Genomic DNA, 138,256 nt, shown 5'->3' on the forward strand with positions numbered 1-138,256 from the left:
TAGGACTCTGTAAAAGGGGAAGAATCAGAAGATCTGAGAGCGGTGGAGAGAGCTCCCCATCCTGGGCCTCCAAAGCTAGAGCTGAGCTGAGTGCCCGCGAGCCGCTTCCTCCCACAGGAAACCGCAGGCGACAGGCACACCCAGCCTGCAGAAAGCATCGCCCACTGCCCGCCTGCTTCGGGGTAGCAGGCAGTCCGCTGAGGGGGCGTGCCCCGCGGTGCTGGGTGTGGCCTCCTGGGGGCGTGGCGCCGAGCACCCCCCCAGACCACGCCCACTCCCGCCTCTCAGTGCGTAGCCTGGGCAGCAAAGGTTTTCTTGCCGCTTCTCTGGAGGCCGTTAGCCGCGCATGCGCAGGGAGCCGCTGCGAGGACTTCAGGTGGTGGTGAGCGCCCCTTCTCCTCACTACTCCTGGCATTGGCACCGCCTCCCTGATAATGAATCCTGAAAATAACGTCGTCTTAATCAGCTTAAGACACGCTTCTCTCTCGGGCAGGTCCCGAAGGTCTCGGCCTAGCTCCAGAGCCTTCCAGACGTTTCCCTTCAGGCCTGCCATCACAGGGCCCTTCAGCTCCTGCCCCCCCATTCCCGGATACACACAGCCCGCCCCTCACAGGCAGACCCTTCCGACCACCCGCAGGCCTTTGCAGTCAAAGTGCCGCCAGGGTAGCCCCGCCCCCGCAGGTCTTGGGAACCGGAGCCTTCTCAGCGCCCTCCCACCGGGGTCATCAGGGGTTCTTTTAGCCACGCCCCCATCCGACCCCTGAAGCCCCGCCCTCCTCGGGTACCCTTGCTCCTCCCCTGGCGTCCCCAGCAACCCCGGCCTTCCCGGGCACCCGCGCCCCCACCTCACAGCCCCAACCCTCGCAGATCCTTCCAGCTCCGCCCCTCAAGGAGCTCCCAGCCCTGCCCCCCAACACCTCCCGGCTCCGCTCCGTGCAGGGCTCGGGTTCAAAGCTCCTGAGACCCCAGCAGGTCTTCGCGCCCCTTCCTCCGCCACTCCTTCCAGCTTCCCCTCCCATGGCCTCTCCTCTTGGTCTCGGTCCCTCCCCGGCCGCTGTCCTCCGGCCTCATTGGCCCCTTATCTCCCCAGTAACCAGACCACAACAGTGAGCTAAGAGCACCTAGGACAGGTCAGGCACTCCAACAGGTAGGGACTGGGCCTCACTCGGCACAGCGGGCCTCGGGTTTTCCCTTCCTCTGTGATCCCTTCCCCAAACAGCCGGCCTCAAAGACACCGAGAGCCTAGGGGGTCAGTACCTGGCGCCGGAGTCCAAGCCGCGATGCAAGACAGAGAGCGTGAGAGACAGGAGGTTGGGAGGAGTGTGGGGAGAGGCCAGGAATTTAGAGTCAGAGAGAGGTCAGAGCTGGTTCCGGGGTCCCCTTCCAATTCCTAGTCCCTCACTCTTCATTGCTCACCTGCTCCCCGTCCTCTCCCGCTCGCTGTCTGATGAAGGGGTCCCGTGTCACCTCTGCAGGAGTCCCACCCTCCTTGGCTAAAATGCCTTTCGGATTTTCTGCTGGGAGCGCCCGCTCCGAGGATGGAAGCGAGGTCTTCCTGGAGGGAACGGGTAATTCATATGTTCTTTATTTCACTCATGCTTTCCCTCCGTTTTCCGAAGTTCTGGGTGCTGTGTTGCAGGACCCTGGGGACAGGGAGGCATCCCAGGAGAGCCCTCTAGTGGGGGGAGGGGGATAAGCACAGGTGCGGGAATGGAGGTGGAGCTGTTGGGGTGGGCCAGGAAGACTTCCTGCAGGAGGAGACGTTTGAGACGGGCCTGGAGCTCCCCGGAATTACCAAGTGTAGAAGGAAGGAAGAATTTCAGTAGAAAGAACGGCAAGCATGTGGCTAGAGCAGGGTTTCTCAACCTCTGCACTGTTGACATTTGGGGACGGATAATCCCTTATTGTGGGGGCTCTCCCGTGTGCGGTAGGATGCTTATCAGCATCCCTGGCCTCTACCCACTACTTGCCAGTAGCACCCTGTGCACCCCCCCACGTGCACCCACATCATGACAATCCAAAAATGACTCCAAACATTGCCAAGTGTCCGTGGGGGCTAGAATCGCTCCCGGCTGAGAACCACTGGGCTGCGGGAGGTGGCGAGCTGGTGGCGGAGACTTGGAGAGGTGGGCAAGACCAGGTCATAGGGGGCCTTGAAAACCAGGCTGAGGAGCTGGGGTTTTGTCCTAAGGGCGCTGGAGCGGCAGCGCAGGCCTGTGTGCAGGGAAGGGGCGGGGTCCATTCTGGGTGTAGAAACACCCGCGGGGGCTCCGAGGGGAGACTGCGCCGTTGGGAAGGAGGCTGGGGGGATGGTCCAGACAGGAGAGGGTGAGGCCCAAGCCTGGGAGATGGGCCGAGAATGAGGAGGCTGGAGAAGGGGACTGAGGATGACTGGGCAGTGGGGGTCTGAAGGCGAGGGAGGGAGCAAGGACGCTCCTTTGGTCACCAGTCCTCAGCTTTCCCAAGTGCCAGTTCTGTGCGCTGGGTCCTTGAAGACCACGAGGCCTTCCGGGAGCGCCCTCTAGTGGGCAAACGGATGTATGCCCAATAGGGCGAAGGAGGGGGTTCAGCAGGGACTGGGGCCTGGATTCCTCCTACTGAGTGCCTCGCCTGGTCCCTCCCTCAGTAGACTGGGAGCTTAGCCGACTGCAGCGACGGTGCAAAGTAATGGAGGGTGAAAGGCGGACCTACAGCAAGGAAGTCAACCAGCGCATCAATAAGCAACTGTGAGCCAAGTGCCTGTGTCTCAGAGCCGGAGAAGGGGGTGTTAAAGGGGCTGGGGGCTGGACTCTTGAGTCCAAAGTGGGGGCAGGCCTAGTGTGTCCATCCTTCAGTGATGCTGAGCTCTGCCCCTGGGGGGCTTCCGCTCCGCCTCCCTCCCTGGACAGTGAGGAGATCCAGCGCCTACAGAAGGTGCGGGACGAACTTCAGGTGCAGATCGGCATTGCCCAGAGCCAGGTCAAGCGTCTGAGGGACAACGAGAGGCTGGAGAACATGGGCCACCTGCTGAAGTGCCGGGCCCAGGTGCAGGCGGAGATCAAGGAGCTGCGGGAGCAGACCCGAGCCCTGGACAGGCAGGTGGGTTCTCAGACCAGACTCTGTGGATCCAACTTAGGACAAATGTCTTAACCACTTTGAGCCTTGGCATCCTCGTCTGAAAAATGGGGTTACTGAAAGCATGCGCCTGGCAGAGTGGTGCTCGGGCTCCAGGGGGAGTAGGGGTGTGTAGGGATGAGCGCACTGCCACGTGGTCAGGGGGCTGGTGCAGTTAAGGGGAAAGGTTCCCCTTCTGCAGTCTGTCCAACCTTGGAATCCTGGTCCCGCCTCCTCAGCGCTGTGTGACCACAGGCAAGTCTTCACCTCTCTGGACCTAGTTCCTTCATCTGCAAAAAGAGGATGTTGGTAACGGAGCAGGGTCTAGACAGGTGTTTCATCCCACCTGCCTCAAGCTCTCGCTATTTGACCTTGGGGAACAATGGGATTTTTCTATGCCAGTGTTCTTTCAAGTTTTTACGACCATGACTGGTGACACACACACAGACACATATGGATATAAACACACACACACATATGTCTGGTAGAACAAACACATATTTGTTCTACCGGAAACAAAAGTTTCACCAAACCCTACTTTTTTATGTGGGATTCATTGTTATTTTCTTTTCTCCTTTTCATTAAAAAAAAAGTTGCTTGCCCAGCCCAAGTGATTTCTTGCATACTCTGGGGTCACAAACAGGAGTCTGAAAGGTACGCGTCTTGATAGTCTGTATTAGTTTCCTGTTGCTGCTGTGACAAATGATCATGAATTGGATGGCTTAAAAGAATACACGTTAATCATCTTGTGGTGCTGGAGGAAGTCCAAAATGGGTCTCACTGGGCTAAGATCAGTTTCAGCAGGGCTGCGTTCCCTCTGGAGGCTTCAGGGAAGAATCTATTTCCTGGTCTTTTCCAGCTCCTAGAGAGGCCGCCTGCTCCCCTGACTCAGGGCTCCTTGATCTTCTAAGCGGTCCATGACCAGCTGAGTTTTTCTTAAGCTGCATCACTCTGACCTCTGCTTTTGTCATCTCCTCTTTTCTGACTCTGTCTCTCTTTCACCTATAAGGATGCTTGTGATTATATTAGGCCCACCCAGATAATCCAGGGTAATCTCATCTCAACATCCTTAATTTATTACATCTGCAAAGTCCTTTTTTGCTATTTAAGGTCACATATTTACAGGTTCCAGGGATTAGGGTGTGGATATCTTTGCTAGGGGAAGGGGCGTTGTTCTGTCTACCACATGGTCTATAGTTATGACCTTTGACTTCCAGTCAGTCAGTTTACCCAGCTCTCAATATCACCCTGAATTGTCTTTTGGAAGCAGAATCTTGAGTCACACACACCAGACTTTTGTCTGTCTCCTGGTAGTACAGTGGCTTAGGGGGTTAGCTGCTTGAATTAGTTTTCCTTAGTCCTCCGTGAGGAAACTCAGTAGCGTCAGACCCAAGTGGGATGACTTCATTATCTTGTCCCCATGGATTCCTTTGCCCTAACAAACTTGATTATGGAGAATTATAAGCCAAGTGGGGGATAGAGTCCCCGGAAGAGAGCTCTATAAACTTTCCCACAAGGCCAAGGAAGGATGTAGTTATCTGGTGACGTTCACTTACTCATCAAATATTTATTGAGTGCTTATTACGAAGTGCCAGGCACTATTCTAGGTTTTGAGGACACAGCAGCGAAGAAAGCACACAAGGGCCCTGCTCTCGTGTAGTTTATTCTGCTGGAGAGACAGATAATAAGCCAAATAAAAGCCAAAGAAAGAGTCCATTCAGAAAAACTCACCAAGAATCCAGCACAGAGAGAAACATTGCAGCTATAGTGAGGTTAAATATGTCTAATAAATTTTTTTTAAAAGACTATATTTATTTATTTTTAGAGAGAAGGGAAGGGAGGGAGAGAAAGAGAGAGAGAGAAATATTAATCTGTGGTTGCCTCTCACATGCCCCCTACTGGGGACTCGGCCCACAACCTAGGCATGTGCCCTGACTGGGAATCGAACCAGAAACCCGTTGGTTTGCAGGCCAGGGCTCAATCCACTGAGCTACACCAGCCAGGGTTTATGTTTAATAAGAACTTAAGAGGAAAAGAAAGAGAATGGGACAGGGGTAATGTGTGACAAGATAATACCTGAGGATATTCCCGAACCAGTGAAAGAACAAATCCACAGATGTAAGGCTTTAGAATTCAAAAGAGGGAAAGCTGTCAACTTAGAATTCTATACCCAGTGAAAATATTCACAAACGAGAGAGCAGAATAGACATTTCATGGCAAAGAAAAATGTAGAGTTGGACTTCTTGTTTCTCAAAAAACTTGTGTCTTGTATGAACTTGAGACATGAATTCAACAGAACCCAAAAACACTTTCTACATGCTTCCTTTTAGTTTTGGAACCTATCACGTTGGAGACTGGTGACAGACAGTCCTTGGACTAGTGCCAGTTCATAGTACCAGTCTATGTAAATATAAACAATTATTTGATAAACTTCAGCATCTTCATTCATATTAAAAACTCTTAGAGCCCTGGCTGGTGTGGCTCAGTCGATTGAGCACCAGCCTGCAAACCAAAAGGTCGCCTGTTCGATTCCCAGTCAGGGCACATGCCTGGGTTTCGGGCCAGGTCCCCAGTGAGGGGTGCGTGAGAGGCAACCACACATTGCTGTTTGCTGTTGCTCTCCCTCTCTTTCTCCTTCCTTTCCCTCTCTCTAAAAACAAACAAACAAACAAACAAAACCTCTTAGAAATCCAGGGATGAAAGGAAGTTTCCTGAATTTGATAAAGGGCAACTATAAAGCAACTACAGTAAACATTTAATGGTGAAATGTGGAAAAAATCTTTTTGAGATCAGTAACAATTCAAGGATGTCTGCCAGCATGGCTTCTATTTAGCATCGTCCTGGAGATCCTATCCAGTGCTATATGGCAAGGAAAAGAAAAAAAAAAACAATTTAAAGGTTGGAGAGGAAGACATGAAATTGTCAGTATTTGTAGATGGTATCTTTGTATACATAGAAGATTCAAAAGAATCTAGTGCTAATGTCTAAATCACAAGGTATTTTAATAATGTGGCTGGACACAATTGCTATGCAAAGTTAATGACACTTCCCTGTATTAGCAGTGACTACTATAAAATAAAAGAGAAGAAAAGTCATTTATAGTAGCCAAAAGAAGTACCTAGGAAGAAATCTAAGAAAAATGTGCAAGACTTCTATGGAGTAAGTTATAAATTTCATTGAGGGCTACCAAAGAAAAACTTAGTAAGTGTAGAGATACACCGTATTCGTGGATGGGAAGAGTTCGTGTTGTAAATGTCAGGTCTCCAAATTGATTTACAGATTCAGTGTCATCCCAATCAAAGGCGTAAAACCTTTTTTTTTTTAATTGGATGGAACTGACCAGCGTATTCTAAGCTTTATATGGAAATACAATGAACAGTATGACCAAGACTGGCTTAAAAGAAGAAGAACAATGTAGAAGCATTTACTCCACCAGTTTTCGAGATTTTAGTATTGTAATCGGTGCAGCGCTAATCAAATGAGTCCACAGGACGGAATGTGGAGCCCTGAAAGAGCCTTGTCCATGTGTCGGCGCTTGCTGCGTGACGTCAAGAAATGGGAAAAGGAGGACAGGAGGAACTCTACACTGTAAGACGACACCAGATCCTTACCTCACACTCTGTACCCCCAAACTAATCCCAGATGGGTCAAAGGTCTGAAAGTGGGAGGGCAGGAAGAATTTCTTAAGAAATCTCTACTGGTAAAAGAAAAGATTGATGCATGTCGTGACTTTAAAATGTCTGTCAAAAGCACCATAAAGGGTGTGTGAATCTGGGAATGGAAGGGTATTTGCAACACAGCTGACAAAGGACTGGTGTCAAGACCATATAAGGCATGGTTACAAATCATTGAAGAGTAAGCCCCTTTAAAACACACGCACGCACACACACTCACACACACACAGAGAAAGGATTTGAGCTGACACATCATACAATAAGAAATTCTGATGTCCACCCTGGCTGGTGTAGCTCAGTGGAGTGAGCACTGGCCTGTGAACCAAAGGCTCACTGGTTTGATTCCCCATCAGGGCACTTGCCTGGGTTGTGGGCCAGGTCCCCAGCTGGGGGTGTGCGAGGGGCAGCCTATCAATGTATCTCTCACACATGGATGTTTCTCTCCTTCTTTCTCCCTCCCTTCTTTTCTCTAAAAATAAATAAATAAAGTCTTTAAAAAAAAGAAAAATTCTGATGTCCAACAGATATGTAGGAATTACCATCACTCATTAGTAATCAGAGAAAGGCAAATGAAAATCACGAGATACCGTTAAACACTCACTAGATTTTCAAAAATTAGTGTCCAAGCACATCAAGTATTAGGGAGAGCAGGAAGAGTGGGGACTCTTATGAACTGTTGGTGAGAATATGACTTGTCATGTATATTCTGGAAAGTTTTCCCCCCTATTACCTAGTACATTTGAAGACAGACATACCCCAAGATGCATGGGTGCATCCACTTGGCGTGGTCACCAGAAGCAGACTTGAGACCCCGTAGGCTATAACTTGGCACCAGCTTCGCGTGACTTTATAGGAGGGTAGAGGACTGGAAGCAACAGCATCTTAGCATGACACATCTTTCTGGAGGGTCCAAGGGGCTGTTTCTCAGCATCTCCACTTGGATGGTATCATGTGAGTGGGTGGGTGCTGCCTACCCTGGTGTGGGGAAGCTTCATACACAAGAGCAGCCACCTCTTGTAACAGCTCACGAGGGTATCTTGTCAGCCCCACAGGGACATACTCAATTGTAAGAAACACCCCACAGGGAAACCAGATTTCTATTCGGTCTCAGTCACATAGGCCCTTGGGATCCGTGAACTCACAATTCTTTCAGGGGTCATTTTTCTAAGAAACATTGTTGCTTGGGAACACAGCTGGCATTCCATATTTACCTTAACCCAGTATGTTCCCATGGAAACCGTGTTGGAATACAGTAGACCAAAGCCATCTTCCAATAGAGAACAGGTGTATCTGTTCAAGTTTCCTCCCACCCAGCAGTGATGCTTCTGAGTATGCGCCCTGGAACCAGGATCATGTAAAGGAATGTTGAAGGAGGCACTATTCATACAACTAGCTTCCAGCTGGAATGGAATGAATAAATACATTGTGGTATATTTTTATAATGGAATAGTATACAACAATGAAAAGTGAATGAATCACAATTACACACAGCAACAAGGATGAATTTCACATTTAAAAAAAATCCTCAGCCGAGGACATTTTTTTCCCTTGCTTTTAGGGACAGACGAAGGGAGAGAGAAACATCAATCGGTTGCCTCCCATATGCACCTGGCCAGAGGAGGACTGAACCCGAAACCTAGGCATGTACCCTAACTGGGAATTGAACCCACAACCTTTCAGGTATGGAACAATGCTCCAACCAGCTGAGCCACACCAGCCAAGGGGAACAAGGCTAAATTTCACATTTGAAGGCAGCAAGACGTAAGCTATATAAGTAGCACTATTTCATTTACATAAAATTCAAAATCAGGCCAAACCGAACTTCTGTTTAGGGGGTCAAGTACATGGCAATAAAACAAGAAAGAAAGGTAAAAAAGAAAAATTTCACTTAACAAAATAACGACCCCCCCCACCCCCCAAGATGAACACGTACTAATCTCTGGAACCTGTGAATGACAAAAGACTCTACAGACCGGACTAAGGATTTTGAAGTAGAGAGGCCAGTCCTGGATTATCTGGGCGGGCCCAGTGTAATCACAGGGTCTTTAGAAGAGAGGAGCAGGAGGGTCAGGATCGGGGGTGGGGGGGGGGAAGAACTGGATGGAGAGAGGACGCTGAAGGACCCAAGTAGAGGTGGGAGTGGCCACAGGCCCAGGAATCCATAAACCAGGGAATGCAGCCTCTCGAAGCTGGAAGAGGCAAGGAATGAATTCTTCCCTGGAGCCTCCAGAAGGAACACAGCCCAACCTACACCTTATTTTTTAATCCGGTGAAACGGATCTGGGCTTCTGACCTCCAGGCAGTAAGTCTGTGGTACTTGCTTAGAGCTGCAACGCTAACCAACAGGCAAGACATGGCGTCTCAGTAGAGAGGAGGACGGCAGTGGTGAGAAGGGCGGCTACAGTGCGGTCAGCACCCCAGTTGTTGACCTGGGTGGTGGTTCAGGGATGCTAACTTAAAAAAAATTAAAATAAATATATATTACACTGTACACACAGGATCTGTGCACTTTTCTGTGTACAATAACATTCTAATAGGATAAAACCATCATAGACCTAAACGTAAAACCTAAAATTTCTGGAGAAAAACATAAGAGAAAATCTCGGCAAGCTTGGGTTAGGCAAAGGTTTCTTAGGAGACCAAAAGCATGATTCATAAAAGGACAAACTGATATATTTGACTCCATAAAATTTAAAAACCTCTTTTTTTCCCCAAAAGATATAGTTCAGAGAGTGAAAAGGCAAGCCCCAGACTGGGAGAAGTATTTTCAAAGCACATTTTTGATTAAAAAAAAAAAACAAACTTGTATCCAGAATATATTAGGAACTCTCAAACTCAGTGTGAAACACACAACCCAGGAAGAAAAATGGGCGAAAGACTTGAACAGACTTCACAAGAATGTCAGATGGCCATAAGCACAGGAAAGACGCTCCGCAGTGTGAGTCATTAGGGGAATGCAAATTAAAATAATGAGATGCTTCTACACGCCTATTAGAATGGCTGAAATGAAAAAGACTGGCCGTACCACATATCGGTGAGGATGAGGAAGACCTGGAACTCTTGTACCCTGCTGGTGGGAATGTTCATGGTACCACCACTTCAGGAAACAGTTTGACAGGTTCTGATAAATTATACATACACCTACCATGTAATTCAGATATGCCACGCCTAGGGCTTCGCCCAAGAGAAAAGAAAGCACATGTTCATCACCCATACATGGGCGCTCATAACCACTTTATTTGTAAAACTGAAAATGGAAACAACCCAAATGCCTACCAGCAGGTGAATGGAAGAACAAGTAGTGGTATATCCATTTAATGGAATACCACTCACCGATTTCCTGAAAAGGAATGGGCCGTTGATATTCCCAACAAGATGGGTGAACCTCAAAATAACTGTTCTGAGTAAAAGAAGCCAGATCCCCGTCCTCAAAAGAGAATATACACTATGTGATTCCACTGAATATGAAACTCGGGGAAATGCGAAGCAGCCCTGGCTGGTGCGGCTCAGCAGTATCAGCCAGGTCTCTGCTTTCATGTGTACACGGTGTTCTCCCCGTGTGCACGCCTATGTGTGCATGCCTGTGTGCGCACAGACACCAGTCCCATTGGAAGAGGGCCCACCCTGAGGGCCTCATTTAAAAAAAATATTTTATCTATTTATTTATTTTGTAGAGAGAGGGGAAGGGAAGGAGAAAGAGAGGGAGAGAAACATCAATGTGTGATTGCCCTTCGTGTGCCCCCTACTGGGGACCTGGCCCGCAACCCAGGCATGTGCCCTGACTGGGAATCCAACCGGCAACCCTTTGGTTGGCAGGCCCACACTCAACCCACTGAGCCACACCAGCCAGGGCTTAGTCTATGTGTTTTGTTGAGCCCCTATTTTGGGTCAGACACAAAAAAGACAAAAATCTGCCCTCATGGAGCTTCCAATTGAGTTGGGGAAACAGCGTACCCGGAATCAGTAACGATGAACATGGAAATGAGGACAGGTTGGAAGCTGGTTTCAGCATAACAGACCTGGGGACTCTGGTGGCATCAGGACTCGTTCTCACTGTCTCTCAGTCTCTTGTCTCCACTGTGTCTACTGGCCTCATTCTCCCAGGGTGCTCGGTGCAATGGGGACTGTGACAGAGGAAGTCCTGGAGTCCCCTCCATCCAGCTCATGCACTCCCCCCAAATACCAGGAAAGGGTGCCGGCTGGCTCAGCCTGGGTCACATGTCCATCTCCAGGCCAGCCACTGGGTCATGTGGCTGGCAGGGTGACTTGTTGTGGTTGGAAGCCAGATCCACATGGAAGGTTGGGGACTGTCAGCAGAAGGGGAGAGCAAGTGGCTGAGGCCACAAGGATGGCCGATGTCAGCCACGCTCAGCCACTCCCTCTCCCACTCATCTCTTTCCTTGCTCTTTCGATCTCCCCCACATTCAGCCAACAAACAGGCACCCTCTCCTTCCCTCCAGATGCAGGAGTGGGAGACCCGGATCTTTGTCTTCAGTAGGGATTGCAGGGCTCCGGGAGTCCTGCTGGATCAGAAGGCCAAGATCCGGAGAAGGATCAAGGTCATGGAAGACCAGTTGGACAAGGTGAGGGGGCAGCCTCGTGGCTCTTTCCAGGCCTGAATGCTGGGTTTGGGGGAAGGATGAGCACAGGGTCAAGTTCTGGGAACAGTGGACCAGGTGCCTGGATGCGGGAAGGCTTGAGACACTGAGGGGGTCAGGAGACAGGGTCCCGAAGGGAAGGAGGGCCCCCGAGGAAAGGAGGCTGATGCTTGTGCTCTTAAGGTGGGCCTGGGCGGTGCTCTCAGGGTTCCCAAACTGGAAATGGGCCCCCTATCTGACAGGCACCCCCTCCTTGCCTCCTGTCCCACACACTGCCCCCCAGGTCACCTGTCGCTTTGACATCCAGCTGGTGCGGAATGCAGCCCTGAGGGAAGAGCTGGATACCCTACTGATTGAGAGGAATCGCTATATGAACGTGGACCACAAGCTGCAGAAGGTCAGGGTCCCGCAAACCCTGGACCCCTTGGCCCTGCTGGGGTGGAGGAGAGGACAAGAGTCACCCTGCCTTTTTCTAATACTCAGGCCACAAATACGGAATTGATGAAGCCGTGGGTTCACTTTAGTTCAGAGGGAGTGGAGACCCAGAAAGTGTTTCAGGGTGCCTCTGGAAAAGAAAGCAGAGCCCTGGCTTGTGCAGCTCGGTTGGTTGAAATATCATTCCATGTACCAGGAGGTTGTGGTTTCGACCCCTGGTCAGGGCACGTACCTAGGCTGCGGGTTCCATCCCGGGTCAGAACACATGGGAGGCAACTGATTGATGTTTTTCTCTCACACCAATGTTCTCTCTCTCTGTCCCTCTCTCTCTGCCCCTCTCTCTCCCCCTCTCTCTGGAGTGAGTGGACATATCCTTGGGTGAGGCTTAAAAAAAAGAGAGCCCTGACCAGTGTGGCTCAGGGAGTTGGGCGTCATCCTGCAAAGCGAAAGGTCATGGGTTCGATTCCCAATCAGGGCACATGCTGGGGCTGCAGGTTTGGTTCCAGGTCAGGGCACCTATGAGAGTCAACAAGTCAATGTTTCTCTCTCACATCAATGTTTCTCTGCCTGTCTTCCTCCCTCCCTTCCCCTCTCTCTAAAAATAAATAAATAAAATCTTAAAGAAAAGAAAAGAAAGCAGAGATATCATTTTGACTGTTATCACCCAGGGCAACCACTGAGCAAGCCCAAGCATTTCCACTCCATGGGTTTCCCAGTAACCATCGAGGTCCTTTGAAGAATCCTCCCTTCCTCCCTCTACTTTCCCTTCCCTGCAAGGATAGAACAAAGAACTACCTACCCTTCACCCAGATCGGTGATTTTTCACATTTACTCTGCGTAGTTATGATTTCTACTGAAAATACTTTATTATTACATTTGCTAAACTCTTTGAGGGTCCAGAGCAGACATGAGGTCTCTAAGAACTTTGGTGTGGATTTCCTAAAAACGAGACCATTTTTTCAGTGAACACAGTGTGGTTCTCCGAGTCAGAGGCTTTAACATCGTTACATTTCTAAACAGTCTACATTTCCAGTTCCAGATTGTCCCGGTGACGACCTTTGCGGCTAGTGTGATTTTCGGCTCCCGGCTGCAGGCCAGGAGCCCAAGCTGTCCTGGCCCCGCTCGCTGCAGCGAAGGTCCCTTGGCCCTTCTCTTCTTCGTGGCTTTGACATTTTGGAAGCACCCGGGCCAGCTGTTTGTACGAGGCCCCACAGTACGGTGCATCTGCTCTTTCTTCCTGGTGTGAGTCAGGTCGTGCGTTTCTGGCAGATTACCACCCAGGCGACACTGTGTCCTCTGTGGGCATTATTACCAGGAGGCACATGACGTCCGATTGGCCCATAACTAGTGACATTGACTCTGGGCCAGGTTTTTCTGAGATAGAGTGTTCCTCTCTGTAAGAAGTAAGTGGCCCGGGGAGACTCTCAGAGACTATGTAAATATCCTCCTGTTCGTACACCTCTTTCAACACCCGTGAATGAGCCCCGGCTGGTGTGGCTCAGTGGATTGAGCGTGGGCCTGTGAACCAAAGGGTCACTGGTTTGACTCCCAGTCAGGGCACATGCCTGGGCTTTGGGCCAGGTCCCCAATAGGGGGTGCATGAGAGGCAACCACACATTGATACTTCTCTCCCTCTCTTGCTCCCTCCCTTCCCTTCTCTCTAAAAATAGACAAATAAAATCTTTAAAAAACAAAAAAAATCCATGAGTGATTCTTGTCCAAATAATTATCACTGTAATGAAAGCCACTTAGTGATTTCCTAAGTCTACCGTTTCTTCTATATTCATAGGGTGGCCGGGAAAAGCCTGGCCTTCTCTCTGCATTTTATGTGATCAGTAAGCATTCAAGTATTCTTACTTTGTTCTATGGGTTAGATCCACAGTGGCTGTTCATTATGCTGTTCAGACTGTCCCAGATTTGGCTAACGGGAGCCCCTTTAAGCTCGCTTCTGGGTCCTTCGGACACGCCCATCGTTCATTGGAGCACGTCCTTACTTTCTCGTGCAGGAAGATGTTCCAGATTATCTCATACTTGTTCTGTCTTAACTCTTTTTTTAAAAAAAGATTTTATTTATTTTTAGAGAGAGGGGCAGGGAGAGAGAGAGAGAGGGAGAGAAACATCAATGTGTGGTTGACTCTTGCATGCCCCCCACTGGGGATCTAGCCCGCAACCCAGGCATGTGTCCTGACTGGGAATCGAACCTGCGACCTTCCGCTTTGAGGAACAATGCCCAACCAAGCCACACCAGTCAGGGAGTGGTTATGTTCTTTGGTTGAAATACAGTCAGGTTCATTTGTTTTGCTTTGTATCGAGTTTTAGTTCTCACTCCTATTATTATTGGTTTAATTTTCTTTGTGAATATGTAAACCAGGAACAGAGTTCCCACATCAGAACTACTCCAGCAGGTATTCCGGGGGAAAACCATTTCCTCACCCTCTCTTCCATTTCGTGCCCACCCACACTCTGTGGTTTCTGGTCATCCATCTGGGTTTCCGAAATGTGTGTGTGTGTGTGTAATGTGTATGTTGCATCGTGTGTATGTATGCAGCATGTATATGGCGGTACACATTCATGTGTACCAACACACATGTGTGCGCGTGTGTGTGCACACACATGTGTGGTACATATACACATTATACGTGTGTAAAATATATGTAATTTCCTCCCTTTTATCTCCTGAAAGAACCCTTTTTATTCAAAAACTGCAAAGTCATTTCTGTGGAAGGAGAAAGCAGATGAGTGTGGTCGCAATGATGAGCTTCACACAAATCTCTGACTCGAGCAGAAGGTTAGGTCAGCGCTCTCAGCAATATTCTGGCTCGAGCGTTTCACCGGGATAAGCCCTCCGAGCCGGCATGCAGCCCAGCGCTCCCGCTTTCTGTTGACTTTGGGCCTCTCTCAAATCCCTCTGCTGGCGGTGGCTGCTAGTCAGGCAGTTCCAGAGTCACAGGCACCGGAGCTCCACCCGTCCCTGGGGGAGCGGGGTGACAAAGCCCCACGGCTCGGCCCCCACTGCCGCAGCCAGGAGCTGGTGAGAGCGGCCTCTGCTTTGCTCCTCCCGCAGGAGATGCGGCGCCTGCGGCACACGATCAGCGCCCTCATTGTCTCCTCCACCTCCGCCTACACCGTCAGGTAGGGTCCGCCCGGGCATCCGGGGCTGGGGGCCGGTCACCCGGTCCACAGCCTTCCTTCTTTTCTTTAAAATGTAACCATTGTATTGTTTATGCTATTGCAGTTGTCCCAGTTTTTCCCCTTTGCCCCCACTCCCACGGTCAGTCCCCACACCATTGTCCGTGTCCGTCGGTTAGGCAAACGTATTCTTTAACTAATCTCTGCACCGTCTTTCATCCAGTCCCTCTTCCCTCCCACCCCTTACAGCGTCAGTTTGTTCCCTGTGTCCGTGCCTCTGGTTCTGTTTTGCTCATTTATTTTGCTCATTAGATTCCACTTACAAGTGAGAGCATGTGGTGTTTGTCTTTCACCCACCAGTCAGCTTATTTTACTTAGCGTAAATAGTCTCCAGGTCCATCCATGCTGTTGCAAAAGGTAGGAGGCCCTTCTTTTTTACTGCTGAGTAGTATTCCATTGCGTAAATGTACCACAGTTCTTTTACCCACTCATCTACTGCTGGGCGCTTGGGCTGCTTCCAACCATCGGCTATTGTAAATAACGCTGCAATGAACACAGGGGTGCATGTATTCTTTCTGACTGGTGTTTCAGGATTCTTAGGGTATATTCTCATAAGTGGAATTGCTGGGTCAGAAGGCAGTTCCATTTTTAATTTTTTGAGGAAATTCCATACTTTTCCCACAGTGGCTGCTCCAGCCCTACATTCCCACCAACAGAGCGCAAACGGTCGTCCTCACCAGACCCTGTTGTTTGTTGACTTATTGATGACAGCCATTCTGACCAGTGCAAGGTGACACCCCACGGTGGTTTTATTTACATCTCTCTGACGGCTAGTGATGTTGAGCATTTTTCCATGTCTCTGGGCCCTCTGTATGTCCTCCTTGGAGAAGTGTCTATTCAGGTTCTTCGACCATTTTTTTTTTTTTTGGATTGTTTGTCTTCCTGGTGTTGAGTCGTGTAAGTTCTTTATATATTCTGTCCACACCTTTCATACAGCAGCGGTGGGAGGTTCCAAACTCAAGAAATCAACCATCCAAACCTACGTTGTTTTTCATAAGGTGCCCCTTTCTCCCCACTGATTTCCCAGCAACCTTGGGTGTGTGAATTCACCAACCTCTCTGGTCCCAGCCTGCATGTGGGCATGCGGAGACGGTTAAGTGAGTCGGTGCACGCAGCCCACGCAGCATGGGGCCTGGGGCAGGGAAGCATCGGTGAATGAGTGTCATTAGCTTGGCTGACAGGGACAGAGAGTCTCTCTGGCCACCGTCAGATAAAGAGACGTGTGTGGGACGGAGAGCCCGCCGCTCTGCCTGTTGCTCTGTCTCCATCTCTGAGGCTCTCTGGGGCTGACTCGCCCCCTTCCCCCGACCCTGCTCCTCCTGTGCTTCAGCCCTGTTCTCTGGCTCCAAATGGTTCCCTCTGTGCGCGCGGCATCTCATTTCTACCTTGTGACTTCGGCTTGCTCAGGGTTCACGGTTGCTCTTGACCTCCACTCTAGTACAGATCTACCTTAGGGTCTTGGTGATTTCTCAGGATGCCCACGCAACCCCCCCACCCTGTTTGAAAGTGCACGATTCAGTTCTATCTAGATCGAAAACACTGTTGTCGCCCCAAAGGAAACCTGTCCCCACTAAGTCACCCTCTTTTCCTGAAACCACGAGTTCCCTTCCTGTCTCTGTGGATGTACCTGTTCCAGACGGGCTGTCAACGTCGTCATACACCAGGGCGACTGTTTGTGTCTGATTCCTTTCCCCTAACGCAATGCTCCCGAGCTTCGTGTCCGGGGCAGTGTGTATCGGCCCTTCCTGCCATTTTATGGCCGATTCTGCCCTTTCCTCCGTCATGACCCCTTCAGAGCCCCGACTGGGCCTCGCGGCTTCTGCTCACTCACACATAGCTTTGGTTTCGTCCTAGCTTGGCCTTCCCACGCGACCTTTTGTGGCTCCTCCCTCCACATGCGACTAATTTCAGCTCCAGGTCCCATCCTCAGCGTTTCCCAATGAACTTCCTGTGGGAGACACTCTGGCTGGCCCAGAGCATCTTCCCTGCCAGGCCCCACCGGTGATGCCCACTGGCCTGTCGGTGCATCGCCAGGGCCCAGTCCCCGCCAGCACCCCTCACTGGCTGGCAGTGGGCAGCCTGGCTGGGTCAAGGACAGGGCGGTTTCAGCTAGAAGGTGGGCAGGCGCCCTCATTGCCGATGCTTAAGGTCAGATCAGGCAGTGTCACTACTGCTACCTGGGTCAGGTCACGGTGCCCTCTCTGATCCTCCACGAGACAGGGCAATAATCAATAATCGCGGTGTCTATTGTCTACCTCACGGGGAGGGCGAAGAGCGCCCCCTGCAGGGCCTGGATCTCAGGGGGTGACGCCTGCTCTTCCCTACCCCGCAGCTGGTAGGGAGCCCAAGGCAGCGAAAGAGCTGTGAACCCTCTTCCCAGTAGGGCTGCCATCAGAGGCAGGAGGGTTCCCTGGGACTGGGGCAGGTGGGTGCCACGGAAGCTTCCCACCGAGGAGGGCTGACCTGAGCAACCTTCGAGGACTTTGAATAGAGCGGGAAGCTGGTGCTCTGCGTGGAGGCCACCTAAGTCGGCAAAGGTGTGGAGGTGGGAGGGCCAACGGTGCGCAGGCAGGGACCCGAGGAGACTGGCCCGCTGCTCTCCCAGCCCAGTGACCGTCTGACTTTGTCCTGTGACTTGGGAAGGACACTCGGGGCCACTGAAAGCCCAGGAGCTACATTTTTAGTGAGTGAGGCGTCCAGGGCATCCCCAGTTTCCTCACGGGACGCACTCCAATGCTGGTGATGTCCTTCCTCTGCCCATCCAGCATGAGGTCCTGAATGCTCCAAGCCCCTTATATATTTCCAACCACACGACCCGCGACTGCAGCACGATGACCTCATCCCTGGGGCCTCCCCCACATGGTCCGAACACCCTCTCTCGCTGTGCGGTCCTGGCCATCTGGCCTCCCGTTCGCGGGTCACACAGTCAACCCCGCCTCCCAGATGCCCCTGTGCGCTGCTAACCAGGGAAGAGCTTCAGGCTGTACTAAAGAGCCGAATGCATTTATTTGAGCAAAAGGATTACAATCCGGGAGACGCAGGCTCAGGTAGCAACTCAGCTGGCTGTGGAGAGAAGGAAGAAAGGCAGGTTTGTAAAGGCAGCGCCTACAAAGTGTGCTGCTCTCACGCAAAGGAAGGAAGGCTGGCTGGCTCGGGGACGCGCGGAGGAAATGGAGTGCATAAAATCCATGTACCAGCTGCTGTGCCAGGATGTTTATGGCTCCAGGCTGTTTAAAGCTCAGCGTTGAACTGAGTTTAGCAACAGGTTTCGCAGCTTAATAGCAGCTCTGAGAACGGAGACAGGAGACGAGCACCGGCCCCACTTCCCTAACAGCCTCCGCGCTACTTGAAGCGACTCTCTTATTAATGCCTGCTCCGTTTTATCGCGTCTCTTGTCAGCCTGCACCGCAGCAGCGTCCTTTACGTGGCCTAGCACCGCCCCCCAGGCCCCGACTCTTTGCCCCAAAAGTGCATCCTGACCCATCTCTAGCACCCAGAAAGTGTTCTGCCTTTTGTGATCTCATGGTAACCCCATCCCTGGGACCCCAGACTGACCCTGTCCATCCATCCCGCAACCCCAGGTTGAACCCACTACCCCCGGGAAACCCAGGTCGACCCCGCCCATTCCGGAGACCCCAGGCTGGCCCCGGTCCAACCTCCAATGTCCCTGACCCGGCTGGCTTCCCGCAGGGAGGAGGCGAAGACCAAGATGGACATACTGCGGGAGAGGGCAGACAAGGAGGTGGCCCAGAACCAGATGGAGGTGCAGACCTTGCAGCGGCACATCGCGCACCTGGAGCAGCTGCACCGCTTCCTCAAGCTCAAGAACGACGATCGGCCTCCGGATCCGGCCGTCCTGGAGAAGCGCGAGAAACGGGGTGAGGCCCGGGACGCCACTTCCGCACCCCACAGTCCAGGGCCCCCTCGCCCCCGCACCCAGCCCCGGCTCCCCGCCCCGGCTCCCGCCCCCGCCCCGCCCAGGGGCACAGCGCCTGTCTGCAGGTCTGGCGCAGAGCACAGGGCCAGAGAGGCCTGCAGGGGGCGCCGGAGAACGCGGTGGAGAGTAGGGGTAGAGTTTGCGAGGCCTGGCTGCGACCCCGCCCTCCTAGTCTGCGTGCAGAGGGGCCTTGGCTCACTCCAAGAGCTAGTGGCCGCCCTGCACGCGGACCTCACCGCCCCTCTCTCCCCAGCCCGGGAGGTGGCCGAGGGCCTCCGGAAGACATCCCAGGAGAAGCTGGTGTTGCGGTACGAGGACACCCTGAACAAACTCTCCCAGCTGACTGGGGAGAGCGACCCGGACCTGATGGTGGACAAGTACCTGGAGAGTGAGTGCCGGCGCGCCGGGACGGGGGCGCGCGGTGCTCTGTCTCGGCCACCGAGGGCCCTGGCGACTCCCGCACCTGCGCGGGACCAACAGGCTGGCTCTACACGCACCTCTTACCGTGGGCCCGCCTCTGCCCCCTCCCCTCCCCGTCCATCCCCCCTCCCCCACCTCCCCGTGTCCCGTCCCCTTCCTTCTGTTTGTCTCCCTTTTCTCCGCCTCTCTTTGTCCTCTCCGAGTGTCTCTATCTCTGCCTTTTTATTTTTGCTGGATTTCGCTGGGCGTAGCTGTCTCCCTCCTCCCCCATGTCCCCTTCCCCTTTACTCCCTGCTCCCCTATGTCATTCCCCGGCCTGCGAATCACTCTCCGAATCTCCCTCTCCACCAACCCCCACCACCCTGCTTCTTGCTCTTGTCCCTGTTGTTGTCTGTCCCCCGGGTCTCCTGTTCTCTTTGACGACCCACCACCACCATTTCCTCTGCCTCACTTCTGTGTGTCTCCGTCTCCCTGGGTGTTCACTCTCTCTCACTCTGCCTTTCTCTGCCTGTATCTCTCCGGCTCTGCCCTCCTGTGTGTGTCTCTGTCCCCATGTCTCTGGACCCCGCCTTTCCTTTCCCCGCTGTCCCCCCCAGTGGAGGAACGCAACTTTGCTGAGTTCAACTTCATCAACGAGCAGAACTCCGAGCTAGAGCGTGTGCAGGAAGAGATCAAGGAGGTGAGTGAGACCCACCAGTCCCCACATCCCACCCACCCTTTCCCCTCGCCTCTGCGCCCGTCCCCTCCTCGGCCCATCAGACCCCTCTGCCGGAGCTGCACCCAGCGTTCCGCCCCTGCCCCGCAGATGCAGGAGGCCATGGAGAGCATGCGCACCAGCGAGGCCGCCCGGCTGTCGCTGCAAGAGGAGCAGGGGGCGGCCTTGCAGCAGAGAATAGAAGGCGTGCGCTCTGAGGCGGACATCCTGGAGGCCCGCTCCCAGGAGTTTCGGAGGCAGCTGGAGCAGCTCAAGGCCGGTGAGCGCCCGCCCCTCTTCTTCATCTGGGAGGATGTGATGGGCACAGGAGGTTTCCACGAGGGACTTTGCGCACTCCTCTGTCCCTCGCATACCCACCGTCCATCCACCCGTCCAGTATTCATCCACCCATTCATCCAGCCGTCCCACGTCCATCATCCATGCAGTACCCACTCCCCACTCAGCCCTCCAGTGAAGGGCACTGACGAGTCAGGCTGCCCAGGGTTGAACCCAGCTCCCCCTTGGTGGACCGTGGTGTGTGGTTTCCTCTGTCTGAAGCTCTGGAAACGGGGCGCAGTGCCTACTTCATAGGGTGGCCACGAGGAGTGGGATGACAGATGGCAAGCCACAGGGTGGAGAGAGACAGCAAGGCGGCGGCGGCGATGGGAGCAAGCAGGAACGCCACCTCATGGCGCACAGGAGGGGTGCAGTTATTGGCAGACCCGCCACTCCCGGCGTCGAGCTGCTGTGCCAAGGCCCCTGCTGGGTGCAGCGGACCTGGTGGGCGCGCCTGGGCTGGGAGGAGCCTGAGACACCGGCTGCTGGTAACGCAGGGGCTGGGATGGAGCGGCCGGGGGCCTTCAAAGCAGGAGTGGGCCGTGACTTGGTGTGGTGGGTGGGACTGTAATTTTGGGAGCCCAGGGCAGAAAAAAATTATGGGGCCCCTTGTTAAAACGTGTGTCAAGAATCTCAAGGAGGCAACAGCAGAACTCAAACCAAATGCAGGGCCCTCCTGAGCACCAGGCCCTGCGCCGCTTCCCGGCGGCACACGCATGGCAGCGGCTCTCCTGGGGTGCTGAGGGAGGCTTCCTGGGAGCAGTGATGCTTGATGCTGCCCCTGAGGGCTGAGCATTTACCCGAAAAGCTGCGGAGGGGCTGCTCCCAGCAGGCGGGCCGAGGCCAGGAGGGGCCTTCATGGGGCCTTCACGGGGCCAGGTTCTCTATGCAGAGCTGGGAATGCAGGTGCGGGTGGGGCTGCAAGAAGGCCGGAACCTGAAAGGACACCAGGCTGAGGCACTTCCTGGAGGTGCTGGGGAGCCACGGGAGGGTTGTGGGCAGGACAGGGTGGTGGGCAGGGAGGTCAGGGGGCGCCGGACGGCAGGGAGAAGCGGAGGCGTGAGACTGACGGGCTGTAGGGGACAAGGGGCGAGGTGCACCAGGTCTGGCCTGGTGCGAGTGAGGCCCCTCCCTGAGGGGCAGTGGGGTTGGGGTGACCCAGAGCTCAGTGTGGGTGGCCTGGGGGGTGTTCTGGGAGGGACCCCGGGAGGAAATTGTACATATGAGCCTGGCGCTAGGGGGGAGGAGGCACAGGGTCGGCCAGTGGGCTTGTCCGTCGTAGGGTTGGGTGCAGGTTCTCCACAAGGTTGCAGCGCCTGCTTATCACATGAACAGCAACTTAACTAACAAAGGTAAGCGGGTCCTGCCCAGGCCAGTTGTGTGAGTTGGTCATGGCAGTGACCCGTGGCTCAACCAAGGATGCGATTCATACAGCCACGTGCACCTGGAGCCCCGCGTTACAGAAAGCCTGTGTTTCGCTGGGGGAGAGCCTGAGCTTTGGAGTCCGGTGGGAGGCGGGCGCTTCTGGAGCAGCTGCAGGAGGAAGGCTCTCAGGGGAGGTGCCTTTAGGCTTCCCTTGGCTGCCCGTCTCCGTTGGTTTCAAGCCCCTCGCCAGGCGCACAGCGACGCTCCCCCCACTGCCTGGCTGTCTGCTCCTGGGGACTTCCTCAAACCTCGCTCACCATCTCCGTTCGTGGGGACTCGCGGGGAGGAGAGGGCTGGCACCCAGCGGGCTCCAGGTCCGTGACAGCCTGTCCCCCACCGTAGGTATCCAGCAGCTCTTCACCAGGGCCCACTGCGACAGCACCGTCATCGATGACCTCCTGGGGGTAAAGACCCGCATGCGGGACCGCGACATAAGCCTCTTCCTGGGCCTCATCGAGAAGCGCCTGGTGGAGCTCCTCACGGTGCAGGCCTTCCTGGACGCACAGGTGGGGTCGCAGGGGGTGCACAGGGGACAGGGAGCCCCCCAGCCTTGGAGTCCGGTGCCACGGGGACTGGCCCGAGCTAACCGAGCTAACCGCGGGCTCTTGCCCTCCAGGGCTACAGCACCTCCAACCTGGTGAACGCTGCCCTCCTGGTGCTGGGCCAGAGCCCCGAGGACCTGCCGAAGAAGGTGGCCCCGCCTCAGATCCCAGACAATCTGTGAGGCACAGGGCGAGGGGGAGGTGGGAGGGGATGGGGACTCCCTGCGGCACAGGGGACAACTGGGATGCAGGGTTTTAGGGGGTCTCTTGGGTCCAGAGCGCGGGTGTGGCTCTGGGTGGGGGGAGGGGAAGATGGGGCGGGTGCTTTGGGGAAACAAATAGGGGGTCCTGGGGATGGTGTGGGATGGTGGCCCTGGGTACTCCAGAGGCACACACGCTGCGGGCCTCGGGGTGTGGTGATGGGAGCCATCAGCCCTTCGTGGGTGGAGGGTGTAGTTCCTCCCTGACTTTCCCCTACTTTAGGGAGGATCCCCCAGGCTTTGAGGCCAAAGACTATCCTATGAGCAAGGAGGAGTTGCTGAGCCACGTGAAGAAGGCGGTGAGGATGGCAGCCTGCTGTGGGTGGGGGTGGGAGGCCACAGGGCCTCCAAACTCCTTTGGGGCCTAACTGGCTTCCCCGGCAGCTGGAGGCGCGGCAGCTGGAGGCCCGGGAGCAGCACCTGAAGGAGCTGGGGGAAGCGGTGAAGAAGGTGGACAGCAGCCAGGGCGTGGCTCTCTCTGGCACCCAGAAGGCCAGCTCAGGCACACTGCTGGTGACCAGCAAGGGCCCTACTATCCCCGGGTCCGCCTTCAGCAATAGGACTAGCGGCATCCTGGCGTCCAGCGGAGGCCGTGCCACCAGCTCCAATGTTGGCCACGTCACGTTTGGTGACCCCAGCTCCAGTGCAGGCCAAGAGACTGTGCCCGACTCCACCAGTGCCAGCCCGGTCTCAACTGGGGGCCGCGTGACCTTCAGACCCCTCAGCCCGAGCAGCTACCTGGGGTCCACTGGGTACCTGGAGTCCAGCAGAGGCCCCGAAAGCTTTGGAGGTGTGCAGAGCAGAGGTGCCACGTCGGAATCAAGCACTGGCCCCACCTCCAGCACCGACCCAGGCTCCACCTCGAGCAAAGACTCGCCAAGCAATGGCTAGGGCGCCCAGCACCGCCCCCAGCACCGCGCCTTCTCCCGCAGGGCCCGCTGGCATGTCTCTGCCCACCCCTTCCCTGATTTTCCCTGTGTCTCTGTCGTTCTCTCCCAGTTCCAGGCTTCATGTCTCTTTGCCCCCCCAGCTGTCTCCGCCTCCCCTTCATGTGACCCGGTGTCTGTTTCCGTGGGCTCTTCGTCATCCTGTCTCTGTCTCCTGGTCTCGCTCTCTGTTCCACAGCCTCCCTCCTCTTTCGGCCTTCCCACCCCTGCTCCATTTCCCACTCAATATCTCTCATCCATCCACCCATCTCTGCTCCATCTCTGGTTCTCCCCCACCTCCTGTTTCTGCCTCCCCATTTCCAATCTCTTCTCCTCCACTGCATCTCTTTGGCTCTCCTGGCATCTCATGTCCCTGTCTCAGTAGCTCCTCATTCCTTGTCCCACCCCCAGAGAGAACCCCCAGTACTGACTGTGGGGGAAGAATTGGGACAGAGATTGGGGTCAGCATGAGCTGTGACCATACGAAATAAAGGTGAGAGCCCAACTTTTCCCCCAGTCCAGTGACAAGTGTCTATGTCAGAGAGGATTCAAGAGGCATGGCTGTTTCCCTACCTCCATGGCCCAGGGGGACATTTATGGCCTTGTTCATTCATTCATTCATCCTTTCATTTTTGTTGACACCTCCCCACTTCAGGCTCTCCTGAGAACTGGGTGCTGTATCAGTCAGGATGGGCTGGGTTGTGCTGCAGTAACAAACAACCCCAGGATCTCAGTGGCCTAATGCAACAAAGGTTTATTACTTGCTCCTGCTATTGGTCTGTTGTAGGTCAGCTGAGGGCTAGGCTCCACCCACCCTTTGTCCCAGGCAGAGGGAGCAGCACCTGTCTGGAGGGTTGCCAGTCTGTTGCTGGGAAACAGAAAATGGCAAAGCTGCGATGACTTTGAAATCTCCTACCTGGATATGATACATATCACTTCTCATGTTTATTGATTTGAGCAGGTCATATGACCACGTCTCATTTCCAATGCGGGTGGGAAGTGCAATCTGGAAGGAGAGGGGGAAAGGAATATGTGTGGACGAGCCTAATGCCTGCCACAGGGTCCCAGAGGTAAGGCAGACTGTCCCCTTCCTGCTGCGGGGGTGGTGGGAGGTTTGGGAGTGAGAGGGCCTTGAACGCCACTGCCACGGAGGACTCCCTCCTGCCATTGTCAGATGCCCCGTCAAAATGTAATGCAACCAAACCCAGACAGTCCACTGTCTGTCTTCCTAACCCGGGGAGGTGATTCTCCAGGTGTCATTCTCCTAAAATGAGTTAATAATGTCCCTGCCTCAGAGTTTTTTTTTTCTTTAAGTGTAAAAAGAATTGGCGCATGTAAAGGCTTAGAATGGGCACGTACTAAATGTTCACAACTGTCTGTGATTATGATGGTCACGAAGATGAAAATTAATGTAGTGTTTTTCCCTTCATTTATTTTTTAAAGCTTTTATGTATTTATTTTTAGAGAGGGGAAGGGAAGGGAAGGAGAAAGAGAGGGAGAGAAACATCAATGTGTGGTTGCCTCTCACACACCCCCTACTGGGGACCTGGCCTGCAACCCAGGCATGTGTCCTGACTGGGAATCGAACTGGCAACCCTTTGGTTTGCAGGCTGGCACTCAATCCACTGAGCCACATCAGCCATGACATGTCCTTTCTGTTCTGAAGATCCCGTCTTGCTCTCCCTTCACCTGCCCCTGCAGCCCGGTGAGGCTAACCCAGTGGTCTGCAGGTAAATGTGTAACAACTGGCCCTTCAGGAAAAAAAAAAAAAAAATCCTAATGTGCAGTGTGCACCCATTTCTGTGGTGTAAATATTACCATCTCAGATTCACTTTGTTCCATAGGAAGACTTGCATTTTTAAACCTGGGCTCTGGAATGTCAGTAATTCTCATACACAATGTAAGAAACAGCTGATGTGCACAGCTCAACCTCGTTGGCAAAAATGGAGAAAAGACTGAGTTAAATTATACTTAGGAGCAGTGAAATTTGGAGTACTTAGCAGTTTCTCCAGGAGGGAGGGAGAAACTGGTGCTACTACATACAAGCTGTGTGGCCTTGGATGAGTGTCTTCCCCTCTCTGAGCTCAGTTCCTCACCTGTAAATCAGAGAAGGCAGTGAGTGAATCCCTGGAGAAATATCACTGGGGGCCTGGTGTGGGTAGCAAACCTTTCTCCATCGTAATTTGTCAGCCAGGATGACCTCGGACAGTGGCAAACGCTATCCTACCTTCTCAGGGGCGATTCAGAGAGTCCGGAAATCAGTTTAAGGGGATCTAATCAGCATTTAAAAATAGAAGTAGAGGAGAATAAAAAGCATTATGCGGGACAGGGTGGCTTTTCACGAAACTATGTTGTCCATGTTAAATGATTTCTTACCCTGTATCAGAAAAGTTCAGAGGCCACTGGTCCACCGCTCCCAGCTTCAAACACTGATTTCCATCTCACCGACTGACCGTGAACCACGGATAGCAACTCCTTGGTCCTAAAGCAAACATTTCGGGTGTCCTGGCCATGCTGTCTCCAGGCGGCGCCCATGTCCCCCGTAAACGGGCTCTGCGGCGTCCTAGGCGGTGGTTTCCTTCTGGTCCTGCGTCGTCCCGAGGATCTCATTTACTGGGACTAGAAGCCTTGACCCTGACCACGAATATAGTCCCGGAGCAAAGCGCAGGGAGGAGGGCTCTGGTCGCAGGGATGTGGCCATCCTGAGATCCATTCAAACCTTCCTCACTCCACCTGTTCTTTAAAAGTCTCCGTGTACCAAAGTCCCCGCTCCCAGAGCCCAGGTCCGGTGGGGAGGACAGACAAGACCCCAAATCCATGACCTCGTCAGTACTGGGAGGCCTCCCGTCTGGTGTGGGGCAGGACAGACCGCGGTGGAGTGACCTCCGGCCCCTGGCTGGCTGTGTGACCTTGGGCAGCCTGCTCGGCTTCTCTGTGCCTGTTTCCTCTGCTATAAAATGGGAACAACAGCACCTACTTCATAGGGCTGTCGTGAGCACTAAATAAGTTAATATTTATAAAGCATTTTGAAGGGGCCTGGCATATGTTTGTGAAACCAATTGTTAAAAACTCATTTTATAGCTGTAGGAACTGAGGACCAAGGGCATGGGGGCATGGGGGAGGAAAACACAGGGGAAGGGATGGGGGGCGGGGTGAGGAAGCCAGGGCCAACCTGGAGAGTTCTCTTCTCCGAGGGGTGGGTCCTTTGTCCCCCAAAGCTGAACTTAGCAGAGTTTTTGGGCGCCACGCAGCTAGCTGTGGGCAGCCAGGAGAACCCTGTGGCTCTTCTTTCTCTCCTTCCTTCCTCCTTTCCTTCCTTCTCAGGTTCCTTAAAGTGTAATTTACACTCTGTAAAGTCCTCCCATTGTCGGTTGCCTCCTGGACGCACCCTCACCGGGGATCGAACCCACAATCTTTTGGTGTATGGTGGAAGCTCCAACTCACACAGCCACCCATCCAGGGCTTAATAACTTTTCATAAATTGAACGGAGTTGTACAGTTATCACCACAGTCCATGATCCCCCACAATCCCCCTCTCGAGGGCTTGCAATCAATTCGCTATCCCCCCCCTCCAATCCCATGCACCCGCTGATCTGCTCTCTGTGTCTACTGATTTGCTTTTTCTGGGAATTCTGTATAAATGGAACCCTACATTTATACAACCCTATTTTGTCTAAAACTCTCTTGGGCTGCTCATACAAAAGCAGTTGCAGCGGCAATGTTTACAATACCTATGGTGGGGCACTCCAAGGTCCCTTTAAAAATACCCCACAGGGCCGTGATGAAGAAGAGCCGCTCTTTTCACTGCAGCCCAGCTGGGTTAATCTTCCTCTGAATGAAGCAAGACATACAGAAATATTCCGTGCGATACCGTATGTGGTATCCAAATGAGCCAAAATAGAAAACATGATATCTGGAGATTGATGCACAGGGGGTGAGCATAAAGATGAGCCGGGGAGTGAATCACCTAAAATGGAAGGCAGTGGCTTCCTCTTGGGGGTCGGGGGCACCAGATATGATTGCCTGACGTTTCGTGACCAGCTGCGTAGGGACCTGGGTGTGGCATTCATTCACCTTACTGACTTTTAACTGTGTGTATATTTTCATACACGTTCGGGCAGCCACATTTCCCAAAACCACAGCAAAGGAAACCATCAACAAAACGGACAGACAACCCATGGAATGGGAGAACACGTTCCCCAATGAAACATCTGAGAAGGGGTTAATACCCCAAATTCATAAAGAACTTACACAACTCAACACCAACCCCCCCCCCCAACAATCCAATTAAAAATTGGGCAAAGGACCTGAATAGACACTTCTCCAAAGAGGATGCACAGAGAGCCCACAGACATATGAAAAGATGCTCAGTGTCACTCGTGATCAGAGAAAGGCAAATTAAAACCACAAGGAGATGTCATCTCACACCTGTCAGAATAAATATCACCAATCCATCAACAAACAACAAGTGCCGGCAAAGATGTGGAGAAAGGGGAACCCTAGCACGCTGTTGGTGGGAAAGCAGGCTGGTGCAGCCCCTGTGGAAAGCAGCATGGAATTCTCACAAAAAATTAAAATGGAACTGCCTTTTGACCCAGCAATTCCACTTCTGGGAATACAGCTGAAGAAATCCCAAACTCGAATATGAAAGGATATAAGCACCCCTATGTTCACTGCAGCACTAGTTACAATCGCCAAGATATGGAAGCAGCCCAAGTGCCCATCAGTAGATGAGTGGATAAAAAAGCTGTGGTACATTTACACAATGAAATACTACTCGGCCGTAAAAAAGAAGGAACTCCTACCTTTTGGGACAGCATGGATGGGCCTTGAGGTGATTGTGCTAAGAGAAATAATCTAGTCAGAGAAATACAAATACCATATGATTTTACTCATATGTGGAATCTAACGAACAAAATAAACAAAATAGCAACAGACTCATAGATACTGAGAACAGACTGAGAGCTGTCAGAGGGGAGGAAGGTGTGGGGCGCTGGGTGAAACAGGCGAGGGGATTAAGCAAAAACAAACAACTGACTCACAGACATCCCACAGCCTGCTGATTACCAGAGGGGAAGGAGGGTGGGGGAGGAAGGGGAGGGTAAAGGGGGGGGTAAATGGTGATGGAGAGACTTGACTTTGGGTGGTGAACGCACAAGACTGTATACAACCGATGCATGAGAGAATTATACACTTGAAACCTATATATTTTTATTAACCAGTGCCACCCCAATAAATTCAATAAAAATTTTTTAAAAATGAAAATAAAAAATCAGGATAGAGAGCACGCTGCCTTCCCATCTCCCCATCTTCCGCATGAGGAAGCAGATGCAGCGAGGTCAAGGCTTCTTTCGTTCTTCCGTTGGACCAGGCCTGTGGGCCAAATCGGGCCTGTGAGCTAAGAAGAGTTTTTTATTTTTAAATGATTGGGAAAAAGTAATCCAAAGGTTATCTCATGATATGTGACAAAAAGGAGATGTTGAGAGCATTTTTTGTGCAGGGTTGTGGTCAGCAATAAACGAGGATATACGTAAAGACTTGTTCAGGGTGGTCTTGCCTTGTTTGTTTTTATTTATGGCAGGATGTATGGAATCTCTTTTGCAGCTTCAATTTTTAAAAGCAATTCTTAAAAAAAAAATCTCAAAAAAAAAAAAAAAGGAACGAATGAACAAATGTCCTCAGGTGAGAAAAAAAAGTCAGTGCCAGTAGAGAAGATGGTTTAGACAGACCAGAAGGAACCCACCAGCAATAAAGAAAATGCGACGCCTATGCATCTAACAACATTGTCTCCAAACACATTAAACAAGAATGGACAAAACAACAAGACTTCGATGACCCACTTTTATAGCGGGATTTTGTTATAAACTTGCTCGCTAAAGGAGGAGTCCAACATTTCGTTAATGAGATTGCAAAACACTCAAGAAGCTTAACCATTCAGACACGTGCTGAACCCTCAGCCCACCCAATGCCAAAGAAATACACAGTATTTGAAAACGCACAAGGAGCAATTTAAAAAAAACTGTCTATACACTAGGTTGATCACTTAGCATTTAATTGAGTGATAAAAAGTCTCCCTTAAAATGCTGCTTAATCCAACTAGTTAGGGATTTGCTTCAGGTAATAAGTCTAAAAAAATAGAGTCTATTGCAGCCATGGACACCCACAAATATGCCATTGGGGAATGAAAATTTTGCGTTTTGAGGGTTGTGTTATAGGGACCGTGACCTTCACCCAACTATCCCAACATCGCTGTGCTAATGCAGGGAGTGCCGCCCAATGTGCAGAGAGCAACAGGGAGAGAGAACACAGGGAACTTGTGTAAGAGAAACCGAGTGGTGAGCCCTGGCTGGTGTGGCTCAGTGGATTGAGCGCCGGCCTGCAAACCAACGGATTGCCGGTTCAATTCCCAGTCAGGGCACATGCCTGGGTTGCGGGCCAGGTCCCCAGTAGGGGGTGCACGAGAGGCAACCACACATTGCTATTTCTCTCCCTCTCTTTCTCCTTCTCTTCCCCTCTGTCTAAAAATAAATAAAATCTTTGAAAACTAAAAACATTAAACACGGATAACTTTGGAACAATAAATCTATGTAATCTTAGTAAAGAAGGGATATGATTGGGCAATTGTGAGAATCAGCCACAGGAGGCCAAAATGAAGGTCAGGACAAGTGAATGAAGGTCAGGACAAGTGCCGCCTATCAGCACCATAAAGACCACGCACGCTGACCATAACGCAGTCACATCGTGACCAGTAATAACTATGACAACAAACTGAAGAAAGGGGCCCTGTAGAGCACGTTCAGCACAAACCTAAGTCAAACGTGTTTCCAACAGGGAGCCACGCTCACCGCTGGCGAGACCACTCATATGTAAGTGATTGTAACGAAGCCACTACACATCATGTCATGTGGCAGAGCTGAGAGGGTACAGAGAGGGATACTCATCGTTGTATAGAATTTTATTAGAAAAGAAAAAGTGGGCCATAGTGAACTTTGGTTTCCACTGAAGGACGACACGCCTATGGCAGCAAGCATAAGTAACACTCGCGGTGTTTCTCTGCGCCCGTGCACTCACCTGCAGCCCGAAAGCGAAGGGCAGGAATCGAAGGCCTGCTCTTGTCCATGCGAGCCTCCTCCTCAGGTGTGGTCTCAGGTGGAACTCATGAAAGGAGTGGTGGAAGAGGTCTCCCCACATTCCTCACTTATGTCTCTGCCGTGAGTTCCTGATAGGGACTCTTGAATTTGAGACAACATCAAAGGCTTTCCATATGCCTCGGATTCATGAGCTTTCTGTCCAGTGTAAGAAGAAATGTCTCCTCAGGATGAACAAAGATGAACAGCTTCCACAGATCTTCTCTTCACAAGGCTTTCTCGCTGGTGTGACTTTTTCCATTTCTGTTAAGATACAGGCGTTCAGGGAAGACTTTTCCTGTACGAAACTGCTTGAGCTCCCTTCCAATATGGCCTCTTTATGCACTCAGTATTTTGAGAATAAAGCTTCCTTTGAGTTTCTTTTATTCTAGGGGGCTCTCAGCTATGTTTCTTTAAAAAAAGATTTTATTTATTTTTAGAGAGGGGACAGGAGGGAGAAAAACATCCATGTGTGGTTGCCTCTCACACGCCCCCTACTGGGGACGTGGCCCACAACCCAGGCATGTGTCGTGACTGGGAATCAAACTGGCAACCCTTTAGTCTGCGGCCTGTGCTCAATCTACTGAGCTACACCAGCCAGGGCTTAGCTATGCTTCTTTAGATGGCTTTTAAGTCCTGAATGAACACTGAAGCCTCTTCCACAGACCTTACAGAGATAGGGCCTCTCTCCAGTGTGAATCCTCACATGTTTGGTGAGGTCTGAGGCCTTCCGGAAGGCCTTCCCACACTCCTTACATTTATGGGACTTCTCCGCCATGTGCCTTGCGAAATGTTTGTTGAGGTGTAAGGAGTATCGAAAGGCTTTCCCGCACGCCTCACACTCATAGGGTTTCTCTCCAGTGTGGATTTTCATGTGCTGCATAAGGAAGGAGTGGTAAGCAAAGGTTCTCCTACAGTCTTCACACTTGTAGTTTTTCTCTCTGGTCCTGGTACTCCCGTGGGACTCAGACACTGCCACGTGGGCAAAGGCCTTCCCACTTTGATGGTTCTCATTATTTGTCTCTGCTGTGTAAGACGGCATCCGCACACCACGGAGCGAGCAGCTTCGAAAGCTGTTTTCGAACACGTTCGACACGGACGTTTTCTCTCTGACGTGAGTCTCGGGTGTCGCGAGGGCGAACACTTTCCCGGATGGATCCCAATGAAGGACCTCAGCACCCACGCGCATTTTATCGTGAAGACGAAGCCCGGGGTTCTGGGTGTCCACCCGCATGTTTGATTTTGCCTCTGTTGGAGTTCGCTCAATGGGAGCTGATGGGTCGTTCTGCCACAATCCTCTTCCATCCTTGCTCTTTTCAGACGTTGTGGGGTTACCCAGTAAGACACAATTTGGCTTCAAAATATTGGGGGGGCTGTATTTTCTTGTGGAGTCTCCCTGGGAAGGCAGGAGCTTGGAGCTCGGGATGCGCACAGTCTCGAGCCAGGGGCTGGCCCTTCTCTCAGGCAGCTGCGCATGCTTCCCTTTCTGCCCCCTCTGCTCGTGTGGCTCCTGTGTTTGGGGGCATTCCCAGTCTCCTCCTAGGGCAGCGTTGTTGCTCGTGGGACACACTCCGTTGGCTGCATGGAGTGTCTCTGAAGCGAGAACGTGCTGCTGAGAGATAGAGGCTTTGGTTTTACGTTGAATCGCCCCATCTGAAACAAAGCATCACAGAAGCCAAGTTCATCAATGAAAGTCAAAGTGAGCTGGAGAGGATAAAATAGGTGAATGCCCACATGGGCTTCTTTTCAAATGTTTGCGCGGATACAGGAGAGGGGCAAGTGTGAAAGCAAAGAAAGCGAGAGAAAGCTAGCAGAGAGTCTGTAGGAACCTGGGCTAGGTCAGCAGTGTGGCTATGGTTAGGGACCGTGGTTCAGCATGGGCAGCAGGCTGCTGGGAGACAGTTTGCAGCACTGGATGGTGTGGCTCAGTGGGTTGCCATCGTCCTGAGAAGCAAAGGGTCACCTGTTCAAATCCCAGGCAGGGCACATGCCTGGGTTGTGGGCCAGAGTCTGTGTTGGGGGCCTGGGAGAGGCAACTGATCATTGTTTCTCTCCCTCTGTTTCTCCCTCCCTTCCCTTCTCTCTATAAATAAATAAATAAATACTTAAAAAAAAGAAGAGGAGAACGGAGCTCGCTCCATCATGTGAGGACACAGTGAGGTGGCCATCTGCCAACCAGGCAGCCAAGCTCTTGGGAGCCAAGCCCGCCAGCACCTTGACCTTGGGACTTCCCAGCCTTCCGAGTGTGAGCAACAAACGTCCACGGCCTAATGCCCGGTCTGTGCTGTTCTGTCCCATCAGCATGAAAGGAGCGGGAGAGAGCTCACGTGTGATTTTTAAGTTGAAGGGGGACAGGTTTTCCTTTGGGAACAACAGAAGCTCTGAGAAGATGAACGAGAAGTAAACTTTCTAGGTGCCCACTGAAGCCCACATAGACAAGCCTCAGCTTTCCTCACGGATGAAATAGATTTCTTTAAAAAGAAATTGAGGTGAAATTCACACCATGTAAAAGTGCCCATTTTCAAGTGTACAGTTTGGTGGCATTACGTACATCCTTATGTTGTACCACCATCAGCTCCATTTAGTTCCAGCACGTTTTCATCCCCCTCCCCGGAAAGGAAACCCCTAGCCGTTAAGCAGTCCCTCCCCCTCCCCCTCCAGGCAATTACTCCTCTGCTTCCTGATGGGTTTACCTATTCTATTCTGAATAGGCTGACCTATGCCTATTCATGTCAACGGAATGGCTACATGCCCTCTTGTGTCCGGCTTCTTTCATTCCACAACATAATGCTTTCAGGGTCAGCCACGCTGTCACATGCACCCCAAAGTCATTCCCTTTCATGGGTGAAGAACAAGCCACGGTTTGGACCGAGCACATTTGGATTCTCCGTGCTTCTGCTGATGGACATCTGGGTTCCGCACACCTTCTGGCTATTGGGAACGGCACTGCTCTGAACCCCTGCTCCTGGATGTTTGCACCCCGTTTTTGCACCCCATTTTCAATTCCTTTGGGTCTATACTGCGGAGTGGAATTGCCCTTTGGTTCAGAGGCTGGTGCTCAATCCACTGAGCCACACCAGCCAGGGCTGTATTTCACTCTTTGAGGAACCTCCACCATGCTTTCCACAGTGGATGCGGGGAATCTCCACTTTTCTCAGGAAAGCACTAAAATGCCGTGCCCTGCATTCACCCGTTAAAGGATCCCGCAGAGGCTATTACTCACGAGGTGAATAAAATGTAATGGAACAAACAGGGAAACCCTACGCCTACCACAGTAGCAGCCCTATCTCTGGAACCTAACAAGCCCGGTCCCATTGCTCAGCAGCCTCACAAACACAGGGGGCAGGGTCTGACTCCCCTCCATCCCGTCCCCAGTCCCAACAGAGATCGCAGGAAGGGGCACCCTTCACCTATGCAAGCCAGGTTCCGGAAGTTCTCCAGCATCACGTCTCGGTAGAGATCCCTCTGCTCGAGGTCCAGCAGGCTCCACTCCTCCTTGGTGAAGTTTAATGTCACATCCCTGAAGGTCACTGGGTCCTAAAATTAAACACCTGGCTCACTGGGGCACTTTGAGGAGGAGAATTGCGTCCCCTCCCAAAGACAACTTGAAATCCTAACCCCCAGCACCTTGCATGGGGCCTGATTTGTTGTAGATGCGAAGGAGCGAAGATGAGGTCGTACTGGAGTAGGGTGGGCTCCAGAGAAGAGGAAATGTGGTCACCAGAAGAAAGCACGTCACACAATGACAGTGGAAGTGGTGATGGGAGGAAAGCAGAGGACAGGCGGTCGCAAGTTGTATGGAAAATTGTCCTACCTCTAACCTGAAGGCAAATTAGGCACAATCTACCAGAGTTTTATATACATTTACCCCTTGATCTAGCATTTGTACTCCTAGGATGAGGTCACCAAAATGCCCTGCCCAAAAAGCCAGGTGACAGATACATATATTTATTTATTTAAGGTGATTTCTGACAGCCAATGAGTGAAAACCACCTCAAATATTCAATAACAGGGATTGCTTAAAAATTTATGCTGCAGCCCTGGCTGGAGGGGCTCAGTGGATTGAGCACCAGCCTGCGAACCAAAAAGGTCGCAGGTCTGATTCCCAGTACAGGCCTGGGTTGTGGGCCAGGTCCCCAGTAGGGGGCCCACGGGAGGCGGCCACACACTGATGTTTCTCTCCCGCTCTTTCTCCCTCTTTTCCCCTCTGTCTAAAGTAAATAAAGCCTTTAAAAAAAGAAAAGAAAAGGAAGCAGACCTCTCTCCAGGTGGCTTCACTGCTAAATGTAGTATTGCCGTTCTTCTTACAAATATTTCATATTCACTGCAGGATCAGGCAAAGGGATTATGTTAATGTTAGGAAGCAAGCTTTTTAGTCCAAGAAGGATTCACATATAAAGTAAAAAAAGGTTTTTAAAAGTCAGCTTCATGGAAGGTTATCAGCATGAGCATGCGGCCAGTCTATGCAAGGAAAACTGTTTAGGGGGAGCATTTGAGTCTCGCTCTTCTGGCAAGTCACCGGTTTGGCTCAAGTGAACTCTTAATTTTTTTTTTTTTTAAATTAGGAGGATGAATAAGCAGGAGGCAAAGAGAAACGGCTGACCCAGGAGCAGGAAATATGAAATGGGAGTCTGAGGTATCTTGTAGTGCCAGAAGGCTGAGACACCACCCTAGACTATGTTAAGAGGACGTAAATGTTCTGACTGGTGTGACTCAGTGGGTTAGGCAACTCTCTGTGGACTGAAAGTTTGCTGGTTCGATTCCCAGTCAGGGCACATACCTGGGCCAGGCCCAGGTCTCCGGGTGGGGACATGCAAGAGGCAACCAACTGATGTTTCTCTCCATCTCTTTCTCCTTCCCTACCCCTCTCTACAAATAAATAAATTTTAAAAAGAGAGAGAAGATGTAGAGGCCAAGGCCAAAGCCTTCGAATGGCCCAGTTTCAAATATCCTGAGACACAAAATCTCAGTTGATTGAATACAACCAATACTAAAAGCACATGAACTCAGACTGATACCCAGAAAGGGAGCCAGAAGGGGAACAAAGTACCATTTCTCACCCCTGGAGGCAGCTTAGTCCTTACTCGGAAACTCAGTCAATAAAGAAACCTGCCAGAACTCCAGGTAAAAACCTAGAAGAAATGATTGCACTGAAAAGCCAGCATTTTGCAACCCAAATGAAATAACTTATCCAGAAACAAAAATTCATCAATGTTTTACATAATGGTGAGAGCCACTCTGCAATTGGTTGCCTCTCTCACGCCCCCAATTGGGGACCTGGCCCACAACCCAGGCATGTGCCCTACTGGGAATCGAACTAGCTACCTTTTGGTTCACAGGCCGGCGCTCACTCCACTGAGCCACACCAGCCAGGGGTCCATAGGTCTATTTTCATGCACACACAGATCCACAGCTGGGACCGCCTGTCAAGGTCACGGACAAAAGGGAGGCCAGTTCCAGCGAAACTATGAAACCTGAAAGAGAAACATCACTCATGCAGCACGTGAGCACCCTGGTTGAGAGAAATCTAACTCTAAAAGATATTTGTGGTAGAAATGTGAAATTTGAACTCCGACTAGGTGGGTTATGGGTTTTTTTTTTGTTTTTTGTTTTTAAACCCACGCAAATGGCTGATTCCTTAACCTGAGGACCCATGTGTTGATTATATTATTTTAAAGTTTGACTTGAAGAAAATAAAAAATAGGAAATTTTGACTTGTCTAAGTTTAGTGTATTTTTGTCTTTATAAGATTTCTCATCACATATTAAGCAAACTTGGTTTAAAACTTCATTAAATTTAGCCCCGGCCGGGTGGCTCAGGGGGTTGGAGCGTCGCCTCCGTATGCCAGAAGCTTGCAGGTTAGACCCCCGGCCAGGGCTCACACCTAGGTTGTGGGTCCAGTCCCTGGTCAGGGCACGTAGGGGATGCAACTGATTGATGTTTGTCTCTCTCTCTCTCAAATCAATAAAACATATCCTGATGCGAGGATTTAAAAAAAAATCAGAACAAAACAACAAAAGAAGTTTCTTGTTTACTCTGCCATGTAATCTCACAGCCAATCCCCTCTTTCCAAAGCTCAGAAATGCAAAAGAGCTTTCTCAACACTAACGCTAAATTATGGAAAGTGTCAAATGCGCAACAGAGCGAGGGAAATAAGAGTGAGGCCTGGTGCACCATTCACCCGGCTTCCACACACGGTCTGTCTCCCATGTCTCACAGACGGCCTGTCATTTCATTCTTAAACGCTGCTGTTGTCAATTGCTGCAGCACGAGGAGCCTTTGAAAAATGCAATCACCACTTTTCACACTGAGCAAGGCCGGCAGTCTGCTTTTATAGAATGAAATATCTAGTCCATTTCCAAAACCAGACCCACATGGGTATTTGATCAGTTGAGCCTTTTAAAATCTATGACGACCCCTTGTGTTTGCTGTAGAGGAGTGAACAGGGAGCTCACTTTCATGAAGTAAAGGCATCTTGAGAAGATACGCAAGGATCTATAAAAACCGTTACTTCCAGGTGGCCAGGAGCTGTGAGCAGGGTGTGCTAAGGCAGGATGGACGATTTTGAGGTTTGCCCTAATCATCTCCAGTTTTAAACACATTGATCTACTACATATTCAAAAAAATAGCCCTGGCTGGTGTGGCTCGGTGGATTGAGTGCCAGCCTTCGAACTTAAGGTCGCCGGTTTGATTCTCAGTCAGGGCACATGCCTGGGTTGCGGGCCAGGTCCCCAGTTGGGGAGCATGTGGGAAGCAACTGATCGATGTTTCTCTCACACATTGCTGCTTCTCTCTCTCTTTCTCCCTCCCTTCCTCTCTCTAAAAATAAATAAAATCTTTAAAAAAGAATACTGTGGCGCTCAGTTATCAAATGCTTGAGGACAAAAGTAGAATTATGGGGGGAGAACATGGATTTTCCCAACATGTCAGGTGGAAACCTCAGACTCAGAGGCCATGGGCTGCAAAGTCAGAGAGGTTTTTTTCTTCTTCTCTCTACTATTTTAACTCACGGAGGAAACCTGTTCTCTAAAAGTCATAGCCTACTCTATGGTAAACGGAGGCAGTCTGGCTTCCTCACCCAGATGCCTGGGCAACTGGGGGAAACAGTTTCCCATAGCCTTGAGACTGGGTCCGATAAACTGTTCCCACAGCCTTGAACGGGCTCGCATGCGTAGAATGAAGTTCTGTTGCATATCTGTTGGCACCCTGCCGGCTTTGTCCATATTTTATTTTATTTTATTTTAATATTTTGTATCTTTTTAAAAAAGATTTTATTTATTTATTTTTAGAGAGAGGGGAAGAGAGAGAGAAGGAAACATCAATGTGGGGTTGCCTCTCACATGCTTCCTACTAGGGACCTGGCCCACAATCCAGGCATGTGCCCTGACTGGGAATTGAACCAGCGACTCTTTGGTTCAGAGGCTGGCGCTCAATCCACTGAGCCACGCTAGCCAGGGCTGTATTTTAATATATAAGGGAGTTGAGACTTTCCTCTGAGAGAAAGGGGTCAGGTGACATGCAGGGGGGGCACGCAGCTTGCAGCACTCGTGGATCGCCCACCCTTCAGTGAGGGTATGTCAAGCATTCCCAACAGCTCCATCTGTGAACCTGTGCGGCCTTGAAGGGTCGCAACAGCCTCCCTAAAACGTGGCTGCTTGACATCATATCAGTAAGAAAGGACCTTGCCGCTCCTGCCTGGGGCATCTAAGTCACTGATACAGAAGCAGAGTGTCAGATAAGGGGTTAGGATGGCAGCCACATCCAGCATGAGTTGGTGGTTTCCAAGGAAACAGACAACTGGGGATGATAAACCCTTCGAAATCGGCCCAGCCTGAGCCTATCTAGGCAGCAGCCTCACTGAAATTTACGCTGTCCCCCAACCCTGTAAAGAATGACCCGCACCCTTCCTCTCTCTGGCAGGCTCCTCGGGGGTGCAGGAGTGTCCTCTGCTCACAACAAACCGATACAGCTGGGTTAGCCCGGGACAACGGGGAACAAAGGAAAAAGGCGTCAGAATGCCGGAGCAGCTGAGGTCAGCAGGGAGAGGGAGAAGACACATGCAGATGACTCCCCTGCCATCCTCCTTCAACTTGTCCTTTTAAAAACTCCCCATCCGGTGGTGGGGGGGGGATGGGGGGTGGTTTTCCGTTCACCAAAGGGAAGAATGTGCCCATCAGGCTGTGGAAGAAAGAGGGCCACGTACTAAACCTGACCAGCTCAGGGCAACCAGCACGGTGGCCTTACAAACTCGGAGACCTGAAGTTACCACGTTCTGTCCTGGGCCAGCATTTTGCCCTACCGGTGGTCAGTTTTTACCTTAACCGGGACTGTATGTTGCGTGTCTGTGCATCTAACACCACACAGCTTCACAATGTCCTATTTCCTTCTTCCGGACCCCTGAAAGCGCAGGCCCCGCACCAGGGGGAGGCTGACCAGGGACTCAAGTGTTGGAAAATTTCAGTTTCGGGGAATAGCTAATAAGCTTGGTAATCCATGCATGTAAAAACTATTGTTCCAGGAACTGAAGGTGTGCCGTGCCCCGACTCCAGGAGACCAGAAGCAGTTCCACCTTTGTGCCTCAGGAGGGACTGCAAGCCATCAGGATGGAATCTGAGCCTTTGAACCCAAGGGTGAGACGCCCGGGGCACAGACGGAAGAACGCTGCAGCTTTTATCTGGTCAACTTTTCCCTAAATTCCAAACCCCTTACCTACACTTTTCTTTTCCTTATAAAAAGGGTCATTTAAAATGGAATTGAAGACGGCCCGTTGGCGTACAAACCCACCATCTTCTCAGATCGCTGGCCGTCTGAATAAAGTGCCCGTAAAGACTCAGTCCCTGTCTCTGCTTATTGGGTCTGGCAGGTGACAGGCGGCAAGAACGCGGGCTTTCCCGGGTTCAAGCCACACCCCCTCATTGCTACAGTTGTCGTGCTGTTGGTTGGCTGATCTTATCTTGCACGCGCCCAGGAAAAGATGTGTCTATCATTTCACTTTTTATTCAGTCCCAGAGGTTTCCCCACTTCGCTTCCTCCCGCCTCCCTAATCTGTCACCAGGGGATTTCTTGGAGTCTCCTCTTTTTGACTGTAATATATAAAATAAGGGGCAAAACTGCCATTCTCCGGAGCATTATCTCAGCTCGTTGAGGTTTTGCTTCCTGGCAACTGTTGTCAGTTTGGCTCAGATAAACCCTACAGATCCGAATGTTTCTTACCTTGACCGGACCAAACTCAAACCGCAAAGCCCTCTGTCTGAAGCCCCCATCCCTCAGCCTTTCTGACTGCCTGGAATTCCCCAGCGCACCCCAATGCAACCGACTCCGACACTTGAACACTCTTATGGATTCAACGTCCCCCAAGGTCGGGGCGTTTTGCAAGGTTGCAGCCAACCCCGCCCCCAATTCAGAAAGCAACAGGTGGGCGGCTCCGGGCTTCCCCTCCCCACCGCTGCGGAGAATGACCTTGGCAGACAGCTGCTCGCAGCCCCCGGAACCCGCCCCGGGCGTGGGCAACACCCTAGCGGGCGCACGCTCACCATTTCAGCGGTACCAGCTTCGGGCGCAGCGCACGCAGCAGCTCATTCCAGGTGCGAGAGAGCTGCAGAGAGGCGGACGACAGCGCTGGGGCTGTACAAAGAATAATCCAGTAAACCGATTAAAAAAAAAAAATCTCCCCCTCCCCAGGAAGGATCCAGGGCAGAGGGGCGCTCTGCCCAGACATTCCGTATCCGCTTCCAGGGTCCCTCATCAAAGCGGACGTGTCAAGGAGTTCACGGGAGGAGGAGCAGACGCCGGGATCCGCACCCCTGCCGTCCCGCAGGACAGGGCCCCTCGGAGCGCAGGGTCCGACCTGGTCTGGGGCACGTTTGCGTCTCCCTGGGCGCCCCTGATGCTGGGGGGCGCCGGACATTCCAGCGCCTGGCTGGCCTCCCAGCCTGGGACCCTCGCTGTCTCCTCCGCCAGCCGCACGTTCACAGGCTTGGAACCTGCCCAGGTACACTCTGGATTTGTCCTCCCAGAACTTTCGGTGTTCATATTCTAAATGCCCGGTGGGCATAGTTCCTTCTCCAGGGGCTTTATTTCATGAACCCCCAGCGCAGTCCCTTAGCAGCTGAGCTCCTCGAACTTTATCAGGGACAACAGAAGTGCTGGGGGCACCTTGACGCCCCTTGCTTGGCTCTGATATCAAAACAATTTTAGTCTTAAAACTTTACACAAAGAAATTACACTCCCTCCCTACATGCCCATAGCCTCCTCCTTTACCAACATCACTCATCAAAATGCTGTTTTTTTTTTTGTTTTTTTTTTTTTAAACCAGAGATGAACTTATATTGATACATCATAACCACCCAAAGTCCATAGTTTCCCTTAGGGTTTACTCTCAGTGTTGTGTCTTCTATGGGTTTGGACAAATGCATAGTAACATATACATCATTATAATATCATACTCCCTAAACACTCTCTGGGCTCTGCCTGTTCATATTCCAAACTAAAACTCTGTGTTCTTTAACTCCTGCCTCCCTATGTCCTTCCCACGCGCCTCAGCCCCTGGCTACCTCCACTTTTCATTGACTATTCTTCATATCTCATAGAAGTGCAATCATACAATCTTAGTTCTCTCGTGTCTGGCTTATTTCACCTATCAACCGATGGTCATTGGCACCCCTGCAACTGCAACAAGAACCCCCAATTTCAGTGCAGTGTAAACAGCTCAATAATGAAACAGCTCAGTTGTGAAACGGCTCCTCCGCAAGGTGTCTCTCAGGCTCTCAGGCGAGGCGCTTGTCCTGTGCCACTCCAGGCCACCCTACCTGCTCTGCTCCACTCTGGCCAGCTCCTGCCAGATGGTCCCCCTGAGACAGGCAGTCTCCAGTCTCTGGTGGAATGAGAAACTGGCCTATCTGAGAGCTGACTTATATAGCTAGAAGTCTCTGCCTCTGGTCCTTGATTGGTTTGCTCTCATGCAAATGAGGACTTCAAATCCTCACCATTTAACTGGTCCAAAAAGCACTGTCCTGTTTGGTCAGAGTGGAGCTGCTCTCATTGGTTAGTGGGCATGCTAATGAAGATACACCTGCACAGGCCTGATTGGACAGAGGAAGTCTTCGTCCTTTGGCTGAAATACAGTTCTGGGAACTCCTTTTTAAGGGTTGGTTTAGGGCGGGAGCACAGTGCAGGCCAGCAGTTTATTTTGTGTGTTTTTTTAAATTTTTTAATATATTTTATTGATTTTGCTATTACAGTTGTCCCATTTCCCCTTCTTTATTCTCCTCCACCCTGCACACCCCCTCCCACCCACATTTCCCCCCTTTAGTTCATGTCCATGGGCCATACATAGAAGTTCTTTGGCTTCTACATTTCTGTACTATTCTTACCCTCCCCCTGTCTATTTTCTACCTACCATTTATGCTACTTATTCTCTGTACCTTTCCCCCTTCTCTCCCCCTCCCACTCCCCTGTTGATAACCCTCCATGTGATCTCCATTTCTGTGGTTCTGTTCCTGTTCTAGTTAGTTGTTTGCTTTTGTTTTTGTTTTAGGTATGGTCATTAATAACTGAGTTTGCTGTCATTTTTACTGTTCATATTTTTGATCTTCTTTTTCTTAGATAAATCCCTTTAACATTTCATATAAGAAGGGATTGGTGATGATGAACTTCTTTAACTTGACATTATCTGAGAAGCCCTTTATCTGCCCTTCCATTCTAAATGATAGCTTTGCTGGATAGAGTCATCTTGGATGTAGGTCCTTGCCTTTCATGACTTGGAATACTTCTTGCCAGTCCCTTCTTGCCTGTAAGGTCTCTTTTGAGAAATCAGCTGACAGTCTTATGGGAACTCCTTTGTAGGTAACTGTGTCCTTTTCTCTTGCTGCTTCTAAGATTCGCTCCTTCTGTGTAATCTTGGCTAATGTAATGATGATGTGCCTTGGTGTGTTCCTTCTTGGGTCCAGCTTCTTTGGGACTCTCTGAGCTTCCTGGACTTCCTGGAAGTCTATTTCCTTTGCCAGACTGGGGAAGTTCTCCTTCATTATTTGTTCAAATAAGTTTTCAATTTTTTGTTCTTCCTCTTCTCCTTCTGGCACCCCTATAATTCGGATGTTGGAATGTTTCAAGATGTCCTGGAGGTTCCTATGCCTCTCCTCATTTTTCCGAATTCTTGTTTCTTCATTCTTTTCTGGTGGGATGTTTCTTTCTTCCTTCTGGCCCACACCGTTGATTTGAGTCCCAGTTTCCTTCCCATCACTATTGGTTCCCTGTACATTTTCCTTTGTTTCTCTTAGCATAGGCTTCATTTTTTCATCTGGTTTTTGAACAAATTCAACCAATTCTGTGAGCGTCTTGGTAACCAGTGTTTTGAACTGTGCATCTGATAGGTTGGCTATCCCTTCATTGCTTAGTTTTATTTTTTCTGGAGCTTTGATCTGTTCTTTCATTTGAGCCAATTTTTTTTTGTCTTGGCATGCCTGTTACATAAAGGGGCGGGGTCTTAGGTGTTCACGGGGCGGGGTAACGCTGGTTGCAGTGTTGTGACGCTGTATGTGGGGGAGGGGCCCAGAGGGAGCAATGGTGCTTGGCTCCGCTCTCTACCGGATTTCAATCACTCCCTCTGCTACCCACAAATTGGGCCCTTCTGGTGCTGATTCCCAGGTAGGTGGGCTTGTGCACACTCTAGGCCCCTGTGGGTCTCTCCAACCACCTCTCCTGTGAGGCTGGGAGTTTCTGCTGCCGCCTCAACACCCACGGTGTTTTCAGTCAGAGGTTTGAGGCTTTATTTCCCCGTGCTGGAGCCCTGGGTTGCGCGGTCTGCTTTGCTCCCCCGCCATTCCTCCCAGTTTATCTATGTGGGAATGTGGGGCCGCAGGGTCTGCCAGCCACCACCTTGTGGGGTCTGCTAGCTGCAGCCTGGCCTGCCCCACTCCACAATCCACCACTTCGCTGGTTCCACCAGCCACCGCCTTGCCGCGAGTCCTCTCTGCTTGGGCTGCCCGTCTCCGCCCCTCCTACCAGTCTGGATGAATGTTTCTTCCTTGTCTCCTTGGTTGTCGGACTTCCATACAGTTCGATTTTCTCTCAGTTCTGGTTGTTTTTTGTTTTTAAATTGTTGCTGTCCTTCTTTTGGTTGTGCAAGGAGGCACAGTGTGTCTACCTACGCCTCCATCTTGGCCAGAAGCCGTCCAGACAGGTGCCTTTTAATAGGCCACGCTACTATGACAGGGAGTCACAGCAGCTCTACCTGCTTTGTTTCTACACAGAAACAAACACAGGGGGGCTGCCAAATTGAGGCGACAAAGAAATATGGCCCAAACAAAAGAACAGAACAAAGCCCCAGAAAAAGAACTAAATGAAATGGAGATAGCCAACCTAACAGATGCAGAGTTCAAAACAGTGGTCATCGGGATGCTCAGAGAACTCACTGAATGCAGCAACAGCATAAAGGGAGAAATGAAGGTTATACTGAGTGAGATAAAGAAAAACCTACCGGGAACCAACAGTAGAGAGGATGAAGCCAGGATTCAAACCAATGATTTGGAGCATAAGGAAGAAATAAGCATTCAACCAGAACATCAAGAAGAAAAAATAATTAAAAAAAAGCGAGGACAGTATATGGTGCCTCTGGGTCATCTCCAAACATACCAACATCCAAATCACAGGGATGTCAGAGGGAGAAGAGGAAGAGCAAGAATTTGAAAACTTACTTGAAAAAATAATGAAAGAAAACTTCCCTAATTTGGTGAAGGAAATAGACATACAAGTCCAGGAAGCACAGAGAGTCCCAAATTCATTGGACCCAAAGAGGACCATACTCAGACACATCATAATTAAAACACCAAAGGTTAAGGATAAAGAGAGAATCTTAAAAGTAATAAGAGAAAAGCGGTGACTTACCTACAAAGGAGTTCCCATAGGACTATCAGCTGATTTCTCAAAAGAAACTTTGCAGGCAAGAAGGGACGGGCAGGAAGTATTCAAAGTTATGAAAAGCAAGGACCTGCATCCATGATTACTCTATCCAGCAAAGCTATCATTTAGAATGGAAGGACAGATAAAATGCTTCCCACACAAGGTAAAACTAAAGGAGTTCATCATTACCAAGCCATTATTACATTAAATGTTAAAGGGACTTATTTAAGAAAAAGAAGATCAAAACTATGAACATTAAAATGGCAACAAATTCACAACTATCAACAACAGAATCTAAAAAAGCAAACTAAGCAAACAACCAGAACAGGAACGGAATCACAGAAATGGAGATCACATGGAGGGTTATCAATGGGGAGGTGGGGGGGGAGGGGGAGGAATGGAGGAAAAGGTACAGGGAATAAGAAGCATAAATGGTAGGTAGAAAATAGACAGGGGGAGGTTAAGAATAGTACAAGAAATGGAGAAGTCAAAGAACTTATATGCATAACCCATGAACATGAACTAATGAGGGGGGATTGCTGGAGGGAATTGGGGTACTGGATGGAGGGGGGCAAAGGGAGAAAAGTTGGGACAACTATAATAGCATAATTAATAAAATATATTAAATTTTTTTCAGACATTACCCTACAGGTCTCAAAATGCATTCTTGACATGAATATCTAGTATACAATTGTAATTTTACTACATCGAAAATAATGTGAAGATCATTAGGACCTATTGTATTTTGAAATAGTATGTATTATAAATCCGATAGGATGGTATCATAGCTGTTTTATAAAATATTAATTTAGGTTTATATTTATTTATTCTTCCCATTGCTGCTTTTGTCCTTTCTGCATTTTTGCTCCCATCTGTAATTATTTTTCTTTGTTTTTTTCCTTTGGTGTAGGGCAGCTTGTGGTAAGTTCTCTCAATTTTTTATCTTAAAACGATTTATTTCATTTTTTTTTCTACAGGGCATTTTTACTGGGTATAGAATCCTAATTTTTCAAGTTTTATTTTTTTATTGTATCTTTTCCATTACTATTTAGTCCTCTTATAGAATTCTAGATTGGCATTGTCTCCCCAACACTTTGAAGACATCATTCTGTGTTTTCTCTGTAGTCCAGTGTTTCTACTCGGAACTCAGCTGTCATAATTTTTTTAAATGTATTTACTTATTTATTTTTAGAGAGAGGGAAGGGAGGGAGAAAGAGAGGGAGAGAAACATCGATGTGTAGTTGCCTCTCGTACACCCCCTACTGGGGACCTGGCCTGCAACCCAGGCATGTGCCCTGACTGGGAGTCAGCCACCACTCCCAGGAAGCAGCCACCTTTAGGTTCACAGGCCAGCACTCAGTCCACTGAGTCACACCAGCCAGGGTTATAAGAAAGCTTTTTTTTTTTTTAAATATGTTTATTGATTATGCTATTACAGTTGTCCCATTTCCCCCCCCACTCCACTCCATCCTGCCCACCCCCTCCCTCCCACATTCCCCCCTATAGTTCATGTCCATGGGTCATACTTATAAGTTCTTTGGCTTCTACATTTCTTACACTATTCTTACCCTCCCCCTGTCTATTTTCCACCTGTCATCTATGCTACTTATTCTCTGTACCTTTCCCCCCCTCTCCCCCTCCCACTCCCCTATTGACAACCCTCCATGTGATCTCCATCTCTATGGTTCTGTTCCTGTTCTAGTTGTTTGCCTAGTTTGCTCTTGTTTTTGTTTTAGGTGTGGTCGTTAATAACTGTGAGTTTGCTGTCATTTTTACTGTTCCTATTTTTGATCTTCTTTTTCTTAGGTAAGTCCCTTTAACATTTCATATAATAAGGGCTTGGTGATGATGAACTTCTTTAACTTGACCTTATCTGAGAAGCACTTTATCTTCCCTTCCATTCTAAGTGATAGCTTTGCTGGATACAGTAATCTTGGATGTAGGTCCTTGCGTTTAATCTTGGGTAATGTAATTATGATGTGCCTTGGTGTGTTCCTCCTTGGGTCCAGCTTCTTTGGGACTCTCTGAGCTTCCTGGACTTCCTGGAAGTCTATTTCCTTTGACAGATTAGGGAAGGTCTCCTTCATTATTTGTTCAAATAAGTTTTCAATTTTTTGTTCTTCCTCTTCTCCTTCTGGCACCCCTATAATTCGGATGTTGGAACGTTTCAAGATGTCCTGGAGGTTCCTAAGCCTCTCCTCTTTTTTCCAAGTTCTTGTTTCTTCATTCTTTTCTGGTTGGATGTTTCTTTCTTCCTTCTGGTCCACACCGTTGATTTGAGTCCCAGTTTCCTTTGTATCACTATTGGTTCCCTGTACATTTTCCTTTGTTTCTCTTAGCATAGGCTTCATTTTTTCATCTACTTTTCGAATGGATTCAACCAATTCTGTGAGCATCTTGATAACCAGTGCTTTGAACTGTGCATCCGATAGGTTGGCTATCTCTTCCTCGCTTAGTTGTATTTTTTCTGGAGCTTTGATCTGTTCTTTCATTTGAGCCAATTTTTTCTTGTCTTGGCATGCCTGTTACATAAAGGGGCGGGGTCTTAGGTGTTCACGGGGCAGGGTAACGCTGGTTGCAGTGCTGTGACGCTGTATGTGGGGGAGGGGCTGAGAGGGAGCAATGGCGCCCGCCTTAGTCTCCTCCAGATTTCAGTCTTTCACTCTGATACCCACAATCAAACTGGGCCCCTCTGGTGCTGGTTCCCCAGTGGGTGGGCTTGTGCACACTCTAGGACCCTGTGGGTCTCTCCAATGACCTCTCCCGTGAGGCTGGGAGTCTCTCCTGCTGCCGCCCCAACCCCCACGAGCGCTTTCAATCAGAGGTTTGAGGCTTTATTTCCCCGCACTGGAGCCCTGGGTTGCACAGTCTGCTTCGCTCCCCAACATTCGCCCGGTTTATCTGTGTGCGAATGCGGGGCCCTGGGGTGCTACCCACTGCTCTGCCTGCCCCACTCTCCACCACTCTGAGTCCGGCCCTCTCGGTTTATCTGCGCAAATGTAGGGTTGCAGGGTCTGCTAGTGCTCGGACTGCCTGCCCCGTTCGTCCCACGCTCCGCCAGTCTCAGTCCCGCCATAGCAACGTGAGTCCTCTCCACCCCGGTGCCCGTCTCTGTCCCTCCTACCGGTCTGGATGAATGTTTATTTTGTATTTCCTTGGTGTTGGACCCCCTTGCCGTTTGATTTTCTGTCAGTTCTGGTTGTGCGAGGAGGCGCAGTGTGTCTACCTACGCCGCCATCTTGGTTCTCCCATAAGAAAGCTTTTAATCTCATCTTTACCCCAGACTTTGTCGGCCTTGGCAGGAAGGTAAGACACCTGTGGGCGCCCCTGTGGCCATTCATCCCGGTGTGCGCAAACCTGAAAGTGAGAAGGAATTAAAGCCCAGGGTGTCCAACCTTTTGGTGTCACTGGGCCACACTGGAAGAAGAGTTGTCTTGGGCCACACATTAAATACACAAACACTAATGAAAACTGATGAACAACAACAAAAAAAGGTTTAAAGTACATTTACGATTTTGTGTTGGGCCACGTGCGGCCCATGGGCTGCAGGGTGGACACCCCCGAACCTCTGTCAGCAGCCCTAGACCCCTGCAGGGTGCTGGGAGCCAGGGATATGAGTAAAAGCCTCAGCTTCCCTCCATCTGTTGGGACAATTCTGAGTACATTCTAGGTGGTTCCTCAAAAGGAACTCTAGGTGACTCCCCCACATTAGTATTGCGTAGCTATCAAAGTGGGGACAAGTTCAAATTCCAGTCTTGGATTGACGTTCTCTTCCTTACTTAAATTTTCCCAGTCCCCTGACATCTGTCCCCTCGGACTTCTTCCCCAGGTAGGCTACCTGCGCACAAGCCATTTCCCGGCACTGGGAGTTAAAAGTGGAGTGTTCCAGGGACTTCGGCACAGCAACCCAAGCCTGGGTTCCGGGCTGCGCTCAGAGCATTAAAGAATGTTCCTCCTGCGACCTCTAGTGGTGGGTGACGGAAACGCTCATCAGGTTACATGATTGGGCAGAAGCCAAAGCTTTGGAGGCTAGCTGGAACTGTGTGTATCCTGACCTTAGTCCATTGTCAGGTGATACACCCTCACCTTACCTATGCCTTCTGCTCTGCTGCGACCTACTCAACCCACAGCTATGGCGTCCTGGGGAACAGTTCCCTGTCCACCAATTAGCAGAGATGGAAAAAGCCCTGGTCTGCACAGCATGCGACAGTTGGGAGTTTTTGGTTATTGTATTACTGCTCTGCTTAGGAACGACCTTGAGAGAAGGTGTTGACGGGAAATCCTCTCAGTGGGCTGGCTGTTTTGTAGGATTTTCTATACTTTGTGGGAGGAGAAAGTGCCTGCATTCAAAGCTCCACATTGATTCCCCGTGCACTTCCTAAAGGGTCTTGTAGCTGGCCAAAGACTTGGTAAAAGCAAGGTTAAGACAAGGAATTTTGGAGGAGAGTATTCAATTCCTGGAAACTGGCTTTTGGTTTCTGGTCTTCAGAACTATAAGGGAATTAATTTTAGTTATTTTTAAAATTGAATTTTAGAGAGGAAGAGGAGGGAGAGAGAGATTTGTTGTTTCACTTATTGATGCATTTATTGGTGGATTCTTGTATGTGCCCTGACTGGGGATCAAACCCACAACCTGTGTGTGTGTGTGTGTGTGTGTGTGTACGGAGGAAAACACTCCGACCAACTGAGCCACCTGGCCAGGGCCTCCCTCACTTGTCCCTTCAGCCCAAACCCTCTTTCCTTTGGTAAAAGGGTACATACTACCTGACTGGCACGGCTCAGGTGGTTGAGTGTGGTCCCGCAAACTGAAGGGTCGCCGGTTCAATTCCCAGTCAAGGCACATGCCTGGGTTGTGGGTTTGGTTCCTGGTTGGGGCACGATCAGCGTTTCTCTCACACATGGATGTTTCTCTTCCTCTCTTTCTCCCTCCCTTCCCCTTTCTCTAAAAATGAATGACATCTTAAAAAAAAAAAAAAGGATATATAAGCCCCGGTGTCTAACTGCTTTGAGTTTCACTTCTTGTCTGTGAACGCCTGAGCGTGGAGCTGTTAATATAAATCTTGTGCCTTTTCTGCTGTTAACGGACTTTTGTTAGTTTCATTCACAGGCCCCCCGCCCCCGACACTGATCCTAAGAGGACGAGGGAAAGGTTTTCCTCCCCAACACGGGGAGATGGTACAAGGAATCACAAACGGGACAGATCCTGTACTTCTGCCCCGTGGGGACAGACCGTCCTTTGAGGGATGAAAAATGACTTTGCACCAGCAAGTGGCTCTATTCCTTGGTTGGAAATGGCTCCACTTTGAAAATGAAATGCAAGATGAAGAAGCAAGAAGTTCCCCGTGGCAGGTTTTCTCCTTCAGTGTGACATTCCAAAGCTTTTGCTCCTTTTATATTTATAGTAACTGATCTTGCTTTATGCATAATGGCTGAGTTTTATTTTTAAAAATGAGCACTTATAAATTAACACAGGACTACAAATTTAGAGGCTGTCAACAATACAGATTTCCTCTCTTGCAGTCTGGAGGTCGGAAGTCTGACACAGACCTCATCGGACTAACACCAAGGACTAAGAGTGGGGCTGGTTCTTTCTGGATGCTCCAGGGTGAGATGTGATTTATAGTAAGAAATATACAGGGTCAGGCACAAATAACGACCACCCTTTTTTATTACAAAATCTTTTTTTTTTAGATTTTATTTATTTTTAGAGAGAGATGAAGGGAGGGAGAAAGGGAGAGAAACATCAATGTGCAGTTGCTTTTTGCATGTCCCCTATTGGGGACCTGGCCTGCAACCCAGGCATGTGCCCTGACTGGGAATCGAACCTGCAACCCTTTGCTTTAGCAGGCCCATGCTCAATCCACTGAGCTATACCAGCCAGGGCACCAAATCTTATATTACAAAATCATAAGCATGTAATTCTGTAACATAACCATCATACTCAAGCACCCCGTATGACATTTTAGGTGAAATGTTCAAATTAAAACTATAAATTATTACATCCATGTTATTACCCCACCGACCGCACTCAAAGAGGTGCTACTTCTGCGGTGTACATGTGGTTCCTGGCCCAGAGCAGCCAGGAATGAGTGGCTGGAGGGGAAACGAAGCAGGGCCCCTGCCTAGGGCAAACTAATAAAGAACATAAAACAGGAGCCCAGAAACAAAAGGGAGACGTGTCTTGCGTGTTGAATCAGCAGTCCTGAGCCTGGTCTGAGAAGATTGCCAGGCATTCTGACCATCACACGCAAAACCACGATAGCGCAGGAGGAGAGGAGCCCTTGAAGTTCTGTATGTGTTGTCTCCACTCGCTGGAAATAAATAAATAAATAAATAAATAAATAAATAAATAAATAAATAAAGCTGTGGAGACTGTGGATTAATCCCAAGGTCTGGAGAGGGGAAAAGGAGGGGGCACCTAGAAACTCACCAGAGTATGTAACCCCTGAATTCCAGGTGCTCAAGTGTATAGAACAAACTTACTACCAAACTAACAACTTTCTTTCCTATGTACGGGAGGCGTTCAGACTGGCCCGGCGCCTGCTCACAGCTTCGTGCTGGTGGGTTTCATAAATACACTTGCTGTCTCCTTTCCACTGTACGTGTTTTTCTCTTGCCTGAATGCATCTCTTTCCGGCAAGGCAGGAACCGAAGACACAGAACCACGGAGGTGTCTTTTGTTGTGTTAATGAGGTGATGTTTGGAAAGCCCCTAGTTAACCTAAGGATGGGGGCTGGTTGCCAGGGAACCAACCAGGTGGTTAGAGAGTAGGAATTTGCAGTACCCTCTCCCTCCTATCCTCCAGGAAGGGGATAGGAGCTGCAGGTTGAATCAGTTGCCAAGAGCCAATGATTCAATCCTGCCTATGTAATGAAGCCTCCATAAACCCCCCAAGGGACAGGCTTTAGAGAGCTCCCTGGCTGGTGACCCTGTGCAGAGGTGGGCAGAGGGTGTGGCAGCCCGGAGCCCCTTCTGCATGCCTGGCCCTGTGCTTCTCTTCCATCTGGCTATTCCTGACTCATTTCCTTCTATTTTTTAATTTTTTGAAGAGGTCCTCTTTTTAAAAAAATATTTATTTACTTACTTTTAGAGAGTGGGGAAAGGAAGGATAAGAAGGAAAGAGAGGGAGAGAAACATCAATGTGTGGTTGGCCTCTCGCACACCCCCTACTGGGGACCTGGACCACAACCCAGGCATGTTCCCTGGACTGGGAATGGAACTTGCGACCTTTTGATTTGCAGGCCGTCACTCAACCACTGAGCCACACCAGACACAGTAAAAGCTTTACTTTTAAGAATTACTGTTCAAAAAAAGGCAAAATAACTTCTCTTATACACATAGGAAAATCAATACATGTTAGAGATTTTATTTAAATCATTAATCAATGAGGGAACCAGATTAATGTTACAACAGGTTTGAGAGAATAAAAAACACTGAGTTTGTAAGGAATAAAGGAACGTTGGCATGAGTGGGCAAGTGGAGGCAAAACTAACTTCTTTCCTGGTGGAGGACGGAAGCCCAGGGGCCCTCTGCAGAACAGAACAGAGTGTACATGTCTTTGGACAGGAATGATTTTGCATCGCCATCAGCTACCTAAGATTCACAGTTAGAACATAACTCAAGGACAAGGACAGACTAGGAGAATTGGAAGGGTGTGATTCCCGTGGTAGTGAATTTTTTCTTTTCATGACTATTCTTTTTTTATTTTTTATTCTTTTTTTTGATATATTTGTTGATTATGCTATTACAGTTGTCCCATTTCCACCCCTTCACTCAACTCCATCCTGCCCACCCCCTCCCTCCCACATTCCCCCCTATAGTTCATGTCCATGGGTCATACATATAAGTTCTTTGGCTTCTACATTTCCTACACTATTCTTACCCTCCCCCTGTCTATTTTCCACCTATCATCTGTGCTACTTATTCTCTGTACCTTTCCCCCCTCTCTCCCCCTCCCCATTCCCCTATTGATAACCCTCCATGTGATCTCCATTGCTGTGATTCTGTTTCTATTCTAGTTGTTTGCTTAGTTTTCTTTTGTTTTTGGTTTTAGGTGTGGTTGTTTATAACTGTGAGTTTGCTGTCATTTTTACTGTTCATATTTTTGATCTTCTTTTTCTTAGGTAAGTCCCTTTAACATTTCATATAATAATGACTTGGTGATGATGAACTCCTTTAACTTGACCTTATCTGAGAAGCACTTTATCTGCCCTTCCATTCTAAATGATAGCTTTGCTGGATAGAATCATCTTGGATGTAGGTCCTTGCCTTTCATGACTTGGAATACTTCTTGCCAGTCCCTTCTTGCCTGTAAGGTCTCTTTTGAGAAATCAGCTGACAGTCTTTTGGGAACTCCTTTGTAGGTAACTGTGTCCTTTTCTCTTGCTGCTTCTAAGATTCTCTCCTTCTGTGTAATCTTGGCTAATGTAATTATGATGTGCCTTGGTGTGTTCCTCCTTGGGTCCAGCTTCTTTGGGACTCTCTGAGCTTCCTGGACTTCCTGGAAGTCTATTTCCTTTGCCAGACTGGGGAAGTTCTCCTTCATTATTTGTTCAAATAAGTTTTCAATTTTTTGTTCTTCCTCTTCTCCTTCTGGCACCCCTATAATTCGGATGTTGGAATGTTTCAAGATGTCCTGGAGGTTCCTAAGCCTCTCCTTATTTTTCCAAATTCTTGTTTCTTCATTCTTTTCTGGTAGGATGTTTCTTTCTTCCTTCTGGTCCACACCGTTGATTTGAGTCCCAGTTTCCTTCGCATCACTATTGGTTCCCTGTACATTTTCCTTTGTTTCTCTTAGCATAGGCTTCATTTTTTCATCTGGTTTTTGAACAAATTCAACCAATTCTGTGAGCGTCTTGGTAACCAGTGTTTTGAACTGTGCATCTGATAGGTTGGCTATCTCTTCCTCGCTTAGTTGTGTTTTTTCTGGAGCTTTGAAGTGTTCTGTCATTTGGGCCATTTTTTTTTTTTTTTTTGTCTTGGCGCTTCTGTTACTTTAAGGGGCGGAGCCTTAGGTGTTCACTGGGGTGGGGTAACGCTGGTCGCTGTGCTGTGACGCTGTACGTGGGGGAGGGGCCGAGAGGAAGTAATGGCGCCCGCTCCACTCTCCACCGGATTTCAGCCACTCCCTCCGCTACCCACAGTCAAATTGGGCCCCTCTGGTGCTGGTTCCTGAGTGGGTGGGCTTGTGCACACTCTAGGCCCCTGTGGGTCTCTCCAACAACCTCTCCTGTGAGGCTGGGAGTCTCTCCTGCTGCCGCCCCAACCCCCACGGGCGTTCACATCTATATACATGTTTTTCATTCTTTTATTTATGCTTGTGCATTACAAGTGTAACTCTAGAAAGCAATAACAATATCCACATGGAAAATAATACCCTGGAAGACGATAATCGCTTTTGTTTCTGAATATAAATAAATAAGTAATTGAATTTAAAAAATTAAAACAAGATTTTTTTCTGGAAAGTTTGGGCCAAAAACATGGATGTGCATTATACATGGCAAAATATGGTGTGTGTGTGTGTGTGTGTATTTATATGTAGTGTTATTTCTCAGTTTGGCATCTTTGCGTGTATTTATCCCTCACACACCACTTATTCATTCTCTGCAAAATAAAAACCTCAACCCGAACGTCACTTCCCTTGTACTTCCCGGCCTGCATGGAGGCGTGTTTTTTTCTCTGTTGGATTTTTAACCTTTCGCTCTCTGCCATTGAGTGCCCACCTGCGACAGAAGCTGATTCTGCGGTCTCCGTGGTCTATTGCATCAAATCTATGGGCGAAAATTCTTAGTGGTCTGTGTCCGCTTATCTCGTTTTCACTGATGGCAGCCAAGGAAATGGTTCTCCAGTTTTCCGGTAAACTGAAAAAGAACATTCACATGAGTCATGTCAGGGAACACTTCGCTGGGTGCAGGCTTTGTTATGAAAGGAAAGCAAAACGAACCACGTGTCGGATAATAAAGGCTTCTGATGCCATCGCATTTCTCAGGGACAAAGCTAAAAATGCAACAAGGATCATGAAATCAAGCCAAATTCTATATTTGTGTGTAAGATGGAGAATTGTAGGGTAACAGCTTAGAATTTAAACTTGGCCACCACTTGCCGGGCTGAGCACATTCACGATTCCGGTGCTTGATTTTTGCCATAGAGACCTGTCAAGGTCAAACTCTGAATTGTACACCCAACACCACACACGCGCGTGCACGCAGGCACACATTCATGCACGCACCGAGCACCAGAGATAGTTAAACGGTACCACCTTGCCCTGACTGGCGTGACTCAGTGGGTTGGGCATTGTCCACAAAGCTAAAGGTCACCGGTTTGATTCTCGGTCAGGGCACATGCCTGGGTTTTGGGCCAGGTCCCCAGTAGGGGGCGCACAAGAAGCAACCACACATTGGTGTTTCTCTCCCTCTCTCCCTCCCTTCCCTCTCTAAAAAAATAAATAAAATAAAATAAAATAAAACAACAAAAGGAACATCAATCAACTATTTCCAAGGAGTGTTTCACAAAATAGTGGGCACCATGGTAACATTGGCTTTGAAGAATGAACACAAGCTATCCTTCTTGAAGTGATGAAGGACTGAAACAGTCACGGTTCTGCACGTGGAAAGGGGGTACCATTCAAGATAGGAGGCCATATTGTGTCGGGCAACTAACCACACTAAGGAGTTTATTAATCCCAGTTCAGGCAGCTCTGAAACCCTAGCGAAATGCGTCCAGATCTGTGTGTTGGAAGTTGTCTCCTATTGTCATGTTCTATTATGGTTTGAAATCAAACCTTAGAACCTGGAAAAACACTTGAGAACAAACAAAGGTTGCTGTGGCTCTGAACAAGAGCCATGTGACTGGACACAGGGTGCTCTGAGGCGGTGGGTGACGCACACTGGACGCTTAAATCAGAAACAAGCCGGCCTGGCCTGGCGGCTCAGTGGGTTAGAGCGTCATCTTGATGTACCAAGGTAGAGTGTTCGATCCCCAGTCAGGGCACATATAAGAAGTGACCAACGGCCCTGTCTTGTGTGGCTCAGTGGACTGAGTGCTGCCAAAGGGTTGCTGGTTCGATTCCCAGTCAGGCTACATGCCTGGGCTGCAGGTTAGGTCCCCAGTAGGGGGTGTGTGAGAGGCAACCACACACTGACGTTTCTCTCCCTCTCTTTCTCCTTCCTTTCCTGTCTCTAAAAATAAATAAACAAACAAATAAACAAACAAATAAATAATAAAAACCTTAAAAAAAAAAGAAAGTGACCAATGAATCCATAAATAAGTGGAACAACAAATTCATGTTTCTCTCTCCCTCCAATCAATAGAAATAAAGGTGTTTCTTTTTTAATAAAGAAATTTATGTTTCCAAGTTCAAAATCAGGGCACTCTTCATGTACGTACATGTCTGCTGTTTCTCTGTGACGGTAACGCTTGAGGCTCTGTCTGCATTACAGGCTAGTCAGGGGGTCAACTGGCTCGTCCTGCTTCCCCTCGGTAACCTGGGCAGAGGGTGCTTTCACCCCTGGTCTAGGTCATTGCCGTGACTTTACGGAGACCCTTCTGTCTCTGTTCACTGGCTGAAACACCAGGAGCCTCTACACCCACGAAGACCGGCCAAGGGACAGGCATGGATGGACGTCTCGGTCAGTGTGGGCTGGCGGGGGATGTGCTTTCTATCTCGGTCAGTGGCACCTCTGCCCACTGAGCTACTGACACCAAAAGGCTGCTCACTGTTTAGTCTGTTTATTTCCGATCGATGGGCTCTTTTTCTCTGCCCTCTACCTAATTCATCAGGAAATCGTATGAGGCCGACCTCGGAGGTATGATTTGTTGCCACACATTTCTTCCTGTAGCCTGGGCATTGGAATCATGTCAGAATCTCTAATCTGTTTCCACTCTGGTTACATGAAGTCCATTTTCCCCTCAATAAAAACCAAGGTGACTTTTTAAAAATTTCCATCCACCCCTGGCCGGGTAGCTCAGTTGATTAGAGTGTCATCCCAATAGCCAAAGTTACGGGTTCAACCCCCGGTCAGGGCACACACAAAAATCAACCAACGAATGCGTAAGTGGACAGCAAACTTGATGTCTCTCTCCCGCCCCCTCTTGCTCTCTCTCTCCCTCTCATCAATACATTAAAAAAAAATTTTTTTTAAAAGAAATAAGCTACACTGCAGAAAACTCCAGTCACACTATGGTCGCACGAACCCTGTGCTGCTTTATGCTTTACAGAGCAGTGAAAAATGATGTGAGTTTGTGGCTTTGAGATGCTGCAACCAACCAACTCACTCGGGACCACCGGCTTTTCTGCTCGGGGGCCACGAACTGGGATTGCCACGTGTCACGTAGGTGCTTTCACTGATGAGGATGTTGAGTTGCATTCCCGGTACCTACATTGGTCTGGGCCGTCTCTGCAAGACGGAAATTACTATCAGTAGCTTTGCTGCCGGATCCCATCACGCCCCATTGGCAAATCCGACTATGACTAATTCCTGCTGTCTGCGGCACTTCAAGCGATGATGACATCTAAGGAACAATGGGATCGTCGATTGCCTCAGGAGAACAGAGACTGTGCCTGTTCCTGCTGTTTAGTCAACATCCATTTTCTCCTTTGGCCTTAAACTCTGTGAACCCTGCCTTTTGGGAGGTGGGCCATTGTCTCATGTGGGCTTTCCCAACCTTCCTTACGGTGGGAGGGGTGGTGGTGTGGTTAAAGTATGGCAAATGGTACATCCTATGAAAACCAATACTGGTAAGTGCCTCAAAAAGAAGACTGACGTGGCTGGCACATAATTTTATTTCTTGGCTTTTTCCCTCCTGCTCATTGAAATGTAGACACTTTAGTTAGAGCGTCAACAATAATATGACTGTTGATTATCATTGTTATGGGAATAACAGGGGTACACCACCGAATCTGCTGGCCCCAAAACATCAGAGAACTCCGTGCTCCCATTGGTGACAGCTGGCCCGTTTCCTCTTGGGAATCGGATCAGTTGTCCTAACAGGTAGAGCAGCCTCGCTCCCTGCCTATCATTCCAGTGCCATTAGGAACACCAGATGGCTGGGGGGATAAGGGTCCAATGTCGTGGAACAGTCTGCGTTCCATGGTGGAGGGAAATGTCCTTCCCTTTACAGGTGGGGTCACCAAGCCTAAGCCTAATGTGGTGGGGACAAGAAGCAACAGTTCCTGAAACGGGTTACTTGGTGTTTTACTGGACAGGGACGCTCCCAAATCAATGCCAAGTTCATGAGTGCTGGAATCCCAGCTGTGGGGAAAGAGTACAATGTCATAGATGCTTGTGAAGATGTTGTATGTCGGTCTCAGCTTATCAACAACCATGTGGGGGCTGGAACGGCCCTTGGGGCTCTTATTATGATTGCAAGACATCCTTTCAGCAATAACCACCAGGAAACTTTGAAAATATACTGGTTTATTACTTACAAGACCTAGAAATGACACAGCACACCTGGGGCCACACAGCAAGGTCATGGGGAAAAAGAGAGGGGCGGGGAGAGAGAGAGTGGGTGCCAGACCTGGGGTTCTCCTTTTATTGGGGTGCAGGGTGGGGGCCTAGAGCTCCTCAGTCTCATTCTTTATCGTCGAATTTAAAGCACAACAGCGGGACTTTAAAGCACAGGAGGAGAAAACAAACGAGTAGCCCAAATGGTCAGTTTTTGAAATTCACTGAGATCTGTTACTGAATTAACAGTTGGGTTCCACAAGGAAGCACACACCAAGGCACATCATCGTTACATTAGCCAAGATGAAAGAGAAGGAGAGAATCTTAGAAGCAGCAAGAGGAAAGGAGACAGTTACCTACAAAGGAGTTCCCATAAGACTGTCAGCTGATTTCTCAAAAGAGACCTTACAGGCAAGAAGGGGCTGGAAAGAAGTATTCGAAGTTATGAAAAGCAAGGACCTCCATGCAAGATTGCTCTATCCAGCAAAGCTATCATTTAGAATGGTAGGGAAGATAAAGTGCTTCTCAGATAAGGTCAAGTTAAAGGAGTTCATCATCACCCAGCCCTTATTATATGAAATGTGAAAGGGACTTATCTAAGAAAAAGAATAAGATAAAAAATATGAAGAGTAAAATGACAACAAACACAACTATCAGCAACTGAACCTAAAAAAAAAAAAAAGAACAAAAGCAAACTAAGCAAACAACTAGAACAGGAACAGAATCACAGCAATGGAGATCACATGGAGGGTTATCAGCGGGGAGGGGAGTGGGGAGAATGGGTGAAAAGGTGCAGGGATTAAGATGCATAAGTGGTAGGTAGAAAATAGAGAGGGGAAGGTTAAGAATAGCATAGGAAATGGAGAAGCCAAGGAACTTATATGTATGACCCATGGACGTGAACTGAGGGAGGGATGCTGGTGGGAGGGGTGGTGCAGGGTGGAAGCGAATAAAAGGGGAGAAAAAATGGGACAGCTGTAACAGCATAATCAATAAAATACACTTTAAAAAAACAGTTGGGTTCCAGCAAGGCCCCTGCTTGAGCCCTGTGAGCTCTGTCATCCCCCCAACAGCTCCAGGATTCCAGGGGTGAGTTCTCTCCATTCCAAACCTCCCTCCTTCGGTTGAGATTCAGTGCTTCTGTTCCTGGGCCCTGTGATAGCGGTTTTTGTAGTGGGGCATCCTCTGTCTGAAATCGCTGCAGAAGGATGAGGCATTCGGGACGCCAGCGGGATTTATGGCCCATCCCTGCTCACTATTTATATGGATGGACTTCGGATATGAAGGGCCATGGGGGTTACAGTGGCCACTCTGGGGGTCTTCGGAGATGCTGAGAGGAGCATATTTATGTGCACAATTAGAAATGTTAAACAAGCTGAATAAGAAGCATTTTTCAAAATGGTATTTAGAGGCCTCTAAGAAATTCAGTGATCCCGAGATAGCCTGAACATATGTTTTGTCTTTTTGTCTGGCTGTGAGAGCTATCAGGGAATTTATTTTTACCATGGGCTCTTCGCCCGCCAACAGTTTCCCAATAGTTCCTTGGCCCCTCCTCTTGCGACTTTTAAATAACGAGGACCAACTTAGCCAAAATAACTTAAAACTCTAATGGCCATTCAGGAAAACTTTTTCAGTCCACCTCAAGGGCCCGCTCTTAAAGAGAATTTTTTAAAATATTTTTTAGAAAAAAGAGAGAGAATTCCAAGCCTGTGGAGAACAATGGAATGCGTTCTTCCATGGACACGAAGACACTTCTAAAAGACACTGACTTTAAAAAACAGCCCCTGAAGAGATTAGCTGAAGAATATATATGCATAACCCATAGACACAGCTGAGAGTGTGGTGATGGTCTGGAGGAGGGGGGCCCCCCCGGCCAGGGTGGGGGTGGGCAAAGGGGAGGGGGATATCTGTAATAGTGTGAACAATATACATGTATATATATAAAGCCAGCCTTAAAAGGATCCTAAAAGAAACTTGGGCCATCTGAGTAAGTGCTTTAAAATCTTTTACTGTGTCTCCTGCCTGAAACCTGCTAAGATGCTTAGCTCCATGGTCACCATGGCGACATCCCCCCTGGGATTCCCCTCCATCCCTCCTTTCACTAATCCTCTTGGGGTTTTGGCCCGCCCCGTCACCATGGAGACTGGAGCGGTCCCTCCTGCTCCTCTCAAACAGAGATGTGGGCCCTGGAACGCAGACCCCTCCGACCGACCAGGAGAACCGGAACACCCACTAAACGCTCAGAAGGAGGGCCGGGACAGCCGATTGTACTGCGCAGGCTCTTCACTTAGCTGGGTGGTGCTGGCGGCGCTCAGCCTGCTGGGAGTTGTAGTTTTCAGGTACAGGTGGCCAATGGTTGAGCCGGGTGGGGTTAGGAGCAAGGGTATAGAAGTTGGGAATCTCCTGACAAGCTCGATTGTTACCATAGTAACGACGAAGCATGATGAAGCGCTACCTGTACTAGCCAGTCTGCCATTCGTATTCTTTCATCTTCCTAACCCAGTGCTTACAGTTCAACAGGCGCTGTCGTAGGGCCTGGAGAGAGAGATGATGGGAAACAAACCGGAGCTTATATTTTGGTGGCGGAGGGCTGACTATTAAGAATGGGGAACACAGACTATTGGGAAAAAGGCTATGTTGATAGGTAATTGAGATCCTCTGGGGAAGCGGAGGGGTAGAGCCCTGGTACACACGCTCCTTCACCCGTCCTCAGATAGGTGCTGTTATTACGCCCAAATTGTAAGAGAGCAAGCAACCAAATGTCCCGAAGCAGGTAAGTGATGAAGCTGGGGTTTGATTGAGACAGTCTGCCTTTATACTCTGTGAGCTTAAGCACTGCTAAATTGGTAAAGAGCTACGTGGTGTAATTTCAGGCAGCGCTAAGTGTTGCAAGGAATAATGTTGAAAAATAACGGGGTGGCTTGCCCTGAGCAGTGTTGCTCAGTGGGTTGGGCATTGTCCGGCAAAGAGAAAGGTCACCGGTTTGATTCCTGGTCAGGGTGCCTACCAGAGGCAACCGATGTTTTTCTTCCTCCCTTCCCCTCTCTCTATAAATACATAAAATCTTTTAAAAAGGAAGAATGGGGTGACTTTTTAGAAGAACTCTTCAGTGATGGCCTTCAGGAGAAGGTGACATTTGGGCAGAGGCTGGAAGGGATTGTGCTGGGCATGTAGAGGCTCAAGTCTCTCAGGAGGAAGCCTGAGCTGTCATGGAGATGGATTCACCCGGGGCCCCTTCATTCCAGCTGGCCCCAAAAGGCCTCCTTGAAAGAATGACGGAATGCTGGACCATCTCAATTTCCCTCCGGACCTGGGCCTCTGACCCTCCTCCAGAAGCCAGGAACTCCACATGGAAACCAAAATAATACTGTTTTATTCCGACCATGAAGCACAGTGGTCCTGACTGCCCGCTCTGCCACGGAAGGGCTCCCAGCCAGCCCAGCCCACCAGACTCCCAGCACCCCCTCTTGTTCTGTCTCCCAGGAAAGACCAATCCAGAGGTGAAGGGGATCCACGCCTTCAGCCCTTAGAGATGTAATCCAAACCACTCCCCTTGTTTTTCTTCTCTCCTCATCTCCCATAGTTTTCCTTTGTTGTGCCTCCTTTTCTTCTTCCCTCTCCTCCACCCTTGTCTCCTTCCCTTCCTGTCCCTGGCTCCTCTCCTGCCTCCCTCTGCTCTCCCTGTTCCTTCTCCATTTCCGCCTCTTCTCTTGCCCTCTCTCCTCCCTTTCCATCTCCTCATTGTCTTTCCTCCCCTCCCCTCTCCTTCATTTGTCTTCTTACTCTTTCTTGCTTTTCCACTCCCCCCCTGGACTTGACCCATCTACTCCTGCCAGGCTGTCCCCAGAGCCTGGTGTCCTCCCCTTCCTCAGCGTGTCCCTTTCTTCCTTCGGCCCCGGCCTGACCCTGTCTGTACCTCTGCCTTATATTCTGAGGAAGCCCTCAGAATCCACCCTGGCCACCACCATCTTCCACACCTGTGGCTCCAGGACCTTCTAGACCACTGACAACTTCCCCTCAGACTCGGACAGGCAAACTGCCAAGATGAGATCTCTGGGAGACCCAGAAGGTGGCCAGAGGGACTGAGGTGGCCTCCTTGGCCTCAGCCCTGTTATCTTTGGGATCAAAGAATGCCCTCCCACCCCTGCAGTGGAGGGGGGCGGGCAGGGGCCTGAGGGTCAGGACTCTGGGGCTCTCCCCCAGCAGTCCCTGAGCAGGTCCGCGTGGAATAAGGCTGCCCCGGTGAGGAGGCGCGCCGCGAAGAGGTGGCGGCAAGGCAGGTGCCGGGCGGCGTGGATGGAGCAGCTGCAGCGCGTCAGGGCCCCGTCCAGGAAGAAGTCCGAGGTGCCATCCTTAAGGGCAAAGCCAGCTTCAGTCATATGGAAACCCCGGGTCCCGTGCTGCCTGGCGAAGGCCAGCTCCTCGGCCACCAGTTCTGCCAGCTCCGGCCCACAGGCCGCTCGGAACTTGGCCAGGGGCTCCCAGTCCACCTCCTTCTCTCCTGAAGGGCAGCAAGGTCTCTTCGGTTCCCTTGGCCCTTCTCCTTCGCTTCCTTCCTGCAGGCTGTCCCCTGCGGCCAGGTACACTCTTCTCGCCACTGCCCATCCTGGATCACCCCCAAACACAGTTCCCATGGGGCCACCGCACAGGACTCCATTCCCCAGCCCCACACACCTCCCTCCCGTGTCCACACACTCCCTTCCTTGCCCTGCTCTGCTCCTGGGACCCCCAGACTGAGCTCCCCCTCCATCTCCATTCTCTAGGCCTGTCACCCTTGTGTCCCCGAGCTGGACCAGAACTAGCTCCCCCAGGTCCCTTCTTCTTTTGACCCCTATTCTCACTGCTTTCTCTTCTCTAATTTCCGGTCCTCTCCTCTCCTCTCCCCAGTGGGCCCCCCTTGGGTCTCCGTTCTCAGGGACCAACTCCAGGGGCTTCTCCAAATGGATCCCCCTCCAGTTTCTGACCACTAGCTCCCCTCCCTTCTCTGCCTCCACCTGAGGCCCCTTCTGGTCCCTGGTTTTCAGTTCAGAGAACTTTTCATCCCGCACCTGGAACCCCCTGCGGGTGCTCCCTTCAAGATTCCTGGCCCTGTGGTGATTGTGATGGAAGTGGGCCCTCCTCCCGTCTGTGGTCTGTGAAGCGCTCAGCCTTTGATCCTCCCACCGGGCCATCTTCCAGGTATAGCCTTCCAATCTTCTCCGTCCCTGGTCCTCCGAGTGGGTCCTCCTCCAGACGCACCCTTCCAGCCCCCAATCACTCTCGCTCTCCAGCTGGGCCCCCCTCCAGTCTCTGATCTCTGGCCCTGTCAAATGCTCCTTCTCCACCTGGGATCTTCTGCAGACACTGCCTTCCAGCCCTCTCACCTTCTGGTTCCCCACCTGGACCCCTCTCCAATATTGGATTTCCAGCCCTCTCCCCTTCTCACTTTCTAACCGAGCCCCACCCCGGCCTCTGGTCTCCAGGACTCTGGCCCACTCCTCCAACGGGGCACCTCTCCAAATACTTCCTTCATTTGGGGCCCCTCCCCAATCTCCGTTCTCCAGGCCCTTTTCCCTCTCGTTCTCCACCTGGGCTGCCTTCCACGGATGGCCCTCCAGCCAAGGTCCCCCACCGTCGTGGCCATCAGGCGCCAGGTCGCCAGACGCGTCGGCCCACTGCATGGCCACCAGGTCGCGAAGGCACTGTGCCATACTGCGCGAGGGGCTGAGGCGGCGCAGCAGGCGCCGGCGGTGGCCGCGCACCAGGGCACACGCGTCCAGATCGCGGGCTGCCTCGAAGGCACGGAAGCGCACCCACATGTCCCGGCGGGACGCCCAGTTGCGCTCGAAGTAGTCGATGAAAGCGGCGGGGCCGTGGGCACGCAGCTCCGCCAGCGCCTCGGCGTAGGCGGCAGGTGACAGAGCGCCGGCAAGACGGCACAAGCGCGGCCACAGGCCCGGGTCTTCACGGCCGGCGCCGCCCAGCTCCTGCGCCTTGCTGAAGAGCGTCTCGAGGCCCTGCGCGCGGCAAATCTGCACGCGCGCGCCCGGCAACAGCTGGCGCACGGCGGGAAGCTGCGCGGTCACCTCGGGCCCCGCCGTCAGGCAGCGCACGCGGCCCTTGACATCTGGCGCGCTCTGCAGCAGCGAGGCCAGGGCAAAGCGCAGCAGGCTCGGCGTCCCCGGGCGCGCCACGCAGCAGGCGGCCTGGCGCGCGTGGCCAGCACCATCCACGCACAGCACCGCTAACAGGTCCAGCGCGCCCTGCAATCCCGGCAGCCGGTCCACCAGGAGCAGGCGCGGGAAGCGCCGCAGCAGCGCCCGAGTGCGCGACGTCAGGAAGAACACCGTCTCCACCACCGCCTGGTTCTCCATGAACACGAGCTTCACCTGCGGGCCGGGGCGGGGAGGCAGGGAGACAGGGAGACAGGGAGACAGGGAGGCAGGGAGGCAGGGAAGGAGGTCAGGGTATGCCGGGGCTGCCACACCCAGCTCCGGACCTCAGTTTCCCCGGCTGGGGGAGTTGGGAATCCATTCAATCATGTGGGCATGCATTTATTATTTTGACCGGCAGGAGGTAGTGCAGAGGAATGCTTAAAAATGTGGGCTCTGGGAGCTAATTGCCTGCGTTTGTGATCTGGCATCTAAGGCAGTTGTTCTCAAGGTGTGGGCCCTGGACTAGCAGCGTCAGCCGCACCTGTCGGGATCTTAAAAGAAATACCTATTCTCAGGCCAACCCCGGACCTGCTAAGTCAGAAACGGTGGGGGTGGGGCCCAGCAACCTACTCGGACCAGCCCTCGAAGTGAGAGCCACTGGTGGACCAGGAAAGTGCACAACCGTGAGCCAGACTGCCGAGGTGTGAGTCCTGGCCCCAGCACTTTCTAACCTTGTGATTTAACCTCTGTGCCTGTTTGCTCCTTAGCCTCCTTGTCCCCCGATTTCCCCTCTGGGAACTGAATATTCATTTACTCGTGCTCAGAGAGTCAGACCCAGCAGAACCTCTGGAGCCAGACTGCCAGGGCTGGATGCTGAGGCCTGACTTCCAGGCTGTGTGGCTTTGGGCAACTTCCCTGACCTCCATCTCATTTGTAAAATGATGATGATGAGAGCATCTCTGTTTGGAAGGATGAAATCAAAGCACTTAGAGCCTGGCGGGTGTGGCTCAGTGGACTGAGTGCTGGCCTGCAAACCAAAGGGTTGCCGGTTCAATTCCCAGTCAGGGCACATGCCTGGGTTGCGGGCCAGGCCCCTAGAAGAGGGAGCATGAGAGGCAACCACACGTTGCTGTTTCTCTCCCTCTCTTTCTCCCTCCCTTCCCCTCTCTCTAAAAATAAATAAAATCTTTAAAAAAAAAAGTATTTAGAATGCTGCCTGGCACAAATAACATTACTATTACCCAACAATCCTCACTCAAACAGTAAGTGCCCCTGACATGTTTGCTGTTAGTATAATTATCATCTCTGCTCTCAGGCCGCATTCTCAGAATGGTCTGCTCGGACTCTCCCAGCTAAGCAAACCTTACCACCCTGAAGCATGTTGCATCTTTATTTGCTCATTTGCTTATTGCCCATGTGCCCTCCCCGAAGTGTCAGCCCCGCGACGGTTTCGTTGCGTTGCAGACCCCTGGCCCAGGGCAGCAGCTCAGTGCATCCTGAAGGAGCGAGAGCCCGCGTGCACCAGCGTGAGGTGGCATCCAAGCCCCGCATCTCTGGACCAGGGGTTCAGGGTACACAGTCTGCTTTGCAATCCTGGCTTTGCTTCTTAGTAGCTCTGAGTCCTTGGGCAAGGGACTTCCTTTGCATCTTAGCCTCAGTTTCCTTGCCTGTAAAATGGAGATAATAATGCCCATGGAAGAGGGGCATGGTGAGACTAACGTGAGACCTTTTGTGTCCAAAGCTCGGAAGGACAGCTGGCATGTGCCAAGTCCCAGCTATTATTACTGTCTTCCTTGAGCTCTCCACAGCATTGAGGATGGTGGCCCTGCCTCCTTTCGGGAACACAGGTCTCTTTTGGCTTCAGTCACCCTGAAAGTGCCTGGCGTCCCTCCTTCCTCCTGGGCGTCTCCTCTGCAGTCTCCTTAGCTTGCCCTCCTCCTCCCCTGCCCCAGCTCTAAATGTTGCCCTGCCGCCACCGAGCCCGACCCGGCACTCTCCTCTGTCCCTTCTCCAGCCTCTGCCAGAGTGGTCTCATCCAGCCACACAGCTGTCACCCCCTCGAAGCTGACGCCCCCAGTTCTGCAGCTCCAGGCTCCAGACCTACCTACTTAACTGCCTCTGCGGCCACACGGTCCCTTGACACCAGCGGTTCAAAGCCACACTTGCCTCTCGCTCCCCCAACCTGCCCCTTCTTGGTCAGCCCCATGTCCGCCAACGGCTCCACCACCCACGCTGGAGCTCAGGCCCTGACATCAGGGCTGGTTCCTGGCTCCTCTCTTTCTCCACCCGCCTCATGCAATCCATCCCTAAGTCCCTGAAGTGACCTTCATAATGAGTCCGGAATCTGCCTTCTTCCCCCACCCCCATGGCCACCACCATCTCTCACCTCCTCACTGGGCTGCCTGTCTCCACCCAAACCCCCGTCTGTTCCTCACACAGGTGCCAGCGGGGCATTTTCCAAACTCCAGTCAGATCACCCCTTCCCCTGCTCATAAGCTTTTCCCAGGGCTTTGCATCATACATGACATCAAACACACCACGCTGGGGCTGGGCGATCAGGTGTGGGACCTCACCTTCTGTCCCTCTCACCCGCCCTGACCTCCGTCCCCCTGGCCTCATTATTATTGCACAAAAGCCTCTTAACGGAGCAAGGGGATTAGCAGCAATGAATTAAGGCCCTCTCTTCCAGGCAGGCGGTCAGGGCTCCTTCCGCCAGTCCCTGTCAGAGCTGACCCACAGCCACAGGGCCAGGATTCCAGGACAGGCTAAGCACAGATCTCTCTACAGACCGTTCTGCCAAAACCTGATCTCCTTCTACCAGACCAGTTAAAAAGTACTTTTGAGAAAAAAAACAAAACAAAAAAACAACTCATGAGAAAGAAAGTGTAGGAGAATCCAAAGAGAACAAAGCAATTGCTTTCCTAACCCTGAAATGATATACTCAACATCTTAAGTAGTATTGCAATGCAATAAATATTATGAAAAAGCCAGGTACGAGGGGGAACCCCCCAAAACCCCAGAATTTATAAGAAATAGTGCGTTTATTCTTACACGTTTCAACCTCAGTCACCTTCAAAGGACTCTCCAGTCGATGCACTACACCTATTGAGATGTCTCCCACTGCTCAGAACAATCTTTGAACCCTTTGATTTTGGTGCCTTTTAGTGCTTCTGCCGTTTTTTGTTTCCCCTCTTCCACATCTGCAAGTTTCCCTTTGAGGACTTTTTTCATCCGAGGAAACAAAGAAAAGTTACGTGGGATGAGATCGGATGAATAGGGAGGGTGGGGCATGGGGGATCATGCCGTTTTGGGTTAAAAACTGCTGACCACTCAGTGCGGGGTGGGCAGGTGCACTCGTAAATCACCCATCATGAAATGGGCAAACGTGTTGAAAGAGTCTTAAAAAAAAAATGCACTGAAGCCGAATGCAGCCTCTCACAACAGTGCCAGCCGGTGCACTGGTGCCCATGGGGGGTGGAGCCCCCCATGGCCACCTGAGATAATTCCGGGTTTTTGGGGTGTCTGCCCTCATAAGCTTGCCACTGAATTACTTACACCACCACTATAATTTTTCAACTGTCACTCATTTTTATGATATTACTTTATGATTTAATTGATTTCGGCCCTGGCCGGTGTGGCTCAGTTGGTTGGGTGTCGTCCCACAAACCAAAAGATTGCAGGTTCGATTCCCAGTCAGTGAGGCAACTGATCGACGTTTCTCTCTCACACGGATGTTTCTTTCTCTCCCTTCCCTTCTCTAAAATCAATAAACATGTCCTCGGGTGAGGATTTAATTAATTAGTTAATTAATTAATCAATTAATCTCAGCAGAAGTTTCAATCTAGAACCGCTCTGTCCAGGATGGCAGTCACCGGCCGCATGTAGAAATCTAAATGAAGATTTTAAAATATGTAAAAAAGTCAACCCCTCAGCCACACTAGCCAGATCTCGAGAGCCCCACGAAACCAGTCATCCCTCTAATGGGTGGCCCTGATCTAGAACATCTCCATCATCGCAGAACCTTCCACGACTGGTCTAGAAACTCACGCAGAGGAAGGTGCTTGGACGCTCACTCAACTTACTGTGCCGACTGCTCTGCAGTGCAGACAGGCTCGTGTGCCACCCCTGAGACTGACATCACGTCACACGTCAGGTGCCCCTCAAAGAAGAGTCACCACAGTTACAACGGGTTAGAAAGAACTTACATGCTTCTATTGTACTAGGAAAGTTCTTTTCTTTTGCACCCTGGGAGTCAGGAATAGGAGGGGAAAGCAATCACAGCAAAATATATTTGCCTTCAGGCTCGCCCAGGCCTGGCAGGCACTCAGCTGATTAGAAGCTGACTTCCATTTTTAATAGGATAACTTAGATTTCTGATTCTGGGTTTTCTTTCTTTCTAAAGAGGGCAGAGGCGCTTTTTTTTTGAACAGCTACTTGTTCATTAAACAGCATTTATTGAGCACCTACTGTGTGCCGATGCTGTGGTGGGCCTTGGGGAGAAGACAGAAGGGACTGAGGCAGGCCCCTGTCCTGCCCCGCTGGGCTGGCGAAGCGTCTGCAAGCAGAATTACCCAGCGTTAAGTCCGGCTGCGAGGCCCAACGACTGGCTAGTCCAGAGTTCCTGCACCCTGGAGCCAGACGGCAGGGAGACGGACCCAGTTTACTCTGCGTCCTAGCTGTGTGAATGTGCACTCCGGTTGTGGGACTTGGGGGAAGTTTCTGAACTGCTCTGTGCCTCAGCTGTCCCCACCCACACAGGTGGGGAGCGTGCTCGCCTCAGCCTTGCAAAGTCGCTGTGAGGATTCATCCACACGGAGCGTGCAGAGGATGCCAGCTGTTGTTACTGCTACCCGAGCAAGGCGGGTGTGCGGATAGGGCAGCCCGATGCAACTGAGGTCGGTGTGGGGTCGTCTGGCTGAGCGAGGGGCGCTGCCCAGAGGGGACCATCACTTTTCTCACACTGCGGATGCGCAGACCACGGCTGAAAACCTCCAGGTGTTCCAGCGGGTCCGGGTTGTCCGACCCCGGCACTTCCCAAAGAAAGGTTCAGCTCTTGCCCAGCTCCCGGGAGATCCGCCCTTGACATGTCCTGCCTGGTGAGACTGCCTGTGTTTATCTGGTGGCCTTGGCAGTCTCTACTAACAGTGAGACTTACGGTGGGGTCTTGGGACAGGTGATCACCTTGACCTCTGGCGGGACCGGAGACTCGGGTCAGCCACTCAGACAGGCCGTTGTGTCTGTGTGTCTGACCCCAGCAGACACCCTGGACACCAAGGCTTGGGCGGCCTCCTGCTGGCAGGGCAGCGCTCCACCTGTGCTGTCACATATAGTCCCCGAAAGGACTCAGTTCCGCCCACACAGCCCCAGTGGGAGTGACAAAGGGAAGCCCGTGCTTGCTCTTGCGGGGACCCTACTCCGCGTGCCTCTTCCCTCTGCTGACTTCATTTGTCCTTTTACTGTACCCCACTGTGGCCGTGAGCGAGACGGCTCTGCCAAGATCTGGGAGGCCTCGCTGCACCCGAGGGTGGTCTGAGGGACTGGCCACACCAGAGAAGGGCCCATCCAAGGTCATGGACCTAACAAGTGTTGGGGCTGGGGACCAAGTCACTGGAATGGTTGGGAAAAAAGGAAGGAGTTGGCGAGGGGAGATGTGTGGGTGACAAATGTCACTTAAGGGGTGACATTTGATGAAGATGGGAGATATACAAATGAATGAATTTATCTACTACGTATTTACTGATCAAATATGAGGTGCCAAGTGCTGGTTCAGGCCCTGAGCAGGGGCACCCTGGCCCTCAGCGTGGGAAGAGACAGCCTGCAAAGCAGAGATGACGAAATACCCACGCGACGATCTCAGGTACGCAGCACACCGCGTACAACACCGCTCGCCAGGCCATTTCTCCGCGTCAGGCACAGTTCGGAGGCGTTAACTCTTTCAATCCTCATAATAACTCGACACTGCAGTTACCACCCCCACTTGCCAGATGGGGAAATTGAGGCGCAGAGAGACTCGGCTGCTTGCCCGAGGTGACACAGGCAGTGAGCAGCAGAGCTGGGATTTGAACCCAGGCAGCTGGGCCCAGGGTCCACGCTCCTGCACCCCGCGGCCTTCACGGAAGTGATACCACAGGCCTGACGCGGACGCTTCTGGCTTGAAACACAGCGCCCAGGGCGCGCGTGCGCAGACAGAGCAGTCCAGGAAGGAGCGGGTGTCATCTCGGATGCACAGATCAGCGGCACTGGGTGAACCGGCCACTGAAGGCCGGTTCCACAGGTGTGACCAGCAGAGACCACACCACCTACCACTTTGCATCCACACCTCTCCCTGTACGCCAGCGCCCGGCCTCCTTCCACACCACGTGATCAGAACGGTCCTATTGCCCAGACTATCCCAAAGAAAAAATCACACACACACACACACACACACACACTCGATCCTTACACGCGACCCTAACTATCCCATGAAGTAGTACCTATTCCTAGCCCCATTCTGCAGATGAACAAACTGAGGCCCAGAGAAGGTAATGACGTTTGTTTTTTTTTAAACAACTTATTGGATGCCCCCTGGCCAGGAAATGGCAGAGCTAGCATGTATTTAAAGCTCTCAGCATATAGTGATACAAGTAAAATCAAGTTCCTGGCTCTTACTGTATTGCCCGGAATTGGCTGGTGTGATGTAAAAAGAGGCTGTCGGCCCAGAGGGAGTGTGCTTCGGGAGCTGTGAGGAGGCTCGTTGACTCAGCTGCGAGAACCCTGTGTGACCCCGGAGCAGGAGGAAGGTGTCCGGGTGCAGACACAGCTCAGGGAGATGGCTGGCGAAACTACGCTCTGCAAGCCTGCAGGTGTCCCTCTCCAAGTAATCACGGCTCTGCTGTCCCAGGTCCTTGGCAGGGCTGACCCTCTCTGCCCTCTTGCGGTTAGGCAGGGTCAGCGTGAGTGAAAGTGACCTGACCCGATGGGGCACTTGTGGGAAGAAACCTTAACAGCCCTCAGGGACAGTGTTCTTATACACTGGATGCCGGCCCCCCCCACCGTCTTCCTGTACCCAGACGCCACAGCCACAGTGGCTTTGCGGTTCTGGTGACACCTCCAGAGTCTGGTCTGGACCACTCTCCCCAGCTCCAGCTTGGGCTCCTTCCTCATCTTTACCCTGAGCTGGGACCTCCCCCATGCATGAAAGAAAAGCACAGGCAGGGAGAGAAACCTGCTTGCTTGCCTTCCTTCCCTCCTCCCTTTCCTCTGTGCCCACCCCGTCCCTGAAGTTGGACGGAAGCAGCAGAAAGCTGCCTCGTGGAGGAGCAGCATTCTCGCTGTCCCTCGCTCCCGCCTCTGAGCCTTTGCATTGGCTGGTCCCTCTGCCTGGAACTCACTTCCCTCTGCAGACAGAATGGGAGTCCACTAACTGTCCCACTCCTCCTGATGGAACGTAGCACCCCACCATCTCATGCTTGATCTGGGTGCTGGGTACAGGGGTGCTTCACCTTGTGAACACGCATCAGGCTGTGTATGTATCATTCACGCATTCCTTACACATGTAGTTCAGTTTAAAATTCAACAAAACTGCCTCCCACCACTTTGAATCCTCCTTCCTAGCATCCAGCCCTACGGACGTCACACCATAGTTGGATGTCTGTCTGCTGCTGGTCTCTCTCACTGGAAGTGCACGCTAGTTCTAGCAGTTACCTGCGCAAGGTGGCCCAAGCCATGGGTGGCTATTGAGATTTCAGTTAGTTACAGTGAAATGAAATTTAAAATCCAGTTCCTCGATCCTGCTGGCCACATTTCAAGGGCTCAATAGCCAACTGCGGCTGGGGGCTCCCCTGCCGGGCAGCGCCAAATCTCAGACCTTTCCCCACAAGGCCGGAAGCAGTACTAGGCAGCACTGAGCTAGAGGGCGCGTTCTCCTAGCGCAGGTGTGTCTTCTCGCGGCTGCATCATCCCCCAGGCCTCAGTAAGAACGTATTGAATGAAGGCAGGAAGAAATGAATCAAAGTGGATGGACGGATGAGTGGGAGGATGGATGGATGGATGAATGAATGAAGGAATGACCCGTCCCAGACTGCCTCTGCGGAGACCCCACCTTGGCCTCAGGGTCGGTGTGGAAGAGCCCCTCGAGCACGCGCAGGGCATCGATGACGCTGTGGTCCCTGTCCTTGCAGTAGGAGAGCAGGCGGTGCACGTCGGCCGGGGCCAGGAACTGCTTGGAGATCTTGTTGGTGGTGCGCACCGGCAGGCAGGTGTTGGCCAGCAGGCGCCCCGGGCGGAAGTAGTAGGCGAACTCGATGGGGCAGGCCGGGTGCGAGTGGGTCAGCTGGCACTCCGTCACCACGAGGCGGTCCCGCAGCGGGCTCAGCTTGATGATGATGAAGGCTGGGCAGCCGGCCTCGTGGTGCCTGCGGGAGGAATGACCACCGCCGTCACACCACCCCGCCGCCTCTCCTTCCTTCTCTCTCCTTCCGATTATTCTTTTTAAAAACTAACAGTGGTTGCAAGCACAGAGAAGAGCAGAGGGCCTTAGGGAAATGCCAGGTGTCTGACCTTAAGCAAGCCACTTCAGGCCTGCCTCGGTTTCCCCATTTGTTAAAAGAGAGGTTATTATCGCAGTCACTTTCCCACAGGGTCATGGTGAGGATTAAGAGAGTTGCTCTTGGAAGGTACTTTAAACGTGTCTGCGAGGGGGTGGGTCCTATGTGTTGCAGTAATTCGATACCTGTCCCCCCAGAGCTACCGAAGGTGGATGAACGTTTTATTACAGTTATCTCACACAATTTCAAGAACAGAAAGCATTTCAGATATTCCTGTATCTGCTTCTGATTTAGCAATAACAAAATCGGAAGTTTGGGCCCGTTGTGAACTGCCCCCACCATGTCCCCTTCCTCCCTCTGTCCCCAGAGATATTCTTGACCCTACTGGGCGGTTGGCATTCCCACGGATGTTTTCATGCATCTGTAAACAATGGAGCAAAGCTGTGTATGTATTGCCTATGCTGCAAAGCTTTGCATACACAAAAAGGTGTTCAAACTCGTCAAGGAAATCCAAAGTTAAACCCCAAGAAAATGCCCCCACACGCCACGAGTGTGACCAAACAAGACACAGAGAAGGGCAAGTGTTGATGAGGATGCGGAGCGGCTGGCGCTCTCGCACGTGGGCAGCGGAGGTGCAAAACGGTACCGCTGCTTTCGGGAACCTGCGCTGCGGTACTTACTAGTGCTGATCACGTGCCTCCCTCTGAACGGAAATTTTACTCTAGACAGAAGTCTGAGGATGGGCACCGAAAGACTGTACTAGAGCCCTGGCTGGTGTGGCTCAGTGAATTGAGTGCTGGCCTGCAAATGGAAAGGGCACAGGTTCAATTCCCAGTCAGGGCACATGCCTGGGTTGCGGCCGGGTCCCCAGTTGGGGAAGCAAGAGGCAATTGATCAATGTATCTCTTGCACATCGATGTTTCTCTCCATCTCTTCTTCCTGTCCCCTCTCTCTAAAAATAAATAAATAACCAACAAGGAGAATGAACTAACCGTTACTTCCTCCAGTAACGTGGATGGATCTCACAAACCTACTGTGAGCGAGGGCACAAAAAAGGACCCACTACGTGGTGGTTCCTTTACGGAAAGTTTGACAACAGGCGAAGCTGGCAATAGGCGGACATGGGTTGGCCTTGAGCGGCTGAGCCGCTGGGAGGCCTGAGGCAGCTTCCTGGCCCTGGGCGCGGTCTGTCTTTGGCCCTCTCCGTGCTGGTTGCCTGTGCATTTTATGTGGGGAAAACTCACCATGCTGCACGGGTACGACGTGGGCGCTTTTCTGAACGTGTGTTACCTTCTTAAAAGGTTGCTTCTGTGAAGCTGTCCATCTTGGCAGAGACTACTAGCAACTCCCCTCTGGAGTTCCAGGACCTCACACAGTCATCTACTTCAACCTCCGTGTGCCCTTTTGCAATTTCTCTCCACCTGGCGGGGAGAGTAATCCCGCCCACCCCTCCAGGTAAACTCTATGTGGGCGGGGCTTATCTGCGGTGTTTACTTAGCACCCAGAACAGCAGCTGGGAGGCGCTGAGTAAATATATGATGAGCGAATGACTGAATCCCAGGAGGCCTGCTACTCGCCCATCACCAAGTCCTGCCCATCCTATCTTCTACAATCTCCAAACCATCCACTTCCCCGCCTTCCCACTGCCACCGACCTATTGCAAATTCTTCCCTTCTTCAGGAAGCATCCTTCTCTGCTCTTTGGACCTAGTCAACTCTTACAGGTCCTTCACAATTCAGTCAGTGCCGCCTCCTCCAGGAAGTCTTCCTTAACCTCCCCAGGCCAGGGCAGATTCCACCACACATTGGGATGATGGTTTGATTGATGCCCATGCGTAACATATGCTCCCCCCCGAATGGGGAGCTCCCCCACTGAAGCCCCAGCATCTAAAATACATTCACCCTGTACAAAGTAGGTGCTCCAAACAAACTTCTTCCAAGAATGAACAAACAGCATGGCACCTAGAACCCAAAAATCTTTAGGGTACCCACATATTCAAGTCTCATATTGAGAATCCATGGTCGAAATAAAGTTGAGGGGAAGGGAAGGGAAGGAGGGAGAGAAAAGGGAGGTGGGGAGGGAAAGCATGGGCTTTGTGATTAAACACTGCAGGTCCAAATCCTGGTTTTTTTCCCCTTAGCAGCTGTGTTACCTCGGGAAAGTCCTTTAACCTCTCCGTGGCTCAGTTTTCTCATCTGGAAATTGGGGCTAATAATGGTAATACCAACCTCAGAGGCTTGTGGAAAGGACTAAGTCAGAGGGTAATTATGTAAAGAGGTTAGAAAAGAAGCTGGTGCTTAGTAAACAGTGACTAAAAAGGAGCCACTATTTTCAAAATGTTTTTTCTTCTAAAAGTGCCACTGCTTTGATTTGCTTTATACGTCACTTGCCCGTTTCTTCTTGATCTTTCAGCTTCTCAAGGTCTTTGCATTTTCAAAGCTGGCAAAGGTTGGGCCGATCCTGCGCTGGGGAGGAGAGTGCCTTTGAGAGAGTCCCAGGGGAGAGGGAGTCGGGTGTGGGGGTTTGGAGAGGCCACTGTGTACCTCCAGCAAAGGGGGAAGGAGGAGCTGGAAAGGAAGCCTTTCTGTGCGTCCTCTGGCCTCTCGGCCCGAGCCTCCTCCAGTCCTCCTCCCAGGTGTCCCATCTCTGTCCTCCAGTCTGTCCCCCATGCGGCCACAGAAAGATCTTCTTACAGAGGTGGCCCTGCTCGCAGCCCTCCTGGGGCTCTCCAGGGCCCCCAAGATAAAGCCTGAGCTCACAGACTCAGCCCCGCAGGTCCCGGCCTTGGCACCATCCCAGCCACATCTCTTACACTAGTTTTCTCCAGCCTTGGCCCCCGGCCCATGCATGGGCTGTCCCCAGGCTGTGACACAGCAGAAGCCCTGAGCAGCATGGAGGGTAGAGGGCTCACAAGTGATGGTCCCAAGTCACCCTGGAAGCAGCTCATCAGCCACTCCAATTTCTGGGCTCCCCATCCAGGCACCATCCCACTGTCTACCAAGTCACCAGGTCAAGCCCCCTCCACAGCCTGTCACTCCCCCACCCCCTGCCCCCATCCCTGGCTCCCTCTGATATTTGTAGTGCACTTGAGATGTCCCTGCACAGAGTATGCACCACGTGGTTGTTAAGTCAAATACTGCACATACATATAGAAATAAATAAAAATTTCAAGATTCTTGGTCACCTCTTCCAGGAAGCCTTCCAGAACCACCCCATAAACTCTCCAGTGGAGCTGACCACTCTCTTTTATACTCCTCTCTCTCCCTCTCCAACCTGTCTCTCACTACTATGGATCACTATTTCCTTTTATTTTTTGTCTTTGTCTTCTCTGCTGGTTCTGAGCTCCTCAAGGGCAGAGACCAGCTCTGGGTTCAAAATGCCCAGCAAAGAGCATGCACACAGTAGGTGCTCAGTAAGTGTTACTTTGAATTAGATTTTATTAACAAAGAGAGATTCTCGATTGAGTGTGAGCTCCTTGCAAGTTCCAATGTTCTAGATTTCTGTGTGACGAGGTGTGTTTGAGGCTGTTCTGCTTCCAGATCTCCAGGTCTCTGTTTCGAGAAGAAGCAGTGGATAAGTTACTGAGGACGGTAGTCTCACAATGAAGGTTTAAGTAACTAGGAGTGAGAATCACTGTTAAGAGGGTGCTCACACTGCGGTGGGCACTCTTCTGAACGAAGTGCATGTATCCTCTCATTTAATCCTCACAAACCCTATGAGATCAGTACCAGTAATTCTCCCATTTTCTAATTGAGGAAACTGAGCCCCAGGAAAGATGACGTTGCACACCCGCTCGATGTCACCGGCTAATCGGCAGCAGAGCCATAGTCTGCATCCAGAAGGCTGGGCTCTCCATTCCTGTACCAGCTGTCATTTACCCAGCCACCCCGTGTTCCTGTGCATGGTCTCATGGGAACCGCCCCACAGCCCCACGAGGCAGGTCTGTGATAACCGCATTTCACAGATGAGCAAACTGAGGCTTGGGCATGAGAAGTCTGTTGCCTGAGACGCCCGCCCAGGAAATGATAGAGCCTATCTCACACAGCCGGAAGGCAGGGCCTGGGTTCTTAGGTACTCTACTCTTGTCTATGGTTCCCCAAAACCACCAGTCTTGAACTTGAACCTACGAGGGCCAGGCAGGCAAAACAAGGAAGTGGCAATGCTAAGTATGAGGCAGCAGAGAGTGGTGAGGTCTGAGGCAAACCTGAGCGCCAAAGCCCGGTCTGACCTGGGTGGCCAGCTGCCACGAGGGAAGGTGGGCTCAGCCTCTTCCTGTTTCAGTGGGAGCTAGAAACTAACATTCTATGGGCAATGTTCCCAGTTTAAAACTGGGGACCACTGAACCACCCTTTGCCATCCGGGTGTGTTTCTTCGCTCCCTGGATTTCTTGCTTGCCCTGCTGCGGCATTACAGTTGGAGGGGATTACATGTGAGCTTGTTCGTATAACATCAATCTTTCTGCTCAGAGTGAAAGTTCCAGAAGGGCAGGGAATTTCTCTGTCTTGCTCAAACAACCACCTCCCACTGCTCCCCAGAGAAATGTCCCAGCCCCCAGCATGGGAACTGGCCCTGTATTTACTGAATGGATGGATGGGTTTTTTTCTCTTTGTCCTGTGGTGTTCTCTGCAGCTCTGTGTCTGATCTCTCAGTATGGGTACAAAACCCGCTTTCACCTGTTTTTTCCTGGCTCTGTTTGGTGTCTCTGGCTCCAAGCCTCTATGTTTCAGGAATTTTCGGAGTCTTTTTTTCTTCTTCTGTCTCTTGGGTGTCTCTCTGCCTCTCGATGGGTCTCTACCATAACGTCTGTAAGGGGGGCCTACCTTGTCTCTCTCTGTGCGTGTGACTGTCCCTCCCCTTCCCTGTTTTTCTCTCTCACTCTCTGTAAGCTTCCCGTCTTGACTCTCCGCCTCTCTGCAAGGTGTAGTTAGATGTTTTAGTTGTCATCTCTCTCTCCCAATCCCAGGATGTGGGGCTGTGTGCCTCCCCCTGCCCCTTGCTTTCTTTACCCCTCTAGCACCCAGCAGGGTGGTGGCTCAGCTCACTCACCCTATGGCAGGCCGGCTGGGAGCACGCACGTCCTTGCACACCAGCCGCACGTAGCTGTACTTGAGCACGTCAATGAGCGTGTACAGTGGGGGCAACCTGGCCCAGTGGCAGCGTGTCAGGTGCATGGAGCTCTGGACAAAGAAGAGCGCCAGGCGCTGTTGGCACCACGCGTCGAAGAAGCGGCTGAACTCAGCCCACGAGAAGAAGGCCCGCTCCAGCAGCTCCTGCTCCTCCTGCTCCTCGGGCCCCACCGCCATGCCAGGTGGGGGCTCCATCCTGGGGCGTCTGAGTGAGAGAGGGGAGGACAGAGCCTAAGACCACAGAGCCATCACCCCCTGAGGTACCCACTTCCTCCATTTTCGACCTGCCTTTTTGGTGCTGGCGCCTCTAACCAAGTAGCCCCCGGGGAAGGATGCACCTCCATTAATCTCTAGGTATGAACCTCCACCCCGCCTCTGGCCTCCTCCCGCCTCCTGCATTATTCCAGGGACAGTGGCAGCCTGTCGTCCTGACCCCTAATTCCAATTCTGGCTCGCTCCTCCACAGATGTGACCCCAAGATACAAGCTGGGGTTCCTCTCCTAAAACAGGACTCTATAGCTCAGTTGTGAGCACTTCCTCAAATGTGTTCCCAACTTCCAGCTAAAACTTCCTCTCCCTCCAGAAGTGTCTCCTACGTGTGGCAGTGACCTCCAGTGCCCCCATTCACATGGAACTCTCCCCTCTTAGGGACGGTACAGCTGTGCCCCCCTCAAAGATGTTCTATCTCCAGATGTGCTCCCACACTCGGTCATGGGCCCCTCATCCCCAATCCTGTTCTTCATACGCCTGCGGCTCCCTCCTCCCTGGATGTGACTCCGACATGCAGCTGCTGCCCCTTCCCCTGGGGTAGCCCCTAGGAGACGCCACATCCAGCGGTGGCCTCTGCTTTCTAGAATGCTTCCATATCCAGAGGTACTCCCCACATCCAGTATCACACTTTCCCTACAGGTGTGCACCCCATTCACTTGTGGCCAATTCTCAGAAGTGTCAATATTCGTCTGTGTCCCCTTCCTGCTCGGACGCGCTCCCCCAGTCCAGCTGTGGCCCCCTCCTTCCACCTACAGGTATCATCCTCCAGAGGTGCGTAATAGTCCAAGACGTGGCCCCATTCCAGATGCTCCCCGCATCCAGCTACGCTCTCCCAACCCCGTGCAGCCCCTCCCAGCCCGCTCTCCCAACCCCTCTCAGCTCCGCCCGCCGCACCGCGGTCCCTTCCCTCCCGCTGTCCCACCCAGTCGTGCCTCTTCCTTCCCCTCGATGTGCACCCTTCCCGCCCCTCCCTACTCACCTACCCGCCCCGAGGCGGTGTCCACCTCCCACAATGCCCCGCGCCGAGGCCCTCGCTCCCGGGATGCCCCGCGCCACCTCCCGCCTCTCTTCCCGCCGTGCCTCGCGCAGCGGCTTTTCCCGAAGGGCCCTTTTCCCCTGGCAGTCACTCCGGCCACCTGCAACCACATCCACCGGGCCAGAGCGAAAAGAGGGCGCGGGCCTTTTCCCAGCGTGCTCTGCGGGAGGGCTCGCTCCACCTCACCCCCCTCTTCTGAGCAGCCCCCCCACCCCCGCCCTGGGGACTACAAGTCCCAGCGTCCCCCGGGCGGCGGCGCTGACACCCGCGGGCCACGCCCCTCGGCTCGGCCCCGCCCCTGGCTGCCGATGTCTGCGCGCGAATTCCGTGGCGCGAACTTGGGAGCGCAGTCGAGCGCCCCGGAGTTCCTGGTGTGACGCCCAGGACAGCGGCGCGCGGGGCCGACGCGAGGCGAGTGGGGCCGCCCGCGCGGGACCGAAGGACTGCGCGCGTGTCGTACGCCCGGGGCCCACGGCTTTGCCGGGTCTGTCGGCTTCGGCGGAGCGGGCGTGGGGGACGTTGAGGCGGCCGGGAGCGCATCCGCCGGAGAGGGCCAGGTAGAAAGTACGTGCGAGCTGGAGCCAGCTGGACGAAGGGGGTTTCACGCGAGGCCCGGCGGGGCAGGGCCACCTGGAAGGCGGTGTGCAGGGCCCGGGAAAAGGGGAAGGAGAGGCGGGGTCAGCTTTAAGGGTTGGGCCCAGCTGGATGGAGGTGGGGCCAGGGAGAGGTCAGCGGTAAGGTCCGGGCCCAGGCCAAGGCCTTCTAGAAGATGGGGAACCTCCTGGATAGGGAGTGGCCTGGCCTTGAGTATACCTGGTAAGGGGGCGGAGCCAGCGGAAGGTCTCTGAAGGCTGAACAGCCAGAAGGAGGCCCAGATCCGGGAGGGGGTGGGACACAGGAGAGTGTAGCTGTGAGGTCTGGGCTTGGGGTTGCCCAAGTGGGTAGAGGGAAGGCCAGAGGACCGTGGAGAGGGAAGAGAGAATGATGTTGATGTTCTTAGGTGAGGGAGAAGCTTGATGGGTGAGGGGGAGGCACTCTGTGGGAACAGGAGAGGCACGTTTGGAAAGGGGAGCTAGCATGTGATAACTGAGGGGGATTAGTCAGGGCAGGGGGCAGAAAACGGGATTCAAGCCTGCCCTCTCTGGCCTCCATCCCCATTTCAGTACATTTGAATCGCTGACATTTTATACAGCCTGAGGAGGCGTGGGGGAAAGGCAGGACAGTAGTCTAAGGAAGACCTTTCCTGAATTCCATCTTATCTTAGGGTCTGCAGGTTTCGCCCTCCAACCCCAGAGCTTCTGATTCAGTAGGACAGGCAGTGCGGTGGGGATATTCCAACACAGGCCCAGGTGGCTCTAGAACTGGCCTGTCTGGTATCCATCGTTGCCCAGGGCAGGCACTTTCCCTTTCCCGTCTCAGTTCCTCAGTTGTCTGTTAGGGACGCTGAGCTGTTTTAAGCCTGAGAAGTTGAGGCCGAATAGCAGAGTTAGGGGAAAGGTATAAAATATATCACAGGGATGGGGAATGGCTAGGGGAGCAGGCAGGCCAGGAAAGGGGAGCTTCCATGAACCGGAGGAAATGCAGACGTGAGCTTCCTGGCCTGCCACCCGCAAGCCGTTCACCACTGAAGATGCATCTGCGTCACTTCTTGTCACCACGGCCTCCAGGTTTTGAAAGAACCTGCTTATGAACCCTCAATTTTTCAGTAATGTTTTTGTCACCCCGATTTTTAGTAATCAAAGACGTGTATATGCCAGTGTATTCAGCGTTTTTATACATCAGGAAGAGAGAAGAGAGATGTAAGCCATTTGGAAAGAATTTACTTGGGCTGGAGACAGAGTGGGTGGGAGAGGGTGAAGCGTGGTCAGCTCTGGGTTAGGCGCAGTCAGCAGGGAAGGGGCCACCCCTGTGAATTGGCTGTGGGCAGCAGATCAGAAAAGATCACGTGTAAATAAGTGCAGGCTCCATGTGGAAAAGAGGCTTTTTATCTCGTCCTCTGACTTGGAACTCCTTCTGCACTAATAAATCTCACTGGCAAATTATTCTGGTCCAAGATAAAAGGCGAGTTTCTTCTTGAAGGGGAAACTTGTGTTTCTGATTTTGTGGGATTTTTTTTTTTTCTGAAAGAAGGAAATTTATGTGTTTTGCCCTCTGCACAAGCAGTCTCCTCACCAACTATTTGGATGTCTGTTCCAGAGCAGCTGGCGGGACGAGAGGAGCAGGAGCGGAAAGGGACACTTCTGCCGCCAGCATGCAGCGAACTATCATGTAAGGGACTCCGGCCCTCTTTCCATCCTAAACTCTCCCCAAGTCTCTGCTTCTTTCTCTAACTCTGTCTTTTCGTAGAAAAACTCGAGTTGGCATTTCCCAGAAGTTGACCAGATTGGAAAATGGGGAGTGTATTAACTAAAATTTTGGGTGCAAGGTTCAGAAACCCTGACCCAGTGGTTCTCAGTCAGCAGGGGTTTTGCTCCTCAGGGAGCATCGGGCTCCAGTGTCTGGAGGTGGTGTTGGTTGTCACAGCTGGGGCGAGAGGGGACAAAGGCCCGGTGTGCTGCCAAACACCCTAGAGGCACAGGACTGAGTGCTCTGGTCTAAGGCGCCAGTCCCTCTGAGGTTGAGAAGCCCTGTACTAATGCGAGCCGGCTTCAGGAAAAGAACAAAAGGAATTACTTGGCCTGTGTAGTTGAAATCTTCTGGAGTTAATAATTGGATCCAGTAACCCTGGCTGGTGTGGCTCAGTGGATTGAGCTCTGGATGGCGAACCAAAGGGTTGCCAGTTCGATTCCTAGTCAGGGCACATGCCTGGGTTGCGGGCCAGGTCTCTGGTGGGGGTGGGGGGAGCAGTGCCCTGGAGGCAACCACACATTGATGTTTCTCTCCCTCTCTTTCTCCCTCCCTTCCCCTCTCTAAAAATAAATAAATAAAATCTTAAAAAAAAAAAAATTGGATCCAGTTGCCAGAACTCTGCCCCTGGATTCTGTCTCTCTTCATCTTTCAGCTCCGCTTTCTTCCATGTTGCATTGGCACGTTCTCTTCCCTGGGCTCTGGCACCATAGAGTCAGTCCCAGCAGAAAGAGGCAGTCTCTCTCCCAGCTGTTCCAACAATAGGCACTGGTCCAGCTTAGGCTCCATGCTGGTCCCTGACCCATCCACAGGGATGCAGGGCTCTGATTGGCCAGGCCTGGAGCATGTGCCCACCCAGGTCATGGGTGAAAGGGCAGGCCCTTGCAGTTCTCAGGTACTCAGAGATTTGGGGAAGGGGCATCCCAAGAGAAAAGTGGAGGGCTGTTATCGGGAGGTGGGAGTGGGTTCTAGACAGACCCAGGCCTGGACATCCACCACGCTGACCCCGGAGATGGCAGCTCACACAGATCCCAGGATGCATTTTTCTCATGTGATGAGAAGTCTGGAGCCAATCTGTCCCTGGCACATAATAAGTGCTTAGTTACAACTTGTGGAATGGAAATGGGGCTGTGTCATATCTCAGGTCGAGTTAGGGCAGGAAAATGAGCGGTGTCACCTCCTCTGAGCTCTGTTTCCGTGTCAAAGGGGGTTATTCGACATCTGTTACATGCTAGGGTGGGAACTGGTGTCAGAAGCCATAGAGGACATGATGGATCAGAGGGGTTATCAGTGCTGTTCTCATCCCCCTTCCCCCTTCTGTCCCCCTCCAGGTCATTTTTCCACCCCAAGAAAGAGGGCAAAGCAAAGAAGCCAGAGGAGGCATCCAACAGCATCAGAGAGACAGAGCCCCCTCCAAAGTACGTAATGGGGCTGGGATGTGATGAATTTGTTCCTTTATCAGTCACAACTCTCTTGGCTACAAGTGTTACAAACTCAGCTCAGAATGTCTCAGAACTTCGAAGGGAATTTTTGACTTCAGTAACTGGAAAGTACAAAGGTATGCCAGCTTCAGGCACAGCTGTATCCAGGGCCTCAGAGATGTCTCCAGGGCTCTGCTCCAGGCATCTCAGCTTCATTCTAGAGCAGACTTTCTCCAAGAGGCAGAGAAGCTGGCCACTGGCTGCATTTCAATGCCAACTCATCTAAGGAGAAGAGAGCAATGTTCTCTTCTCCAGCATCTACCTCACAAGTTCATGGGAAGGACCCCACTTGGGTCACATGATCACCTCTGCACCAATCAGTTTGCCCCAGCATGGACTCAACCTAGATTTCGTTCCCATCCCCAATGTGGGACCCTGCGCAAGTAACCTCACTTCCTGTGTCCCAGTTTCCTGGTGCGTAACAGGGCATCGTAATCTCTACCGGGCTTTCTACGTGGGTTCAGTGAACTAACACAAGCACAACGGCTAGAACGGGGCCTGCTTCATTCACTTCCTGGCTTGGTTAGTGGTAATAATCAAGTCGTATTTTTTCCCAACACTCCCAATTTTCAGATCTGCCCCTTTTGTGTGTACGTTGCCATATATGTACTGTATGTGCACATATGGTTTTCTGTGATATATTTTAAGTTTTTAAAAAAATATGCTGTGTATATTTTTCTTCAACTTGCTTTCTTTAGCAACATTATGACTCAGAGTTCTCCATCTGTGATCACGGAGGACTGTCTTACCCTTTTCACCTCCTGCCCAGTGCTTCGTTTTATTAGCTTCCTCCTAGTGGTGGATATTGAGGTGGCCCCCAAATTGTGGCCGAGCCAGTCCACGCTGCAGTAGTCCCTGTGTGTCCCCCGTGCCCGGGTATAGATTCTTTGTCTGGCGTGGGTTCCCCTGTGCAGGATTACACACGGTAATTGTTAACGTGTCAGCCCAGAGAAGTAGGTGGAGTGGAAACTTTGAAGTCTTTCCCGTATTCACGCTCCAGAGGAACTATGTTTACCCGTTTCAGGCGTGTCCTTCTTAATGCGCCTATCAACATGCATGCCCCTAACGCATAGTAGGTGCTGCGTAAATATGTGGCGGGTGAGTCCCATACTTACATACTGCGCAGCGGGGCTGCAGTTGTGGCCACTGTTCTGTCTCGGGGAGCTGGCACAGGCCTGATGTACACCGGACACTGAGAAATACGCTCCTTTATTTTTAAATAACAGAAGCTAGATTGTTATCTATGCAAGTTGCAGATACCTATTGGCAAACACATATATTCTTTTATATCCGTGGACTACTATACGTATTCATTAATTTATTAAATGTTGAGTATGTTCTATGTGTCAGGCACTGTTCTAAGTCCTGTGGCTATAGCAGTGAATAAAACCAATAGCAACTCCTCGTAGTGTTGATTACCTGCTTTTTTCCTCACCAAAAGTGTCTTTTAAAGCCCTTTCCGTGATGCTTTGTATCAACCCACTTCATTGTTTTTGGTGAGGCTCCATAAGGTGAGTGCGGACACCGGCCTCACCGGGGAGGTGTCTGCCTGTGTGTTGGTCCCATTGTCTGGATGCCGAGCTCGGGGAGCACAGGCACCTGTCCGAATCAGTGCCTTAAACCATGGCCACACTGCACTGTATTTTGGTGGTCTCTGCTGGTGTCCTTCACCAGGACGCTCCTCAGAGCCAGTGTCGGGAGTATTTGGGCTGCACGGGGCAGGTAGGCAGCTCTGTACTAGTAGGGACCCAGGTTTTTGTCTTACCCCTCCCGCCCTGCCCCCAGCCATGTCCTCCTGAGCACTGTGGAAGCCGGTCAGCAAGACAGAGTTCCAGGGCTCACACAACGTGAGGGCCAGCAGTGGATCGAATGGGTCAGAACTCACTACATGACTATGTGTAGCAGCAGGGGAGGCTGGGAAATGTAGTCCCTAGTTGTGGCCATGTACCTGGCTACAACTCAGGGGCTTGTGTGACTGACAGAAAGGGTTTCCAAATGGATGTTGGAGCCCCGTCTCTGCCCTGAGTAGGGTCTCCACGTGCTCCCAGCGTCACCCATCCCAGCGTGGGCACACAGGAGCGCTTAGGGGGCCCCTAGAAACTGTTCACTGAATGTGTGCAAGGAAGGGAAGGAAATAAAACACAGTGAAGGAGCTGGAGTGTTTGGCCGAAATGCTCTGCCCGCTAGAACTCCCCCATTTTCCCACCTGCTAGGGTGGCGCTGAAGGAGCGGAACAGAGCGGTGCCCGAGAGTGAGTCTCCAGTGAAGAGGCCGGGGAGGAGGGCGGCCCGCGTCCTGTGCAGCGATGGGGAGGAGGAGGACGAAGCCATCATGCCCCCCAAAGGCCAGGTAGGTCCCCCTCAGCCCACCCACTTTTAAAGGAAGAAACTGTAATTCCCATCAGCCAACATGGCGCAGGAAAGGCCTTGGCAGAGTCCCAGCATCACAAGGCAGAGTGGATGGGAGTGGAAGGCAGCTGCTTGGTTACTGGCACGGGGCCCTCCCTGTAAGAAGACTAGTTAGTTGAAACCTAGGCACAAGTAACAGTGGCTTAAGCAAGGTAGGAATCCCTCTCTCTCTAATGAGCATGCAAGGTCCAGGTTTCTTGCGGCAAACTCACAGCATAAGAGTGAGGCTGCCTCCCTACTGTTACCTGCTGTGCCTGGGTGCACTTGGCTGAGTGCGTATCCACACTGGGAAGAGGGCCCTCCCCTTCCCGTCAGGTAAATGCTGCTTGGGCCAAGGGAAGTGTCTGTTATTTCCCTCTACATCTCGTTGGGTAGAACTGAAGGCCATGGCCACACGAGCTGCAAAGGAGGCTGGGAAGTGTGGTCTTTAGGGGGCCATCATTTGCCCAGCTAAAAATTAAAGATTCTGTTACTTCAGAGCAAAGAGAGTTGTTACTGGTGTCGGTGATGGGGAGAGTCTGAGACCCTGACCTACACGAGAGGGTGGAGTAATGGCCCCAGTAAGAGAAGACACGGACCGAGTTGGGCTAGGACCAGGGGCATGGAGTGGTGGGGGGGCACAGAGGAAGAGGGGGCGAGAATGCCTCTCTGCTCTGAGCGGCCTGGGAAATGAGAGAGCTGGGCGCTCCCCCTGCTCCCCTCACCATAATCGCTCTTTCTTCCCCCTTCTAGAAGCCTGCGCCCGACTCCCCACCAGCCTCGCCCCCCAGTCCTGTCACGGTTCCTGAGAGCAGCCCTGCCCTCTCCGACTCGTCTCCAGTACGCATCTCCCCGTCAGGGATCCCGAAGCGTCGCACAGGTGCGGATACCCAGGCCCCGTCCTTGCCGCTGCCTGTCCTTGTCCCCTCTCGGATGGCTGATCAGGCCATCCTCCTGACAGCTCTGATCTCAGTGTGTGGTTAAGAGCGGAGTTCCGCCACCCACTGGCTGTGTGACTTGGGGCAGGTGATGTAATTCACCTGTTTTCTCCCTCTTTTCAATGTGGGTTCTAGAAAGTTTAAGGCGACATGGGTCACCCGCCATGTAATTCCGTTGGATGGTGTGGCATGAGAAATGATCGTGGTGACGAGGGCACTGTGGGAGCACAGAGCCAAACCAGCCCAGAGCACGTGACGTGGAGGGCGGGTTGGGGTTCACTGAGCTGAGGAAGGGCGGTGGGAAGTGTTGTAGCCAAAACGGCACATACAGAGGCCACGAGGTGCAGCAGCCTGGTGTGTCTGCAGAGTCCGCACAGTTGAGTGTTTCTGGAGAAGAGTGCACCTTGGAGAGCAGGGAGATTTTGAGGATGTGTGGGGATAGGTGAGCTAGGGAGGAGAGCGGGGGCTGGCTCCCAGAGGGCCTTGTGTGGGGGCTGAGGAGCCTGGGCTCTGTCCTGTGGGTGCTGGGGAGCCGTGGGAGGGCTGGGTCAGACCCGCAGGAGAGGTGGTTGTGATGACCGAGTGGCTCAGGGCTGACCAGCATTGGTTCTGGGGTGTAGCATGGGGCTCATTTTAGATGAGGCGACATCTGGCTTTGTCCCAGATGGCTGCTAAACAAAACAGCATGTGCAAAGGCCCAGAGTGTGACAGTGTGGTGTGTCTGGGGACAATAGCAATTCAGTGATTTCGGAGAGGAAGTGGCGTGGCGAGGAAAGTTCGAAGGTCAGGTGGAGAGAGATTAGGTAGGGTGGTGGGACAGAGTGGACACTCAGACTTTATCCTGGAGTGGGGGGTGGGGAAGTGGGGGAGGTTTTTGAGCAGGGGAGGGACAATGCCAGCCACGCTGAGAGAAGGCCCTGCTCGGGTCGTGTGAAGGAGCCAAGAGACCAGGGAGAAGGTGAGAGTTGATGAATGTCATTCAGCTGCCTCTTCTTCACCATGAGTTAGAATCTCAACTTGGAATCTTCTAGAAATAGGCTCTGGAGCTGTGAAACAAGGATTCAAGTATAAATGGTTTCTGTGGGAGGTGTGGAGAAGACAGACAGACTTGGAAGGAGAGTCAGCCAGCAAGAGATGTGTTCTGAGATCGGCTCCCGCAGGGGCAGCTGAGCTTCCCTTTCTTGGGGCAGCCCTGGGAATCGGCCCGCCTGCATGTTCAGAATTACGTGCCAGAGGTGCAAGGAGCTGGGGTGCTTGTACCCCAAAACCCCTGAGTCACTGGGTGAGAGGAACTCCCAGGGCCTGTTGATTTCTGCCGCTTCCAGGCTTCTGAGGTCCTGGAAAACCCGTCCAGGACACACGGAGATGGTAAACCCTAGGCATGCAGGTGGGGCCCGGAGAGCATCCGCTGTGGTCAGGGGCCGGGCTGAGCTTGTGGTGTTATTGCCACTGTTGGGGTGGTTTCCACAGATGTGGGAGAGGGAGGCACAGAGAGACTGAGTGACCTGCTTGTGGTCACACACGGCCAGGAGGCAGCAGAGATCCAAGGGCGAGGTTTGTGCTGGGGCAGCAGCTGTGGGCAGGAGGAGAAGGGAGGGGACCCAGAGCCTTTTCGAGGGCCCCCTCATGGTGGGTAGAGGGGCGGGCGTCGTGCTGAGCTCACTGGGGCCGGGGCCAATGGGCCTGCGAGGCAGCCACACTTCTGCCTTTGCCTTTGCCTTTGCAGCTCGGAAGCAGCTTTATAAACGGACCATTCAGGATGTCCTAGAGGAGCACAACAAAGACAAGGACAGGGAAACCAAGAGGAAGAGGGCGCGAGAAGGTGAGGCACCAGGAGGAGAGGGGCGTGTGGGGGGTGGGCGGGGAGTCTGGAAGGGCAGGGCCTGTCTGAGAGGACAGGGGTTGGGACCCCACTCATTGAGGCCTGTGTCCATGAATCTAAATGCACCTGCCAGGCCCCCCACGCCACCCACAGATCTGTATTAGGAGAGCATTGGGGAGACCGTCGTTGGTCTCAATTTAGTGTTCATTGGCAGTTTTCATTTGTATTTTTACTTTTTGGAAATATGTTTCTCTAAATTGTTTCTTTTATAAATTTTACCAGGAAGTAGAGGCTCCCACACTTCACAGCGCCTCAGTGTCTTAGTCAGTTTTCCAGCTTTTCATGGTGCCCCCGGACCGGTTCCACACCAGTTCCGTTTATTAACTAGTCACATCCAAACAACTATTCACATTCTAGGAGCTTGGGCCCTTGAGGAAAGTAATGCTCATACATGGAAAGGAAAAGTAATATTGTTATTTGCTTCTGACATAATGACCATGACCTACTAATAGGATGTCTCCCGGGCGCTACGCCGTCTCTCAGACTAGAGTCCAGTCGCAGACTGCCCCCCTTGTTTCCTGCTTCCTGTCCCGTGCTGGGTTTTGTGCAGTACTTGGTTTTTATCACAGCAACCAGTGAAAATCCAGCTTTGCAGATGTAGAACCTCAGAAACTGCAAGCAATGCAACCCGATACCACAAACTAAAATACCCCAACCCAGTAGTTTATACAGTATGAGCTCGTGTCAACTGCATTTTGGTGACACGTGGGAGATACAGCCATAAAGGTCTTTATTAGGCTCATCTTTTCCAGGAAAGGTTTGAATTTGGTCGAGATTTCTTTGGCAATTTTTCGTCAGTAACAAATTGTACTATAAATTGTCAGTGTCCAGGGGTGTATGGGTGGGAGGCTTCTTTCTACAAAGATAAATTTTCCCCAAGTTAGTTTATATAATTTTTATTGTTAACCTAGAGTTATAACTTTTTTCCAGTTAGTTTTAAAAATTGTTATAATCTATAATGAGTTGTTATAGACAACTCTAATTCTGTGGTGAATAATTCGAAACTAAAAGCTTGTAAGAAAAGATTGGTGTTCTCAGTGGCACAGGCGAATTCGGAGGGGCGGGTTCCCTTGGAAGCCCCTCCTCCTGTCGCTTTGCAGACACACCTGATTGGCTCAGAAAAGAACAAATGGGACCGAAGGTCTTGGGTGTAGGAATGTCCTAGGAGGTCAAAGTGGTTTTTTGCCATCTTGGTTCTCTGTGTCATCAGAAGCAGAGACCCCAACAGAAAGTCTCCCAGAGCTGGAAGGGGCCAAAGAGAAGGAAGCAGACGAGGGGGGCCCGCCGCGGATGCCCTCTGAGCCCCAGAACACCTGCGGTGAGTTTCGAGTCCTCTCCCCCTGCTGCCCCATCTCTGGTTTGGGGGTCAGGCATCTGGAGGACAATTCATGGAAATGAGACATAGATTCTCAAATGCACTGTTTTAAGTGTGAATTCTGGGGAATTCTAGGTTTTATTATTGTTATTTTTATGTATGCATGCGAGAGAAAAAAAACAAAGAGCCAGTCATTTTCCAACAAAATGTGTTTCAGGAATCCTAGGTACTGAGTGTCACTGGTTGAACAGTAAGTTTTAAGTTAGACAACCAGGCTGCCCTGCAGGACTGTAGAGGTTAGCGTCGCCCTCAAGCTGCACACAGAAAAGCCCTGCCCTTGCAGTCCCCGAGGCTCCCGTGGCAGGAGCAGCCCTGGGGGGCATTTATGGGCTGCAGAGTGGGCTGCCTGATGTTCTGCAGCTGCAGACGTCGGGGGGCATTTTCTTCTCCTCGTCTGAGGTTTCCTCTTACCACTTTCCCAAGTCTCCGGTTTTGGGCCAAACGCTGGAATTGCGTGAATTGGCACTGACAAAAAAGCATCAGGCTCAGCACTGTGCCGGGGAGAGGAAAAGGGCAGAGCTGGCTAGGTTTTCCCTTTCTAGGGCCAGAGTAACCATGCGGTTAAAAAGTGTAAAGGCTCAGGGTGGACAGAGTTTGCATCACCACGGACTGACCTCTCTCACGTCAGAAGCAGAGGCCCCCCCGGAGAGCAGTTCGGAGCCTGAGGCCCGGGAGGAGGACCGGGTGAAGCCTCCCGCCAGAGCTCCCAAGACGCTCAGCAGTTTCTTCAGTGAGTTTCTCCTCCCGCCTCACCTCCCCTGGGCGGTGCAGGGGGGAGGCAGGTGGGTCTTTCCCCCACGGACAGCTACAAATCCATTGTCTACCTGTGAGTTAGAACATCTAATTCACCTCTCCTGGCTTCCTCCCCAGCCCCCCGGAAGCCGGCAACCAAAAACGAAGTGAAGGAAGTGGGGCCTGGCACCCCAAGAAAGGAGGAGCCCAAGGGGTGAGTCAGTGTCTGCTGCTGAGTAGAGAGCACAGTGGGTTGAAAAGAATCATGAAGTGAGCCCAAAATCTCTTGGATTTTATGGTAGGCCTCCAAAAAAGGAGATGGATAATCACAAAAAGTTTCCAGCTTTAATTATGTGAATAAAAAATGTCCTGGGGATTCTTAACGCCAGGTTTGTGCCCCAGCTGAGCCCTTTCAGTGAGGTGAAATGGCATCGTGCCAGCGTGTGGCTGCACTGTGGGAACGGTCCCCTCCTTTTCTGGAGCACTTACTATGTCAGGTACAGCACCAAAGCCTTCTGTCACCTCCGCAGGAGTCCCGTGGAGGAAGCGGGTGTGTCAGCCACTTTGCAGGTGTTGGTTGGAACGCATAGCCTGGAGAGGTGAGGTCGGCTTCTTGGAGTCACGTAGGGAGGTCAGGGTAAGGCCAGCCCCATGACAAATGGGGACATATCGACGGCAGAAAGTTAGCATCGTGGTAAACGGCGTCCCAGTCTCTGGGCTGTGTGCCCCGCGGCACCAGTGCGTGTAGGTTCTGTTGGTTCCCCCATTTCTCAGATGAGGAGAATGAGGTGTGGAGGCAGGACTGGCTAGAAGTCCCAGCTCCACCTTTGCCAGCTGTGTGGCTTCAGGGGAGTGACTTAGCTTTTCTGTGTCGGTCTCCTGAGGGTTTGAAGCATTTAGACTAGGGTTTGGCTCTGGCCAAGCTCAGCAAGTTTGTAGCTGCTGCCGTTGTTGTTGTTGTTGTTGTTGTTATTATTATTATTATTGTCATTGACTTTAGTGCCTTGCCTGTGGTGCAGACAGGGAATGTGGCAGGGTGGGGTTTGAGCCGGGCAGTCTGGCTGTAGAATTTCTTGCCCACCGTGCTCTGCTGCCCCTTGTTATAACAATAGGAGGAACTGGAACATTAAACGCTGAGTCTGCACTACTCCCTGAGCATAGCCCTGTGCCTGTCTGTCCCACGCAACCTTCCACAGCCCCATCTGCATAAGGACCAGCTGAAAAGCTGAGAAAGTCCCGAGTCCTATGTACTCTCAGACCCCCACTTTTGTATGGATACAGGCCTCAGGCTGCAGAGTCAGCCTTGTCTTTAAAATGCTCCCCACGCGGGGAGAACCAAGATGGCGGCGTAGGTAGACACACTGCGCCTCCTCGCACAACCAGAACTGACAGAAAATCGAACGGCAAGGAAGTCCGACACCAAGGAAATAAAAAATAAACATTCATCCAGACCGGTAGGAGGGGCGGAGATGGGCAGCCCCAGCAGAGAGGACTCACGTTGCCGTGGGGGGATCGAGACTGGCGGAGCGTGGGACGAACGGGGCAGGTAGTCTGACCACTAGCAGACCCCGCAGCCCCACACTCGGGCACAGATAAACCGGAAAAACGGCGGGGAGCGAAGTAGACAGCGCAACCCAGGGCTCCAGAACGGGGAAGGAAATAAAGCCTCAAACCTCTGATTGAAAACGCCCGTGGGGGTTGGGGCGGCAGCAGGAGAGACTCCCAGCCTCACAGGAGAGGTTGTAGGAGAGACCCACAGGGGCCTGGGGCGTGCACAAGCCCACCCACTCGGGAACCAGCACCAGAGGGGCCCAGTTTGATTGTGGGTATCAGAGTGAAAGACAGATCCAGCAGAGTGAAGAGGGCACCATTGCTTCCTCTCGGCCCCTCCCCCAGGTACAGCGTCACAGCAGGGGGACCAGTGTTACCCCGCCCAGGGGAACACCTAAGGCTCCGCCCCTTAAAGTAACAGACACGCCAAGACAAAAAAAAAAGAAATGGCCCAAATGACGGAACATTTCAAAACTCCAGAAAAAACACAACTAAGCGAGGAAGAGATAGCCAACCTATCAGATGCACAGTTCAAAACACTGGTTATCAAGACGCTCACAGAATTGGTTGAATCTGTTCAAAAACCAGATGAAAAAGTGAAGCCTATGCTAAGAGAAACAAAGGAAAATGTACAGGGAACCGATAGTGATGTGAAGGAAACTGGGACTCAAATCAACGGTGTGGACCAGAAGGAAGAAAAACATCCCACCAGAAAAGAATGAAGAGACAGGAATTCAGAAAAATGAGGAGAGGCATGGGAACCTCCAGGACATCTTGAAACGTTCCAACATCCGAATTATAGGGGTGCCAGAAGGAGAAGAGGAAGAACAAAAAATTGAAAACTTATTTGAACAAATAATGAAGGAGAACTTCCCCAGTCTGGCAAAGGAAATAGATTTCCAGGAAGTCCAGGAAGCTCAGAGAGTCCCAAAGAAGCTGGACCCAAGGAGGAACACACCAAGGCACATCATCATTACATTAGCCAAGATTACACAGAAGGAGAGAATCTTAGAAGCAGCAAGAGAAAAGGAGACAGTTACCTACAAAGGAGTTCCCATAAGACTGTCAGCTGATTTCTCAAAAGAGACCTTACAGGCAAGAAGGGGCTGGCAAGAAGTATTCCAAGTCATGAAAGGCAAGGACCTACATCCAAGATGACTCTATCCAGCAAAGCTATTATTTAGAATGGAAGGGCAGATAAAGTGCTTCTCAGATAAGGTCAAGTTAAAGGAGTTCATCATCACCAAGTCCTTATTATAAGAAATGTTAAAGGGACTTATCTAAGAAAAAGAAGATAAAAAATATGAACAGTAAAAATGACAGCAAACTCACAGTTATTAACAACCACACCTAAAACAAAAACAAGAGCAAACTAGGCAAACAACTAGAACAGAAACAGAACCATAGAGATGGAGATCACATGGAGGGTTGTCAATAGGGGAGTGGGAGGGGGAGGGGGGGAAGGTACAGAGAATAAGTAGCATAAATGATAGGTGGAAAATAGACAGGGGGAGGGTAAGAATAGTGTAGGAAATGCAGAAGCCAAAGAACTTATAAGTATGACCCATGAACATGAACTATAGGGGGGGAATGTGGGAGGGAAGGGGGGTAGGCAGGATGGAGTGGAGTGGGGGGGGAATGGGACAACAGTAATAGCATAATCAATAAATATATCCAAAAAAAAGGGAAAAAAAATGCTCCACACACGATGCACCGAGTAGTGGGAACCCTCACCCTAATTTCTTCCTTCACCCTCACAACAACCTGTCCCTGTAGGAGTCTCAGTGGCTTCATTGTACGGATGGAGACACTGGTTTGGGGACGGGGACAGGGTGGCCCAGCGGGTCGGCTACGCGGCCGGGGTTTGCACCCCAAGGGGTCTGACTGCAGTTCTGGTGGTGGCGGCTCTGGCAGGGTCAGCGCGAAGCTTGGATGCTGTAAGGGTTCGGAGCCATTGCTGGGGCCCTGCCACTTCCTAGCCGTGTGGCCAAGGGTGAGACCCGTCTGTGCCCCAGTTCCCTGCTCTGGAAACACAGCAGCGCACCACCGGCCGGGCGCACTGCTGACAGCCGTAGTGCTTGCAGCACGGTGCCTGGCACTTTGGGGCACCCGGGGACCTGGCCCTCTTCGTGCTGTCCCCCCAGAGTAGCTGAGGGGGTGCTGGTTGAGAGGCCAGGACCTGTCTGGGCCTCTCAGAGCTGACTCAGACACATCCAGGTCCTGCTGCTCCACCAGAACCACACCGGCCCCTTTTCTCTTTCTTGGTCACATTGGCCGTGTCTCCACCTCAGGGCCTTTGTACCTGCTGGTCCTGTGCCTGGAATGCTCTTTTCCCTGTACGCACTCCGCTCACCCCTCGTGCTGGAACACACCAAGTGTCTCCCCGGTGTCTTCCCTCATTCTTCCCCAGCCACCCTCTGAAGGAGCACCTGCCATCCTGCTTTCTCTCTCTACTTGGTTTTAGTTTGTTTTCTGAAATATTTTTTTTAATATCTAAAATTATGTGTTTATATGTTTTCCTCCGCAGACCCTCCCACTTGGATGTGAGCTCCAGGTTAGCAAACTTTCTTTTCATTTACTCCCGGGCCTAGAACAGTGCCTGGCCCTTAGCAGGTGCACAGTACACATTTGGTGGAGGAATGGCCCCTGGGACCCAGCCGTCTACCCAGTCTGCTCTCCCTTTCGCCCCCACAGCCCGCCGGACCCAGGCAGCTACAATCCTGCTAAGAGCAGCTACCACCCCATGCACGACGCCTGCTGGAAGCAGGGCCAGAAGTGAGGCACCTCCCTCCCCGCACGGCCCTGTCACTGCAGGAGGCCCCCTCTCCAGGGGCCTCAGTTGGATGACGCTGTCCAGTGTCTCTGTGTTTTGGGGACAGAGAGAAAACCCTGGGGGCACGGGGGCTTACGGGCAGGCGTGCATCTGGGCATCTGTAAGGCTGCCCCAGGGAGGCGTGGGAGGCAGGTGGGTGGAGGGTCGGCGTGGGGTATACATGCTGCTCTTTGTCTCCTCTCCTTCCCCAGGGTCCCTTATCTGGCTGTGGCCCGGACATTCGAGAAGATCGAGGAGGTTTCTGCTCGGTAATTAGTCAGGCGGCCTGGCGGGGGCGGGGCTGTCCGCCTCTGCCCCTTGCCTGGCAGTCGCTCCCCTTCTCCAGGCTCCGGATGGTGGAGACTCTGAGCAACTTGCTTCGCTCCGTTGTGGCCCTGTCACCTCCAGACCTCCTCCCCATCCTCTACCTCAGTCTCAACTGCCTTGGGCCACCCCAGCAGGGCCTGGAGCTTGGCGTCGGGGATGGTGTCCTTCTCAAGGCGGTGGCCCAGGCCACAGGTAAGGAGGGGCAGTGGTGGAAGTTCCGGCAGGAGGGGAGCTTGGAGGAAGCGGTGAGGTGGGGAGGGCCTGAGTTGATGGAAAGGGACTCAGAAGAGAGAGGAGCCAGTGAGGGAAGGGGACTGAGCGGTGAGGGTGTGGGGGGTGAGGGTCCAGGTGAGGGGGAGCTGGGCCTGCACTGAGGAGGGCCCATTGGATGGACAGGAGGGGTTGGGGACAGATGCCTCAGGCAGAGTGTGGGATTTGGGGGCAGGGCTTAGGGAGAGAGTGCAGGTCCTAAGGGACTGAGCAGTAGAGCCAGGAGGGGTCCAGGGGAGATGGGGAAAGAGAGGGGTGTGTGTGGAGCTGGGAGCCTGCAGGGGCTGAACCCCAGTGCTTACAGAGAGGCTGGTGATGTGTTCAGGGGGCTGGCCTGCCTGCCAAGGGTGGCCAGTGCTTGGTGTTTATTTCGAGGGAGTTGGGGAGCCATGGAAGGACTGTGAGCAGGCGAGGGACAAGGGCAGTTCTGAGCCTGTGTGGAGGATGGAAGGGAGACTTGGGGTCCAGGGAGGAGGCTGGACTGCAGAAAGCAGAGGCGAGAGCAGGCAAGAGGGACCCGCTGGGCTCTGGGGGTCAGGGCATCATGCTTGATGACTCGGTGGATCGTGGGACCACCTCCCGGACAGGACACGGGTGAGGGGCAGACCCATTCGGGGGAAGTGTGTCGTTTCCACTTGCGACTGTGTCTGCGGGCCGCCTGGAGGTGGGGAACCACATCCTCAGCACGTTAGCACTCACGCTCAGGTGTCCCCTCAGACCCCGAGGCCTGCCCAGCCGCAGGCCTGTTGAGGTGGGTCAGCGTTCTCGAAGTGCTGTCACCGTGGGCAGTGCACACCTCCACTCACACGTAACTGAAGGTTCGCACTTGGTGCTGCCCCTTTTGCCCAGTTCCATGAACAGGCGTGAGGTCCGACCACTCCGCCCTGTCTGGTCACGTCCACCAGCGCAGCGTCCGGGCAGCCAGGATGGACACGCAGCTCTTCCACTGAATTACTTTTCCTTGCTCCCTTGTGTGAGTGAGCGTTAGGGCCTTTACTGCAGTGACAGTGGCAGTAGGTTATGTCACCTCTGCGTTTCTTTTCGGCATAGAAGAGAGCGACACTAAGCACCTTCGTGCTAAGGACGGAGCACAGGAGGGCTGAGTGATCTCAGGCCACGGCGCTGCTGGGCACCTGCCTACCCTCAGCCTCTCACGTTGCGGGGAAGAGGAACGGGCGGTTCTGATAGCGCGAGGGAGGACTGCTGGTCACAGCTGTTGTGACGACTAGAGTCTCCTTTGCCCAGCCCCCTGCTCTTACAGCGAGGAGAGCCCGTGGGACCCAGTCTGGACAATGAGCTAGGCCAGGACACGTGCGGTGTTTTTAAGTAGGTGACTTCAGAAAGTTAAGAGTAATGACAGCAATTAAAAAAGCAAAGGCCTTTTTGTCACTGCTGGGAGGTGTTTGCGACCAACTAGGGGCAGGCGAAGGGTCCCGTGGCCACCTTCTGTGTCTACACTCGCTCCCTGGTTATCTCCTCCTACCCCATGGCTTTGGACCCCATCTACACACTGACACCAGGCACCTCCCCTAGTGTAGACGTGCTCATCAACTGCTTACCTCACACCCGTGACCGTCTGACAGGCCTGTTATACCCGGGGCAGCCGGAGACCGATGTTTAACGAGCCGTTTCAACAAGTGGGTGGGCATTAGGGGTGGGGTGGTCAGGGGGGGTTGCGACAAATGCACATGGCTGGAGAAAGCGCATCCAGGCTGCTAGAGTCGACACGCCCCCACAAGCCTTACCCTGCTCCTCACCCTCTGCCCCCCAAGGTCGGCAGCTCGAGTCTGTCCGGGCCGAGGCTGCCGAGAAGGGCGATGTGGGGCTGGTGGCCGAGAACAGCCGTAGCACCCAGAGGCTCATGCTGCCCCCGCCCGCCCTCACTGCCTCTGGGGTCTTCGCCAGATTCCGAGACATCGCCCGGCTCACTGGCAGCGCTGTGAGTGGGGCAGGGGGCTCACCCAGGACCCCAGACCCTCTGTTCTTTGCCTTGGGGTCCCAAGGCTGTGCCTGCGGCATGCCGGCTGCTGGTTAGACTATGGGGGGCTGGATCGCTTCATTTCTATGAGGGGGCAGAGCTGCCTTTCCTTCTTCCCACTTGAGATTCCTCTTGACATTCTGGCATTCCACCTAGTGCCTACTGTGTGACGGGGCTCTAGACTCTAGAATTATTTGCTGAGTAAAGCTAGGGGGAGAGGGAGGCAGGCAGGCAGACCCTGTCTGTCTGCTGAGCATGGGGCTAGGGGGTTGGGAAGGGGGGTGCAGTGAGGGGGCAGGCATTCCAAGGGTGGCAGCTCCCCAGGCAGCCGGGTGGTGGCCGGGAGGAGGTGTGGTCCCCTCCCTTCACCCCCAGGCCCTGACCGCCACCTCGTCAGTCTACAGCCAAGAAGATAGAGATCATCAAAGGCCTCTTTGTGGCCTGCCGCCACTCAGAAGCCCGGTTTATCGCCAGGTGAGAGCAGCGTGAATGAGGGGCCAGGCCCTGCGGGTCTCCTTCACCGGCCGGCCCCTCCCTTGGGCAGTCCTGCCGGGGGAAGCGTCCCACACCCATTGGGTAAAGGGTGCTGTGACTGATTGGTGATGTCCGCCTTGGCCTGAGCCCGGCACTGCAGCATGGGGCCTGGTGGCTGCCATGACAGTGAAAACGCCACCATGGACACCCTGGGGCACTTCTCCGGTACACTGCCCTGGGCTGTGTGCTTCACCCCATCAGTGCCTCCCCACAGCTGTGCCAGGCTGGCCCCATTATCCTCACGCAGTTTACAGAAGGGGCGACAGAGGCACAGGGAGGTCAAGGCTCCCACTCGAGGTCGCTGGCTCAGAGCACAGCCTGTGCCCATGTCTGACCGTCATGCTCTTGGGCACTGCTGGGGCGGGCTGCCCTGACGCCCCGTCCCCAAGCCTCACCTTCAGGTGAGATGAGAGGCGAAGACAACTGCGAGGCACATGGTTCTGCCCCCAGGAAATGCCAGTGGTCGTGATTGTTACTGGTTGGCCTCAGTTTCCTTAGCTGTCAAGTGGGGCTGGGTGATGTCTTGGGCCCCTTCTGGCTCTGAAGGTTGTTCTGGTTTTGAGGAGAGTGTCTCTGAAGGGTCGAGGTGGTGGAGCCGGAGGAGGTGGAGAGGGCAAGGTTGTATGGGTGTGGACACGCCCCTCGCCTGCTCTCTCCCCAGAGCCCTGAGTGGACAGCTGCGCCTCGGGCTGGCGGAGCAGTCGGTGCTGGCCGCCCTCGCCCAGGCTGTGAGCCTCACGCCTCCAGGCCAAGGTGAGACCCGAGGGGTTCCCGTGCCCACCTCTCAGTTAAGTCGGGCTTCCCTTCTCCTCACTGAAGCCCACGCACACCTTCCCGAGGTGCCTCTGCCTCCTGCTGCCACTCCAGATGCCTTCCCTGAGGAAAGTGTCCCCAGCACTTCCTTGTGCATTCCTTGTCTGCAGCGTAGCCCACGTGGGCCCGGGGGTGGCTGAGTGTCGGGCCAACCTTCAGCCTCTTCTGGGTCTCGTCGTAGAATTTCCCCCGGCCGTGGTGGATGCTGGGAAGGGCAAGACAGCAGAGGCCAGAAAGACGTGGCTGGAGGAGCAGGGCATGGTCCTGAAGCAGACGTTCTGGTGAGATTGCGGGGACCTGGGGGAGCCAGAGGGGCCAGGGTGACGCGGGGGCAGTGTGGGGGCATGGGGTCCTAGGTGACGTGGGAGCGACCGGCAGCTGGCAAGCACCAGTGACCACCATGGTGCTGGAGACAGAGCACAAGGTGGTGATCTAGCCAGAGTGATGCTGGGCGCAAGGATGGTGACAAAGGGTGGGGAGATGGCTGGCAGGAATGGGTTGGTGTCGTGCGGGGTGGAGAGAACAGCGGGCGGGACTGCCCGTGTGAAAGGGCCGTGAAGCAGGGCTGGTGGCTGGGGCATAGCGAGAGGTCAGGACTTCTGTGGAGTGACAGAGAGGGCTCCAGGGAGAGCTGTGCGGAGGGGCCCGGTCTGTAGCGATCCCAGGGCTCGGCCCGAAGAGCCCCGGCAGGGGTCTCAGGCCCGCCTGGACCAGCTCCATCAGCACCTCGGGGAGGTGGCACCTAGCCCGGAAGAAATCCTGTTGTTTGTTTTTACATCCTTGAGTGCTTCTAATTATAATCCAGGTGACAGTCACTGGTCTCAAGATGACAAATGGGGGGTGACAACAGCTCAGACCAAGGGGGATCGAGTCAGAGTGACGGGCAGTGACATGGAGGGAGGACCAGGACAGAGACAGCAGAGGCGGAGTGGCAGGAGGAGTCAGGGCTGGGTGGGAGCCCTCCCAGGGGCCAGGTGACGGGCAGGTGGGGCTGGATGTGGCTGTCCAATGTGCGGGCTCTGGGAAGACGCCTCCTTGTCCCCCGACCCCAGCGAGGTGCCCGACCTGGACCGGATCGTGCCGGTGCTGCTGGAGCACGGGCTGGAGCGGCTGCCGGAGCACTGCCGGCTGAGTCCAGGTACAGGCTGCCCCTGGGCCCCTCGAAGGGTGGACCCCAGCCTCACCCTGCACACAGCTGGCTCAGGGGCCATGGGAGCTGGGGCAGCCCTCCTGCAGGTCCCCTCCCTCTGCCTCTTCTTGGCTTCCAGCCTCCAGGGTGGCTGTGAGGGCCCCTCCTAGGCACTGCCCCCAGAACCTGCTGCGTCTTCTTTGCCCACCAAGGTGGGGTGGTGTTTCCCGGTGCTCAGACCCACCCCTTTCTTCCTTGGAGCCCCCCTCTGCACTAGATCCGGCGTGGCGCCCCTCGGGCAGTGGGTCAGGCTGCATGGAGTCTCTCTCCCTCGCACGAGTCCAGGGGAAGGCAGACGGCCAGGGAGGACCCTCGGCTGTGCTCCAGGGATCCCCCAGGGCCCCAGGTTTCTTCCATCTTGTCACTCTGTCATCCCAAGGCTGTCACCCTAAGTGATCACAAATGGCTTGCATCTCCGTTCCAAATTTCGAGCTGAGGGAAAGTGAGAGGGGACAGCCAGATGCTGTGCCTGTGCGTGCAGTTGGTGGTCTGCACGGCGGTGGTTCCCTAACTCTCCCCTCCCCCCAGGGATCCCCCTGAAACCCATGTTGGCCCACCCCACCCGGGGCGTCAGCGAGGTCCTGAAACGCTTTGAGGAGGCTGCCTTCACCTGCGAGTACAAGTACGACGGGCAGAGGGCGCAGGTACAGGGGGCGCCTCATCCCTTCAGGGGGAAGGTCAGGGCCAGAGAAGCAGGCGTGTGGGACAGTCAGCCCCACTCAGCCCCAGCCCCTGCGGACTGCCCGTCTGCCCAGCATGTCTCGGGGCTCAGTTCCCACCTCTGCAAGGGCTGCGAGGGTGGCCACCTCACTGGCTTATCTGAAAATCTGTTTTATTTGGTCAAATCATCAAAATTCCTGACCCGCAGCAGTGGGAGCTCGAGAACTGTCAGCCGCGCTGGGGCCCTGCTGGTGGGTGTGTTTCGGGTGGCAGTGCCCGTGGCACCGCCGGTGCAGGACCCAAGGGTGGACCTCAGGCGTCCTGTCGGGTCTGTGGGCTGCCTGTGTGGCTCTGCTGTCCTGTTCATCGCTGGGCACTCCGGGTCACAGTGGGACCCGCAAAGTCCAGTGCTGAGGAAACAATCAGAAACAGACAATTTACAATGATTTACAAGAGTGGCAGTTATTTCGAGTATATTTACATACATATTTTAAGTCGCGCGTATGTGATATCCCACATAATTATTTCTTGCGATAACGTGCGTGTAAGTTGGCATCGATGTAGCTCTGCACTGCCACCAGACTGTAGTAAAATAAACACTTTAACAGTAAAGCCAGGATGGTATGCACAGCGTAACAGCATCCAAACAAACCAACACACACACACACACACACACACACACACACACGTAGCAGGACCCTCGTGCTGACGGGAGGGGGGGCGGCGGGTGGGAGGTTGTGTTCAAAAGGAGGTGATCTGCTCAGGTCTCTGAACCAGATTGTCCTCCAGAGCTTCCAGAGCCTTCTGCCAGTGAAAGTGGGGTCGGAAGAGAAAGGAGGGGCTTCCTGGGGTGGACTGGGCTCTGACTTTCTCTCCCCCTTCTCCTGACCCCTGCCACTGTCAAAGATCCATTTTCTGGAAGGCGGAGAGGTGAAGATCTTCAGCAGGAACCAGGAAGACAACACCGGAAAGTACCCTGACATCATCAGCCGCACCCCCAAGGTGGGTGTCTGCCACCCCCACCTCCCCCCAGCAAGGGCCGCAGTTACTGGTGCAGAGCACCAGGGCTCGTCCAGGCCAGCTCGCTGCGGCGGGGGCTGTGGGCTCTGGGTTCACAGGTGCCTCTTTGAGTGCGGTGTCCGGTTGACCATGGACCTCAGGAGCTGCCCCGGGAAAAGGACCTTTGTTTCCCTGTGTCTGCCTTTGGCCTCAGGGCCCTCCACCTCTCACCAGCCACAGGTCCCCTTCCACTTTCAGATAAAACTTCCGTCAGTCACATCTTTCATTCTGGACGCGGAAGCAGTGGCTTGGGACCGGGAAAAGAAGCAGATCCAGCCATTCCAAGTGCTTACCACCCGCAAACGCAAGGTAGCTTCAGCTGCCCTTCACTGCCTGCCGTGGTCCCATACTCCCTCATCCTCCTCCCAGCCCTGCCCATGTCCTGGAGGGTCAGAGTGTCAGGGTGCAGTTTTCTCAGCCTTTACAACATGGTTGCCACAGCTCCAGCCATTGCATTCTTATCCCAGCATGCCAAGTAGAAACGAGGAAGACTCTATTTTCCTATATCTCTGTTTTATTATGAGAGACCATCTGTTCCAGGAGCCCCCACAACCCGCACCCCAGGAAACTCTTTATTCTCATTGGCCAGAATTGTGCCACGTCACCACTGATAGCTGCAAGGCTGAGAGAGCAAATACCCTGGCAAAGGGGATGGATGAGGCTGGGCTCCGCTGAGAGCCATCCCAGTTCCGTGTCTGGGGCTGACGGCATTGCCACCCTCACGGGTGTGTGGCCTATTAGGTAGGGTGCAGGGGAGAGTGGCAGGTGACAAGTGTCTGCCCCAGGCACGATGGGAGGGGACCCAGCCAGGCCCTGGCTCACCTTTCCCCTCACCCAACCCCCCCTCCCCCCAATCTGCGCAACCCAGGAGGTGGACGCAGCGGAGATCCAGGTGCAGGTGTGTCTATACGCCTTCGATCTCATCTACCTCAATGGAGAGGTGAGTTCCGGCTTCGCTTGCCGGTGCAGTGAGGGGCAAGTGCCGGAGCCAGTGGTGTGGGGTTCATTTCTCACCCTGCCACGCCACTGAGTTGGGGGGCCACCCCTGGGCAACAGTTCTCAAAGTACGGACGGTCCCAGGACTCGTGGGGGTCCCCAGGACCCTGCAGGGGGTCTGTGCGGCCTCCCTGTCCAATTGCACAGCCGTGAGGGGTGGATTTCCTTCTCGGAGTGCAGCCGGCCAGGGGCAGGAGCAGGTGTGAGGAGCCAGCCTGTGCTAAGCCAGGCGTTGAACAACTTGCAGAAATGTAAAATAGTGACCCTCTTGCCGCTAATTTTTTAATAGGTATAGACATGCTTCGTAAAAAAGTTGGGTTGACATTGGGTTTTTTTATTTTTTAAGTGAATTATAGTTTTTAAGATTCCTCACTTTTAATGTGGTCAGTGTGAATGTTAATACTGGGCCACTAACATGGGAGTTTTCTCCGTCAGCCATTTATTGACTGAATTCGCTTCTCCCCGTGGCTGAAGTCGCGTTTCTGTGACCCCTGCCCAGTCACTCTGCGCTCGGTGCTTCCGGCCCCTCTCCTGGGGCCCAGCAGGCGGGTCTTCTTTTAGTTCCCGTCTTGTACTGATTTTAAACCAGTTTCCCTGCTCGCCCTCCAGACGGACACTGAAGCCTGTCCATCACCAGTGTTTTTCTGCTGCAAAGTCATCCCAGGGAACGTTTTGCACAGAAAGCTGTGTGCGGACTCCGGAAGCAGACCACCTGGGCTTTGCATTCCAACCACACACCTCCCAGCTGGTGACTGACTCAGATCTCGCCTGTACAAAGGGGTAACGCCCGAGAGCAGGTCTGGAAGGCCGGCTGAGCTGCTCGGCTTCTTTCCGGTGCTGCACGGGCGGAGCAGCCCACAGAGCCGAGGGTACAGCACAGTCTGGCTGTCCGCAGGGAAAGGCTGCCGACCCTGCGTTCACACAGGACACTTCCCTTCCGGCGCATGTCTGTGTTGTCGCCTAACGATCATGCATTCTTGATTCAACTGGTATTAAAAAAGGAACCATAGTCTCAGTTACAAGAGACCATCCAAGCTCCAGCAGGGCCTGGCTCCTCACTCCTGAGGTCACCAGGGTCTGAATGGCCTCCGGCCCCCTTGCTGCTGGCCAGCCCGGCCCTCCCTTTCCCAGAGCCCTGGTGTCAGCGTGGTCCTTCCTTAGCGGCCTGTGACTCGTGACCCCTACACTCCCCTTTTCAGGGCCTTTTCTCTTTCCGCAATGATGTCCCCTCCTTTCCTCCTGCCCCCCTCAGTCCCTGGTACGGGAGCCCCTCTCCCGACGCCGGCAGCTGCTGCGGGAGAACTTTGTGGAGACAGAGGGCGAGTTCGTCTTTGCCACCTCCCTGGACACCAAGGACATGGACCAGATCGCTGAGTTCTTGGAGCAGTCGGTGAAAGGTGAGGGCGCCCGCTTTCCTCCCCACCCCGCTGCGCCTGGCCGGTGCCTGCCTGCCATTTGCCGCACCCCCAGCTCTGTCCTGCACAATTCACCCCGAATCCTGTCCCTGCTCCGGCTGTGGTGAGCCCCGCATCACACGGGCCGTGCTTCTGTGTCTCCTTCAGATTCCTGCGAGGGGCTGATGGTGAAAACCCTGGATGTCCACGCCACCTACGAGATCGCCAAGAGGTCGCACAACTGGCTGAAGGTGACTTTGCCCCCTGCCAGCCTTCCCGCTGCGCCCTGGTCCTGGAAGTCTTTCCTGAGCTGGCCGTCCACTTCAAGTCCCCACGCTTCACCCTGTCTGAGCTCAGGAGCCTTTTATTTATTTATTTTTTGAAGGGACTTTTTTAATCCTCACCCACGGATGTGCTTATTGATTTAGAGAGGAAGGGAGAGAGAAAAACATTGATGTGAGAGAGAAACATTAACCAGCCACCACGGCCATTCATGCTCAGCCCATAGGCAGAGGGAGAACGGGCCACCTGAGTCAGCTTTAGCCAGTGAGCAACTTCTGCTACTTCTGCTTAAGTTGCGTGGGTCGGAACCTTCCCATACATGCCCTGACCAGGAACTGAACCCTCAACCTTCTGGTGCATGGCACGATGCTCCAAGCAGCCGAGCCACCAGCCAGGTCTTGAACCGGCCTCGGGTCTTCTCTTCTGCAAGTCCTTGTAAACGCCTCCTCTGGGGGTTGGCTGACTGCCCCAGCCGAGCGCCCAGAAGGCCCCCGGCCTCCCTGTCTGGCCTGTCCCCTCAGTAGCCTCTTTCCCTTACGCATTCCCCTTTGCCAGGGTGTTTGCACCATGGCATAAGCCCGTTCCACGTCCATTCTCATGGCGGCCATTCCCGGTCTCCATTATGGAAATTCTCATACTCACCCCAGTCTCTCCTCAACCCACCAATTACTCGACGTCCCCCCTCATCTTCTGCCTTCCCTCCTCCCAGCTGAAGAAGGACTACCTGAACGGCTTGGGTGACACCCTGGATCTTGTGGTGATCGGTGCCTACCTGGGCCGGGGGAGGCGGGCCGGCCGCTACGGGGGCTTCCTGCTGGCCTGCTACGATGAAGACAGCGAGGGGCTGCAGGCCATCTGCAAGGTTGGTGCTGGGGGCGTGGCTAAGGCGCAGGCGGGGGTCGATGCCGCTCCCCCTGGGGAGGGCCTCCCCGCAGTGGATAATTCTTTTTTCTCGTTCCTCTTCACTTTTTCTGATCCTATAAAGTAACTCTTGCTTCACATAGAAAAGTGGGCTGGTGTAGAAAGATGGGAGGAAGCTGTGTCGCTTAGGAATTGAGTTCAGATAACAGTGGCTTATGTGAGAGAAGAGTTTCTTTTTCTCATTAGGGACCCAGGCGGTTTCCCCACAATGGTTTTTGTCATAAGCTTCAGGCCTCTTCTGCACAAGGTGGCTGCAGAAGCTCCAGCCACCACAGCCACACATGCTCGGCCCATAGGCAGAGGGAGAACGGGCTGCCTGAGTCAGCCTTAGCCAGTGAGCAACTTCTGCTACTTCTTAAGTTGCATGGGTTGGAACCTTGCTCTGCGGCCCAGCCCTGCTGCAAGGGAGCCTGGGAAATGTAGGGGTTTTTCATTTTGTTGAAAGCCGCACACATTGTTGATCTAACATATTTGGGGCTTTTGCCACAGAAACAGAATATCACCCACAATTCCACTGCCAGAGGCAACCCCTAATCACTTTTAAGGGAATGCTTCTTTCAAAATTTTTATCTTTTAAAGATTTTATTTATTTATTTTTAGAGAGAGTGGAAGGGAAGGAGAGAGAGGGAGAGAAACATCAGTGTGTGGTTGCCTCCTGCGCACCCTCTACTAGAGACCTGGCTCACAGCCTGCGCTCAATCCACTGAGCCACACCAGCCAGGACAGGAATGCTTTATTTTTATAAAATTGTGTTCCTTCTCTACAAGTAATTCTGTTTCCTGCTCTTGGCCCTACAAGTACTGTGTTTTCCACACTGTCAGATGTGTTTGAGTCGCAGTGATGAGGAATGTGAGCGGGTTTTCACGCGCCATCCAGGACCCTTACGAACGAGGCGCTGAGAGCTCCGTGAGAGTCCCGTGTAGTCGGGCCGTTCCTGAACCACCCCTGCGGGTGCCTGGTCGTTGTTGCGGCCTTGTTCTTGTGAACCGGTCCGCAGGTTGCGTGTGCTCACTCACGGCCGTGGTAGGAGTGATTTTACATTTCACAATTGTCTGTGGCCACCCGTCTGTCACCATTTTACGTTATTTACTTAGAATAGTTTTCTGCGGGAGCCGCTGCCTGGACAAAAGGTGGGAAATTTTACAGCTGCCGGTACAGAAGTTGTCCGTCTTGCTCTTGTGCCGGCACCAGGGAATATTCTTTAGCCTTTTGCGTTGGTGGGCGAGAGAAAACTCTTGGTGGTGTTCAGGTTGGACATGACAGCAGTTACGGGGCGGGCGGGATGTCGGGGGGCCCAATACCAAGACTTCCGGGCCAGGGAGACGGAGCAGGAGGAGCAGGCACGGTGGCCCAGATGGTAGGTCCCCACATCCAGGGTGTGTGAAGGGGTAGGCTGGGTGCTCAGCATCCCGGCCCTTCCTCAGTGGCTTCTGTGGGTGCTGCCGAGGCTGGAGCGGGGTGGGGGCCACTGGTGTACAGATTCCGGTCCTCAGGGGTGGGAGCAGGGAGGCAGTGCCCAGCCTCTGACCCTCCCTGCCCTTCCCGCAGCTTGGCACCGGCTTCAGTGACGAGGAGCTGGAGGAGCACCACCGGAACCTCCAGGTGAGCGGTGCAGCGCACTCTCCGTGCGTGTGGGGCTCCCAGCCTCACTGACTCGTTTCGGGGCTCAGGGTACAGACAGGGCAGTGGACAGTGAGCCGGCTTTGGAGCCCAGCCGGTCCTGGTTCAAGTCCCAGCTGTGCTGGCCACTAGCCAGTGACACCAGTCAGGGACGGGGGGGCAGTCGTGGGGCAGGGCGCTGTTGCAGGGTTCCCTGAGTCAGTCCGTAGGGTGCTAGCTGAGCCCTTATTACTAAGTGGGAGTGTTTGTGGTCACAGGTGTTCGGGTGTGACTGTCCTTCTGTGTGCTGGTGTCTCTGGTTCTGTTTCTGTTCATTCTGTGGTTCTCTCTCTCTCTCTCTCTCTCTCTGTCTCTCTCTCTCTCTCTCTGGGTCTCTGTCCCTCTCTGTATCTCTGTTAGTCTTTAATTTCTTGTCTCAGTTCCTGGGGTCTCCATCTTTCATTTCTTCCCTCCTCCCATTTCTCCCCACCCCCATCCCTGACTTCATACTTTGAGTGTCTGTGTGTCTGTCTGTCTTCCCCGCCCCATGGTTTTACTTCCCAACCCCCAACCCTCAGCCTTGACTCAGACCCAAGACCCTCTCTTCCATCTCCCGCCGCTCACTACAGGCCTTGGTGCTGCCCACCCCGCGCTCCTACGTCCAGGCAGATGGTGCCGTGGCCCCCGACCACTGGCTGGAGCCCCGCATGGTGTGGGAGGTCAAGTGCGCCGACCTCTCCCTCTCCCCGATCTACCCTGCAGCCCGGGGCCTGGTGAGTGGCCAGGGCTGGGGTAGACCCTCCAAGGGAATTCAGATGGGAGAGTGGTGGTCTGCCCTTCCTGGGTGATGATTGGGAAAACTCGAGCTTGCGTTTTATTTGGGTGTCAGATAATGGGGTCAAAAATCTCATGGTTTTTTTTTTTTAAAGAAATGCCCGAGGGGTAGAAAGAAAACAGTGAAGGGGCTCCGTTTCCTATCATAGCCTCACACTGGGCTCTGCGGTAGTTTTTGAAAACAGTTCTTCTAACTGGAAGCTTATGGCACAACCGGCGACCAAGTTGTAAATCCCTTCCCTCACAAGCGGCTCAGTCCTCCCCCGCTACAGCGGCAGGCGCCCGCTGCCCCACACTAGGGCGGCTCCAGCCTCCTCCCTCAGGAGAACCCGGGTCACGTTTACCAGGGGACTTCCTCTGGGCTCTCTTCTCATCCCTCAAAACCTAGCAGACGCTTTTCTGGTTAGAAGCGGACTTCCATTTAGAGGCAGAACTCGTGTTTTGGATCAAATTTCGTTCCTGTGTCTTCTCATTGGCGAAGTCAGGGTCCCCGGCTCGCACGTCATGGAGCAGGGCACAGGCGCCTGTCCCCACAGAAACGCTGCACAGCCCCAGTGGACGATGGGGAACAGAGTCCCAGGGAGCTTCGGCACCTGGCCTTGGGCCTCACGGCCCTGGGAGTTGGGAGCTGGGACTTGACACCCCCCCACCCCCCCTTCTGGCTCCAGGGTCCACACCCTGACTCCGCTGCTGTGCCTCTCGGCCCCAATACTACTAACCACTGTCACCGCTGGCGTTTCTTACACTTCCCGTGCGCCAGCTAGGGCCCGAGGTCTTCACTACCTTCTGTAATCCTCGCAGCAGCCCGTTGCTGAGCCCCACTGTGGGCCCCACTGTGGGCATCACAGGTGCGGGAGCGGGGAGGGGGTGTTGTCAGGGAGCTGTTCGTGAGGACTGAGGGCGGGACCCTGGAGGTGCCCATCGTCCCCCTGCCTCCCCAGGTGGACAGTGAGAAGGGGATCTCCCTTCGCTTCCCTCGGTTTATTCGTGTCCGTGAAGACAAGAAGCCAGAGGCAGCCACCACCAGTGCCCAGGTGAGGCCCCAGGGAGGGGGCAGGCTTGCCTGGTGGGGCCAGCTTCCCGGAGAAGTGGGCGCTGGCCCAGGATGGCAGGCGGGCGGGCAGCCCCTGGCTCTGACCACCTCCGGCCCCTCTCCCCAGGTGGCCTGTCTGTACAGGAAGCAGAGTCAGATCCAGAACCAGCAAGGTGCAGACGCAGACTCCGACCGGGAGGACTTCTACTAGACCCTGGGCAGCGCAGGGCAGCCGGGGCGGGCCCCCCGGGGACAGCCCTCTGGGGAGCAGGCCCCGAGTGCAGTCACAGTGCGCGGGTCTGTGTGTGTGTGGGGGGGGGGGGGGTTTAAGCTGGGGGGTTCTTCAGTCATTTTTCTGTCAATAAATAATTATTAACACCTACTGTGTGTCAGGGTCTGTGCTGAGCCCTGGGGTGCGCTCTGTGAGTTCACGCTCGGCTAGCGTGTGACAGCACCAGGCCCGACTGTCTGAGCCAGCGCCTCCAGCACAGCTTTCTGCAGGGACGGAAATATCTTCCGTCCGGCTGTGCAGTGTGACAGCCAGCAGCCAGCGGCAGCTGGTGAGCACTTGAAATGTGGCCGGTGCAATTGAAAACGCATATTCTGCCCTGGCTGGTGGGGCTCAGTGGATTGAGTGCCTGCTTTCAAACCGAGGGGTCACCAGTCCAATTCCCAGTCTGGGCACACGCCTGGGGTGCGGGCCAGGTCCCCAGCTGGCAGCGCACAAGAAGCGAACACACATCGATTTTTCTCTCCCTCTTTCCTTCCCTTCCTGTCTCTCTAAAAATAGATAAATAAAATCTTTTTTTAAAAAAAAGGAAAAGAAATTGTTGAAACCAGTCCAGGGGGATGATGCTTGGCGCGGGCTCTGGGGCGGTGTCTGCAGTCCACACGTGCATATAAATGAAGTCGCTTTCCACATGACACGTTGCTGATGGTGTTCATTTCGATCACCTGATTCAGGTAGTGTCCGCCTGGTTTCCCCACTATGAAGCAACTCTCCTTTGAAATTGGTATTTTGTAAGGGGGTATTTGAGCTATGCAGATATCATCACACTTTCCACTGATTTTTAAAACAATCCGTGTGGACTCCTGGTTTCCTACCTTACCCGGTATAATTTGATATTACTTTGACTTTCAAACCGCCCCTGACGTGCCCAATGACACTCTTTTGAGCTGCCCTCTGTCCCCGAAACAGCATTCCCGCTTTATGGCAGGACGGGGTGTTCTGGGCTCACCTCCCACTTCCTGCTCCAGATGCCTGATCTGAGGTTTCTCCCAGGAGTCTGGCTTCCTTCCAGCAGAGAGTGGGGTTCAAGGGTCAAGACCTGGGGGCAAGAGGTCATCAACAGCAGGATGCTGTGTCCTCTGACAGAGCTGGAGGTCAGACGTCCAAGTTGCCTGCACACACAGCGGCCGGGAATCCCTGACCCTCACCTCCCAGCACCGTGGAGCTCCCCCCTTCCCTGCTCCTGACTTCCCGTTCCAACTGAGAACACGGACTTCATTGTCCTTAACACAATCCGCGCATGGAGCCAGCCTCCCTTCTCCATCGCCATCCCCTCTGCGGGGACACCTTTCTCGCCCTGACCTGGCTTCAGCGCCCTCCACCGTGCCACCCCCACGAGTGGACGTCCTCGTACACACCCCCATGCCAGGCGAGGACACCTGCGTCGGGCCCCCTCACTCAGCTCGTGCCCCAGTGTGCACCCCAGGCTGCCCGCCCGCCCACCCTTGGTTCATCCTCCCTTCCCAGGCCGCAACCCGCGGGCCGGGCTGCCCCTCTGTGGGGACACCTCCCTCACTCCAAACCTGATGTGAGCTCTGGCTGGCCGCAATGTTGCTCCCCCCCCAGTCCTCTCCCACCCTCAGGCCTTCCTTGGGCTCTGACACCAGCATGGCCTCTCACGTGACCCCCGCACCAGCATAGCTGCCTGCCTTGCTCCCACCTCTCCCCTCCCCTGACCCCAGATCATTCGGGATGAAAGGAAGAGATGAGCAGGGATGTGCAAATACCAACCTCTTAGCCGCTACACACGCCTCCTTCCTGGGGTCAGACTGTCACCTAATTCCTGCGGCCTGCTCATTGGTGCACTTTCCTGACTTCCTCAACAGCTCCTTGAGACCTAACTAAAGGTGCCCACTGGAACCAAACAGCCCTGGCCCTGCCGCTGCCTAATTCCAAAAGCTTAAAGCAAGCGACTTCACGGCTCACAGCCTCCATGTCCTCATCTGTAACATGGGAATGACAGTGATCCCGACCTCGCGAGCAGTTCTGAGGATTAAATGGCATCCGGAACGCAGAGCCCTTTGCACAGGGCAGGGCGCGCAGCAAGCTCTGCAAAGTCACTGCCGTGGGACGTCCTCGCGGTGTCTGCGCGAGCAGAGGCCCGCAGAGGCCAGCAGAGGCCGGGTCTCGAGTGAGCCCTCGTCACCCTTGCTGGAGCGCCGAGTGAACGAATGGACGCCCTCCGCTCTAATCCCCACTCTTTAAACTCTTTCCAATTCCATGCTGCTAATAAAGGGTCAGAGCCTGACACCGGCTGCCCCTCCCGGCTCGCTCAAGCCAGATGGGGAGGCACGAACCGCTCTGACCCCTCCCCGTCCCTCCCGTCCCGAGGAGAGATTTCCCGCCCAGCTGTCACAGCTCTGGGACACAGGGACCGAGGGAGAGGCCAGGAGAGGCAGGAAGGGTTGGCAGAAAAGTGGTAAGAGAAGGAGATAAGGAGGCTGAGCCACCGAGGGGGCTGAGAAGGAGGGGACCCGTCTAGAGATCAGTGAGCGCTGCCCGGCCCCTCCATGCAGTTCCCCATGGGTCCCGCCTGCATCTTTCTGCGGAAAGGCATCGCTGAGAAACAGCGGGTGAGGTGGGGGACACTGGGGACGGGTGGCGGGCAGGGCCAGGGGAGCTGGACCCGTGAGGAAGAGAAGGGGCGGGATGGGCGCAGGGAACGAGGGGAACAGGCTGGGGGAGCGTAAGTTAGGAAGGCAGGAGAATCTGGGGAGCGCGGTGGGGACTTGGCGGCTCCGCCAAACGGGTGAGGGTGAAATTGGGAGTCAGGCGCTAAAGGAGGGAGGTGAAGGGGGTGAAAAAATGAAGGAGGAACTGGGGTGATGTCAGTACGGGCGACCGTCATCAGTTTTCTACATGGACAGCCACCCGTACTGGCGGTGGTGACGATGGTGATGGTGATGATGATGATGGGATGATGACGATGATGGCTGCCACTTACGAAGTCATTGCTGTGCGCCCAGCCCTGGGCAAAGGGCTCTGATGTCATTTAATCCTCAGAACTGCTGGCGAGTCGGGAACATCGTGATTCCCATGTTACAGATGAGGACACGGAGGCTGTGAGCCATGCAGTCGCTTGCTTTAAGCGTATGTGATTAGTCAGTGGCAGAGCCAGATTTGTTTGGTTGCAATGGGCATCTTTGTCCGTCTTTAAATCAAATAATAATAATTAGCCCTGGCTGGTGTGGCTTAGATTGAGCACAGGCCTGTAAACTAAAGGTTCACGGGTTGGATTCCCAATGAGGGCACATGCCTGGGTTTCAGGCCAGGTCCCCAGTAGAGGGCGCCCCAGGCAACCACACATTGATGTTTCCATATACTGATGTTTCTTTCCCCTTCTTTCTCCCTTCCTTCCCCTCTCTAAAAATAAATAACTACAATCTTTAAATAATAATAATTATAGCAATAGAGGGAGGAGCTATAGGGGGACGGGGATAATAAGAAAAGAGGTTAGGGAAGGGCTCCAAGGGTAAAGGGAAACGGGTGAAAGAGGCCGGAGGTTGGTGGAATTCCCCAGGTGTGGGGCCTCATAGCCAAGCCTGTCCCTTCAGGTATGCCGCGAGTGGGTGGCAGCAAAAATGATTGCAACTTCTTAAAGCTTTTAGGAATTGGTCGTGTGGCCCCAACCACCCCTCCGGATGCGGCTGACACTGGCCCCCACACAAGGGCGACGCCAGCTCTTGGGAGAAAGACTCCATGGGCTCCGTCCGTGGTGGAGAGAATTCTGACCTGGGAGTCAGGGGCCCTGAGTTCAAATCACAGCACCCGCTGCAGCTGGCTTGCTGCACCGTGAGCTGTGTGACCTTGGGCAGGTTCCTCAGCCTTCTTGCTCCTCGGCTTCCTCTTAAATGAGACGGGAATGGTGTTCGGATTGACCTCACAGAGCGGTGCTGAGGTTTAAACAGAAAGATTATGGAAGCTGCCCGGCTCAGTCAGCGCTCTGAACCTGTCGCTGGGATTGTGAGGTTCACTTTCTTCCTCTGTAGCAGGAGGGGGTGGATCGGATGGCAGAGGAGAGGGATCAAGGCTCAGGGATGGGAGAGAGGAAGTGAGAGGCGTACGGGGGAGCAAGGATTGGAAGAGGAAGAGGAAAGGGTGGGAGAACGTGGGGACATGTTTGGAGAACTAACTGCACGTTGGACCCCTGACCCCTCTCCAAATTCCATCTCCCGCGCATTCCCCGCCAGGAACGACCCCTGGGACAAGATGAGATCGAAGGTAACACTCTCCTCCCCAAATGCCCCCACATCACCACCCACCCGCTCGCTGTCTCTGCCCCTTTGTGCATCTCAGTGTGAGTCCCCTGACCTGAAAATTTCACATCGCTCTCTTTTCGCTCAACCGTGATTTTGCGGAACTCTTTCTCATGGCGGTGTAGGCACTTCCCAGTCTTTAGAAGGCATGCCCACCCCCGAGTGTCTCAGAGACCCAGGAGGGACACGTTAGTTTTAAGATGAATCCAAGATTATTGGTTTTTCTGTCGATGGTTTGGGCATTTCCCATAACTTATTTTCACCCAACACTTTGAAGGACTTCAATGCTGTTGTTTGGAGGCCTCAGGAATCATTTGTCTTCTAACACATTTCGTACATCATTCCTTATTGAAATTTTGATTTTAAAAAATGTGTTCTCCTGTGAGTAATCTCTAGTCTGTGCCTCACCGGTGGTTTCAAGGGATGCCACTCTTCCCCATTGACGGTTTCAAGTTCCTCCATAGCTCTCTCCTAACTTTCAGAGCTTCGGGAGGCGTTTCTTGAGTTCGACAAGGACCGAGATGGGTTCATCTCTTGTAAGGATCTGGGAAATCTCATGAGGACAATGGGCTACATGCCCACAGAGATGGAGCTGGCTGAACTGGGCCAGCAAATCCGCATGAACCGTGAGCCGGGGAGTGGGAGGAAGCACTGGGGCAGGGGAAGGCGAAGGATGTAATTGGTGAGGATACACAGGCTGAGAGTAGGAGGTGGAGACAGGGAGGAGGGTGAGAGGGACTAGAGGTCTGGAAGGAAATGGATCAGCGTATATGTAGGGAGGCAGCATTTGAAGAGGTTGGAACGGTGAGTCAGAGGTAGATTGGGTTCGAGTCCCAGTTCTATTATTTGCTAATTGTGGTCATTTTGAAAAAGTGGCGTTAACCCCCACTCTCGAGTCTCAACTTCCCCATCTGTCGAGTGAAAACGATATCACTCCTTACTGTAGGGGATTGTGGGAAGGAAGGGATAAAGGCGCTCACGCAGGTCAAGGCTTAGCCTCCAGTAAATGCGTGTTAAAGGTTGGTCGTAACATCACCGCTCAGACTCACCAGGACCACAAGACCTGCTGTTGATGCAGGAAACAAACTTGGACTTGGGGGTAACGTTGGTGAGTCATGTTGCAGAGGATGGGTCTTCTTAGCGGCAACCAGAGCTGATTTTGAGATGAAATTTGGGATAACATTTGTATTGGGTTTGCTTCTGGGCCTGTTACTGAGGGAACAAGGTTGAATGCAAGGACGGGGTAGGATTCGTATCTGGAAGAGACGCTGGTGCTCATTTAGTTCATACCCTTCCTTCTATAGACCTACAGTGAGGGAGCGTAGGTGTGAGCCAATGACGGGATTGGTTCCAGGTTACTCGGACAGTTAGGTACTGCCGCCCCTGTGTGCTCGCTCCCGTTCAGATTCGGGAGACGAGAGGGCTTGAGCTGGCCGAGAGGGAAAGCCCCAGAAGGCAGAGCCTGGAGAAGAGCTATGTCTTGAGCAGACGTGATGGGCAGAGTGAGGGAATGGAGGGTAGGGACCTACAGAATCTCACTAGACCTCCTTCCCCCTCCTCAGTGGGGGGCCGTGTGGACTTTGACGACTTTGTGGAGCTGATGGCCCCCAAACTGCTTGCGGAAACGGCGGGGATGATCGGCGTCCAGGAGATGCGCGAGGCCTTTAAGGAAGTGAGTTGAGAGAGTTTCACAATGCTGGTGGGGGCTGACGGAGACCCAGAGGTCCCTGATTAGTCATGGGCAGCACCCACCCAAACCAGCTTTATTTCCTCACTCTGGTGGCATTCGTAGGAAAGGAAAAGAACCTATGCCAAGCTCTTGCAATGGACGGGGTCCTCCCCCTATTTTATCCAATGTGACCCTCACAAGTAAGGGTAGGGGTTAGTGTTCACCTACCTGACCCTCATACATGAAGAAACTGAGGCTCACAGAGATTACAGATCTCACCCAAGATTCTGCAGTCTCCAGAACACATTAGGGCCACACACCTTCCAGCCTGTAATAAGAAGACGGAATCCAAATGTGAGATCCCAGGTGGGAACTCAAAGATCATGTGGTTTAACACACTTGTTGAAGAGATGCTTTTAAAATGAGATCCAGCCCTGGCTGGTGTGGCTCAGTGGATTGATTGCCAGCCTGTGAACCAAAGGGTCGTCGGTTCAATTCCCAGTCAGGACACATGCCTGGGTTGCGGGCCAGGCCCCTCAGCTGGGGGCATGCAATAGGCAACCGCACAGTGATGCTTCTCTCCCTCTCTTTCTCCCTCCCTTCCCCTCTCTCTAAAACGAAATAAATGAAATCTTTAAAAAAAGTGAGATCCAGGCAGTGCGGGATGGGAGACTTGCTGAGGTTCACTTCTATCCCCTGATAAAATGCTTTGCTCACTCAGAGAGCTTCCAACTCTGTGAGACAAAAACAAAGAACAGGACAGAGTTTGGAAAGAAAGACCTTGGAGCCAGGGAAACACGGGTCTGAAACCAGGAGATCTCCACCTACTGGCTGTGGGATCGGCTCTCCCAGTTCCACAGAAAGGCCTGGAGCGGCAGCATCCCACCGAACTTCCTGTGGTCATGGAAACGCTCCGTCCTAGCCGGTAGCCGCCGGCCACTTCACTGTGGCAATCGAGCCTTTGAAATATGACGAGTATGACTGAGGACCTGAAATTTTAATTTTATCTACTTTTGATTAATTTCACTTGTCATTTATTTAATTCCCATGTAGATTCAGTTGACTATAAATTCAATTTGTTTCAATTTTAAAAGAATACTCGATGCAATTACTGGCAAACATTTGCGGAGAACAACTTGGGTGTGCGCGTCTCCCTTCTGAGTACAAATTTTGTGAAGCCTACGCACAGACTAGGTGTTTCTGACAACATTTGGTGTCTGAACTGAGAAAGGCTATAAGCGCCCAGCACACTCCAGAGGCAGCTCAGTCTCCTTAGCTCAGGAGGCCCTGTGGGCCGAGTTGGGTGACTAAGCACGTTAAGTACGTACTGCACTGCGTACGCCCTCGGTGTGGAAGTGCGCTGAGCCTGAGAAACCCAGTCTGTGGGAAGAGAAGGTAACACAACTCACTCATAATTTTACAACTGATTGCATGCTGAAGTGGTAATATTTTTGAAATATGGGGTTAAATAAAATCAATGATTAAAATTAATTTCGTTTGTTCCTTTTAACTTAAAAAAATTGTTTTTTAAAACACTCATCCAGAGATATGTTTATTGACTTTATAAAGAAAAGCAGGGAGGGAGAGAGGGAAACATCGATTGGTTGCCTCCCACCCGTGCCCCAGCTGGGGCTGGAACCTGCAGTCCTCTCGTGTATGGGATGGTGCTCCAACTGACCGAGCCGCCTGGCCAGGGCGTATTATTATTATTATTATTGTTATTATTATTATTCATTATTGCTAATACAGTTGACCCTTGGACAACATGAGTTTGAACAGCACGAGTCCACTTATATGCGACTTTTCTTCAATAAACATATTGGAAAAGTTTTTGGTGATTTGTGACAATTTGAAAACCTCACAGATGAACCTTGTGATTTTCTGCATACCCACTTTCTTCCCTCTGGTCTGCTCCGTGGTAAGAACACAGTGCAAAACACACGCAACATGGAAAATGCGTGTTAATGGACTGGTGTATGTTATCAGTGAGGCTTCTGGTCAGCAGTAGGCAGTTCATCGTTGAGTTTGGGGGGGGTTGTCAAAAGTTATAGGTGAATTTTTGACTGCACAGGGGGTTGACGCCCCTTGCCTCCGAGTCATTCGAGGGTCAACCGCATCGTCCCCCTTCTGCCCCTGTTCAGTTTGACACCAACGGCGACGGGGAGATCACCCTGGGAGAGCTGCGGCAGGCCATGGAAAGACTTCTGGGGGAGCAGCTGACCGCCCGGGAGATCGCCGAGGTTGTCCAGGAAGCCGATGTGAATGGGGACGGCACTGTCAACTTTGAAGGTGACGCTTTCCACTCCAACACCCCGTGTGACTTTCCAAGTCGGCTGTCCCTTCTCACCTGTCCTCCAGTTTTAGGTTGGGAGGGGGGCGGGAGGGCAGCAGGGTTGGGAAGGGTTTTTATTGCAGCCCTTTCTGCCCACGTCATTTCAAAGACCTCAGGGTCTCTCCCTGCCTTGTTCCTGCCCCTGGCTGCTGCTGGGAACACCGTGTCCAGGACCACAATCCTGTGCGTGCTGGGGCAGGACTCACGTCCACCTCCCCTGGTCCCTTTGTGTTCACTAGGCACCTTTGTCATTGGAACAAAATGTCCCATCAGAAGATCATACTGGTTAGTAGCTGAGACTCTGGGGTCAGATTCACGGGGTTCAAATTCAGTCTCTTACTAACTCCGTGGCCTTGACCTATGGCTTGTTCACTGTAACTGTTGGTTTTCACATCTGCAAAATGGGGTAATGACGATACCTTTCTCCGGAAGTTCTGGAAGAAGTTGAAAGGAATCATATGCCACCTCTCCTTGTCCTCACTCCTGTCGCCATTCTGTCTGGAGCACCCTTTTCTCTTTCTGCTGGCTAACTCTTAGCTGTGTTCCTGGAAGGCGTCCCCACCTTGCAGACCGGGCTGGGTGACCCCATAACCCCCGTGCAGGCCTCTGCAGTAATCCTGACCCACGGCGTCACGATGGCTTATGTTAGTTTATAGCCTGTTTCCTCCTGGGCCACCGACTCAGTCTTTCACCATGTCCCCAGTCCCCAGCCCAGAGTAACTGGATTGAGTGACTGGAGGAATGAAAAAGCCTGGAGACCCAGGTGGGTGGGGGCGGAGGCCGTTTTTGTGGGAGACAAGGTGGGCACATCAAGTTCTCCTTAAGACACTCTCTGGTCCAAAAATCGTAGCATCTGACGGCTGCCTGAAGACCCAAGTCCAGATTCTTAGTCTGAGGTTCAAGTACATCAGAGACCCGACCCCGTCCCTTCACCGTATCTTCTGTGACCACCCTGTGAACTCCCACATTCTGGTGCACCCTGGGCACGTGCTCTGCTCTCCCCAGCTTCTGTCCCCTTCTACCCGGTGTGTCCCTTCCACACACCACACCCTTCCCAGGCCATAGGGACCTTATCCATCCCTCGGGAATTGATGCCAGTGAGCCCTCTGCTGAGAAGCGCCCCTTCGTCCTTAGCTGGGTGTATTAGTCCCAGCGCTGGGGTCGTACAGATCTTCCTCTTCCTCCCCCCAAGGAAGCTACCGCTGCAGGCCTGGGTGTGTCGGCTGTGTCTGCCTCCTAGGCTGTGAAATCCTGGGAGGTGGGACGTGAGGGGTCTTCCCTGAACCGTCTCTGCTCGAGAACTCCCAATGCTTAGTCCACATTTGTTGCATCGCTGCGACGTAGCCAGCGTTGTGGGTGCTGCTGGGTCTGGCCAGGCTCGGCGGTGCCGTGGGCATCAGTGAAGCTCTGGAAGAGGCAGGACATAGACCGTAGCGGAGACAGAGCCTCAGGCCCACCACGGGCAGGGGAAGGACAGACCGACCTCAAGAGCTGGGCGGGACCAGTAAGTTCACGGGACGCGGGGTCCCAGCAAAGTCAGAACAACCTGCGTTCATTCCGGGGTTCGCCATTCATCCCCCACTCGACCTCATTGGTCAGCCTCACTGGCCTTGGCTTGCTCATCTGCGACGTGGTGCCTACCCCTCTAGGATGGGTTGCAATGGTGACATAAGGCACTTGTCATTATTATTTACTGAGCACTTACTGTGACTTATAAGCATTATATTGTTTAACCATCTCACAAACCATATAAGGTGGCTTCTGATTGTATCGATGAAGAAATCAAGGCACTGAGAAGCCGAGTAATTTCCCAAGGATCACCCGCCCTTCCCGACACGTAGGAGAGACACAAAAAGGTAAGGTCGCTGCTGTTACGAACAGACACCTCACCAGGGGCTTTTCTTCGCAGAGTTTGTGAAGATGATGTCTCGCTGAGGAGGTTCGGAAACCCCAGTCTCTCCCCACCTGGTGGATCAAGCGTTTGTGGAGGACTGAACCCCTAAAAGGGGGGAGGGGTGTGGGGACTGGAGAGGTTAGGCTGACAGAGCTTTGCCAGGATTGGGGCGGGGGAAGGGCATTACATCTCTAGAACTAGATTAAGGAGGAAGAATCTACATATGGAAATGGGAATGGGACTGGGGTCCAGTTGCTGTTGCAAAAATCCCGAAGACTCACAGCATCTTTTGAGTTCATGTAATCGTAAGTCCCTATGACCAGTCCATCTCTTCCCCAGCTTCCTCTTGCATTAAAATAGTCTATTCTGTTAGATTCAAAAAGTTCATCAGCCCTGGCGGGTTTGGCTCAGTGGAAGGAGCGCAGGCCTGAGAACCAAAGGCTCACTGGTTCATTCCCAGTCAGGGCACATGCCTGGGTTGCAGACCAGGTCCCCAGTAGGGGGCGCACAAGAGGCAACCACGCATCAATGTTTCTCTCCCTCTCTTTCTCCCTCCCTTCTCCTCTGTCTAAAAATAAATAAAGAAAGAAATCTTAAAAAAAAAAAAAGTTCATCACAGCCCTGGCCAGGTGGGCCGGTTGGCTGGAGCGTCGTCCCCTACACCAAAGTGTTGCAGGTTCAATCCCGGTCCGGGCACCTACCTAAACTGTGGGTTCCATCCCTGGTCAGGGTGCACACGAGGAGGCACCCATCGATGTTTCACTCTCTCTCTCCCCTGTCCTCTCTCTCTAAAATCAATAAACATATCCTCGGGTGAGGATTTTTTTTTTTAAAGCCAAACATAGTTCTACCTCCCCCCTTCCTACTCCATCTGCCTCAAACACCTCCCTCTGTTTCCTTCTCTGGGCAGCAGGGAGGTGCACCAGCCAGGGGGTGAGCCACAGGGTACTGGGTGAGACTGTGCTTGGAAACGGTTCATTCAACAGGCATGAGAGGGAGCTCACCCCGCTCCTCCTTGATTTCCTGGAGGCTCAGTCTGCTCTTTCCCCTCTGGCTTCCTACCTCCTTCTCCCCGTGTAAGATACTCAGGCCACTGAATTAAACCACAAATCGGGATTATCAAGGTTTAGGACAAGCTGATCCCCAGGGAATTAATCTCCTGCAAAATGTCATTGTGCAGAGAGAGAGAGAGAGAGAGAGAGAGAGAGAGAGAGGGGATGGGAGCATGCAAATCCTGGGCTCAGCCAGGTTCCCCGAAGCCCTTGCTGGAAGCCCCCTGCCCTCACGCTGTCTGCCTGGGCCATGGGGCGGGGCAGAGGAGGGGATGGGGAGAGATTCCTCCTGGTCCCTGGGAGTCGACTCCATCCCCAATGACTGCGCTGCACAACTGGAGGCCACCTTCCTCCTCACCTCTACCTGGGAGCAGGCCACCTCAGCAATGCCAAGGTCCCCCAAATCAAGAGTTCAGTTCATGCCTTCCTCCAAGGTTTTCTCACTTTTGAAACCCCTGAGGTAGATGTATAGGGTGGCTCATCGGGTTCAACGGCTGCGTTCCACAGACTCAAAGCTTCAGTTTAAAGAAGATGGGATCAGACCAATGTACATCCTGGCCCCTTACTGTGGCCTCTCCTTATTGTCACCGTCACCATCCCGAGTCCATTTCATGTCAAGCTTCCTACCAGCATTCCCTTTCCCCTTCCCTTTCCCCTCCGTCCACCCTTCGTTCCTTCAACCGCGTCCTAGGAGCTGCTAGCTCTGCACACACATTGATATTTCGCTCCCTCTCTTCCTCCTCCCTCCCCCTCTCTAAATAAATAAATAAAATCTTTAAAAAGGAGAGAGGGAGCAGCCCAGATCAGGAAGATACTATGAGGAAGACAAAGTGGGGTGGTGAGGTACCACGAGATTTGGGGGAGGAGCCCCGCGTGGTTGTAGAAGGCTGTACTTCCTTCCCAGGGCCCCGGGGCTGCCAGTCTGATCTGCCCACCGGGAGTCTCCCCAACGCCGTCACCGTCACCAGCGTTTCTGTCCCCGCGCACGCACACCCCTCACCATCTCTCTCATTCCAGGAGGCCGGAAGGGCAGCCCGAGTAAATTGGGGGCTCCTTTATTGGTGGCTAGGCCCCATGCTCCCTCTGCGTTTCACAAGTGACCACGTGCTTAAGCAAGATTGTGGACAGGGTATTTCGAAAGGGGATCAATCATCCAAGCTCGAAAGAGGCCATTAAAGAGACGAGGCTGGTTCCAGCCTCCACGGGTCCGTCTTGCTCTGAAGACGTTTCTTGTCTCCTTGAAAAGAAAATCAAAAGCCAGCGATGAAGCAGTAGGTCTGCGTGATATCAATTGTATTGATTTTCGAGACTCCGTCAGAAGCACCTGAGTCTCAATAAGGGTTTAGACACCCCCCGCCTGTCACCTGACTCATGGGAGCCAGTCAGCCAATGAGCAGTGAGTGCCTCCACCTCCCCTCCGTTGACAAGGGTTTGGCGGGAGAGGGACCTGCAAGAGGAGAGTTCTGCTCTGGCGGGTGGAAGTTGGAGGATGGCCCTAAAAATGCTCTTAGTCCCAGACGCAGACTGGGGCCCACTGCGGGTGTTTTCGAATGTCCACCCTGTTCAGATCGCACCCGGAGTTCCAAACCCATCTCATTGCCTCTCCGCCACGCAGGGGAGAGCCTTTTCACAGCCAAGCCAAAACTGAAGAATGGCCACTGATTTTGGCGTCATCCATAAGCCACATGCTTTATGGGGAGAAGGGGAAATACTGCCAGAGTTTTCCACCCTGGAAGGAAGGGCCGGGGGAGTTTTGTGCACACATCTGATGAAAGGGCTTCTCTCTATGTGTAAATGCCAGAATTTCAGCCCTGGCTGCTGTGGCTCAGTGGCTTGAATGCTGGCCTATGAATCAAAGGGTTGCTGGTTCAACTCCCAGTCAGGGCACATGCCTGGGTTGTGGGCCAGGTCCCCAGTAGGGGGTGTGCAAGAGGCAACCACACACTGATGTTTCTCTCCCTCTCTCCCTCCCTCCCCCTCCCTCTAAAAATAAATAAATAAAATCTTTACAAAGTAAGTAAAATAAATGTCAGAATTACAGAGTGATTAGGTCAGCTGATTCCTGCAGGAAGTCTGGAGAGAATTTCCATGGGCTTCAGAATGCTGAAGCCAGAAGGAAAGGCGAGAAAGAAGGAAGGACAGAGTTGGTCCTGTGGAGATAGCTAACTTAATGTGCTGAAGTTGGGTGGGGCCCCAATGACAATGAGGACAAGGGAACCCCACCTTTTCCTCTGTGAGCTGCTCAGTCATGGGCATAATGGGCCAACCGCATGGTGCCGTGGCCTCTGGGGACCAGAGAAGTTCCCATTATCACCCTTCAAAGTGGTCTTCCCATCTCACACTCCAAGCTCAAAGCTCTCAGACTTAAAACTTGGAAGGACACCCTTCTGGGTCTGAAAAGATTTTCCGAGCTCCTACCCCTGCTCTCCCAATTTCTTCCAGACTTCCAATCTGGGAAGTTGTCCCAATCTCCTCCTCCACCGCCCCCCCTCCCCCACACAACACCCTCTATCTCTGAGAAACAGAGTTCACCTTGCTGGGAACAGCAGCCCTGCTGGAAGGAACAGACCTGGCCTTCGCCCCAGCAACGCCCCAGCTGTGCTCCCTCGCCTCCCTTTCCCATCAGCCACGCCCTCCCAGCCGGTGCCTGCTCCAGCCCTGGCGTGCAGGAGGCACCCAGGCAGAACACCTGTCTTACCTCTGCATCAGCAGTACACCCAGGTGCCGTCCTCCTCATAGTTGTAAGAGGTTGCACACCAGGAAAGGTTCTCCTTGGATCCTTTGCTAGTGCAGTTAAAATAATTCTTGTTTTTATAGTTGAATGGGAAGTGGCAGGGAGAGCCGGAAACCAAGGAGGAAATTCCTTGGAAGAAGCAGAGGAGAGAGGGTGGTTATCCCAGGCCTTTGTGCTAGGGCAAAGCTTTGGGAACGTGGTCGGGTGTCCTGGCACCGCCCCAGTACTCCCGTTGGAGGTGGGGAATGCTGACCTGAACCTAAATGTCAGAGGAATTCTCTTCCTTCCAAAAGTTATTTGGGTTCCGAACTTGGGGAAGGGTGGGGGATGGTATTGGGGACCAAGGGCAGAGTGAAAAACGCAAGGGGTTCTGGGGGTGTTGGGGGGAAGAACTGGGGAGCAGCAGAGTGGAGGCACTCAGAGGATAAATTCAGGTGGGTCCTCTTTATTCACAGATCTCCAATTGTGGATTTGCCTCCCCGCTAAAGTTTACTTGGGCCCCCCAAATCGATCCTCATGGTAGGTCGTTTGTGGACAGCAGAGCGGCGGGCAATTTGAGCCCCCCACACCCACGCTCCTCCCTGAAGCCCGGAGGCAGCCCTCTGCCCTCTGGTCTCCCCCTCGAATTGTGAACAGGTTCCTCCTGGTTGTGGCCCACGTGGTCCTTCCCTTTTTGCATTTTTGTGCTTTTGGTAGGGGGGAAGGGGGGGCAGATTTCACTGTTTTAAATGGCCCCAAGTCGGAGTGCTGGCCAGCGTTCCCGGGTGCAAGGGATGGTGCTGTGCCTCCCAGAGAAAATGCACATGTTAATAATGGGTGAGCTTCCTTTAGGCACAAATTATAGGCTGGTAAGAAAAATGTTTCTTGAAAAGGGCTGCCCTGGCCGGGTCGATTTGCAGGCTGGAGCACCGTCTTGTACACCAACAAGGTCGTGGGCTTGATCCCCGCTCGGGCACAGAGAGGAGGCACCAATTGATGTCTCTCTGTCTCTGTCTGTCTGTCTGTCTCTTTCTCACTTTCTCTCTAAAATCAGTACACATACCACATATCCTCGGGTGGGGATTTTTTTTTTTTTTAATTAAGAACTTGAAATAGGGCCAAAAGTTTGGCACATGACCTTTTCATGTCACTCTAGACCCTTGTCTGCTGACAAGGTCAAGCCCTGTGAGTCACCCGATTCTCTGGCGCAGCGTCAACAAGCTTTGTGGAAAGGGCCGGGCGGCCGGCATTTTCAGCTTTGCCCATCACGCAGTGTCTGCCTCGATTTTTCACTCGCCATCAACCGCCCCGAAGTAAATGGGCGTGGCTGTGTTCTAATAAAATCCTCTATCGATGGACCTTGAACTTCAAATTTCATGACACTCTCACCCGTCACGAAACAGGATTCCTCTTGTTTTATCCAACCATATTAAAAAATGGAAAAACTATTCTCAGATTTTGGACTGAACAAAAACGAGCGTTGGTCAGGATCTGGCCCATCGGCGGGTGGAGTTTGCAGACGCCTGCTCTAGGAAGCAGGACTTTGTCTGACCCCCTGTCTGCTGTGATTGGTGATTGGAGGCCCCAACGCTGTAACTTGTAGAAGATTAATACCCTGTGCATGATTTTTGTTCAATAGTGATGCCGATAATTCCTGTCTGGTGGACGAGACAGCCCCAAAGGTTTGGTAGCCCTTTAGATATTAATGGACGTTGTATCTAACATAGCAACCTTGCTTCTGCTCAGCGTTCTTTTCTTCACTGGCTAGAAGTGTATCTCCTTACATCCTAAGAGCTGGCTTTCTTACTCTTCTAGTTTTCTTAGTTTTCTTAGGAATAGATTTTTTCAAATTTTATTTATTTATTTTTAGATAGAGAGAGAGGAAGGGAGGGGAAAGAGAGGGAGAGAAATATTAATGTTTGGTTGCCTCTTGGGCACCCCCTACTGGGGACCTGGCCTGCAACCCAGACACGTGCCCTGATTGGGAATGGAGCCGCAGACCCTTTGGTTCACAAGCCGGTGCTCAATCCACTGAGCCACACCAGCCAGGGCTAGAAAAAAATTTTTTTTAAACCTTAGAAATAGTATCGTTTATGCTACCTGTTCATCAAACCACGGAGGGCAGGACTCTGCCTTATTCCACACAGTGTCCCCAGAGCCCCACACAGTGGGTGTTTGATGAGTGAATTAACGAAGGGGTCTGCCCACACCCGCTCAGTCCCCGCCCCCCGATTACGGGTGTCGGCGCAGAGACTCCACTTCCCGTCCTTGTCCATGTTCTCCGTGGTTGGGCACCAGAGCTTGTTGTTTTCGTCCTCGAGGCACTCAGAGATCACGCTATTTCTGTAGGTGGAGGGGAAGATGCACGGCTTGCTGACGGAGTTCCCCCCCCCCACTCTGAAAATGACCGCGCAAAGGTGAGCGGGCACGAAGAGGCGGTGCCGAGGGCTCCCGTTCATCACGCGCCAGCGATGGGCCACGCTTTGTCCCGCGAGAGGAAGTGTAACACTGAACACTGGCGAACACCCTCCTGTGATGTTATTATCCCCGCTTTACAGGTGAGCGAGAACCCCAGCTATTGACGCGCACTCAGTTTACTAAGTAACAAGGCTAAAGCCTGTTCCCCTGGGCTTCCTCAACACCGCTCTACTCTTCTAGGGAATTCTTGCCCGCGAAGAGAAAAGCTGCAAATAACTTTATGGTTCATCTTAGGAACTTTCAAAAAAAAAAGCCATTTACATAAACATCGGACCTTTCAACTTTTCAATAAATTGCATCAAAAGGCGACTTACTCTTCAAGTGTAATTGAAAAATATATTTTAAAAAATGGCCCTGGCTGATGTGGCTCAGTGGATTGAGTGCCGGCCTGCGAATCAAAGGGTCGCTGGTTCGATTCCTAGTCAGGGCACATGCCTGGGTTGCAGGCCAGGTCCCCCGTCCAGGGCATGCAAGAGGCAACCACACATTGATGTTTCTCTCCCTCTCTGTCTCCCTCCCTTCCACTCTCTAAAATAAATAAATGAAATCTTTTAAAAAAAAGTTTTAGCCCTGACCAGGTGGCTCAGTTGGTTGGAGCATTGCCCCGTGCCCCAAGGGGTTGCAGGTTTGATCCCCAGTCAGGGTATATACAGAAGGCAAATAATTGATGTTTCTCTCTCAGATCAATGTTTCTCTCTCCCTCTCTCTCTCTCTCTCTCTCCATTCCTCCCTCTATAAAATCAATAGAAACATGTTCTTGGGTGAGGATTAAAATTTTTTTTAAAGACTATTTATTCTTCAAGACACTTTGAATCCTTCTCAGAAACTTCACCATGTCAAGACCACCGACTCTAAACTATTGTATTATTACCCACACCCAATTTTCATCACATCCCCACATCGAAAGACCCCCAAACCTCATTGACATCCCGACCTCTCTTTCAGGTGCTATTAAGACCCCGTGAATTGTCACCCTCCCTTACTCTGGTGTGTGATAAACCCCACATTGCCTAGTTAGCAGGCTGCTTCAGTGGGGTTCCGGGAAAAGCCTGAATTAGACTAAGGGGACTGGGGTTTAAAGGCAGAACCACCTAGTGATTAAGAGCAAGATTTCTGGCCCTGGCTGGTATAGCTCAGTGGATTGAGCGTGGGCCTGCGAAAGCAAAGGCTTGCAGGTTTGGTTCCCAGTCAGGGCACACGCCTGGGTTTCGGGCCAGGTCCCCGGTGCGGGGCGTGCAGGAGGCAACCACACATAGATGTTTCTCTCCCTCTCTTTCTCCCTCCCGTCCACTCTGTCTAAAAATAAATAAATAAAATCTTTTAAAATATATTATCATAGGTTGACTCTACCTTTAATATCTAAACTTCTGTTTATCCTTCATGTGATCCAAGCTCCTCAGACCCAAATTAGATGGGGGGAGACATTAGGATTTGCCTAAAGCACCAGACAGATGCTCAAGAATAGGTCCTGAAAGGGAAGGTACATTTTAGCTCTGGCTTCTTCCTCAGCCTTGGGAAAGCCATTTCTTCTCTTAGTCAGCTTGTTCCCTGCAAAATCAGGACACTAAGGCTGACTTCAAAGGTTTTTGTAACGATTAGAGTTCATTTTCATAAAAGGCCTGTCGCGGTGTTTCGAACATACCACATGACGAAGAAGTAGGAGTGTTCCACCTTGCCTATCCACCTGCCTACTGGGGACCTGGCCCGCAACGCAGGCCTGTGCCCTGACTGAGAATCGAACTGACGACCCTTTGATTTGTAGGCCAGTGCTCAATCCAATGAGCCACACCAGCCAGGGCAAGTTGACTTGCAATAAGATTTGAGGTGGATTTAGAACTGTACACAGTGTTATGATATTATCATAAAATTGATATCTTAATCCATTTGGTTGGTTTAGGATTTCAAAATACCTAAAATGATGAGTGTGTGGATAGAATTTAGAGTTAAGAATGGAAATGGACTTGGATGAAAATTGAGTTCAGAGGTGAGATTTAAGGATAAGGCTGGTTTAGCGTCAAGGACACGAGTGGTGGGTGACTAGGGCTAGGATAAAATTAGGTTGTGTTGTGTGCTAAGGGAAGAACACAACTGGCATTTTATACAGGAATAAGTGTGCTCGTGAGTTGAGTACCTCGCATGCATTTTCTCTTCTATGGAGGGAACGTGGTGAGCAAACGTGGGCCTTGGGTCCTTAGGGACTTGAATTCAAATTCTAACTCTGACTTCACCTAGGAGTGTGACCTTGGGCAGGACTTAATTTTACTGGGACCGTGTATTGACTTAGGGGGAAAACAGCATCTCATAACAGAGCTTCCCTGGAAAGATGCAATGGGATCGTGTGTAAAGAGCTCCCGGACCACAGTCTAATACAGAGGGGGCACTAGAACGAATGGAGGTCATTATTAAGTGAAGAGGAGGCGTAGAATGGAGATTAGATGTTAAACTGCGCTGAAATGCAGGTAAGGTTTGGCACTGTCCGAGGACTCTGGTTATTGTCAATCTAGAAACAGAAATACTTGAAAACCAATATCAGGACTACCGCCCATGGGTTTGGTTGTCGGGGCAGCTGGCTTGTTGGGACTCGGGAGAACGTGGCCTCAGGACATTCCTGTGCCTTGTGGCTGTCACTGCGTGCTCTCTGAGAAGACCCCTGGTCCTTGGAAGTATCTCTCCTAGTGCTTTGCTCCCCACCTTGCCACCACGCCCCTATGAGGTTCACCGCTTGCCACCCACCTGTCCACCACGTGCCCCAGCCTGGCCCTTACCGTTGACTTCACAGTATTTCCACTGATGCTTCTCATCAAAGCTGGAGGTGACTGAGCACCACAGCTTCCCAAAGAAGCTGCCCTCCGTGATGCAGCTGTGATAGGACTTTCCTCGGTAGATGAAGGGGAAGACGCATCGTGGGTAATCTGTATGGGAAGCAGCCCACAAGTGCTTTCACTGTCTGGTCGTTCACAGGACAGTCAATCAATCACCAATCAATCCATCAATCAACAAACACCAAAGCACAGGACCACACATCAGGTTTTATACATGCGTTTGATCCATTCGTTTCATCACGCATTTGGTAAAGAAAGCCTACTCCATGTGCTTTCAAAGCTTCTCCAATCAGCCCTGGCCACTGTGGCTCAGTTGGCTAGTGTGTTGTCTCGAAACCGAAGGGCTGAGGGTTTGATCCCTGCCTGGGTGACCAGGAGGCAACTAATCGATGCTTCTCTCTGTCATCGATGTTTTTCTTTCTCTCTCTCTCTTTCTTCCCTCCCCCTTCCTCTCTCTCCAGAGGTGGTGAAAAGGTGTCTTGGGGTGAGGACTGGAAAAAAAAGAAACCCCAAAACCTTCCCCAATAGAGTTCCCAATCTCAACCCGTGGCGTCCCCTTTGAACAAACCTAGTGTCTTATAAAACTAATCTGTCACAATCACCAAAAGATCAGTGGGAATAAAGTCAAGACCAGAGCTTTTTAGTGGTTTATGATCAACAGATGAAGTCAAGATGTTGATATAAGAAAAAATCTGAGACTGCAGAACAACGTCAAATGTCAGTGAAGTCAGATATAGGAAGTTACCACGTGGGCGCTGGTGCCTTACTGCAGCTTCCATGAAACAGACTGAACTTCCCGCCACAGAGGCACTCCAACAAAGGGAGTTTCTGACATGACGTTTATCGTGGGTGGATTTGCTCCTGCACAGTGAGGGCTTCTGGCTCACCTGGGAATGACGGAGGGGCTGTCATAGGTGCAGGGGTGAGGGAAGGAACAGGTGACATTTGAGAAGAGACCCAGCCATGCAAAAATCTGGGGGAGTGACTTGCAGGTGGAGGGAATAACAGTGCAAGGAGTTCACAGATGGGAAGGAGTTCAGAATGTTCCAGAAGCATGACAACAGCTGCAGCTGGAGCTCAGCAGATAAGGATGTGAGGGGTAGGAGATGAGGATGGAGAAGGACAAGGTCATGCAAAGCAAACCAAGGTGGGAGGGTTTCTTTCTGTCTTTTTCCCTAATTGAGTTGTATGTGTTTTTTATATAGTTGGAATAATAACCCCTTTTCAGATATGTGATTTGCAAATATTTTCTCCCATTCCATACGTTGTCTTTTCATTTTGGTGATGGTTTCCTTGGCTCTAGGGAAGCTTTCGAGTTTATGAAACCCCCCTTGTTTTTGTTGCCTTGGCTTTTGGTGTCAAATCCAAAACATCATTTCCAAGACCAGCGTCTAGGAGCTTACCGCCTATGTTTTCTTCTGGGAGTTTTATGATTTCAGGTCCTACATTCAAGTTTTTAATAATTTTGAATTCGTTTGTGTGTATGGTGTAAGATATGGGGTCGAGTTTCTTACTTTCCTTTTCTTTTCTTCTTTTTTTTAATTTTTATTTTTACGTGCAGCTGTCCCATTTTCCCAACACCAATTATTGAGGAGTCTATCCTTTCCCCATTTTATCTTCTTGGCTCCTTTGTCATAAATTAATTGACCATATGTGCATAAATTTATTTCTGGGCTCTCTATCCTGGCCCATTGATCTATGTGTCTGTTTTTATGCCAGTACAATCCTGTTTTGATTCCTATAGCTTTGTAACATAGTTTGAAATCAGGACGTGTGAAGCCTCCAGCTTTTTTTTTTTTCCTCAAGATCGCTTTGGCTATTGGGGGTAAGGACATTCTCCTAAGTGTGATGGAGGCATGGAGGGGCGTGAGCATTCTAAAAAAGGTGTCTTTGGCTGATGGGGCTAGATAAGAGGAAGGTGAGTGGAATTTGGAGCAATCAGTTAGCAAATAATTTTTCAAGCAAAGAGCTGATGGTGGTTTGGAGAAGGGTGGAAACTGGAGAGATGGGAAGAAGCTGGTGTCGGCATCTGTTTTGAAGGCAGAGCTAACAGGCTAGTTGGCGGATTAGACGTGGGGTTGGAGGAAAAGAAGAATCAGGGATGATGCCCGCGTCTCTGGTCTGTGCAGTGGGAGCATCTCGTCCTCACTGAGGAAGCCTGCCAATGGGCAAGACAGCGCCGCGCAGCACTCACGAGGCAGTGCTTGGGAATGCCCGGGGACCACCGCTTCCCCGCCTTTGGGGCGCACAGCTGAGATGTGAAAGCTGTTAAGAGGTGGTGAGAAAGCTGTCCGTTACAGTCCAAAGAGCCTTGCTGGCTCAGAAACCAGAGCTGAGAAAGAAGATGCAAAGGCCAGCCTTTATCCACACAGGAGCCCCGGGTGGTTGGGCTGAGAGGGACTTAATCAAAGGCAGGTGGTTGGCTTCCTTAATTTGCTCGCCATGGTGTTATAGTGGAAATAAGTCTCTCTAGTCCCTGGGTGTGTCTACATGTCCACTTTGGGCAGAGTTTTGCCCCCTTTCATGTGTCTTAAGAATGTTTGGGGACCTTCGTTCGCCCCAGAATTAAAAGCAAATGCCTATTTCTAGTTTTGTAATTCAGTTGCAACCAGGGGATCCAGATTTGCATGGTTGGAACTGGAGTGGAAGTCTTCGAGTCTGGAGCGGTGGTGTTGCTTCCGGGTTAGGATTTGGTTTTTCCACGTATGAGGGCTTTTCTAATGTAGTCGTTTTTAGCTCTTGTGATCAAAGAGATTCTGCTTGGAGGCTCAAGTCTCTGGCTTTTAATGTCTTTTAATGTCTTTCAGGTTAGTTATAGTCATGCACGCTTATTCCTTTAGGATCAATTGCTTTCATTTTATTTGTCTTATATTACAGTTGAGTAATTATGTGATTTTATTCTGAAACGATGAGTATAGATAGGTAATGTTATTTATAAAATCCATGTCAAGATGGTAAAAGGGATGTTATATTTATTATAAAACAGGGGTATGTGATCCAAAAGTCAAGGACAGTGATACCAGAGGAAGTAAATCATAAATATTCAAAAGCTGGACACTAGGAGAACAATTGAAATGTCCAACAATAGGATATCGGTTAAAACAAACTAAATATCTTTTGTCCTGTGCACGAAAAAGAGAACTCACGTAACCGTCGGACATGTCTTGGTCTCCGAGAAAAAGTGAACTGAACCTCTCCTTTCCCTTTTCTTGGGCAGTTTGTTTCATCTTTTCCGTATTAATTTAGAAAATTAAGAAAGAGACAGAGAATACTATGGTTCTCTCTGGTGACTGGGTTTATCATCCCTCCATTTAGAAAGCACGGTTTTTTAGAAATCCTCACCCAAGGACATTTTTCTCATTGCTTTTACAGAGAGGGGAAAGGAGCGAGAGAAAGAGAAACATCAGATGTGAGAGAGAAACATCGATTGGTTGGCTCCCATACGCGCCCCGACTGGGGATCGAACCCGCAACTGTCTGATGTAGGAGACGACATTCCAACTAACTGAGCCACACCGGTGGGGGACAGTGTTTTATACACTGTCTTGTGAACATTAGTACCCATTGCTAACATTCAGTGTTTGGCTTCCCAGAGCATTTCCTAGGCACGCATGCGTTATTTTAATTTCTCCACGAAAACGTGACCCCGTTACGCGCATTCACACAGTCTCCTTCGAAATCCCTCATTTCCAGAAACCCGCCAGCGGGACAGCGGGCTCCACTCACCTTCCACCAAGCACGACTTCCACTGCCCGTCGTACACGGCTCTGGTTGCACACCACGGCGAGAAGCTCCTGCTTCTGGTGCAAGAGAAGTAGACAGACCCCTTGTAGGTGAAGGGAAAGACGCACATGGCCTTGTCATCTGAAGAAGAGAAGGACAAAACAGGAGGGCGCCCGTCACCATGCGGGAGCCAAGGCTGAGTCTGGGCTTGGCTCTTGCAGTCCTCCGAAGGCTGCCCCTGCGGTCCTGGCAGCCAGCTTCCTACAGACGGATGAGGGCGTGCCCGGTTCCCGTTCGCAGCCAGAGTATCAGGGAAGCGCTTCATAAACAGCGAAGGCAGCCGAGCTAGGCTGTTTCTCAGAGTGGGCCCCACCGATGCCGCATGGCATACATTTGGTGGGTCACAAGGTCACACGTTAAATCATTTTGAAACACAGACTGAAAAGCAATTTCCTTTTCCAGTCCTTCTGATTCTACAAAAGAGAAAGCTCCCATGTAATGCTGGTCTTTCTACATCACACCTTGGATACTTATTAATCTCCCCTTTTAACAAAAAGGAGGGCGGGGCTTGGACAAAAGTATCTAGTAGAGTTTGATCACAGGATTTTGGGTTTTTTAAAAGGTTTTACTTACTTATTTTTAGAGAGAGGTGAAGGGAGGGAGAATGAGGGAAACACCAATGTGTGGTTGCCTTGAACACACCCCCTACTGGGGACCCAGCCCCCAACCCAGGCATGTGCCCTGACTGGGAATTGAACTGGCAACCCTTTGCTTTTCAAGCCTGTGCTTAATCCACTGAGCTACACCAGCCAGGGCTGTAGTATTTGTTTTTATTTGCACTTCCTATTTATGGCAAGCACTAGTGAATTACAGGGCTGAGGTTAACTCTTCTTTTAGAATAAATGTATTAAAGTGAAGAAAATGAGCTCATTTACAGGGGCGGGCACTAACATTATCGGGGGGATCATTTTGCAAATTGCAGAGCTGTCTCATCACCATGCTGTACACCTGGAACTAATATAAAATAATGTTGAATATCAACTGGAATTGAAAAATAAAAAACTAAATTTAAAAAAGAGAGTGAGCGCCTTTAACACAAGTGTTGAGTAAGTAAGGGTGCTGGCGGTGTGCAGAGGTGGCAAATATTTGGGGAGCACAACCTTTGACCTTTCTATGTTTCTGTAGGAAGATGGGAACTTTGTCTTTTACACAATGTATCCTCAGAACCTAAAACAGTCACTTGCTCACAGTAGGTGCTTACAAAGTAACTGACGGAATAAAATAAGTTTGGGAAACACCGTGGGAAATAAGCAGGTTTCTTTCCTGAAGGGCTCATGGGAAGGGTCAATATGCAAATGGGTAGTGGGTTTGCAAGGGAGGCACAGAGTATACTGGGTTGTCTTTTATTTATTTATTTATTTATTTTTTAAGGTCTTATTTATTTACTTTTTAGAGAGGCAGGGGGAGGGAGAAAGAAAGGGAGAGAAACATCAGTGTGCAAGAGATACATCCATCAGTTGCTTCTCGCACGCCCCCTACTGGGGATCTGGCCCACAACCCAGGCATGTGCCCTGACCAGGAATCCAACAGGCCGTCTTTTGGTTCACAGACCGGCACTCAATTCACTGAGCCACACCAGCCAGGGCTTGCTCCTTCTCTCTCTCTCCCCCCCCCTCTCTCTCCCGCCCCCTTCTACTCTCTCTCTTTCTTTCCCTCCCTCCCTCCCTTTTCCCTTCCTTCCTTCCTTCCTTCCTTCCTTCCTTTCTCCTTCCCTCTCTTTCTTTTTCTACCCAATAGCACTAGAGACTAATGGTCCCTGAAACGCATCTTGAGAAGTGCTTGTCTAAAACTGGTTGTTGCCAGATGGGTGGGGGATAGGGTATCGGGGTGAAAAAGGCGAAGGGAGTCAGAAGTACAAGCTGGCATTACAAATAGTCACGGGGATGTAGAATTCGGCACAGGGACGTGGTCAGTAATACTGTAATAATTATGTATGGGGCCAGGCGGGTACTTGAATTATCGGAGGGATCATAAATTCTCTAACTGTCTAACCACCATGCTGTACACCTGGAACTAATATAAAATAAAACTGAGTGTCAACTGTAATTAAAAAGTAAAATTTAAAAAAAAATGCTGTTCTAGCCCAAAGTCTTGATTTCATGGAGAAGGAAATGAAGACCCCCATGAGATAAAGAATCATTTAAAGTTAATGCCTATTTATTTACTTTTAGAGAAAGGGAAAGGGAGGGAGAAAGAGGGAGAGAAACATCGATTGGTTGCCTCTCACACTGGGGACCGAACCCACAACCCAAGCATGTGTCCTGACTGGAAATTGAACCCATGGCCTTTTGCCCTGTGGGAACGGCGCCCAACCAACTGCGCCACACTGGTCAAGACCAACGCCTTCTTTCTTTTTTTTAACCAGAACTAGGATGAGAACTTGGACTTTTCGTCCACTGGTCCAGGATCACGGCTTCCCGCTGGCCTTTGTTTAGGCATCTCCCCCTTTCTCTCCCCATATAAGGACGAGTTACCATGAGTAAGACGCTGTGATAGGTTGCGTGTGTGGGTGTGCACACATCTGTCCGTGTGCCTGTGTGTGCCCAGGTGTTTGCTCACGTTACAAAGATGGCGAGGCAACGCTTCCATGTGCTTATCAACCCAGCGTCCTTTTCTTTCTGGGCTCATAGCTCGGATCTACTCTTCAGCTTCTTCATGGTTCCGTGGGACCACGTGACTAAATTATAACTCATAGAATATGGGCAGAAATGGTAAGAAATAAACACTCCAAGCCGTGCTCCACGCTCCCATCTTCCTCTGTCTGCCAGCTGGCTCCGATGGAGAAGAAAGGGCGGTCATGCTCCTCCCCAGGGGCCACCAGACAAGGTTTGGGGACACTTTGGCCTGTGATAGCTGGGAGGGAGGGATGGCAGCTGGGCTGCTGGTATCTACTGAGACAGGGATGTTGCTAAACATCTTCCCAGGCATGGGACAGCCCTCCAGAACACAGTCACCAGCCCCAGATGCCAAGGCTGAAACATTCTAATAAAGAGGACGCTGCCGAGAATGCTGCGGCCCTCGGGGATGGTGGGGCCACAGTACAGAAGGATCCCGTGTCTCCGAATCACAAGAAAAGAGGCGTCCCACCACACACCCACACTGAGTGTTCACTGAGTCCAACCTGAACTCCATTTGGTCCAGCCACTGACTGCCGTGAGCTGCTTGTTACAACAGCTGGCCCCTCACTCATACAGGTGGGCAGGGCACAGCCTCTGTCTTCAGCCTAGGAGTCCCCTCTTGTCCTGGATCAGATTCTTACCCTGACAACCTGGCAAAGACCATGACGGGGATATGGGAGGTTTGGGGAGTGAGTGGGAGAGGCGGAGCTCCATCTTTGTGCCTCGCCAATGGGGGATACTCTAGGGTTCCTTAAGTAATGCTGCCCTTTCCGCCTCTGGGTCTCCTCTAGATCTCGGACCTGTTTGGTCTTGGCGCTACCAGGATTAAACCAGTTACGATTTGGAAAGTGCCCGGCAGAGCACCTGGAGCGTGGCTGCTCAACAAATGCAAACTATCCCTGTCATCGTCATCACCATTGTCATCGTCACCACCACCGATGATGTTCCTCAGCCATGGGCATCACTGAGTCTGCGGGATGCTGGGGGGGAGGGGAGGGCAGGCAGGCAGATGCCCCCTGTGCCGAGAATGAAGGTTATCCTTGGGACTTGTTCGTAAACATCAACATGTAATAGGCACTATTAGCCATCTGCAAAGTAATCCAGCAGATGGCCTCATCTTCTTAACTGGGTCAAAATCCTCCATAATCGGGGCCCTGCTGCCCTCTTGGTTCTCAATCCCTGGTTAACATTTCCTTGACCTTACTCCCCACTCTCCTGCCTTTGGGGTTTTGCTCCTGCCCTTTGCCCTGCCCCGAGTGAGTTTCCTCTCTTCCTAGCTTCCCTCCCTGCCCCCCACCCATTGAGGCTTGGTCCAGTCTGGTTTAACACCCTTCTTCACTCTTACAGTACTCAGAACCAATCTCCATAAGTGTACTCACCAATTCTTAAAAGACTATAGTTATCACCCTGGCCAGGTAGCTTACCTGGTTGGAGCATCATCCCATACACCCAGTAGGAGCACATACAATAGGCAATCGACTGATGTTTCTCTCTCACATCGATGTTTCTCTCTCTCCCCCTTCTACTCCCTCTAAAATCAATAAAAACATATCCTAGCATGAGGATTAAAAAAGAAAAAGAATATAATTACCTATTGGCATATCTGTCACTCCAAGTCACTGTGAGTTCTCTGAGTGTGAGGCTTGGGTTTTATTTATTGCTATGTTTCTGGACCCTAGTTATGTGCCAGGCCCTTAGGAATCACTCAACAGATACATATGGAATAAATGAGTTTAGGACTCCCGGTCAAGATGGACGCGTAGGTCCTTGTAGAACCAAAAGAAGGACAACAACAAATTTAAAAGCAAAAAACAACCAGAACTGCCAGAAAATCGAACTGTATGGAAGTCTGACAACCAAGGAGTTAAAGGAGAAACATTCATCCAGACCGGTAGGAGGGGCGGAGATGGGCAGCCAGGTGGAGAGGACACACAGCAAGGCGGCAGCTGGCAGAGCAGGCCATCCCACATTCACGGGCAGATGAACCAGGAGGAACAACTGGGGAGTGAGACAGACCCACAACCCAGGGCTCCAGTGCAGGGAAATGAAGCCTCAAACCCCGGACTGAAAACCCCTAGGGGGTTGAGGCGGCAGGGGGAGAAACTCCCAGCCTCACAGGAGAGTTTTCTGGAGAGACCCACAGGGTCCTAGAATGTTCACAAACCCACCCACCCAGGAATCAGCACCAGAAGGGCCCAATTTGATTGAGGGTAGCAGGGGAAGTGACTGAAAACCGGCAGAGATGGAGCAATTACCACTGTTCCCTCTCGGACCCTCCCCCACATACAGTCACAATGCAGCAACCTGGGTTGCCCCGCCCTGGTGGACACCTAAGGCTCCACCCCTTATTATGTAACAGGCACCAAGACCAAAAAAATGGCCCAAATGAAATAGCACATCAAAGCTCCAGAAAAAATACAACTAAGTGATGAAGAGATAGCCAACCTATCAGATGCACAGTTGAAAACACTGGTAATCAGGATGCTCACAGAATTGGTTGAGTGTGTTCACAAAATAGAGGGAAAAATGAAGGCTATGAAAAGTGAAAAAAGGAAAATGTACAGGGAACCAACAGTGAAGGGAAGGAAACCGGGACTCAAATCAATGGTTTGGACCAGAAGGAAGAAAGAAACATTCAACTAGAACAGAATGAAGAAACAAGAATTCAAAAAAATGAGGAGAAGCTTAGGAACCTCCAGGACATCTTTAAATGTTCCAACATCTGAATCATAGGAGTGCCAGAAGGGGAAGTAGAAGACCAAGAAATCGAAAACTTATTTGAACAAATAATGAAGGAGAACTTCCCCACTCTGGTGAAGGAAATAGACTTCCAGGAAGTCCAGGAAGCTCAGAGAGTCCCAAAGAAGTTGAACCCAAGGCGGAACACACCAAGGCACATCATAATTACATTACCCAAGATGAAAGAGGAGAGAATCTTAGAAGCAGCAAGAGAACAGTTACCTACAAAGGAGTTCCCATAAGACTGTCAGCTGATTTCTCCAAAGAGACCTTGCAGGCAAGAAGGGGCTGGAAAGAAGTATTCCAAGTCATGAAAGGCAAGGACCTACATCCAAGATGACTCTATCCAGCAAAGTTTTCATTTAGAATGGAAGGCCACATAAAGTGCTTCCCAGATAAGATCAAGTTAAAGGAGTTTATCATCACCAAGCCCTTATTATATGAAATGTTAAAGGGACTTATCTAAGAAAAAGAAGATAAAAAATATGAACAGTAAAATGACAACAAACTCACAACTATTAACAACAGAACCTAAAAACAAAAACAAAAACAAATTAAGCAAACAACTAGAACAGGAACAGAATCACAGAAATGGAGATCACGTGGAGGGTTATCAGTGGGGGAGTGGGAGGGAGAGAGTGGGGAAAGGTACAGAGAATAAGTAGCATAAATGGTAGGTAGAAAATAGATAGGGGGAGAGTAAAAATAGTATAGGCAATGGAGAAGCCAAAGTACTTATATGTATGACCCATGGACATGAACTAAAGGGGGGGAATGCAGGTGGGAGGGGGTGTGCAGGGTGGAGGGGAATAAAAGGGGGAAAGTAGGACAACTGTAATAGCATAATCAATAAAATATGTTTTAAAAAATAAATCAATGAGTTATAAATATGTGCAGAGGGAGCTCCGGCTGGTTTGGCTCGGTGGATTGAGTGCCGGCCTACTAAGCAAAGGGTGGCTGGTTTGATTCCCAGTCAGGACACATGCCTGGGTTGCGGGCCAGGTCTTCAGTAGGGGGTGTGCGAGAGGCAACCACACATTGATGTTTCTCTCCCTCTCTTTCTCCCTCCCTTCCCCTCTATGAAAGAAAAAGAAAGAAAGAAAGAAAGAAAGAAAGAAAGAAAGAAAG

General features: G+C 51.9%; 6 protein-coding genes and 1 long non-coding RNA gene across 28 annotated transcripts in view; 3 read left to right on the top strand and 4 right to left on the bottom strand.

Annotated features, from left to right (window-relative positions):
* Nucleotides 1–299: 299 nt before the first annotated feature.
* On the top strand, nucleotides 300–39,483 carry ODAD1 (outer dynein arm docking complex subunit 1). 11 transcript variants are annotated; one of them, XM_053915419.2, is made up of 17 exons: nucleotides 306–382; nucleotides 1,476–1,568; nucleotides 2,627–2,726; nucleotides 2,889–3,078; nucleotides 11,228–11,350; nucleotides 11,649–11,762; nucleotides 14,865–14,932; nucleotides 18,680–18,867; nucleotides 19,180–19,314; nucleotides 19,550–20,025; nucleotides 20,152–20,320; nucleotides 22,144–22,307; nucleotides 22,418–22,521; nucleotides 22,827–22,902; nucleotides 22,988–24,022; nucleotides 38,577–38,688; nucleotides 39,175–39,483. In XM_053915419.2, the coding sequence occupies exons 2-15, from the start codon at nucleotides 1,499–1,501 to the stop codon at nucleotides 23,492–23,494; spliced, it is 2,484 nt and encodes an 827-aa protein (XP_053771394.1). In that variant the 5' UTR covers nucleotides 306–382; nucleotides 1,476–1,498; the 3' UTR covers nucleotides 23,495–24,022; nucleotides 38,577–38,688; nucleotides 39,175–39,483. The 11 variants fall into 11 exon arrangements, with proteins under 11 accessions (XP_053771395.1, XP_053771394.1, XP_053771397.1 ...); XM_053915418.2 differs by lacking the exon at nucleotides 306–382 and adding an exon at nucleotides 798–1,147; XM_053915415.1 differs by lacking the exon at nucleotides 306–382 and having other exon boundaries at nucleotides 1,170–1,568.
* Nucleotides 17,981–20,126, bottom strand: LOC123480359 (uncharacterized). 4 transcript variants are annotated; one of them, XR_006656315.2, is made up of 4 exons: nucleotides 20,062–20,126; nucleotides 19,308–19,389; nucleotides 18,761–18,845; nucleotides 17,981–18,052 (listed from the first exon to the last, which is right to left on the bottom strand). It is a non-coding gene; the product is annotated as an uncharacterized lncRNA (long non-coding RNA). The 4 variants fall into 4 exon arrangements; XR_011650701.1 differs by lacking the exon at nucleotides 20,062–20,126 and adding an exon at nucleotides 19,957–20,033; XR_006656316.2 differs by lacking the exon at nucleotides 20,062–20,126 and adding an exon at nucleotides 19,798–19,879.
* ZNF114 (zinc finger protein 114) lies at nucleotides 28,747–41,542 on the bottom strand. Of its 2 annotated transcripts, XR_006656314.3 has the most exons (5): nucleotides 41,465–41,542; nucleotides 40,190–40,280; nucleotides 34,067–34,193; nucleotides 30,601–32,309; nucleotides 28,747–28,927 (listed from the first exon to the last, which is right to left on the bottom strand). XR_006656314.3 is itself a non-coding variant. In XM_045200355.3 (4 exons), exons 2-4 carry the CDS (start codon nucleotides 40,190–40,192, stop codon nucleotides 31,261–31,263), a joined length of 1,179 nt encoding a protein of 392 aa, XP_045056290.1. In that variant the 5' UTR covers nucleotides 40,193–40,280; nucleotides 41,465–41,542; the 3' UTR covers nucleotides 30,369–31,260. The 2 variants fall into 2 exon arrangements, 1 of the variants encoding a protein (XP_045056290.1); XM_045200355.3 differs by lacking the exon at nucleotides 28,747–28,927 and having other exon boundaries at nucleotides 30,369–32,309.
* Nucleotides 41,543–61,401: 19,859 nt separating this feature from the next.
* On the bottom strand, nucleotides 61,402–79,631 carry ZSWIM9 (zinc finger SWIM-type containing 9). Its single transcript, XM_053915857.1, has 5 exons — nucleotides 79,430–79,631; nucleotides 79,035–79,272; nucleotides 77,706–77,990; nucleotides 72,215–72,527; nucleotides 61,402–64,368 (listed from the first exon to the last, which is right to left on the bottom strand). The coding sequence occupies exons 1-5, from the start codon at nucleotides 79,629–79,631 to the stop codon at nucleotides 62,179–62,181; spliced, it is 3,228 nt and encodes a 1,075-aa protein (XP_053771832.1). The 3' UTR covers nucleotides 61,402–62,178.
* Nucleotides 79,336–108,866, top strand: LIG1 (DNA ligase 1). 8 transcript variants are annotated; one of them, XM_053915115.2, is made up of 29 exons: nucleotides 79,336–79,648; nucleotides 81,288–81,359; nucleotides 82,769–82,855; nucleotides 85,132–85,267; nucleotides 86,059–86,185; nucleotides 87,970–88,065; nucleotides 89,336–89,443; nucleotides 90,132–90,230; nucleotides 90,371–90,446; nucleotides 94,311–94,337; nucleotides 94,478–94,558; nucleotides 94,808–94,864; nucleotides 94,942–95,114; nucleotides 96,965–97,131; nucleotides 97,568–97,644; nucleotides 98,366–98,457; nucleotides 98,699–98,798; nucleotides 99,570–99,655; nucleotides 100,235–100,350; nucleotides 101,273–101,368; nucleotides 101,606–101,734; nucleotides 102,294–102,365; nucleotides 103,674–103,818; nucleotides 103,984–104,066; nucleotides 104,807–104,959; nucleotides 106,567–106,620; nucleotides 107,247–107,390; nucleotides 108,393–108,485; nucleotides 108,612–108,866. In XM_053915115.2, the coding sequence occupies exons 2-29, from the start codon at nucleotides 81,343–81,345 to the stop codon at nucleotides 108,693–108,695; spliced, it is 2,775 nt and encodes a 924-aa protein (XP_053771090.1). In that variant the 5' UTR covers nucleotides 79,336–79,648; nucleotides 81,288–81,342; the 3' UTR covers nucleotides 108,696–108,866. The 8 variants fall into 8 exon arrangements, with proteins under 8 accessions (XP_053771090.1, XP_053771091.1, XP_053771089.1 ...); XM_053915116.2 differs by having other exon boundaries at nucleotides 90,135–90,230; XM_053915114.2 differs by having other exon boundaries at nucleotides 79,339–79,648; nucleotides 90,129–90,230.
* Nucleotides 108,867–111,154: 2,288 nt separating this feature from the next.
* On the top strand, nucleotides 111,155–119,314 carry LOC128779698 (calcium-binding protein 5-like). The gene is made up of 6 exons (XM_053915546.2): nucleotides 111,155–111,346; nucleotides 112,964–112,994; nucleotides 113,512–113,655; nucleotides 114,592–114,701; nucleotides 116,840–116,987; nucleotides 118,940–119,314. The coding sequence occupies exons 1-6, from the start codon at nucleotides 111,284–111,286 to the stop codon at nucleotides 118,963–118,965; spliced, it is 522 nt and encodes a 173-aa protein (XP_053771521.1). The 5' UTR covers nucleotides 111,155–111,283; the 3' UTR covers nucleotides 118,966–119,314.
* A 3,367-nt stretch (nucleotides 119,315–122,681) lies between these two features.
* Nucleotides 122,682–138,256, bottom strand: part of LOC128779735 (epididymal sperm-binding protein 1-like) — a 16,415-nt gene continuing 840 nt past the window's right edge. The window contains exons 2-5 of the mRNA XM_053915836.1: nucleotides 131,715–131,852; nucleotides 127,933–128,079; nucleotides 124,926–125,084; nucleotides 122,682–122,839 (exon numbers count right to left, since the gene is read on the bottom strand). Of these exons, the coding sequence (XP_053771811.1) occupies nucleotides 122,682–122,839; nucleotides 124,926–125,084; nucleotides 127,933–128,079; nucleotides 131,715–131,852 (602 nt within the window). The remainder of the gene's footprint in view (nucleotides 122,840–124,925; nucleotides 125,085–127,932; nucleotides 128,080–131,714; nucleotides 131,853–138,256) is intronic.

This window comes from Desmodus rotundus, chromosome 12, assembly GCF_022682495.2.
Source record: "Desmodus rotundus isolate HL8 chromosome 12, HLdesRot8A.1, whole genome shotgun sequence".
Taxonomy (NCBI): domain Eukaryota; kingdom Metazoa; phylum Chordata; class Mammalia; order Chiroptera; family Phyllostomidae; genus Desmodus; species Desmodus rotundus.

Excerpts from the sequence above, each read along its gene's own strand:
- LOC128779698 (XM_053915546.2), top strand. The coding sequence starts at position 111,284 with ATGCAGTTCCCCATGGGTCCCGCCTGCATCTTTCTGCGGAAAGGCATC. Across the intron at positions 113,656-114,591 it reads CCAGCAAATCCGCATGAACC|TGGGGGGCCGTGTGGACTTT; the intron begins GTGAGCCGGGGA and ends CCCCCTCCTCAG. Across the intron at positions 114,702-116,839 it reads TGCGCGAGGCCTTTAAGGAA|TTTGACACCAACGGCGACGG; the intron begins GTGAGTTGAGAG and ends GCCCCTGTTCAG.
- LIG1 (XM_053915114.2), top strand. Across the intron at positions 90,447-94,310 it reads AGAAAGGAGGAGCCCAAGGG|ACCCTCCCACTTGGATGTGA; the intron begins GTGAGTCAGTGT and ends TTTCCTCCGCAG. Across the intron at positions 101,735-102,293 it reads TTACCACCCGCAAACGCAAG|GAGGTGGACGCAGCGGAGAT; the intron begins GTAGCTTCAGCT and ends TGCGCAACCCAG.
- ZNF114 (XM_045200355.3), bottom strand. Across the intron at positions 32,310-34,066 it reads CCGGAACCTGGCTTGCATAG|ATGGGGCGATTCAACGTAAA; the intron begins GTGAAGGGTGCC and ends GCTTTGTTTCAG.
- ODAD1 (XM_053915415.1), top strand. The coding sequence starts at position 1,448 with ATGAAGGGGTCCCGTGTCACCTCTGCAGGAGTCCCACCCTCCTTGGCT. Across the intron at positions 22,522-22,826 it reads CCTCAGATCCCAGACAATCT|GGAGGATCCCCCAGGCTTTG; the intron begins GTGAGGCACAGG and ends CCCCTACTTTAG. Across the intron at positions 22,903-22,987 it reads TGAGCCACGTGAAGAAGGCG|CTGGAGGCGCGGCAGCTGGA; the intron begins GTGAGGATGGCA and ends CTTCCCCGGCAG.
- ZSWIM9 (XM_053915857.1), bottom strand. The coding sequence starts at position 79,631 with ATGCGCTCCCGGCCGCCTCAACGTCCCCCACGCCCGCTCCGCCGAAGC. Across the intron at positions 79,273-79,429 it reads GCGCTCGACTGCGCTCCCAA|GTGGAGCGAGCCCTCCCGCA; the intron begins GTTCGCGCCACG and ends GAGGGGGGTGAG. Across the intron at positions 77,991-79,034 it reads CACCGCCTCGGGGCGGGTAG|ACGCCCCAGGATGGAGCCCC; the intron begins GTGAGTAGGGAG and ends TCTCTCACTCAG.